A 144,179-nucleotide genomic window follows, 5' to 3' on the forward strand; every position below is an offset into this window, starting at 1 on the left:
GCAAATAAGCTACAATATTTTCTGTTTCCCTAGGAAAAGTAAGTAAGCAGTAGCAGTCAGGAGTGAAAAAGAAATGAAAATCCAAGTCTATTTGTGAAAAGGGAAGAATAGGAGTGATGGGTATCAAAAACCTTAGTTAAATAACATGGGGTACTTTCCTCCTTCAAAATATGGTTCAATAATTTTAAATAAGCAGTATGTACTAAAACAGCACACTTAAATCTTGCTGGAGACTGTGAAACTGGTCGCTTCTGCTTCTGTTCTGGTAGTTACAAGTGTTTGCTATTCAGTCTGTTATGGATATCTGGAAAATAGTTTGAGTGCAGAAAGCGCCTCAGGAATAAAAAGTTAGAAAAGAAAAATGTAGCTGTATATCATTGGCATTCATGAGAAAATTCACATTAGGTGCCTTCAAATCAGGTGCTCAGGAGACAATATAGAGATCAGGAGCAATGGTGTGCCAAGAATGCAAGCCTAGCTGGGACAGACTCAGCTTATTTCCTGGCAGATGAAGAATACAGAAGTATGTAAGGCCAAATTCAAAAGATAATATAGATGTGTGGAAGCTGGTGGGAGGGAAAGCTGAGGCTGCAGAATAAAAAGGCAGTACATGTACTCCCTGGATTACAGTGTCTTCACATTTTTATTCCTTTCCTCCCATATGCATTCAAGAGATCTCTTTCTATAGGTAGTTACACCAATATACTAGCCCTGGAATGAAGCTCCTCTGCCCTCACCACTGTGGAATTTAATCCCAAATCCCTGTTGTTTAACACTGTTCCTTTCACCAGGTCAAAAAGTTGCTATTTCTATAACATAGCTACATTTTGCCATGGGTAAAAATGTCAATTTGCTTGAATTTAGCTAAGAGCAAAATCTCATCATCTCCACTGCCTGACAACTTTTACCTCAGAAAGATGTCAGTTCGCCACCTGAACCGCTCTGTCTGGCTTTTACAAAACTAACAGGCGATTGTGGCAGAAAAGTTAAATGGTGCATATTTTCATGAAAAATCAGATGACACCAGAAATGCATTTTCTTCTTTGTCACAGACTTGATCTTGTGTTTTTTTTGCTCAAAAAATAAGCAGTTGAAGAAAGTATAGGTCTTGAAACCTAAAGGCTAGAAACCAGGTTGAGCTTCAGCTCAATAAAGAAGAAAATATTGATGCTTATGCTAACGCACTAAATATATGTCAGACCTTTTTAATTAGTAAATGAATCTATAACATATCTCTTTCTAAATTCCATTGCCAAGGGAAAAAAACAATACAACTGCAAGCTTCAGACACATGACAAAAAGGCCTTTCCCTCTGTGTTAAAAGTGCAATGCCACTAAGTTAATACATCTACCCATATCCCATGTTCAGACTGAAATTTTCAATATTCCACATATTTGAAAAGAAATATTTCATGAAAGCAATACTTTTGTGCTCTTTCTTTACAATATTATTCAGAGTATTTGCAATGAGAAGTGGCTGTTGCACAACCCATCCAGGCAGCAGCTTGGTGCTGTGCTGCCTGCAGAGCCATAGCCGAATGATGTATTTTCCCCATACTTATTTCAGTCACCTTTTTCCACTACAGTGTTTCTAGCTCTTCATTTCATATATACCCCTGTATGTCCCACACATAGCATTTGGACATCTCAGGGATAGACAGACATCTTTCCTTCCCCCACAGATAAAAAGAAAAAGTGACAGCTAAAAAGTATTTGAGGATTGAGTCCTTTCCTATGGATTTGTCCTTTCTAACAGGAAAACAACAAAAAATTATGCTGACTACTTCCATAAAAAATGTATTTGTAAATTATATACTGTTAGAAAATGGACATGTGATCAGTATTTTTAGGGGGGAAAGTAATGTTTCCCCCATGATCATATTTAACATACTTTGTTTTCCATCTATCTATCTAAGACCGACTGTTCAAACTGTGGCATAACAATTAGAATAAGTGATAGCGTTACATCCAGAAAACAAAGAGTATGATGGCACAATTTATCTTGTTACATTTCTTGATTTAATGCCAGTCTGGGATTTCTAGTCTGAACCAGATTTTTCTTATGCTATAAATATTTCATTTTTTTCATTTATTCTTGATTTAGTTTGACAGTAAATAATCCCATGGAAGCTGCTGTTGGAAAGACGTTGTAAAAATTAGTAAGTGCCTGCTTGCCAGTTAAGTCCTTGTTTTTGTCTGAGAGAAATAAGTAAAACAGTTGGGTTACTTAAAGGAAATGTGTGTATATATATATTTACAATAATGCCTCATAATTTTCAATCTTAGAAGCAGAAAAAATACAGAGCTGAGGATTGATCAATACCCGATATGAATACAAAGATGTTTGGGTGTATATTCCGGATATTGACAGCAGTGGGTGCTTGCTTCTCAGTTTCAAAAGACTCATGTATAACCCAGAAAGAGAAGAATAGAAGGCAGGGAGTTTTTCAGAAGGATCTGTCCTTGTAAGAAAGGGCAAGTGTCTTGGGAAAGAATGGACCTGGTCAGTTAGTTGGATTTTATCGGTGATTTTTTTTGTTATTCAGAATATTCCCCCTGGGTAACATGAGTAACATTGGAGGGTTCAAGTCCTTCTTCTTTTGAGCCGTAATTGCCTTTGGCAACTCTTGCATCTTTAAAATGAATTTCAGGTGATCTGCACAAAATAACTCCCACACCAAATATGTAATGACCAGAAACAGGATTTGTTTGAGAAATCCTGAAGAAAAGGACTTGGGTGGGACCAGAGTAGGCAGCACTGGGAAATGCTCTTGAAATAAGCATTGAATGAAATTTCTGGGTTTTTTTACAAGGCTGAAGCCATTTATACTTTTAAATGCACGAAGTGCTTCAGCAGACCCCAGATGTGTGTGAAGTAGGACCTCATAGAAGGTTAAAAGAAACTCTGCTTTTTCCATCCTTTATTTTTTTTGTTAAATCATGAAAGCTTGTGTCAAGGTTTGATCATTCATTGCCTGAAATGGCAGCTAGCAAAGGTGCACCAGGTTTACATGTGTCTCCCCTGAGACCACCTACTATTTTTAAGTGAAGTTTATAAAAACCTAAGAACAGAATTAGGTCCCTTATAGAAGTGAAATGATTTCCAAAAGAGTTGAACTTTTCAATTTTCTAAAGAAAAACATCTTTCTCACTCCTATTAACAATAAGTTTCAGGGCAAGCCTGTATGGTAAGTTTTCACACTGGTATGAAAAATGAGGTAAGTGAGAAGAGAATATGGATCTGTAAGTGTGGATCATAAATGTATTTCTCAGGGGAAAATTTTCGGCATTTAAAAGGTTTAGAATGATTTTATGATTTTGTAAACCCATTTTATTAAGTGATTTCTGGTTTCAGCTGTTTTATGAAGTGATTCCCAACAGTAAATTACTAGTTTGCCCTTTGGGAGTGTAGGCCAAACAGATACTTTTTTCCTGGTTAAATTCATCATATATTGACTGAAATGTCAAAGCAAATTAAAGCAAATTGCCATGTAAATCCTTATGGGTGAATGCTTCATTTCTGAAGAATAAAGGTCAACAAAAAGAAGCTTGGTTGTTTCCTTTTACGTAGTGTATATATGACATTCTGTTGCCCTCTCCTCCCATATGAGACCTACCATTTTGCATTAGTACCTGCTTACGTTGCAATACCTTCACAAAAGGATTCTTTTTGGGAACAGAAGCCATACCACTATAGGGTAAGAAACATCATAAAGTGTTACAAAGATTTAGGAGTCAAGAAGAGCACATTTTTGCAAATACTTTCTTCTAATCCAGAAACTTTTGGCCAATTTTTTTTTCTTACTTGAGAAACTCACTTCTGTGCAAATGATCTCTGTACCACATGGAGTGGATGGATGGGTCTCAAACAGTATGTATGATTTTAATTGATCTCGTTGCCAGCTTTGTGTCATTTAGGAATGATTTTTCATGCTGGGATGATGCTATCTAGACTATTTATTGCATTTTTAATGTCTTTAAATGGTACAGTCAAACATGGTTTTACATGGGGAAAATTGGAGTATTTATTTTGAATCTGTGCTTTAATTACTCAAGATCTCTTCCTGTTTTTACAGGACATCAAGGTAGTCACAGGAAGCAACACTTTATTTTCCACTGATTGGATGGGAGGAATTTCTGACCTTGGAAAGTGGAGATGGTGTTGCTATGGAAACTAATAAGTCTGCTGCCATTCATGAGCTGCAGCACAGGTAAAATGTTCCACTATTAGTGTTTGTGATTGATAAATCTTTATCAGTATCATAATTCTTCTAGAAAGGAAAAGCAATTACCAAAACTAACAGTACTTACTCGCATGAACAAGTGACTAAGGAGCTTCCGTTAGGACATACTTTAATTTTAAGCAACACAAGATGCTGCCTTTGAACCAGGAAAACACGTTTCAAGATCATAAGAAAGCTGTACTCCAGGTGATAACTTTAAAAAATATTCTGAACTGTAACATTGAGAAAAAAGTACTTATCATTACTTGGCTAACAACATACACATGAAAGGCATTTCTTAGTCATAGCATGACTAACTCTTAAGCCAGCAAATGGAGTGGATTAAAAGCCAGAACTGTTTAGTGAGGTGTATGGCAATGTTGCATAGATGGTTTAAATTCCAGACTTAATATCATGGCCTTCAAATGCCTCCATACTAGCAAAGGGCCTGACTGAAATCACATTTAACTTAAAGACAAATAAAAGCATTCATGCATGAAGGTCAAAGTAGGTAAGAATCATAAGGACTATCAAAACATAAACACCAAAAATGAAAGAAAATCTTGCTTAATGACCAAAGCAAATGCAAATGTTCCTTCTTAGCCTCCAGTTGGCGTGATGATAGACCCTCATGCAACCTATCCTGTCACTGAACCAAGTGCTGGGCATCCTGTCAGTCCTCAGGTTGCATTCAGAGGGCAGCGTGGTTGGGGAAAGCAAGACTGTTTTACCTCATTCTCCTTAAATATCCCTGGTGCTTAATTAAAACGTCAGCATGTTGCTAACATACTGTAAGGTAAAATGTTCATTTCTGCCTGGTTGGGCATTGTTCACAGTGAGGGTTTGGTACTCTGACTTCATCCTTTTTTGAACCTTTCTTCTAATTCAAAGCACATAACTTGACAATACTTTTTCATAAAACCATATAAATGGGATTAACTTATGTGACTCATTACAGATTCATTTAAAAACAGACACAAAATGGTAACTGAATCGTTGAGGTTATAATGAATTTGGGGATGACCTGACCTGTCACACTTGTCTATGATAGAAACCATGACAACTGCCTTTTATCTTCAATTAATGTATTGAACTCTAAATAGCTGGGATGTTACTCATGTGCTTACAAGGAAATTGTATTAAAGTAACCTCAAATGACACTTAAATTAATTATGTGGTGCAGGAGTCAGCAGCTGTTTGAAATGAAGAGACAGAATCAGAGTGCAGACTTTGGTAGTATTTTTAAATACTTAAATTAAACTAGATAATATTTTATCTAAAATTTCCCAGGTAAAAATATAAATCTCAGGATCAGACTTTCTGTTAAATCAATACTAAATGCCTATTTCAGTAACAAACAGCCAACATGTTAAGGACTTCATATTAAAGTATTTGTAGAGATATCAAGCAGGCAGTTACTCATATAGGTCCAGATACGCTGAACAAAACACAACCTGTTTAGAACCCCAATCTTCATTTTAATTGCCCACTGCACTACCACAGCATCGAGAAGCTTTCTTGAGTACTTCCTACAGATCATTTCTTTCTTTACCAGTCTAAGCAAAGGACTTGTACAGTCATTGAGAGTACAGGATTCCCCTATAATTTCTTGATTGCTTTTAGCAGTTCTGAAGTAGGTGGTGATCCTGGAATATGAATCACTGGGTTGCAGTACAGCTTGGTGATGTACAAGATATTTATATACCATGTTTTGTATTTCCAAATATAACCTTTTCCTTCACATCTTTCCACAAAGCTTTCATTTTTCAAACATTTTGTCATCTTCATCTTACTTGCTGGAGGATCATCTTTTAATGAGACCTGTATCCTCAGCCAACTGAGTTAAAAGATACTAGGAACTCACTTTTACGTTAACGTGTTTTTTTGAAGACTTAACAATAGATAAAAATCTCAATGTTCCCTATTCCCAGGCACCAAGAGTAGATCACAGCTGCACCTTTGTCCTGAACCTGATGTCAATTAAAGGAACAGCAAAAACTCCCACTGTCTTCACTGAGATAAGTTAATTTATACCTGGGTACAAATTAACCCCATTGATTTCAGTCGAGCTATGCTGATTTTCACTACATGGCTTTCTGAAATATGCTTGATTGTAACAGTCAAACCTGCAGTTATTGGCAAAACTTCTTTATTACACAGACTGTTTGCATCAATCTAGGAGTAATAGGACCAAGTGGGAAAATTAGAAACTAGTCATGATGCTGACCAGAGCAGTCTTGTGGGCTGGAGCTTGGAAGGTAATTCAGGTTGTTAGATGACATTGGTCAGTCATTTCTTCATTTCTACCTCAGTTCTATCAGACACGGAATTGAAATGATATTGACATAAATCTAAGGATTAAATGGGTTGTAGAGCAGAGCTAGGTGTTACTACTCCCCCAAAACAGTAATTCAATTACTCAAAAACCAAATTACCCTTTATAGTCTCTCTATATGGAAAGACTGCAAAAGAGTAATATTCCCTCCCATCCTTATATTCCAGCAGACTTTTTTTATGTGACTTGACAAGGGTCTTTGGGTTTTCTTGCAAGTGCCTTAGGGGATTAAATAAAATAATGTATGCATATAGAGTGACACAGCAAGGGAACAGATTAGACTTTTTTTTCATAACCCATTGCTATTTAAATGAGATAATCTGATCTAAGCAGAGCACTGGAGGCAAGAAGGTTGATTAAGATAAACTCAGAGATCATTACTTTAAATTCTGTGTACTTGTTACAAGGATGCCTGAACACTATTTTCTTACACTGTTGTTGGGATTTAAACATTACTTGATATTAATATGTCAAGAAAGAGCCCTCTCTTTCTGGATTAAAGATTGAGACAGAATTTTGAGAAGATGATATGAACTGTAAAGTGTCCAAAGTGCTCAAGAAATAAACAATTGTTTCTTTGCACCAAAACTGTCTCAAGTTTTCCTCCTATCATGCTCCTTCCTCTGGACCTATTGTGCAAGGCTGGTTGCCAGCAATATAATTTTGAGAGAAAAAGGTGTCTTAAATATCCAACAACTGCACCTTAAACTGCTAATTGGAAATGGGTGCCAGGCCTGATTCTGCAGCATGTTGTCCATACAACAGGCACCTCATCCGTCTGTCTCCCTGGTCCCTCCATGCCTTCTCTGTCAAAAAGGATTTACAGATTCTGCCCAGTGTCCTAATGCAAGGAATAATTTGATCATAAATATGTTGCAAAAGCCATTCTCCCACCCCTTGCTATTACTCAGTTTAAGAATATAGGGTAAATACTGGTTGCAGATCTTAGGCAAGAAGAGAAACTGGCACAGTTTGATTTTCTAATGTCTGACCTAAGTATATGACACTGTGGGAACAGAAGTTGATTGGTAGCTCCTTACACAGCAGCTTATGTACAGTCCTTCTTTGGCACCAGTTTCATAGCAAATATCTGAGCTTCCCTGCTTCCTTCTTTCAGTTCTCTTTGGCTCTTTGCTGTTCAGGAAAAGGAGTTATCTCATTATTTCTGCAGTTTCTGCCTTCCTCCTGGACAACTTCTCCAAATTTTCTGTGTCCCTCCCATTTCTAAAGGCTGTCATGACCCCTTTTTTATCTGATTCCTGGTGTCTTCTGCCTTTCAAATAAAAACATGCAGTTTTGCATATAGAGATGGCCTTTGCACCTGTCCTTTGCTCCGCTGATTTTCTTGACCCCATCATGGAAGCAAATAGGTTTTCCAGGGGTAAAGAAGATGAAAAAGTAAAATGTCAGTAAAAGCTATCAGGCTCTTAAAATTAGCTATAGACAATATAAATATTAAAAGCCAAACCAGACAGTCTGAACCTTTGGTTTGAAAATGAGGCAGTAAATGTATTTTTACACAGTCCTTTGGCTTATTGGCTTTAGTTCAATTGAAGAGGCAACTGCAATCTCCCAGGCTGTATTTTGGCCCATCATTTCGAAACTGCTAAATTAAGGAGAGAAATTTCATGATGTAAAATGCCCTCATACTCCTTTGGGTCACAGCATGATGAATATTGAATACATCACATCCTAGACTCTGCCTGCAGTCTCTTGCAGATTTATTGTTAGCATAACAGCACCTTTAGGAATGGAACAGCAGACCATATATTTTAAGACAAGTGACATCTCTGCTATTTCTAACAGTGAACTGTGGAGATAAACTAGTCCAGCCTGGAAATGTTAAGATTTCTCTGAACAACCAGAGACATTCAGATACCTACTGATGAGTCAGAGAACGATAATAATTAGGTCTCCCTTGGACAACATGGAAGTTTTTGTGACTTTGGGAAACAGTGACCCTGAAAGCTGTATTTCTGTAAATTACTTCCAAGCATCTGGCAGGAGAGGATGACTGGTACCTCCATGACCTTCTCACGAGAGCGAAGAGTGACATTTAAAGAAAAACCATTGTTTCCATTTTATGAGGTGCCATGTGGTTCAGCTCATTTCCCAACATCAGTGCATGACAAACATACTCTGGTACAACAAAGCCAGCAAAAGTGCGTGCCTGATGCCCCGAAGATAAAGTGCTGAGGGAGGTGAAAGAGTGGTGCTGAGCTACAGAGAGGTGGGCAGCCCTTCCCCTGCCATTTCAAAGACTGCAAATTTGTTTGTTATTGGCAAGACAGAGGAAGAGGGACTGTGACTGTTTTTAGAGAGGATGGACTATGAAATCAGTTATTTGATTTGATGTTAACAGGCTTTACCTAATTTCTGTCCTGAGAAAAACTTCATAAAGTTTTTGCTAACTGGCATGACCTTCACCCTTACCTTCCTCTGGTACCCCACTTGCTTTACCTTTACATGCAACGGATCAGTTATCTGGGTCTGACATGTGCCAGCCTCATCTCAGCTAAAAACCAGTACTCTGCGAACTGCCACACAATATACTAAGGTACAAACTTGGGACTTAGTATTTTTTATACTAGCAGGAAAAATACTGTTATCAAAAGAGATATGAGAACATGTGCAACATGAAGGAAAAAGACATTATAGGTAGGAAGGAGACATAAGGTATTTGTCTAATACATGACCCAGTTTTACAGACATTACATTTGGAAAATATTACCCAAAATATTGCTTTAAACTAGATAGTGGGTGAATCACAGAGATGGAGCTGCTTGCCCCTGTTCATTTCTGGAAGGGCTTACACAGAACTGGTTCCTCTGTATTTAATTACAAGAATGAGAATAAGCAATTTTACTACTTCCCTTTCCTGTCTCTTATCAGAACCACAAACTGTTTCTAACTCAAGGGCAAAAAACCAGACAAAATAAGCCAATATGTGAGAAATGTGAATCTGTGTCCTCAGTGCGAGGCAACATAAAAGACAAATCCTCTTGTGACAAAGAGGAACAATGCGCAGGAAGCCTGTGAGCAATTTCTGGTTTTACCACTTGCTGGCTGCTTGAGCAGGAGGATGTTACAAAGCACCATGGAGTTTAAGATAACTATTTCCCTCACCACTCAATTCAAAGAGGGATATAGTAACACTAGTTTGTGGCTTTGCCTGCTATGATAATGAAGCACATGCAGAAAGAAATGACAATGCAGCAATGATAATAACTTCAATAAGGAAGTGACAACCGACATTAGTGGCAATTAGCTGGTGTGATAGTGAGAAGGACTCAGCATTGATATTTTTGTGCCCCCAGAGATTGTAATGGCAGTCTTATCACTTGCTTTGAAAAGGGAAGAATTAGGGCAAAGCTCTGCATTTCTGAAAGCCTCACCTTTTATATTCAGTGAATGTAATGGGATTTGCAGCTTTTCACTAAACAGACATAAACCCACCTTGAAGCTGTCATTAATCTGAGTGGGCAACAGAGTGCAACACTGCTGTGTTTCCCAAGCATACCATATCACATCAAACTGGCCTGCTAGAAACAGGGAATGATAAGAATTTAATACTGTATAACATGGCTAGACTCACATTATAGAAACATCTTCCTTATTATTCTTCATATCCAAGAAAAAAGTCCTTTTTGAAGTCTCTTGAGTGCACAGACATATGGTGAAAAGAAGTTAGAGCTCAGGTGCTTCTTTGAGGGTGCACTTTCAAAGTTTAGGTTGCATGGATTTAGCTGCCAGAAAGATGTTATTTACAGTTCCTGAAGTTAGGTGGAGCATGCTGGAATTCATGGAAGTCATTACTAGAGTTTTATGTTTTCTTTATCACTCTAGTGTATACGTCTCTTCTATAGTCTGAAAGACCTAACCAATTTTTAGGCTGGTTTAAACAATTACTATTTCCTAATGTCTTCAATTAGTTACATTACATTTTTTCCTCTATGCTTTGAATTTGACATGACTTCTTTCTGTTTTGTATCAAGTTATTTCATCTCTCTGTAAGAAAGGCTTCTTTGTAAAATAACATCCTGGTATTTTAGAAATAATTAAATATTTCTTTTTCAGTTTTTGTTTGCAACAGCTTCAAAGATGATGCAATTTTCCTCTATTATCACTGCCAAGAAGTTGAAATTAGCAGGTGATTGAGCACTTAAAATACTTTGAGCATTTTCTGTTGCCAGCAACAGAAAATCTAAGTATAAAAAACCCCAACCTTAAAATGGTACAATAACATATCACTGAAATAGTTTGCTGAAGCACACTTTTTAAAGTAAAATGTGATTTGAATATAGTTTTTCCATTTAATATGAATATTTGGCAGGGAGCCTGCTTCCAAAACTCTAGACCAGTTACATATGACATATATATATATACACATCCATATACTGTACATCTGTTGTAGCCTCACACATCATACAGGGGATTTCCCTCATCCATTAATTTTGTTCACACCTAGGAACCTTCATAAAGAAGCCCACAGCCTGTGTTTTATCTCTCACTTCTATAGCAAGCTACCTCTTAAGCTAACTTTTAAGACATTGTTTCTCGGAGGTCACTTTTTGAGCAGGGTATTTTGTTTATCAATGTTAAACTAAAACCACATGGCTGGATTTTGAGATCCCCCATTTCAGAGTTGAGCGTGCTGCATCTTGATCCAACATATCGTTATGGTAATCAAATAGTTACCAATACATGGAAGCCCTTGAAGTTTAATAGCAAAATTTATTATCTTTTTATCTTCACAACCAATGCCTCAATTGAAGAACTGACAAGTGAAACCTTAGGTTTTATTATGGTGAGAATGATGGACACGTCCTACACAAAATGGAGAGAAACCCAGCTGCAGTCTATAATTTTCCAGTAGTGGAAAAGTGATGTAAGTGGAGAGTAAGAATGAGAAGGATTTAACTTGTTTTCAGACCTTGGAAACGCAAAAACTTATTAATTCTGCTTTACTTAGAAATGGAAACCAAGATCAAATTTCTGTGCTGTTTAATATTCATACCCAGCAGATCCGCACATGCTGACATGGGTGAAGACCTTGCTCACTAACTTTTAATAGCTGAAACAATGTCTGCTACTTTCACGTAATCACAGACTGATCATCCTTTCCATTGTTTGCAGAAGCTTGAAAATAAAACGTCTCTAGTTATTGATTTGCTACTTCTTTTTCATTTAGCAACTATTGATCTCTGTTTATGTGTGTGTGTTTCTTGTTGAGCAGAAATTAACATTGAAAACTTCTTGGAATTCACTGCATTCATAACTACTTGACATTCCTGGGGAGAGCTTGCTACCACAATTGCTGGCACTGGGCTTTTCAAACGTCTGTTTTGGTTTTTCCTCCGATCTCTCGGCAGGGAAAAAAGATTTATACACAGATTTTTTTTGTTTTTATTATCACTGGCACTTGCCTGGGACAGAAAATGTTGTCACAGAGTTTGAGCTCACAGAATAATTTTGAACCACACAGTGTTATTTAGGCTGTGGTTATCATGCCTACATTACAAAAATAAACCTCTTAGGAATGTGAGGCATTTTTTCATTACTATCTGGAAGAGAAACTCTTGTGATTACCACTAAAATTACTTGCTGAGGTGTGTATGGGAAGCCAGTTCTGAGACACATGCTGATCTGTAATTTGAGAAAAATATGGATGAATTACTCTAGTGGAGCCTTGTGTAGGGTCTGGATTAATGAAAATATCAAAGATAGCGATGAACCATTCTTTGACTGAAGCTATTATATCTGTACCATCTGTAAAACAGTCCTCGCATTGGTCTTATTACATTCAGATCCTACAGTTTTCCTGGTTTTGGCTCTATCAGGTCCAAACACAAACAAAATCACAGACCACGTATAGATTTTCCATCAGACTATAGTCCTGAACAATCAAACAATAATGCAAATAAATTCTTTTTGTTTATCTTGTTGTTTTTTTTCCCCTCATCTTCCAGAACTCATTTTTTCTAGATTCTTTCATTAAATGTTGGAGTTAAATTTAAAACTCTCTGCCCCCCTCTCCCTAAAATTAAAAGCAAAGTTTAACTATTATGGAATTATACTGTTTCAGGAACCAGAGAAAAAACCCACAGCTACCATTTCAGGATTTGTATTAGTAATTGCTCTAGTTGATGACATAGTTATCATAATTAGGATCCAAACAGAGATAAAGCTATCTACAGCTTCTTTTGCAGAGTTAAGAAGGGAGCAAGTAAGAGGGCAACTTTTGAACGTGGAGGTAGACCTCAGATACATGGGAGACCTGCAGCCCTCACTGCTCTGGTTCTCTCTGCTTCCCCCTACCTGTGCAAGGTTCACCTGGGGATGACAGTCCTAGTCTTTATAGGTCAGCCTAAGGAGGAAGCTGTCTAAAGTCCAACTAGGTTTGCATAAAGAAGTAGATTTATAGACTTTAATCCTAATCTCTAGGCCTTTATTTTTATGTATTTGATTTTTAGACCTTTTTTGAATTTTGACAGTAAGACTTTCTTTTTCCTGCTGCATAGCATAATACCATGATATTTTGTCCTTTGTTCAATATTAATATATGCTTTATTGTTCTATTCTAATTACAGTCTCATTATTAAAGGGGCACTACATTTTCCTCTGACAGACATTGCATCTCATTGTTAGTGGATCTGGGTTATTCTGTGCTTATTGTTATTAATGATTTGTAGCAATTGAATTGGTATTAGACTATTACCCTGCTAAATCACTTTTGCTGCTAATTAAGGCCCTATCTGTGACATTGTTTAGCTCCAAACGTCACGCTCCTGCTTTTCAGTCTGCTATAATTACTTGCAAGTCGTTCATTTCTACTTATGTAAGTCAGGTCATTTAATCAAGACTCCAGTGAGCTTTGACATGGTGTGAACTTCGCCATGGTGTGAGTTTCTGCTGGTAAGAATGGAAAGTTCTCACAGACAAACGTATTTTTGTGATGACAAACGCACCTTCCACTGCACCCTGAAAATCCTTTAGAAATAGAATAATTGTACTTGATGGTTCTAAACCAGGCACAAAAGAAGGAGGGTTTTGAGGGAAAAGTGAAAGGTTACTCAAGTAATACAACTATTCAAGATAACAGCAAGGAAAGTCATAATAGCTTTAAAATCTCTTCACAAAACACATGCGTGTAAGATTAGATCTGTCTGTCATACTATTTCTTGGGATATCTTCTATAAATAAGCAACACCATTTCATTATGTGCCATTATTTACTTTGGCTGCCAAACAAAAAGAAGACACAAAAAGCTCATTCTTCAGTCATTAGTGAAAACTCATGTTAATGGCTAGGGTCTTTTAGATATGTGCCTGGAGTAAGTATGATTCTCTTTAAGTGATAGGACATCTGATGTATTCTGCATATTGCAAACATTATATACAATTCCAGGAAAACCAGAAACGTCATTTGTTTCTGTGAGATTCATTCTGTAGTCATTTTAGTGGAGAGTAAAAAGGGGTGACAAGGTAGCAAATATTTCTAGTGGAACTGCTATGCCTGAGCTATTCTACACACACATGTACTTTACACTTGCACACCAGTGCCACAGTTACATAAAATCTGATTTCTGTATCTTCATTAGTTCATTTGCATTTCTGCTTAGGCAGGCAATACCAAGAAAGCTGCAGTTACCAGTACCGTTACAAGCATATGCAGACTGGACTGAAGTCACAATTCACCTGGTAGGGATGTCACCCTGAGCCCCTTGTTTTGCTGCCAGTGGCTGCCCACTGGCTTCCCCTTTGCAGGATTGCTGTGTGCTTTTGCACAGGTTTTGTTTATATTGTTTCACTCTCTTAACAGACACCCTGGCTGCCCCTCCACTCAGACAGCAGTACTGTCTCCATCTCATAGACTGTGGCCTGAACTCACCCTGGAAAATGACTTTGCAGCTTAGAGTAAAACCTATCCAAGCTTTGACTCACGTGCTGAGATGTCCTTCCCATCAATACGAAAGTGATTTATGGAATGCAATTTCTTTATTCTCTAATATTGTCTCACTTCATACACTTATGCCAAATAGTTTTTGATGATTGATTACTTCTCCTACAGCTTATAAAAAAATGTATACCAGTGCAAGCAATGTGAAAAAATCTGCAGGGGTTAATCCCTAGTAATGTTTTTTTAGCATTAATCAGCTCCATATTTGAGTCATATTAGTATAAATCTACAAAAATCACTGATGGTATAATGCAACTTAAAGCAGAATATAACATTATACCTTGTTCTAATTAGATTTATTCTGCTTTACACTGAACATAGTAGAAAGAAAAGAGTTTTCTCTGCATCTTTGTTGTAAACATTTGTGGTTTTGTGAAACACAAATAGTTTGCTCTAGGCCAGAGACAATGCAGTCATTTATGCAATAGATATTGGATTCATATTTACCAGACAAGTGACCTTATCAGCTGTGACTTGTCCTCTTCTAATTAGTCTATATTTATTTTTTTTCACTAAATTAACCCCCAGCCTCTCCTGAAGATAAGTTGACAGTGTATCAAATTGTGTGTAGTGTTGCAATTAAAATGGTGGTGCATATGTACTCCACACATTTGCCTTAAAGAAAGGTACTTCTCTTTAATATCGTATTAATCACAAAATGAAATAGTTTTTATTCCCAATGATGCCACTGAATTGTAAAGCTTACTGACCAATAACTATAATATCTTCTCTTTAGAGAGTCTAAGAATAATCCAATAGCACTAAAAGTCCCAGTGACATCTAGAGACCAGGAATACCTCCATATTATTAAAACACATTTCAAAGTACAGAATGCAAACCCAGTTTTGCTATTACTCTTGGAATTATCCTTTTATAACAAATCATATATAAACACTCCCTGTAAAATCCAAAGCCATATGAATTTTATCGGGATTCCAAGTTAATTTTTCTTCCCATATCTATTTTCAAGACTTTGTATGGCATGTTTAAAGTAATAATTTCTGGAGATGTAGAGAAGTACAACTTCAGGAGCTGGGTAAGCTTTCACATAAATAATCTTCATCTCTACAATTTTTGAGCACCTCCAGGGACAGATAGCTGCATATCAAAAGATATTGAAGATTTGAATTTAATTCCTTCGTAAGTTAAATGCTCAGGTCCTTAAATTTTTACATGTTACTGTGTTTTACAGACCAAGAATGACGTGAAAGGTAAGCACCATGTATTTGTATAGAAAAAAATGAAATCCTGTGAACAGAATCCAGCCTAGTTCATCCTTTATGCTTTAAAATAAGTTGGGTTTACAGTTTTGGCTAAAAATCTAAACCACATGACTTGAAAAATCAATTGAAATTCATATATATTTAAAATAAACCTAACCTTTTTCAAGGTTTTATGTCACAGTCTGATATGTGTAAAACACTGCACTGTACATATACATAACTAATTTATAGGGAGAAGTTGAGAAAAGAGCAGTTTTTTCAGGCCAAAACCAGACTTTCACTGCAAGTCAAAAAAATAAACCAACAATGCTATATTGCACTGATGTTTTACCAAAATGTTAATACAGTTTTTAAGATAACACATAAGTGGAAATACTAGCACACAGAAAATAAATTTGTTTAAACAAAGACATGTTATAAATTTGGTTGGATATAATTGTTGAAGAGAGGAAACGTGTAATACCCTACTTTCTTTAGAACTCTGGAATCTAAACCTACCTAAATTAGAGAAGTATCTATCATTGATTATGTCATTCCACAGAAATATGCCTTCAGGCAGTTTGTCATAACTCTAGTGGTGATACTACACAGCAGACACATTAAGTATCAGTCAAGATGATACAATTTTCCAGCTACTACAAGTCAAGCAAATATGTTCTCAGTCTTCTGGGACAACCTTTCTTGCAGACAGATGACACAAGGCTGTGATGTATGGACTGAAACAGAGCAGTCAGTCCCTCATAGTGAGGGACCACTTTATGGTGCCTTTCCACTGGTTTTGATCAGGGGCCTAACCTTATAAGAAGACAGGCACTTAAACACCTAAAACCCACTGAAATAAGGGGATCAAGAGCACAAATTCAAGTAACACCTGGATTTTTGTCTTTACAAGCTGAATTCTCTACCACCTCTCCCTGTTTTGATTTATTTTTATTTATAACACCTTTATATTAGTTAAAGCTTCTTGGATTTTTACTCTGCACTTTATTTTATTGTGGGGAGTGAAGTTGCATTTATTACACTTTACTGCTCATATTAGCCCCATAATTGAAATACTCTCTGCCCCAGCTCAAGTTTGTTATGATGAGAAGCAGCTCCTGCACTGAGTGCACTTCTTCCTTACACACATCATGGCATCAAGCCACTTTCCTTTTTTTCAAATCTACTTCAGTTTGAATTTCACCACTAGGGTAGATGAGATGACTAATCCAATTTCCTTCTACGCAGAGAGCTCTCTTGCAGTTCTTTCTGCACTTCTACTTTTTCCCTGAATAGTTGTCATTTAATGCCCTGTTATCTTAGATGGCACTCATTTAGTAGTTTATTAAGCAGTAATTTAGCAGCCTGTTATCAGTTACTACTGTAGCTGGGAAAAATATGCAATCCAAGTATGCAAGATTTCCGCAGAATTACAGCATTTTTGTGATTTTTGGATTAGAGAAAAATTACTGAAAAGTAATACATATGAAATGTTTTCCCTGCATTTCATTATTGTCCCAGCACTAAAGCTCCCATCAGGCTATTCAGAATGTAAATTGTCTGATCTCTATTTCTGTTTCCAGCCCAAACAGTGAAATTTTACAAAATTGCAGAGAACTTAGTGGACTGAGATCAGTGCAGGGAGGCCCTAAACCTGGACCCTGGACTCAGTTCTTCTGCCTGCACTCATGCTGTCATTTCTGCAATGTTTTCAAGTGGTGAGAAGGCATAAGCCTTAGATTAGTTTTTGTGAGCTTTGCGAGTTTAAGTGAAATAATGGGCAAGGATAGAATCCAAAGCCTGCCCCAAGCATTATCTACACTAGCATAGAGGTTTCAATGTAAATCCCAGCTGGAAAAATAGTTTTGCAGAATAATTTTGATGATAACATAGGCAAAGGCTTGATTTGAAATTTAAGATCTGGATTAAAATAGAAATACATTTTTATCAAAATTACTTTTTATCAATAAAGCATTCCTGTTTTTTAAAATTGCCAGATTACAACAAATAATAAAAGTAGAGCTAAAAGGAAGCAGCTAAGAGGGTAATGAGATATCAGCCAGCTAAGCTAGACCTGGCAATTGAGCAGGTACCTGAGATACAGGATTTTTTTGTATCTGCTTATTAAAAACATTTCTGATTCTCCTCTGGAAACATATGCACACAAGAAGACATATCACACAAAACCTCCCCAGGTGGCATATCATCCCACGCTCTGGAGGCTTTTCTCTGGAGTGAGTGCTGCAAGAAGAATTAACAGGGACACCTAGAAAATTGCATTTTGGACTACTGCTGCTTGTTACAGTATAGCATTGAAATGATGTCAGGAATCAACATGAGAAGGGGAAAGAGGCTGGCTTAAAAGCATAATGGTAGGTCTCTCCAATTTTCCCAAGGCTTTTCTAACATGGACAGCAAGGTTTCCCTTTCATACATACCTGGATCCAAGCCCTGCCAACTGAACCCTTACCATTCTGTCTCTGCTCCAAAGCAGAACTTCTTTGCAGCCCTATCAACCTGCATTTTTTTTAACTCCTCTCAGCTGGGTATTGTTTTGCTATTTATGCTGTCATTTATTTGAGAATAGATCAGATAAAGGTCATTTTTTACTTGAATGGAAAAGAACAGTAATTTGACAGTAAGACATTGCCAGCTTGCAGTATATCAGAAATGTTGATATTAGCTCCTTTAAAACAGAGACCAGAGACAAAAATTGCCTGAGCAATTCAATTTCTAGCAGTTATTTTTTAAAAATGGAGCATTTACAAAATTATGTTTGTACCTCCTGCTAAATTTTAGGATGTCTTTACTTAAAATGACTTTAACTTCATTTGTGTTTGCTCAGAATATGATCATCATGAAGATATTGGATAGTCACAAAAGATGATGGCTTCAAATAGTGCCTTTTGGCTGATCTATAGCCATTTGCTTTGGCAATTTTATTTGAGAACATTAGCACTGATCGCTTATGCTGTGTTCCTAATTATTTCTGAAATATTGTGCTGTTGTCCATGCGGAAAGGCGTAACGAGCAAAGTGGTAGGCTAGTTTGAAATGCAATGTTCTAACTGGTTTTTAATCAATGAGTGATAATGATAGCTTGTGTTTTGACTTTCACTGTTTAATTGCAAGTAATAAAGCAGATCTTAGTTGATGGTATTTAACAGAGTTCAGTTTCATTTATCTCCATTTATTCTATTTATTCTAAAAGTGCCTGGGAGCTTTCTGTGCTTGACACAGTAACAAAATATACAATGCTAATGATATTTTGGTTGCCTAATATTTTCCATGATAGAGGATCATGATGCCTTTTCATGGGAGTCATTGCACCTCGTTGTTTTCAGCAGGTTTCTGAAATGCAGTGGCTAATGGTAAAGCTATTTTCCATTAAATCCCAACCAGATTTTTCTGAGATACAGACTGTTTAAATCACTATTTCCCTTCTGCTGCTTATGATAGTTGTGATTTTTTTTTTTTTTTTTTTTTTTTTTTTTTTTTTTGCCAGGAAGCCAAAATAGTAATTAAACATAAATATTCTAAGGGTGAGTCTGATCTGCAGGTGATGCTGCTTGAGAAAGTACATCTCATCAAAACAGCCATCTTGGCTCAGACTGCAGATGCATCCAACTGATTATATGACAGCCAACCAAAAGCAGATACCTGAAGAAGAGCATAAGAGCTGAGATGGCATGTAGCTTGACTACTACGTTGCATATACTACTTTTACACTACATGCAATGACCAAAACAGACCTGAACCAGGAAGACTTTTTTGGTCTGGACAGTGGACACAATCAAGCAAAATCTCCTGGGAGCAGAGAAGTGTGCTGCACACCACACACCAAGCAGAGGTTCTCTATTTGTATGGCAACACAAAGGGCTAAGAGGGAAAATGAACAGCTATTTCTACCTGAACCTTGAGTTTCTTCTCTGGCCAATAGTCAACTTTGCAATAGACTGATTTTTGGTCAAGAAAGTCCATTTTTTTTTTGCTCAAGTTCTAAATTTAGTTTTAATCTACTAAATGGATGTCAATACTGTGATAGCAAGCATATGTAAATCAGTCAAAATGATAAATATTTCTATAATATCCTGCCTGATTAATCTAATTTATATCAGTATCAGCCTTAGGTTTAAAATGTCATAAATACCTCTTGCATTCCTCTTCAATTATATGTAAGAAAATAAAGACCCTTTTAATCTTGTCTGGATCATTGCTTAAAATGATTTATTTCTCAAGGTTTTATTCCCAAGTTATCAATCATCTGAAAGTAAGAAGTAGGTGGCAGCCTGAAATTTCTGTATCAGAGCTTCTTGTGTCCTGAAGATTTTTGCCATGGTAGTAATTGGGACTCCAAAAATTCTCTTCACTTGCTGTTAAATGATTTTCATTATCTCTGTAACTTCTAAGCATTATTCCAGAATATAAACCTTCTTATCTACATGAAAACTCTTTTCTGATGTCAAGTTCTTGCAGCTAGTTGCTGACTAGCTTTATTCATGCCAGTTATTTAAGCCCTAGTGGGAAAAGCAAGCATCTCTGAATCAGCCATTTTGTTCCAGTTATTCAAAGTAAATAAGCAAAATGTAAATAACATGCACACAGGGTTTAAACATCCACCTGCAATTTAAGTCCCCTATAATGGTGATTGTATCTAGCTTTCTACAAGGTCTGGGACTCATAATACTGCAAAAACCAAAACACTAGTTCACATTACAACATGTTTTTTCTTATTTAACATAAATGGGAATTATGAAGCGTGCCCTCTGGAAAAAAAAGAGGAATTGTTGTTTGCTTTTCTATATTCAAACTATTTGCAAAGTAACCTTTTTCATTTCTTTTTCCTTCCATTGTGGCTGGATCTTTGCTGCTGAACATAACGCAGCTGCCATCAATATCCAGTAGCTATTGCATACCAAATTGGTACAGTTCTCAAACTCCATATTATTAGCACACCAATTATAAGTTATTAAATGGTTTGCAGCCAATATAAAGAGCAAAGAGACATTCTTAGCAGATCTCTTCCCTCTTTCCCTACAATGTGTGCGTGTATAATTGTTTGCAAGGATGTATATGTGCTATATAACTATATGCATGCATCAATATAGGATAAATATATGTTACATAGTAGTGTTTCACACACACAGAGAAGATTTTTAAGAAAAAATGGAGCATCAGTTCCTTATATTTTGTTCAGTAGGGGTTGATCCATTGCCCATTGAAGTTTATGAATGGCTTTCCTTGACTTCAAAACACTTTGTCTCGTAGTCTTTACATAGAAAAAAAATGGATGAAGCATGAAATTGTATCTACCGCCAGCTATAAGAATGCTAGCTAGACATAGCATTCATCAGGCTGCTGCACGTTTCTGTACTGAAATTACAGTCACACCAGGGGAAATTAAAAAAAAAAAAAAAAAAAAAAAAAAAGGTGTCCTCATACACTCAGTCATATTTGATCAGTATTTTTCCAGCAGATTCCCCAGGTCTTTTTGCCATAGGGTAGTAAGAAGGGTGCTATGAAAGATGGCAAAGATTTGCGTAAATGAGCTTGAAGATTAAACAGCTTGGTTGACCCACATACCTCAGGCTAGCCAAAACCAGGGAGGCAGAGGAATAATGCATTTTAGTCTACCTTCTTGGAACCACTCAGATGATTTGCCCTAACATAGGAAAAGAGGAAAAAAGAGAGACAGAGCTATTCCTGCCCCTAAGCTTCCTCAGGATCTGGAGGATGGAGGCGATGGAGCAATTGCCTTTGTCTCTCTGTGTCTCCAGAGTCACTGGATGGGAGCATAGGGCTGGCAAAGCAAGATGCTTAATGAAAAGACTGAATTGTGTCTGAAATGAAGCTTAAAGGCTGGAATAAAATGTTATCTTTCTTACTTCCCCTCCCTCTTTTGAGCATAAGCAGAACTGTAGCTTGCCATAGTGTTACATGCTTAGTCAACTTAGTAGCTCCTCTTTACAGAGCATTGATCAGTAGTTGCAATGGAGTTTTGGAGTCATTACACAAAACCCCAGAGCTGACCAACACTAGCAGTGACAAAAATTGTCTGAGCTTAATCACCATCCTTCTAAGACAGTAAAGCACAGTTCTATTATGCACAATAAAAAAGTTACAGAGAAACAAAGTTCTGGATTTATTTAACTGGCAGGATATTAAATGATATAGCTGTTACCTTTTCCTGTATTATAAATTATTGAATTAAGTCTTCAGTCAGTTTGGCAACAGTGCCAAATGAATATTAGAACAGTACAATGCAGCAAACAGTATCTGTCATTGAATCTAGGTCTCACTTATAACTGAAATTACAGTGAACAAAATGCTTGTGCAGTAGATTGGAAAAGGTTCGCTATTATTTATTCATCTTGCCTAGTAACACAAAAACTAATGAAATTTCATTGAGAAGAGTGCACATCAGGATTACTATACATCATAAAGACACATCCCTCTAACTTCATTGTGGATATTTGTCTCTGTAATTAGATGTTTGTTCCACAATAGTTCTGTACCTGAAGGACATGACCAAGTGCATGACACAAAGCAAATCATCTACACAGATGAAAAGGCTTCCTTCATCTTGCCTACATCTTGCATAACAGCACTAAAGTATTCATAAAATATTTCCATAAAGCCAATGAAGTCATGTGCAAGTAGTAATTCTAGCATTGTTACTCACACATTATTTATTTTTTAATAAAATACTACATTTTTAATACAGTTCCCAGACTAGTGTGTTCATAACCCCTATACCTATTCAGGCTATTGTACCTTTACACGTATCTCCACAAAGAATTGTTCATAAATCTGTGTTCATCTGTAGCCAAAGGCGTAAATTAGTGAAGCTCCATTGAATGCTATCCAGAATACATCCATTATCAGCAAGTCTCCTTACTGTAGCTTGAACTTGTGGTCTGAAATCTTTAGGGAACATTTTGTTTTTGTTTTGAATGCAGTCAGTATCATATAAATCAGAAGTAAGAGTTTGATTGTTATACTCAGTATGAAATGATGAAAAACATCACATTTTGGCATTTAGAGATCCATCCTTAATTATTTTGGAATTAGAACGTGTGTATATGTCAGCCCAGAATGCAGATGGGTAATAAATTCACTGATACCCAATTATAATTACAGAAAGTTATCTCAAAGTGTTGAGGCAATACTGGTTATCATAACAGAACTGTTAAAAATGTTTGAAGCATCAGATTTTGACAAATTTTTTTGTCAATATATATTTAATGGAACAAGACTTCTAATTCAATATGGTCAGTTTTGCATAATAATTATTACCTGTGATATATCACATATTTTTATATGCTAGATTTTGGCAGTCCTGACAGCTGGCAATATTAGCAATTAAAGTAATATTTTATACTTTCATTGTTCATTTTCACACCCAGGTACTTCAGGAAAATGTGCGGTTATTGTATAACCTGAGTGCATTGCTTGGCACATTAGTCTCAGATCACCCTACCTACACCACCATACAGGTTATGCTTCGATATTAGGAAAAATATTGGAATATTTGAATAATTTCTCAAGGAATAAATTTAGGGTCTACAGAATTGTTTTCAATGAAGACATTTAACACTTTTGTGCCATTTACTAGGGCTGGAGAAGCAGAAGCAGCACTATTTTGGTCTTGACAGTTACATCTCCAAACTCAAATCTAGACCGTGATTCTCTAGGTGAGCCAGAGACCACTACTCCCAATTCAATAGGAATTGAGACTTGAAAGGAGCCCTGTGTCTCTGGACCTCTGCACGTCAGTGTCTGAAGGGAGAAAACACACAAAAGTTGAAAGCCCTTTTGGGAAAATTCTCCAGATTTTAGATTGCTTCTGCCTGCTCAAACCTGTAACATCTAATTTCTCTTTGTGTATGTCTACTGCTTCATTCTCTGATTAAGAACTGAATGTCATTGAGAGAGAAAAAAGGGAAGCCTGCCTTCCATTTCCTGTAGTTCTGGCAAGTTGCTTTTCTTTTTACAGAATGCTTTCGTAGCCCTTTTCTTCTTTTCCCACCTTCTTTTCCAGTGTTAATATCTGATTTCTAGAACTGATGTGCATTACTTTACACTTTCCTGATAGCAAACAGCACCTCATCCATTACCTCTTCTTTTGCATCTGTTATGCTCCTTTTCAAGTCCTTGAGCTATCTGGTTCAGGCTTTTGATGGGGAAAATAATCATTCTGTTCTGCTTTTCACAAGTTAAATCAAAAACCCCAATGTTATCTGCAGGGAAAGACCCAACAACATTCATGGGCCCTATAAATTCCTCATTTTCCAATTAAAGCTTACCAATTCCTTCAGCTGTGAAGAAAATTAGACAGATTTTGAATTCATTTGGACTATTTTTTTTCTACCCATGCTGTCATTACAAGGAGGAAGTCCCTAACTCACCTGTCTCATCTTTTTAGCTAGAACTGACAGGTGTTTTATTATCAAGCTGATTTAAAAGAGGCCTCTTAATCAGGTGTCAGCTTTGGCCCATAAAGTCATATTAATGTTTTGGATCAGATATGAGGCTCTATCTAAGGCACATTAAGAAAGATTCATTAGAAAGTCACTACACCTGGAATTTACAGCCTTCCTTGGAGCTTAATAGCCTGGATAAATTCCTCCTTATCTGGTTTGCTTATGTGAATTATGGCAGTTTTGCATTTAGAAGCTTTTCAGAGTACAGATTTTGCCATTATTTTGGCCTCTTTATTCTCACTATCTTCAGTAAGGTTATCCTGATAGGCTACATATAAACCTGCCTGACCCCTCAGTGCCTGCTGCATGAGTCCAAGTGAAGAAAGAGCAGCCCTCGTCCATCACTTATTTGGGATTCTTCAACACACAGGACTCCTATAGTCTTTGAGCACCTCCACAAAACATGGTTGCAACAGAAATAATCACAGAAGTTGCAAATACTGCAGACTTTGGAGCTCTCAGAACAGAACTGTACGTTTCTGGCCCTTGAGCAATTAATACTCTTGAGTCTGTCTACTTGGAACTGATTCACACAGGCAAACTCAAAGCCTTATGTGGTCTTTCTCTGCCAGCAAAGCATAACATTTCTAGGACAGTTTCACCAAACAGAATTTATCTGGCATTACTGATCAGTTTTGAGTAATAATAATACAACTCCACTTTGCAAAAAAATCATAATAGAAAGGAAAAGCTGTGGTAGGAAAGTGATAAAAAGAAAATCAGCTTGTTTGCAAAATTGGTCTACTAAATTATCTATGCATAATAAGACTGGGTCTTGGACAGTCTAAATTGCTCTCAGGCTGTATTGCCTATCATTTCCAGTTGAGCAGACACCTGGTAAGGAGCTAAATATGAAGCCAGCCAGAGTCAGGCAACAGAAAAGAACAGGGAGCAGGATTTGGCTGGAAATTAAGTTGCTCAAGAGTGTGCTCCAGATTTGTGATTTATTCTCCTTGTCTGGATGAGACAGTGTGTAAGCATTAAAATATTTATTGTGACTAACCAAAACCTCTGACTATATTTGACACGAATATCATAGCCCAAAATAACTAACCGATGCTCACAAAGCACTGTGATATCCTCTGCTGATACATAATTACGTAAAAAAACAGGCTTCCTGCTCTTCCATTGGCACTGTGTTAATCTCTGTATTGGCTGAAGACAATATGAAATAACGATTAAATGAATGCTGATTCATTTTCATACTTTAGATCTGAATTCAGACAAGGATAATTATGGTCTTTATGGAGATCATTTAGTATCATAAAGAAATACTTGTTAACTTCTTACAAAACATTTCATAACAAGAGTTTATGCTTGCTTTCTAGCACCATGCTGAGGATTTGCACAGAAGTTTTATGCACAAAATGATAAATTTAATAAATATTCATATTCCAATAGATTTAAAAAAATTGACTTACTTGAATCTTAACAAAAGTAAACAGTCCTACAAAGATTCATTTGTCATATGTATCTCTGGAGTAATCATGGTGACTGGTATTGAATCTGGAGAATGGGGGAGAAATATATGGCCATTTGCTATACAAAACGTAAAAGGATGCACCAGGATATTAGAAATGACCAGTCTGACCTTCTCTATAAATAACAGATGGACTCAGTATACCGTTGGCTATGAAAGTGCACATCATTTCTCACAAGTTTCGTGTTATTCTCTGCTGCGGATCAGGCAGCAAGAAAAGGATATTAAAGAGAAAACCAAATAATTGCACAAAGCCACCTATACTAAAATTCATGGACAATATTTATGTGATAGGGACTTGATGTGTCTGCTGTTAAGGAGCTGTTAGGGTGCATGTAAACCATTGTGTCCTTGTTTGACACAATAAGGGTCTGCTGTATTAAGGACATTGAAAAGGGGTGCAAGAAGTAAGATGCTCAAAAGTCTGCAAATGACAAATGAGTCTAAATCCCATTTAGAACTCATTACGGGAATTTAATTCCAGATTTACCAAAATATTTGCATTTTTCTCAGCTAAAGCAGGGATTTTGTGTACATCAGGCAGCTTGCCATTGTTAATTTGAGGCCCACCCAGCTACACTGATTTGAAAAATGATCCCTAGGTCATTTGAGTGCTTTAGAAAAGCTTTTCACTGGTGGCTCTGGAAAGGTAGCAAGAATGACTAACAAGCTAAGTAAATAAACCCAGAAGGGAAAAAAATATCTACCAAAGAAAAGACAAGCCAAAGGATCAATTGTAGAAACAGCAAAATAAGAAGTCTTAAAAATTGTCAAGGGATTAAAAACAGAAGAGTAACAGGAAAAGGAATAAAGATTATTTAACTATAGCCAGCCACCCTCTCTGAGGGCCCCACATGGTTTGCTCAGCAAATTGTCTTCTTCCCTACCCTCCACAACAAGATAGACTACTGTGAGAAATAGTACTGGTTTACTTTACAGTCATTTGATTCTGAAAGCATGAAATAAAAGAAAAATAATCTGGGGTTTTAAGTCAGTTTCAGGAGAGGTGCAAATTTTCTGATAGAAAGAACTGCAAGATACGAGTTATTTTTATTAAAGCATCTTGCTCTATGACTAGAAACCCTTGGAAGAACCACAACACGAAGCCAAAAAAAATATGGATTTAAGGTCTAGACAAATGTAAGGACCAAAACACACACTTATCTTTAGATACTTGAGTAACCCCACCAAAATTAAACAGCAAGGCCATATCATGTTTTGAATGTAGCTGAGCAACACATACAGTCTGCAGAGTTTAACAGAATGAAAAAGTTGACAAAACTGATACTTTTTATGTGATTTACTGCATTTTATAGTCTGTTATGTCACTTATAACATCATATATAACATTCAGCCAAGTTTAATATTTTGTCTTCAGACCACTAGCTCATCTCAGCTGTTTTAGTGGCCTGACTTGATATTCTAAATTAAGAGGATGTATTTTTGCTTCCTAGTGTGCCCATGCTATCTTCTTTATAACACGAGATATTCTTAAAATGAGATGTGTCTACCTAAACAGCTATTGTGGCATAAAACAAATCAATCTTTTTTGAGTGCTACTTTGAATTTTATTCCAGTTCTCTTGAAGGCTATTTCTCACAGGTACTGCTCATGAAAACACACTCACAGCTGGGCTGACATTCTGAGTTTCCAAAGGATATACAGTGTAAATTGGGCTAACAAACACACAGGAATAGACATCTTGATTAAGATACGTGAAAAACATTGCAATTATCAGATGCCATCCTTAAAAAGACTTCTGGTCAAAAAGCTGAAATATAAAGTGTTTTCCTTTGTTCATTAATCTAGTTTTGCCAGATGTTCTTTGCTATAGCTCCACTGAAACAAGAAAGACTATATTCCCCAGTAAAAAGCAATTTTACTCCTAGAAAGATGGGGTTGTCAACTTTTCTGGTTTAGTGAAAAATATTTCAGATATGAAATAAAAAAAAAAGTAAACAAAATAAATAAATATATATAATTAAATATTTCATTCTCATTGCTTCAGAACAAAATTATTCATACAATTCCAGGATTAGGGCTCTTAGAATAACAGCAAGTGTCACAAAATGATGCAAGATGACAACAGCGCTGATCTGGCTTTCTTAAAATGTAGAGGACATCATAGACTAGAGTGGTGGAAAAGTACAAAGGGAGATGAATATGCATACAGCTGGTAGCAGATACAGATCTGATTTTTGACATGCACTCTGCAATTGCTTATAGCCCTGCAGAAGGCGTTTGGGTTGACAGGGTGCCAGTGGCTAGAGCTGACCTGACTGGGGTAAAGCTTGGGGAACTGCCTGGGGGTTCACACTGAGTTAATGCATAAGGACAGCTTATCATCTTTGGGGATGCAGGAGAATCTGCTGGTGTCAGTGGAGCAAGACCTATTTGCAGCAGCTGAGAAAATTTTCTAGAGTTACAGAGCTATAGAGCACTTGGAGAACTACACTTGGCAACCTGGGGACAGAAGTGATAACACAAAATGTGGTGAAGCAGTGGCCTTCAGGAATTAGATGGTACCTTCCCTCTCTCATTACCAACAAGCAGACAAAACAGGTGGATAAAATCACAGTCAACATTTATGTTGCCTCCAGAATACAACTGTAGAGCTATTAGTTTTTTGGGTTAATATTTCTTCTTCCCAGCTATGTAACTTTACTGCTAACTCTGCATTTCTTGGACTGATGTAAAATATCCAAGAAGTAGAGAAAAGGTTTATTCAAGGATTTGGGATCATTTATTTGTTCTGTCACTAGGATTCAGTTATAGCTGTGAAAAAAATCACTTAATCTCTATGAAAGTTTTCCTTGCAGGAACCTCTGAGATTTTGAGGAAGCAAATATGTATCACCCCAGTCCACATATCTCTTGTTCCCCTATATTTGCATACTACAATTAGACTCTGTGGGTCAATGGGGGGATACTCCTGAAAATTATAAATAATCAACCTTTACTTAATATTATTTTTTTTTTTAAAGTGCCCAAACAAGTGAAAACAAACAACCAAACAAGAAAACCCCCCAAACCCAAACCAAACCCTGAAACCATTACATACCTTGCAATCCAGAAGCCATTTGCTGGTCTGATGGGGTCCTCCTCTCACTCTGCCATGGTATGCAATGTAATGGACTGTCGCAAAAACTCTGTGTTGCTGGCGTTTGGCTGCAGTCAATGAGCTGCCTGTCTTTTGAAGGGTGACATGAGGCAGACACATCCACCAGGTGAGCAGGGAGGTAGGAGCGCCAAACACAGAAAGCCACAACTTTATCTTTTCCTGCTTCAAGTCATCATCTAGAGCACAGATATGAGGTAGATGGGGGAGATTTAATAGATTGTCTTATAGCTTCCATAGGGAATATGCAAAGAAGCTAGTCTTCACTGGCACATGCAAAATAAATCAACAACACCTGGAATATGCAATTTTATTATCAATCAGGCTTGAAATATTTCCTCCTTAATAGCCAAAAGTCTGGAGGTGCATTCTCTGCTGAATATAGCAACAAACCTTAACTTTTGACCAAAAACAAAGGACACCAAAGAACACTTTTATGTGTAAGGACATGCTAAAGTTGCCTAATCTTAAATTATTGTTTTTCTTTCACAGAGGAAGAAACCCTTCATGGTCCTATTTTTATCCAGGAGCCACATGATATCACTTACTCCATGGCCTCAGCAAATCCAGAAATCCTACTGAACTGTACAGCTAAAGGATACCCACTCCAATACTACAGGTGAAGTCAACTTTGGAAAAGAAGTGTCTCACTGTAAAGCTGTGTTTTAATCAGTAGAACACCATCACGCATACCTCAAAATTTGTTGAGCACTTACAGCTAGAGTACAAATAGGTACAGTAAATTTGAGGAGTGAAAGAAAAATATTTTTGCTAGTCTACTGTTAAGAGAGTTAACACAGGAGAAGAAAGTACATCATTGAAAATTGTCCTCAGATTATTTTAAAACATATAAAAGTACTTCTGATTCCACAAAACAGCTGTGAAAAAAATGTAAAAATGGAAATGCTGTGCATCTTGATAAAGCTTTGTATACATCAATAAATGCTTGGAAAGCAAAAGAAAGAGCAACATCTTTGCCCATTTCTATTTCTAACATTTCAGATATATATTTATAGTGTTTATTTAGAGAAACAGCAAGGCAAAATTCTGATATCTAGTTTAAAATACTCTTTGGATGCACTTGGAACCTTGGTACATAAGACCACGTGTTTATTCAATCACTATTGACTCATTTAAAACAGATTGCTGCATCAAGGATATGGAAACCTTTAATAAAAGGAAAAGCTGGAAATCTGGGAAAAAATGACAGTGTCCTTTCTTCAGAAAAGAATGGGGAAAATAATTGCCTAGGAAAATAATAATAATAATAATAATAATAATAATAATAGCAGCAACAACAATAATAGAATCATTCATGCAAGCCATGAAAATGGTCTTACAAAATACTTAGTACTTATTCAATAGCTTTTAACTGCTCACACAACAGTTTCCTCTGTAAAGTACCACTACAAGTTAGCAACTTGGCTTTTATACTTCATGTATTAAATTGTTTCCAAATATTGTGCTAGTAAAGTGATGCTTTATCTCCTTTTCACAGTGTAACTTTTCTTCCTATGAGTAGAAGTCTTCACCCATTTTTTATCTTATTTGTTCATCCTGTTTTCAACATGAACATCTACTGTTTCATGTCATGAATTTCAAGTCTTTTCCAGTTCACTTATCCACCTGCTCCATATGCACATATACAGGCAGCATCCTCAGAGATGTGCCAAAATTATTAGCTCTTGTATTGCACCCACGGACTCCTCACATGCACAGATAATAGAGACAACATTAGGCAGTAGACCTTTGAAGTCTCCTCCCATCATATAGCTGATATTCATACTTTCTCTTTCATTTTTTGCCTACCTATCCATTAATTAGATTCATTATTTTCTTTGCACTGTAAGGACATTTTGCAAAGCTTCAATTACTCTGGTAATTTGAGATCAACAGCTGGGGATAGATCCTGAACCATTTAGGTCAATTAGAAGTTGTCAGACTATCACTGCTATTACAACCTGGGAGCTTTTCACCATGACTTGAAAAGCATAAGGAGTCTTCAGGACTTTGATTTCACTAGAGCTAATGCCAGTTTTGTCAGATAAGGATTGCACCCATACATTTAAAGTTCCAACAATTTTATATAAACAAAGAACAATATGAAATATTAATCATGTGCTTTGTTGAATGATGGAGAAGAACAGCAAAGACTACTGCAAGGTTTCTCTTCCCTCCAGAAATATAGAACCACTACAACAGGAATAACATTATACACAAGCTAATATGTTATTCAGCATTTTTTACATAAATACGCTGATTAATACATTTCTTTAAAGAAAAAAATGCTTAGGATTTTTTAAAGTTTTATTCTGTACTGTGTTAGTCTTAGAGACTCAAATAATAGCAGCTTTTTGCAACTTCTATTCAAAATCCTGGGTGTTTAACAATCAAAATGCAAGATCTGTATAGAATTGAAGTAGACATAAGGGCTGAGTAATAAAAAACAAGGGACACAGATTTCCTGTTGGACACTGTTGGAAGTAGAAAACATAGATCAGGTAATAAAAGAAACAAAACTATGGATATGTATCTCTAAAATCAGCACACGTGTTGGTATCTAAATGTCTTGCTGAACACCATTTTATCTATGATGTCTTTTCCTACAAAGTAAAAACTGTTTATTGCATCAGGTGCATTATTTCAACTGTTTCTCTGTGTGGTGATAGTGGTAAATAAACATAATGTTTCAAAGTAGATTTGCAACTTTTTGTGCTTAAGCTTTTCTGTTATACTTGATTGAGGGATTACCATCAACTAACTAAAGTAATGAATTTTAGTTCTCTTTCTGCTTACAGCCTATCCATGAACATATAACAGTTCTATAGTTTTCTTTCATTAGGTCATTCAGTTCAGTACAGCTAACCTTCCATCACACTGGAAAACAAACAAAACAATTCACCTAGAGCCAAGCAAATCTTTTCTGCACTATTTTGACATTTCCTGTTTGATCTCAGGTGCTTAGTTCTAACTTTTCCTGAACTTACATTTAGTATCCAGAATAATCATACAACCTAGCATTTTCAAGCATGTTTGAAACTGAGGAGTTTTTTCCCCCTCAGTCTTCACAGAAGCAGTCAATTGAACAAACAAACAAGAAATCTGAGGACAGCATGAGCATTTTTCACTAGAACAGTATTTAAATATTTCAGCATAACTTAGAATTATGCAGTAAAATGAGATAAATAAATTCAAATTCATTCCACATCAAGCTACCTCAGAAAATAACTGCAGCAGACAAATAAAAGTGAGAGGTACAGGACCACAAAGTCTGAGATGATTGCAAATGACAAAATATGTTTATAATCATTGCATAAAATCATAGAATGATTCCCAGTAACTCCCAAAATATATTTATCTTGTTTACATCCTCTCCCTACCAAAATATCAAAGATCATTTGTGACCAAGCAGCAGTTTTATCTCCCTGAAACAAACTTGCTCTGAAGCTTGTTTTCAGCCTGCGTTAAGCGTTGGATTCCAAGCCAAATGCCTCATGCTTGTATTTTTACTTTAAAGAGGTGGCTCCAGGCTGAGGATTCTGCATTTGCAGCTCTGCTGGATTTACTTGAACATGGGGCAGGGTATAAGGAGAGACATCAAGATCATGTTGTCAGTACATACATTGCTCAGAAAAAGTTCTACTCAGAGAGGAAAAGGGAAGTCTGAACACCAGAGAAACCTGTGGGTTTGCATCTTAACTATCAACTTGTATATAATGAAACAGTGACATTTCTCAAACAAGTCCTAAGAATACCCTGTATTCTGCAAAAATCAATAATATTTCACTATTTTTATAAGTTTGATGTGCTTCTGTGTTCTAACATCTTTAGCTAAATATTTTTTCAGTGTGAAAATATGATAAAAATTCATTATATTATTTTTTTTTGACAATTCCCTATAGACAGATTGCACAATTTGCAGTTGCGCTGTAAATTCACATTGGTCACATATTCATGTCCATTAATAAATTCTACTTGTCCTTGTTTTTATTTGCTTGGAAGTGGAGACTATTTGAATAGCAAATCACAAGTATTGATTAAGTAGTATAAATAAAGGGAAATCAACATATATTACATGTTTATTTATGTCAGTGATATGACTGCAGTGTACTTTAGAAGGAAGCTGTCCGTAAGTTCAGCATAAAGGATTTAACATAACCAAATGGCTTGGAAAGATGCTGGTATTTTGGTATATTCCAATGTTAGCAGAAACTGGTAACAACTTAAGAAAAAAGAATAAGAGAGTGTAGGCGACCTCTTGCTTGAGAACTTCAAGTGATGGTGGGAAGCAGGGGAGGTCCCATATATGTATGTTCTGAAAGTCTTTAACTTAATGAAGAATTTACTGAGAATATCTTATAACTGGTGTTTTGCAAAATGTTAGATTTTGAAGATAATAGTATATGAAAACTTGGTTAATGAATTCATAAACCACAGCTTTCTTTTAAGTTTGGACATCTCTGTATTACATTCCTAAGGAACTAATGAATTCAGAATCAGAATATAGCATATTTTAAAAAGTTTGCTTTCTGAAACAATTAGTCCAGGAAGCATTTGCCAATCTCTGCATGAAGTTCACAAAAAAATGTAGGTGATCCCTGCCTTAACAGGTTTAAGTTAATTTTTTTGAACATAATTTTTCAAAGATTTCTGTGTATTAGGGTATTGCAGAACACAAAGTTGTTAAATCATTTTCTATCACATGAATTCATTAATTCGCTTCCTTCAGTGATGTAAACATATTAATTAGGAAAAAGCCCACACTAGGAGATAAACCTCTGATCTATATGCAAAGTTTAATAATCACTGTACCACAGTGATTAGAATGATTATGGGGATATGGTGAAGAATTCATTTGGAGCAACTAAGCCAATATCTTCGCATTTGTTTTGAAAAACAATTATAGACCTTAATTGGGAGGCATGTAATGATGACAGCAGTTATTTCAATGATTGATTCAGAAATTAAAGAGAACTGGCAAATTAAATACCAGAATATCCTATATTAGAAAACTGAAAGGTTTAGACAGCATGTACCATATGCAAATCACTAAATAAGGCAAAATCCTAACACTGATACAGATAACTGCTTCATAGAACAAGATCATGGATGGGCACCAGCTAAGATTTTGCTCATGTTTGAAAAAGAAGAAAGTCAAAAAACCCCTAGAACGGCAGCATAAACCTAGATCAACTAAAGCAAAAACAAAAAAAGGAAGAGAGCAGAGGTACATAAAGGTCAAAAATCAGCTGTGTTCCAGTGTTGCAACTAAATTTCTTAATGCATTAATAAAGAAGGCTGTGATAGGCAGATCCAGATAAATCATTTAACAGTGCCAGAATTTGTTCACAGGATTAATTTTATATTTTAATCAGTCATTACTTATCTTTAAAAGCAACAAATGTGCACTTGAAAAGTCAGTATCCTTGCTTCCTCTGTACATACTCGTCAAGATTTGCCTTGGAACACAAATGTATTTCACAGCACAGATTAAAAACCTTTCTCCAAAAGAACAACAGCCTGTGTAGTCTGATCTTGTAGAGAAAGGTCTGTGGGCAACTGAAGTAAAGAATTGTGCTGCTCATCCAGGTCAGATCTTCCAGGAATAAAATTATGAGGGAAGTTTGCTTCAATTTGTTATCTGCAGAATCTACCATCACTATCAGTAAGTTCATCTGTGCAAGTAACAAGAAATAGATTTTTTTTTTTTTTTTATGCTGTGATTTCAGGTAATTAAGAAGGAGACAATTGCCCTTGTTTCAAGGACTGCCATAAAGCATTCTGCAAACTCACAGTGAGCCATTAGTAGTTCCTGTGTGGTCTTTGCATTCTACAGAAGGGTAGACAACATACCTGCATAGGCCAACAGAAGTGATACAGGCAGAAGGGATGGTTGCGGTATAAAATTAGGAAAAGAAAATATGTGGTTATATAGTTTTAGGATGCTGGCAACCTTAAGTGTGGCATTAACAACAAAAAACTTGCAGACATCAGTGAGGTACTTTATTGTTCCATCAGACTTTCTGTGGAAAATGAAAATTTAGTGACTACCTGTAAAGCCACAAAATTTCCCTTCTTAAAGCATAATTATTTCTTTCTTTGAAATATAAGCTTTATTTTGACATTTGTAAATAGATTTGTAATGTTGCAGACAATCCATTTCCTACTCACTGTACTAACAGGGACAAATCATGTTTTAAACTAGTAGCACTCATTAAATTATCAGTTTCAAGCTTGCTGTATAAAAACTTCTCTCCTCTGTCCTCTGAAGTGTAATCCTTCATGATCTGTATCTCCAAATCATTTTTGTAACCAAATTTATAGCATCATTGCAAGGACTATAAAGTACATTCAGGTATCATTTATATTATAAAAAACAAGGTAGCTGTAGTTGAGTCTATACAACGCTTTCAAACAGATGGACAACTTAGTTTGTATGAATAAGTTATAATTACTTTTTCTAGACATTTGTATGAACACTGGTGACTAGCATAAAGGCAGTAAAGATTTTTCAAAGAACAGAACTATTGGTATTATTAAGATTGATATAAGAAGCAGTCTTGTGTGAAAAATGATGTAATTTTGTGATATTTAACTACATTTTTATCATTACAGTTATGCTACAGCACACTATATAAGATAAATATGAATAGGCTCTGTAAATTATAAGTGTAATTTGATTTTTTTCCTCTCAAAGGTGGAAGCAAAATGGCACAGATATTGATCTTACCATGAGTTATCACTACAGGTTGGTTGGAGGCAGCTTGGCAATCAATAACCCACATGAAAAACCAGGATATTGGAACATACCAGTGTTTGGCCACAAATTCATTTGGAACAATTCTGAGCAGGACAGCAAAGCTTCAATTTGCATGTAAGTTGGGAAGATCATATTTATTAGAACATTATTTTCTGATTAATTCTGCACATGAAGTGTAATTTATTGGGTAATTAAAGTATCATCGGTGATTCTTTTCAAAAGGTTTGGCTTGCTTCAGCAGTGTTTATTCTTAAAAAGCCTTTCCTGGTAAATATTAATAACAAAACCAGACATATGATGGCTGCTAGCTCTCAGGAACAAGAATAACTTCCAGAAAATTAAAGGTCAAGGAAGATAAGTACAATTTTAACTTAATAAAAGTGTTTCCACTTTTTAAGACAGTGCTTTCTTTGCTGCATGGCACATAGTTACAATTGGAGTAGAAGAAATGTTGCAAAAAGTTAGGCTTTCTATTGTTTATAGCATCAGAGTCCTACAAACATTGTAGCCCTAATTGCCACCCTGATATTTTGTTATATTAACAGGGTAACAACACTTTTTCCCTTATACAGTGTGCAAAATGTTGAGCTGTACTTCAAATGTTTCATATTTCAGCTCAATGTGGTATAGTATGCATGCTGTCTTAAGACTACTTGAAATTTAGAATCATAGAATAGTCAGGGTTGGAAAGGATCTTAAGATCATCCAGTTCCAACCCCCCTGCCATGGGCAGGGACATCTCACACTAAACTATGCCACTCAAGACTTTGTCTAACCTGGCCTTGAACACTGCCAGGGATGGAGCATTCACAACTTCTCTGAGCAACCCATTCCAGTGCCTCACCATCCTCTCAGTAAAGAATTTCTTCCTTATATCCAATCTAAACTTCCCCTGTTTAAGTTTGAACCCATTACCCCTTGTTCTGTCACTACAGTCCCTGATGAATAGTCACTCCCCAGCATCCTTATAGATCTCCTTCAGATATTGGAAGGCTGCTATGAGGTCTCCATGCAGCCTTCTCTTCTCCAGGCTAAACAGCCCCAACTGTCTCAGCCTGTCTTCATACGGGAGGTGCTCCAGTCCCCTGATCATCCTCGTGGCCCTCCTCTGGACTTGTTCCAACAGTTCCATGTCCTTTTTATGTTGAGGACACCAGAACTGCACACAATACTCCAAGTGAGGTCTCACGAGAGCAGAGTAGAGGAGCAGGATCACCTCCTTCGACCTGCTGGTCACACTCCTCTTGATGCAGCCCAGGATACAGTTGGCTTTCTGGGCCGTCAGCGCACACTGAAGCCGGCTCATGTTCATTTTCTCATCGACCAACACCCCCAAGTCCTTCTCCACAGGGCTGCTCTGAATCTCTTCTCTGCCCAACCTGTAGCTGTGCCTGGGATTGCTCTGACCCAGGTGCAGGACCTTGCACTTGGCATGGTTAAACTTCATCAGGTTGGCATCAGCCCACCTCACAAGCGTGTCGAGGTCCCTCTGGATGGCATTCCTTCCCTCTGGTGTATCAACCAAACAACACAGCTTGGTGTCATTGGCAAACTTCCTGAGGGCCCACTCCATCCCACTGTCCATGTCTCTGACAAAGATGTTGAACAAGACCGATCCCAACACCGATCCCTGAGGGTCATTACTGGTCTCCAGCTGGACATTGAGCCATTGATCACAACTCTTTGCATGCGGCCATGCAGCCATTGCTTTCTTTAGCGAGTGGTCCATTTATCAAATTGATGTCTCTCCTATTTAGAGACAAGGATGTTGTGTGGGAAAATTTATTTTAGGCTTGCTCCCCATTTAATTTCACAATCTTTTTCAGTGTTACATGTGGCAACTGCATTCTGCTAATGCCCCAGGTTAGGGGAACAGCAGCAACAGCCAAAAAACCCTAAATATTGCCTCCAATCCTTTCCTTTCAGTGGAAAGGTCTGAGCTGTCTGCTGCTGGGAGAAAGCAATTGTTTTCAAACCTCATTAATAAAACATGTGTCTAAAGCCAGCCTTGTGTCGCTATTTCAGACACCAGCAAATGTATTACTTATTAATCTTGTTCCATTTTTCATAGCAAATCTCATGTCACAGGGGTTATACAAAGGAGATATTAGAGGTCAGAGCAGTTCACAGACTCTTTTTTAGTACAGCTGATCAAATGGTATATCACTAGTATCTCATTTAATAATGTTTTACCTTAAATGTCTCTAAAAGCTTGCTTCCCAAGAGGTGATCAAATGGAAGGAAAAGTTTTGATTCATTATTTTCCACCTTTTTCTGAAACATCTTTGCAAGCCAATCTTCCTGCATAGAAAATTATTTCAAGATCTGGAGATTAAATTGCTTAGTTTTTAGAAACTAGAAACTTTAGAAAGAAGAAAGAATAGATGGCCACAAGAAAAGGTCTACAGAATCTACAGTCCCCAAGGTACCAGGGTAGACCAGAAATGGAGCTGGAAAAAGACCCAAAGAAAGGTAATATCCTCAAAGGCACAAAAGAGATATTAAAAATTAAAAGAGGGAGGAGAGAGAAGGGGTGAGGAAAACCAGAAATATCTTTGGAAGAAGGAAGGCTCTGGTTATTGTTCAGCATATCATATTACTCAGTGATTTTATTTTTTTCTGAAAAATTTTATTCCCAATTCAAATTCCTGGAAGGACTTCAGTTTTCCGTCATTGCTCTCTCCCAGCCCATAGGGAATCACACTGGCTTGGTGCACCATCTCTTGGGGTATATAAACAGCTCTTCTGGACAGTGCTTCTTTACACAATGATTAATGTCACTTCCTTCCCATTGCTTTCTATGTTTGCTTTTACCTATAATCATTTCATAACCATGTGTAGGACCAAAGCTAGCTCCTGAAAACTAGTTTTAAGTCTTTGCAAGGCAAAGGGTTTGGAGAAAGCTGAAATTGAAAGAAGGGAAAGAAAGCAAAAGCCTTACTAATAAGGAAGACAGAGGAGAAGAGTCCTTTCTCAATGGATAGTTTTCCTTATGAGGTTGAATTTACTAAGAACCTCAACATGGGTTTGCACCTTCCTGCAGAGAGCAAGGTGGCTCTGCAGAGACCTCTTGCAACTCCCCCTTTTCTGGTGCAGCACAGCTGTCAGACATGCAAACCTGAAATAAATCACATGTGATTTCTGGCCTGTCTCAGGCAATGCACATCTCAATACAATGCAGTTGATGTCACTTAGCACCTAGAGGACCTGTTTGCCAGAAAATAGACTTTGTCAATGGCATTAAGTATTCTCAGTTAACACCCTGTGCTGGTGAAGCATTCCCTCTGAAGAGCACTTAGTGCACTAATAGCTTGAAGTCTAATGCCAATATACAACAGGCTAAGTATCAAACAGTTTCTTTACTTAGGTTTCATACCACCACCAAGACATATCCTAGAGTTACTATGGGGAACTGGTCACAACGAAGTTGGGTGCTGTTTGTCCACAGCAGCAGTCAAACCCACAGCTCCCATCCTGTCTTAATCCTTCAGTTCTTAAGAGCAACCATGTAAATACATCCCATATTCAAGAAGCAGACTACTTTTTCTTTAGCAGTGACAGACATTTGCATCCTTTCCCATATAAAAAAGAAGACAGACAAATTGAAGGCTGTCATTTGCATTGGCAAACACAAGCATACAGGAAAATGCTTCAATTTAGCAGCATCACTGTGAAACTGAGTTTTATCTTGTCTTACAATAGGAAAAAAAACCCCACACTACATGAAAAATGTTGTAATGACCTAATGAGAATACTGGAACAAATTACCTTGAAACAATTATTTCACAGTTAGCATTTTCTTTCTTATTCTCATGTACAACTTCTTTGTTTCAACCAATGCTTCAGGCTGTATCTTAAAATCCAGGCAGGCATGTTGATATTATGGCACTTTCATTCAATGCCTAATAAAAATGGGACTCTTCTCTGAACTGGGCTGCCTTGCATATTATTGCAATCATCATGATAAATAATTGAACCAAGACTATTATCCAAGTAATGGGGTTTATGTGTTTTTGTCTTTTACTACAAAGTAACTAACAGAGTATGAGTTTGAATTAATGACAACTCTGGAAACCTACTGTACATGTCAACTGAATACGTGAAAAATACCTTTTCCTCTGTTAAAGATAGTGAGCTCTCTAAGTAGCAAAATAAACGTGGTATAAGATTAGAAATATGTCTTCAGGTTCAGGTGGAGTTTCATGTTTATCCTCTATTAAAAACAGAGCTGTCAAATGAAAGCTGCAGGAGGAACATTGCACAGAAGGAAGTGGCATAGATTATTAAAGCTACAAGCTGAAAATGAGAGACAGCATCAGTGAGAGAGCAGAGCAAGAGCACATTAAATGCATTAGCAGCCTACATAGGATGGCAGTCCTGTATTACTTGTACTTCTTGTCAAAGGTTTGCTTTGTCATAAATAAAGTTGAAAGCTCCTTATAAATCCTGTATGTCTGTTGCTGCCCAGCAAGCAGTACATGTTGAAAAGCTAACATGTTTTCCAAGAGCTGGAGCTGTTGATCTGGATCTTCAGTCTGCTTAAAAAAGCATTGCTGTCAGATCCCAGCTTGGGTAGCCAAAGCCCATCACAGGCACAAGGGTCCTTACACAGATCTGAGCTTTGCTCCCAAGACACAACCTGTCATCCACATGATGCTTCCCCCTCAAGTTCAGTATTAACATCCAGCAGAAAGTCACCTGTGATGCTTCAGCTGTACATAAAGGGAAGGTCAAAGACAACTGCATGGGGAGTTCATCTTTGTGAGGTATGCAAGAGTCAGCTTGAAGAGTTGGGGACATGGAAGGTTTTCCTTCAGGTTTTACAGTTTTCAAACCAAAATGAAGATGCTCATGCACAAGCTTCCCAGATGTCATAGGTTTTGCTCCTCCTGCATGTACATTGGAGCAGACACTGGTGAAGCAGCTGCCCTGAGCCCTGTCATCAACAGTCACCTCCCAAAGCCTGACAAGGTCTGACCAGCCACAAACACAACAGCTATCACTTTTGAGCCAAAGATACTAAGATCACAGTCACATTCAAAACTCATGAAAGAAAGAAGCATTCAGGTTTAAAGAGTATTTTGATCAGTAAAACTGGAGTTTTGCCTGTTCTGTGGTGCTAAGATGCATTTATATGCGTATTAATGGGGTGTTTTGCAAAAATCTATTTTCATTGACAAAGAGCATCTAAATTGAATTTCATGCCTTAAAAAAGGACAAACAAAAAACCTGTTATAGAGAACTGCTTACATATGGCTTCAACCAGAACTCAATCCCAAGGCACACAGGGGATTGGTTTTAATTATTTCATCATTTTTAAGTAAAAGTAACTGTGTGAAAATGACTAGTCTTGAGGGAAATCCCCATAACTAGCCACAGTAAAACAGTCTGTCCATGCATGTTACTAATTCTTTTAGTGCTCATACATGTCTATAATAGAGGCAATGGATACCTAGAAGAAACAAGAAGTGCAATTAAACTAGAAAAAAAAGTACTCCAGAATAAAGAATCATGTGTGAACCTAATTCATAACTATTCAGGGCATAAACCCAGAAAATTCAATATTAATTGAAAACATCTAGTTGCCTAGGGATCTTAAATTAAATTCTCAAATTGTTCTACCATGGCTGATGATAGACAGTCTTGATTGTGGTTCTCTCACACCTCAGGCTCCCATTAATTATCATGAATTCTGAGTAACAATGACAATTTAAATTCATGAATAATCTTAGTCATTTTGTCCTGAACCACACAGGAGGGCACACAGTGGAGGTGTTAGACTACGTATTTAAAAGTTCCCCCTAGTGCTACAGACCAAGAAAGGATTTTTCCTTGGCATTTTTTGGGCTGCAACCATATTCTCACATTTTTCAAAGGGGTGTTCAAGGGGCACCCCTTTGCTTGGTGCTTTTTCTCAATAGCATTTTCCTAGATATGCACATCCTGCCTCCTCTCAGCCAGTGACAACATGCAGCAGTATGAATGACAGCAACAGTGCTGGAGCACTTGGAATAAAATCTGCAGCTCCCAAGCACTCTCACATGCTTTCTGTCAGACAGAAGACACAGTTTTGCTGAAGTAGATTAAAGAGACAGTAATCCCCCCTGGACAGAGTTTTCCCATTCTAAAACATAAAATAATAGTTCATCATTAGCATTTAACTGTTTCAGGGGAAATAACAAAAGCAATCAAGCCCTTTTAGTCTTCACTAGATCATGACAGTCTGGGCATTAGCAAAGCCCTGTTAGAGTGACTGTCCATGAGATGCTCAACCAGCATGAAAGCCCACTTTTCATCTGATTACTTCATCATGTTATTTACCTTTGACTGCACACAAATTACAGAAACATCACAAAGCAATACAGCATGCCTCAAAATGTCATAACCCTTTTCATTCATAGTATATGCTTTGAAACAGAAAATGGAAAAATCAATACACTTAGATCAGATAGTCTGAATTTGCAAAGTCTGATCGTGCATGAATTTTAGTCTAAGTGGCACATATGCTGTCAGATTGGTTGTATTGTGGTACTGCCTGTGTGTCCAGAAATCCCTCTGTAGCATTTATATTTGATCAAAAGGTGTGCTAGATGTTGTAACTACCACCTTGAGTAAAGCTCACTGAGTCTTTAAACTGATTGTTAATTCTTCACTGCATGCGAGGGCTGGCATACTGATCAGGTTGTCTAGCAGCTTATATTGCAAGAGTGAACACTGCAACTTTTCTTTTTCAAAAAGAGGTATATGATTCTCAACTTACAGCTCAGTAGCACTCAGACATGGCCAAATGATAACTGAAGAGCAAACAGCGGGAAGAGCTCAGCTTTCCAGTGGCAGAAGCAGGTGAAAGTTGCATCCCACAAAGTTTCAGTTCATTTACTAAGTTTCCTTATCCTCTATAGGGACGCTTCAAGTAAAGTCATAGGCTTGCCTCTAGTCACATCATTCTATAACCTACAAATGCTAAGCGATGCATTAAAGCTACCTCTCTGTTTTGAAAGGGCTTCCTTATATATAATGCAAAATCACATCTCAACTTGTAGATATGTGGAGAATCAGACAAAACCAGTGTCCTTTCCAGGCTCTGCACAGACTTCCTGATGGTCCTGGCAATGCCTCACTACCTGCATCTTCCTCTGAGCAGGTGAGAAAAAAACCCACAACCTGCAGCAGTAATACTCCCTGTAGATCAATCTTCCTTGAAGGAAGGAAATACTACTGTCATCACTTCTTATGTCACTAAATAGGCTTACAGCTCAAAATTCCCCTTTGGTCTTTTAACTACAGTTAAAGAACCCAATATAACTACAGCAGCAGCACTGACTTCTCCCTGTGTGTAGGTTGAATAGGATGAGTTACTGTAAATTAACCAAGAATTCAGTTTATTACTTGGAAATAAAGCCCATATCTTGTCAAAATTCTGCTTAGAGTAAAAAGAAACAATTTTCATTTAGCAGTTCTAATAGCTATGGACACTGTGTTTATGCTCCAGCACTCTTGGAAGCAGTTCCCTGTGGTAGGAGTCTTTGCTAACGGATGCTTTCCATGGAGAAGCCTCAGTCGTATTTTCTTCCCCCCCCCAATGTTTCCCCACAAAAATAGGAAAAATCTGTTGATAACCAATACACATTGCTGTAAGGGATTTGTACACTTCTCTAGCCATTCTGAATTGGGGCACTGTCTCCTTCAAGGCTACTTTGAGCACGATATTTGCAAAGAACCAGCTATAAGCTATGCAACTTAAAGAACAAAAGTGCTGCAACACCTCACTGCATTCAGCTCATCTTTCTGCATCTCTGTTAAGCTTTCCAGTATTTATTTCTTTGCAGAAGTCTGTGCATATGCAGGCTATTACAGGTTTAAGGGAAAGCAGGAACCATCAACCACGATTCAACAGTGACAGGACAAGGCAGGTTGATAATAGCACTGTTATTTTAAAACTCAGATACTACAAGAACAGGATGATGCAAATATCCAAGCATTCCTGAAGACAAAAAGAATAGCCTAGAATCTTCAAACCAGAAGTAATGAATATGTCTGCATAATGAAGGGGTTTCTTTTTCTCCATAATCCCCTAAATGTTTGAGCTCACCCTGTTCTCAGAGCTCAACTAATATATATCAACACTAAATGCAGTCATGACCTCTTGTTAAACACACTAACTGGAGGTGATTAGGTAGTAACATTCCCCTTTTTAATGATGTAGTAGACCAAACAGCATCAGAAACACAAACTGCATTTTTCTCTCTCAAAAGATTTTAGACATCCCTCAGACTACTTAATCACTGTATTCAAGGCTACGTTGTATCAGAATACTTTGTTAAAGCTGTTTTATTCCATTAGGCTAGTTGCTTAAAGTGTTATTATAAAAGGAGACGACTCTTCTTATACACGAATTCTTTATCTGTGAAACACAAACATACATTACAGAGGTTGTAAGGAGCATCAGAGGCAGTGATCTGGTCAGATAAAGCAGTAATAGGGAATATGCAAGTATTCGAAGATTATTCTTCAGTTATATATTGCTATTCTGCAGTTCCTGCAAGTGTTTATCCTAAATCAACCCATTGCAAGTTGTATTGGAAAAGCAATATATGTGATTGAGATATGGTCTGTAACAAGAATCTACAGGTCCCAAAGCCACTGGATTCTGATAAAATTTAATATTTTTTGAAGGATAAAATCAGTCTATATTTGCAGTCTGGGTGATTATCTGCTCTTCTTTCATTGCGGACAATATGACAGATTCCAATAAATTATTGAATATCCATAATATCTACATGAGCTTCTTAATTTTTTGGTGTGACAAAAAAGTTACAGCTAGAGGCTTGCAAAGTTAAAAAAAATACTGAATTACATTATTTGGAATAAATGAATGCCTTTTTTAAATAGAAATAATGAAATCTATTAGTTATTTTTGCAGTGAAGGTTGATCCTGTCTAACACAAAGGTTTAAGGTACAAGTCAAACTTCTATTTTCTGTAGTTTATGTTGAAGGAGAAACAGTGTCATTGGTACTTTCCACAGTATAAAGGAACTAGGCCACAGGCACAGCTTTTCTCAATAGGCAAGCCATATCTGGTACAGAGAATGCACTGAGCTGTAAGCATTCATTTCTAAATGTTACTGAAAGAAAAAACTAAACATATACTACACATGAAATCCCACTCACAAAATGCACATTCAAAAATACTTTACATCACTCATAAATCTTGAAATTCCCATTGGAAGCAAGTATTTGCTGGCTTTGCAGCTGGAATGAGCAAGATAAAGCAGTGGTGTCTAGGGATAACCCAAGGTAATTCTGCAAGAAGTACCAGACCAAGATCTTGAAAGGACAGGAATTTTGGAAGGGCTGAAATATGCATGGATATATTTCTTACATTTTCAGCACTGCACGAAAGCCTGCTCTTCCTTGCCATTTTTTAATTGTACATATTTGATCATAGATTATCTTATTGGTAGAAACATTATAAAAAGAAATGGATAACCTGAAGTGGGACTGCAGGGTGTTTAACAGGAGGAACCCAGCAGGACCCCGGACACAGAGGACAAGCAGCTCTTCACAGGACTAGAAATAGAGTTACTGCCAACAATGTGGCAAAGGCTGAATGGAAAGGGCAAGTTCACGGACTGTATCCACACATCCTGCAAAAACTGGTCACTGCTGGAGTAGGGGAAAACATACATGAAAGAAGCCAACTTTGGATAAGAGTTAATATCCCTGCCAAGAGGTATTTTGACACAGGGCCAGGGCCATCTCTGGTGTAAGTCAGTCAAATCAGTGTAGCTTTGGCAGGGATAAATCTGGCCCATGAGATTTACACTTGGGAGAGAAATCTGTTTTTAAAAGCCCTCCAATCTGGAGAAAACACATGCAGACGGCAAAGTGACTCTGATGACAGGTGACAAATGAACTCTGCTGTGACAAGTGAGAAAACTGTTCAGGAATATAAAATATTAAAAATATATTTCTTGCATCCCCCTCCCTTTGAGAAGGTCAGATCCTCAGACATGCCTCCGGCCTGCAGATGGGGTTTAGCATAAGAGCCCTAAGGCTGCACCAACACTTACTGCTCGGTGCAAGTCCTGTGTCTGGTTCAGAAGAGAGCTTTAATATTTGATGCTGCTAACTGTAAAACAGAAGGAAAAAAACCCCACCAGCTGTAGACAAGCAGTAGATCTTCACAGCATATATTTATTTGCACTGGATTTCTTAGTGCACTAGCAAAAATCTCAGGATCTCACCCTCCCCTATGTTTAATTTAATTGTGACCTTCCATTTTTTCCTCTGGAGAAGCTTGATATTACTTTGTAAAGGGCATTTTCACTCTTTAATTGAAAAAGAATCAGGCTGTGGCAGAAATTATCGTTCTCCACCTTGAAAATTATTGCCTGGATTGGTTATTCATACCATTTAAGCTGAAGACCTGGGGCCTGTGTACATCCTAATGTGTAAATTACAAATCCTCTCCCTTTAGAAGCTCCAAAGCAATTTAACTAAATAAAAGAGCACTGATCAAGGTCCTTGGTTGATTATGCAGCTTTGGACAAAGGACAAGACCCAGCAATTATGCTTTTCCCTCTGTTTGGCAGACTGCTCCATTAGGGCCAAGAGCAGCATCAAGGCTTTCCTGATGGCCTTGTTCAAGGGGGGAGAGCGAAACATTGTTTTTTAACCAGGGTGGGATGCAGTGTTCAACTCAGGTGGAGAACTAGAACAAAAGTCTGAATTACAGTTGATTTTTAACCTGTCCTGGTGAAGAGACATTCAGGTGTTGCCAAAGTTTGTCCTGGCTGAAGCAGCTTCAACTCCTACAGACCCTGTGTTGTTACAACACCAACAAAGCAGAGGCTCACATGTACTTCATATGGGGAAGGAGCAGAAGAACTCAGCAGGTATCTAGTGGAAAATGTAAGTATTTAAAAATCAGGAAATGGAAAATGATAAGCAGCTTTCAGACACCTTAATTAGAGATAACACTGCTCTTAATCTCAGAATTGAATTTATAGTAAATCAATTAGAACATTCAAAAAATTGAGATTAGATAGTAACAGGAAAAGATTAATGTATTGACACTATTATCAAGACAAAGGAACTGTCAGAGGATTTGTTTAGCAAGTTTACTACAGTTTTGAAAGCTCATTGGAAAGTAAACTTTTTTCAGAGTTGTAGGAAAGGAGATTAGCCATTCCTTTGGGAGATATTTGAAGAAAAAGATATTTCCATTTCACATATTGGTAACCAAGTTGCAAAAGGTTGGTACTCATATTGTACAACGTGATTCCATACGGTACTAATGCAGAAAAGCATGAGACACAGCTAGATGCACATGTCTGGAGTGGTCCAGACAGATGATCACAACCCTTTGATAACAGGCATAGTCTGTTTCTGAAAGGGTTTTAGCCTAAAAAATGTCTGTGACTTCATGTGAAAAGGAAAAACAAATCCAAGATCTGGCCAAGTATGGGACCTCCCAGAATTTGAGATAATTAAATCATCCAGTAAGTTCCAGTTTTTATATCTGCAGCTATAACAAACTTGATCTGCATCAGGCATTGAATTTAGACCTACACTTACCAGTGGGCCCCTAATTCACCACAATCACAGGAAAGTGAAGATAACTAATTTTCAGCTCATAACACAGCTGTTAGAAATGCTTATAGCAAATCATAACAATGAGCTACTTTTAAGAACTGCTGAGGGTGTAATTTTTATCCCATTTCCTATGTGAGAATGTCTATTGTGATACATCACATCCAGTAGCACTGATCATATTGTGATATATCATAGCCAATAAGAAAAAACAAAACACCAGAACAGATTTGATATATCACAATGTGACACAGCCACATGGAAATGTGAAAAATTACATTGATTTGTCCTCAGGAGCATAACTAATTTGTGAAGTGCTCTTACTACTAATGCCTTAACATTCATTGTACATTTCAATAACAAGTAATTACAACTACAATATTTGGGATTATGTAATGAGAAAACATTTAAAAACCAGAAGTTCAAGAAAGCATGAAATTACTTTAATTCATATGAACTGTTCATAACCATGCAAGATGATAAATTGGACTCTTTAATTGTCTGTAACTAACAATTCCATATATTCAAACACCCCAGTTTCCTTGTTTGCTATTTGATAACACAGAGCCATCTTATGCTTGTTCTTAAAATGGACTGGTTTAGAAGTGTTACACACATCCCTGAGCAATTAAAGGAATTTCAAGTGTATGATTCAGAGGTTGAAGTGAATGAGTTACTACTTGCAATTAAGTTTTTGTTCCTATCAGACATATTTAAGCAGTTAATCAACCCAGGAAAACTGACCTTGTCTTCACATAGTATTGTGCAAGGTAAATGTGCCACTCTAACACTCATAAAGCACCTTTGTATTAAAATACCAACCCGGATGTGTGGGTAATAGTGGTGATGGGAAATTAGAAGTATATTCCTTATACAATCAGCAATTATGTCAGTGCTGAGCCTTAAAACACTAAAGAAACTCTGTGTGACTGAATCTAATAATTAGCTGATTAACACAAGCACTTTAGCAGGAAATAGTTGTGTATATCAGTTATAACTAATTTCTATCTCTATCACTTCACATATCAATGGCACCTCTGTACTCAGTAAAGATACACTGACAGTCATTCTCATCTGAAACCACTATACTTCTCAACTTTTGTTTTTATGGTAATCAAATATCTACGTGGAAGACTTGCAGGCCATATTCTTCCCTGTTGTAAATCAGCATAACTTCCTTTACCCCAGTAGAGGTACTATTGGCTTACACCAGCAACAAAAAGCTCTGGCCTATTCTTTCTCCTTATTCCTCTCTGTACTTGGTAATAAGCCATAAACCTGCTTCACCTCAAGTATTCCCACTTACATCATAGAAAGCCCTGTAGCTCTGATTCATTTTCCACAAAATGTTTTGCTTGTTCTGAGCACACACCTTTCTTGCTTAGATCTGCAAATGTTCCCAGCTGAAAATGATGACTTCTTGCCACACACAGCTGAGTCCATACATTTCCACTCTTCACTGTGAAGAATCACTTGTTCATCTGAATATTTTGCTTAGCCTACATGACCTCATTATCACATCCAACTGATTAATTGCGCTATAGCAATAGCAATCTGCCAACACACACAGTGCTAGAAGAAAGTTGCTTTTTCTTAGAACTCGCAGCTGAGAAAGCAATGCAGTCTGAAGGAACTCGCTGTTCAAAAAGTGAGATAAATACAAAGAATGGAAGGAATTATGTAGGAACTAGGTGATAATTTATTTATAGATCTCTGTAGAAACACTGAAGTTAACAAATTTACCATCTGTTAAATAGTCATACTATTCCTAAGTGCATATTATCATTCCAAATGTGTGCCAAACACCTGATCTTAGCAATCTTATCCAATACTCTTTTTGACAAGCAACATCATGCTTTATTAGATTATGTCACATTATATTATAAAGCTATGCTAGGTAACTGGGGGAACAGAGTGGCTGTGCTCTGTCAGTGTAAGTGCCTGCTCAGGGCAAAGAGAAGTGGTTTTGAGAAGTGGCCAAATGTGCAGAAGAAGAGCAAAGAAGTAGGTCTAAATTTATATTAATCTTCATGGTTATTACACATTTAGGATTTTAAGATTGCAATTAGTCACTGAAAATACACACCACCCCATAGATGGGAAAATGGCTGCAAAAATATTTTGGGTAAAAAGAAACATTATTTCTGATAGTGCACCTCTTCTTTATTACCCTGGACTACATAAGAAACATTTAACTCATTATTATTCTCATCTGAATGAGGTGTCCTAATATTTCATAGGAGATGTTGCCAGCCTGAGAAAGGGTCCAGCAAAGATGACAGAATTAAGACTGACTCCTTTAATGAGTTATTTTTATTTATTTTGCTTTGTTTTGCTCTTTGAGGCTTTTATAATTCCTTATTATAGAAAGACACTGAAAAAATTAATTTTTTAATAACTATCTATCAAAATCAACTTCTGATAGAAAAAAGCATTCCTGTTTAGGCCTACTAACTTTTTGGAGGTGGCAGTTTCTGAAAGTTGCAGTGTCATGAAGATAAGAGTCAAACATTGGAACGAATGCTCAAAAGAAAACTTCTACCTAGAGATTTTTTAAACCGGGTTAAATAATTATCTGTTTGGAAGGACATTGCATGCTGTTACCCATCATAGGCCACAAAAAAAACCCAAAACACTTATGTGCCTCCGTATCTACTTTATACCTGCTATTCACTAGTAAGCATAATGGGATGAAAATCTTACCAACAACAGAAAAGCTGAGTTGGTTTGCATACCCAAACTATAAACTTGCTAAGAAACTCAGACCTCTGCATACAGAATAATACTCAAAGTTGAAATTGTAGATTAGAAAGGCAAAGTCAAGTTTTCCCCCCACATATACTATAGAATCTTGCTAATTATAACAGTGAATCCCACAAGAGATCTAATACTACTGCTTTTTTGTTAAGTCAGGGATACTTGTCATGGTTTTAATGGAGAAACAGGTGATAATTTCCAAGATGAGAGTGAAAACAATACCATGATATCTTGTCATTAGATTAAGGATTACTATTAGCAATTTATTACTTACAAAATCTTTTCCAAAATCTATTAAAATTTCAGAGTATTACATAGTTAATTCACAATTGTCATGAAAACCTTTTGCTTCTGTTGCACTGTAAGGGTGGTGAGGCACTGGAACAGGTTGCCCAAAGAAGTAGTAAATGCTCCATCCCTGGCAGTGTTCAAGGCCAGGTTGGATGGGGCCTTGGGTGACATGATCTAGCGTGAGTTGTCCCTGCCAATTGCAGGGGGGCTGGAACTAGATGATCTTAAGGTCTTTTCAAACCCAAACCATTCTATGATTCTATAATCCTTTGTGCTTCCTTGTTTCTTTGCCATTTTTAGGTGTCTCATAGCAAGTGAAATTTTGTTCTCAGAAATAAAACAAAAACAAAAAACTAAAACAAACAAAAAAACCACCAGACCTGATTTACCATAGGCAGAAAGCTTTGGAAACCACTAGTTAGACTATGTGTATTTTCTGTATTCCTCAAGAGTATGAGGTTTTTAAACTCCATTTTTATGTAGAAACTGCACAGCCTGCTTTGTATTAGCAGCTATATAAAGCAACAGCAAAGGGAAATTTAACCATTTCTGTTGCTAGTGCCTGAATCCAAAAAGTTAACATTTTTTGCACCTTTCCAGCCTTCTATTTAACATAAACATTAACATTTGAGGGTGTTTATTTTTCCAAAATTAGCCCTTCTCCCAGAGAGCAAAGCCTCATGCCAGCCAACCCAAGCAAATCCCCATCTAATATCTTAAAAATTATCCCTCTATCACTTCCCCACACAAATGTTTTCTGATTTTTTCCTTCTTAGAAAACACTTAACCCACAGAGAACAAAACAGAGATAATAAATTTTCTCAGATTGAATTTTCAATACAGGTAAACAATCCACTCATTAAAAGATTGGACCAGTAAGTGCCTTCTAAATATGAACCCAAGCTCCAGTTAATCATATTGCATCCATCCGCTCCTTTCTTTTGCAATTAGCATTACAGGATGAAATAAAGAAGGTTTTTTTTTCTCCTGGATTTTGTCTTTTTTTTTTTAATCTGTTCCTGCAGCTCTCCCCTCCAGCTCCCCTCCTCACACAGACTGCAAGGCAGAGATCTAGCCAGCAGGCAATTAAAAGAACATCAGAGTTTAAAACACTTTCCCTATTGACAGGTACTATCTATTGTGACTATGACAGAGCAAAGAAGTGCTACAGCTGGCTAATTCAATTTAGTCACCTCTGGGTAGACAATGTCTTCATAGGAGAGCAATATACAGGCGACGAAGAGGAGGAAAAGAAAAATTAACTGTGTAAAGTTCAACTAAGGGGTAGAAAATTGATATATTGACATAAATAGTTGAGCCTGTACAGGTAGCAATCATTATTGCTTTGACCAAAGAGAACTGTTTTCTCTCTATTGAACTCTGGATCAGGTAGTTGTTCAGTTGATGAAAAATGGAACAATTGTTTGAGACAAGAAGCTGCAGCAAGGTAAATAAAATAAGCTTAAAAGCAAGCACTATGCTACACCAGTACGAAGTGATAGAATAGGAAGATGATATCTATTACATTAAAATATATTTTCAAAGTATTTCAAGCAATCACTTTCCAAAGTACTCTGACAAAAGTAGAAAGTCTTCTCATTAGGAAGAGAAATGGACCAAAAAGTTAAAAAGTTTAAAAGTCCATCTGTTGTGTCATGCTTTGTAACTGAATTATTTAAAGGTAATGAGACTGCCAATACTTACACATTTCAGTAAAATGCAAGCAAAAGAGAGAATATGGTGTCAGGTTCATTAAAAAAAAAAAAAAAAAGTTATGAAAAATCACTCTGGGAGATAGGCACGGGCATGTTTATAAAGGAGATTTCCCTAAACCATCACATAATTTTCTTCTGAAAATATTCTCTTTCTCACCTTTAAAGCCAGTGATAAAGTTTAAGTCAACTAAAACATACCCACTTACTGCAGCCAGCTTTAGGACACAACAGACTCAAGAACAGAACATACTTTTATCATGATTTAAGCACACACTCTGTGGGAGACTTGATGAAGTTCAATTATCACTTGTATATATAGACAAGCACATCCGCTTTTATTTCTATATAAAAGAAAAAAAAGACAATGCAAAATGTTTTTCTTTCTCATTTAGATTAAGAATTTAATAAGTTCCCAAAAAATGATGCTAGAAAGTCATGGAATAATACACTAGCTTTGTGATAAGGATATGTAAATACAAACTTACAGGGTTAGAGTAGAACTGCTTTATGAACAGGTATCTCATGATCGTCTAAAGATGAGATACTAGGTTGGAAAAGCTATTTTTTCCATGTACTAGGTCATTTCACATGCTGGGATTATATGATGTTATTAAATATGTGAGTATGTTCTGGAGTTACAGAGCTCCATAGGCTGGGGTGCAGTTAGGAACAGATTTGATAGATAATAACTGGGTCTTGCTTTCTCCTTCTCTCTCAAGATCTTGAAAACTTCAAAACAAAAACAAGAAGCACAGTATCAGTCAGAGAAGGGCAAGGAGTGGTTCTGCTTTGTGGTCCTCCACCACATTATGGAAGTATGGTGAATAACTCTACATACTGTGCATGAACTTGCTTGCTACTTCAGTGCTATAATTTGAATTCTGCATTTTACAGATTAGATTTGTCATGAAAATTTTTCTTCTATTCTTGAATACCCAATTCTGTCCTTCCCAATAATCATAAAAGCAATAGAAAGATGTAGATAGGATGGGAATTCTGTAGAGGCAAGCTCACTGATTAAAGGGGATTTGATTAGATCAGGTTGCCTGATAATTTTCAGTCCTTCAGGTAAAAAATTAAAGAGTTTTCTTAGGGAATTGATTTGGGGGCACTCTGCTTGTGTTGTCACTGCATACTACCACTTCTTAACCATAAGGCTGTTTTCTAAGTCTTCCTTTCTGCAGAGGAAAAGTACAGGTGACATGCAACGAACCAGTAATGTATTTAGGATGATATTTCATACTTTTCACCTAAGAAAATCCTACATATATGTTGCAATTTTCCTTCCCCCTCTCCTTTTTATATGTGTATTACCACCTCAAACATCAGTACTTACAGAACAATACAAAGGCTTGAACATACGGGTACACTGCTGTTGTGATTTTTTTTCTTAATACTTTTTGTACTTACCAGAAGTGAAGCTCTTGAGTGACCTTTTGAGATTCATTTCCCCAGTATTGACTCTTGCAAGTTTCAAGTCATACACATTCATTAACCTTCTCCAGGGGCATTGGAATCAAGATCAAAATTGTCCAGAACTTTAGAAGCCTGGAGTAAGAACTATGGCTTCCTAACATAACTAACTAAAGATAATTGGACTTTTACTGCAGAAAACCAGATGCATATTAATAAAGGGAAAATATCAATAGCATAGTAACCAAATTGTCTCGCCCTGGACTGAAAGAATCAGAAATTCTTAGATGACTTATGCCCTGCTTTTGGCAGGAGTGACCACACATCCACAGGAGCTGCTGTTTATGTGCTAGCACCAACATCCTGCTCTAAGCAATGTTTCCTCAATTCTTAAAGAAAGAGAATTATAAGACAAATTCCCACGAGAACGTGAATAGTGATCTATAAAGAGGATGCAGTATATCAGAGATGTAGAGAAACCCATCAATCAATTTAAAGCCCGCAAGTCTTGAACAGAGAGGAAACGTCAGTTCACTTAGTGTTTACAGCCATATGAAAGAAGTATATAATCAAGGAGATGAAGTGAAACCTGGTCCTTAAGGGCAGAAAAGGCTTGATGTATCAATGGGACAGACGGAAAGACAACACATCCATCCTGGAGTGAGTAAGCTATATATTTTTCCTCTTGCTGTAGGGTAAAATTATGATCTGACAAATAGAAACGAGTAGAAGAAAACATTCAGAACAAATAAATAGTTAACAAGTCAGTTCACCCCAGATTAATTGAACTGACAAAACAGTATCCATGAACAAAGCCTTAGCCACAGTGTTTCTTAAGCTGCAGATGCAAGCTGTTGACCAACAGGCTTGAAAAACATATTATGTGAAATAGCAAGTCTCTAGAAAACAGAAACTGAGTTCTTTTTTTTTTATGATTAAAAATTTTATGCTATGGAGATGAATGACATGGCATGAATTTGATATGTTGTATAACATCTCAGGATGCTTAGACAGTTTTTATTAAAAGGACTGTATATATAGGGTTTTAATTGAAACCTTTGCCTCCAACATACAATACCTACAGGAGAAAGGATTACTAACCATGTGTACAGCTTCCATTACAAGCATCCTGCACAGTACTTTATGTGTGACAGGAATTAGTTAAACTTAGACCAGTAGGAAAAGAGTCACCTTTCCTTATAATGTAAACAGAAGATAACACATCTGTATAATATGTCCTATGCACCAGGAAGCAAATTGTTCTTAGAATTTCCTAGCCAACTTAAGAGATACAGCCTATAACCAATGCAGACTTTTTGTTAGTATGAGCATTTACACGGAAACCAAGGTTACCTATTCAGGTGGAAAACACCAACTATGCTCTTAAAAAGAAATTATGCATGTCATTGAAAAGGCATCCAAGGAAGCCAGAGCAGATGGATACAGTTCTTCAGGCACTCCTTCCTATAGATCAGGTGCTGCTTTCCTCAGGATGAATCACTTAACAGACCTGGCCTTACCCACACATTACAGAGAAGGAAAAGGAACATGGTTCCTATGGCTGCTAGCGTTGTTTTCCTTTGACTTAAAGGCAGAAAGTCTCTGTACAGCAGTTGTTAGTATAGTATTTTGGAATAAGATGCACCAAATAAAACCTCTTGCCTTCCTGATAACCTAGAAAGTCTGTGTCTCTTTTTTTCAAGCAAGAGAAAAGACAGAAAAGCAAGAACCTAAGAAAACAAGAAGTTTTTATTTACTGAAGTTTATTCCCTTATAACATCAAAAAGCAGAACTACATAGACAGCATGAGAGCTTAAGAGGTATTTCTGACATCTTTAGCATCTAAAGAAGTGTTTCACATCTTTCCTTCTATCACTACAGGGACCAAAACATTGCTATTGTTACCTAGCCCTTTAGCAAGGGGTTTCAGGCAAACAGTCTAAAGTTAAACTTTCTGCTAGGTTCACATGAAAACAAGCACTGAAGATATCATTAGGCTGTTTATTATGTGCTTTATGTACTTTTCCACATTCAGAAACATTTTAAACGTTTAAAGCCTAACAAAGCTTAGTTTTCTGATACAGGTCATAAGATCAGCTGCACTACTGCTTTTATGTATACACATCTCTTAACTGAGACTGCAATGGTAGCTTTCTGCTTATACAAGAGAAACAAGTATTTCTCATCAGCAATAGAAGATACATTAAGCAACATTCTGGTAAGAATATAACAAAAATATACAGAAAGGTTGCTCCAATGGCTTTCACATCAGTTTTATACCTTAATGCTCAGAAAACAACAAACAATAATATTTGGAAATGTTGCATTAAGGCTATACTAAAAAGCTTAATACCAAAAGAGAACTAACTTTACATTGCTACAAATGAACATTAGCACATTTAGTAAAAATAAAACACAAACCTACCTTTCAAAGACTTAGCTTACACTTTAGATGAAGCAAGCCATTAAAAAGCTGTTACAGCTAATGAACAGAAAACTACAGCCTGTAACAAGCTTTTGAAAGTAAGAACAAAGATATCCCATGTTACTTATCCCAGCCTACACCCCTACTTTCTTCCTCTAGCCCCTCCTTGCCTATTTATGCACCAGCCACTCACCAGTTGTTGTTACTTATGAGGCTCATTAATACACCTTATAAAGTTCAGCATATGAGTTTCCTCTGCTTGTTAGTGAGGCTCTGGAGTGCAGGGGTGGGAAGATAAGCTGTATTTCTTTCTCTGAGAAGGGTCTCTTCTCTAGCTCAAGTTCTTTAGGTCAGCTGATTTTTTTTTTTCCACATATAATCAACATATAATGTTATTTTATTATCTAAAGGTTGCATTTTGTATTAAGTTAATACTTGTAGACAAAAGGCAGGAAGCTTGAAGAAGCCTTCAGTTTTCTAGCAGTGTACAAGCTTGACTTGACTGTGATTAAGAAGTTGCTGCTTAAATGGTAATACTTGACACAAGTTTGTAGGATGGATTGTTATTCATTTATTTTCTTAGAAGTGAAGTCTAATATAAGGCCTGTTTCCTTCAAGCTAGCTCCCTACAGAGCTTTAAGGAAGTTGCTAATCTTGTTAGGAGCAGCAGGGTCCCTTATGTATTTGTATTTACTTGTTTGTAAGAGCTGCCAGGATTTGCAGCTGGGATGCTGAGGCTGTAGGCTTTTCTCTGTGCTGGTATTACTACACCAAGGCTACATTAAAAAAGTAAATGACTTTCAAGGAAGAGTTCTGTAGATCTGCTTAGTGTGTCAATATGCCAAATCCTCAGCCAGCAGAAGGGTAGGGAAGGAGGCGTGCATGAAATCGGGGCATAGGAAACTGGGTGTGTAGAAAAGATAGGATGAGACAAGTGGTGCTGCTTTATGTAAAAGGGTCTTTGACTTCTGCCTCAGGTTGCTTCTGCATTTTATACAACAGCCTACTTGATAAAATGTGTAATGTTAAAGTGAAGGTTTGAAGTGTATCACTGTTTATAGAGCTGAACACCGTAGTCATGGGTTTAGAGTCCTTTTCTCTCTGCTTTTATTTCTCAATGCTCCTATGAATCTTTAATACTTTCCTGCCAGCTCTGTCAGGAGAGGGAGAGTTTCTTCCTTGAGACCAGCCTGTAGCTGTTCTCTGGCAGAATGAGCAGAATTGATTTGAATTTGCTTGGGCTGAGGAAACTGCTGAAATGTTCTATTCCCTAGACTAGTGTATCGGAAGTGATCATCAGCTGCTCTTCTTTCTCAGCTGTGCTTTGACAGAAAGTGCTCATAGCTGGTGGGCATAGGTGATGCTGTCCTGCCTGGCCAAGTTTAGGACTTGCCTACCAGGCAGTTCCTGGCTTGAAGGTGAGTTGACCTGCTTTTGGGGGCCTTCAGAATGATAAAGGAGACTGACACCATACAATCACCTACCTTGGATTAAAAAAAATCCCAAACAAACCCATACACACTCTAGGATCGTAGCACTGAAAACCATACACACAACACTCTGTGATAAGTGCACACCTCTGGAAGGGCTTCCTTCCTCAGTAGCTTCTCTCCTTTATGCCCTATTATGTAGTTTTATCTCACATATTTATTGTTCAAAAATATTGCACATTAACTGTAGTGAAAAGAGCAATAGGAAAATTGGGCTAATTTGTCGGGTGTAGAAAAACCTCTGTTCCCTTGTTTCAGGCATGTTGGTTCATCTTCAATATCATATGAAAAGTGGATACTTTGGAGGGAAAGTTGCAGCCAAACAGGCCTATGCACAAAAGAAGAAATGAAATGGAGAAAAAAAACCCACAAAAATCTTTGGTGCTTTTAAAGGCTATGACTTGTGTAAGATCTTTTATGCTGAAGCCCTCCCATAGCAGTCTCTGAAATCCAATGATATTGATGCTGTGATGGGTATGTTGAAGTGTGCTCCTAATCATTGTCAAGAAATCCTGTGATTAAATGGGAAACAAAAAAAACCCCTTAAGATTGTAACTTTATTTGTTCTTCCATAAAATAGCTGGCAGCACAATATTCAAGTTCATTTAAGCTAGACTTCATTAGGAGTTTACTATCTCTTTACAATTTCCCTTCTATGCTTCTACTACCTTCTGTTCAGCATCACCTTCACCAGAGTCTTCCCAGCTTTTGATTAATTCATTCAAGAGAATGTAACCCTGAAAGTGATAGTGTGGGCCTTTTGTTCATTCAATGGGCTTGCTATATGCCTGATTTATTCAAAGTGATCCAAAATGGAAGTGTTTAAGTAGTAGTAGCTTCTTTTATAATACAACATTAAATTTTCTAGCCTATTATCTTTTGATGTTGGCACTTAATTTTCTAAGGAAAGATATTCTGTAAGGGAGCATTCTGCTAGTATTATGCCTTAGAAGAGAAAAAAAGTTTGACCTCCAAAGTTTGGTTCCTTTCTCTTGAGATTTCATCCAACTCCTGTTGAAGACAATTGAAATCAGGGTTTCTACAATTTAGTGGAGCTGAATTAGGCTCTAGGCAAGTATGGCCTGCGGATTGGTGGTGATGAACCTGCACTTAGAAAAGTGGAGATGTTTATATCCCTTATTCTCGGGGGGAAAAGGATTTAAACTGCACTTGTTCCCAGTTAACAGGAAAATTCATCAATAGGCCCCAAGGCAATGGTGGAGTACAGGACAGGGAGAGTAACAAACTTCAGAAAAAGAAGTCAGCTGGAACCCCCTGAGAACTGAAATCAGGACAGACAAGGACTGCTTCTGTTTTACTCATTAATTAATTCACAGACCAACCTCATGAAGAATGTCTGTGTAGCATAAAGTTGGTTTTAATAGAGTTTTACTAGGAATCATACATTCTAGCTGCATCATCAGGTCATACAGTAATAATGTGGTTTTTGATTGCATACCATAACATAGTTTAAAGGTCCTTCATGGACATCTATTTGGTGTCTTAGCAGATACAGTGGTACCTTATTAGAGTGAGTCAGTGCTTTCTTCAGCCCTGTAATTCCCAGTGCCAGAACTAGATGTTGGAAAGGGAATATCCAAAACTCCTTTTTTCTATTAACTCATCTTTTAGTTTACCTCCAGTTTCTCATTAGATACACTATCCTGTCACAGAAGGTTGGGCATCCAAATATCGTGTTCCAACCGCTCAGTGGAATTCTTTTGCACATAAGCCCTTATGTGCCTCTGTGTAGGTCTGTGTGAGGAGGAAAGCAAGGATTCCAGCTGTCATGAAAGGGGCATCAGGATACAAGCCCTCAGGTGTTCTGAAATCTGAAGAGGTTTCAGATTTAATGTTTTTCTTCTTCAAAAATCACAAGTTTACAACCTGCTCTTTAATTGAACATAGATTATTTACCCTGCCAATCCTCAACCTTTTCCTTACAGTCCCTCACTTGCAGATTAAAACTTCAAAAAATTAGTTGAAACCAGAGCTTTGCCCACCCATCACTTCATTCTGTTTGTACAGCCAGACTCTAGCCATTAAACTTTGTGCATGAGATAGGAGCACAGTGAGTACACAGTCTCCAGAAGATATATCAGGTCATGGCTACATCCCATCATTCTAGCTATAGACTAATCCTCCCTGTGGGAAAACCCACCTTGCTTCAGATATTCTTCTGTAAATAGATGCTTAAAACAGGTATCTAGAAGTACGTGCAAATGTGAAAACAGGGTGCTTTTATCTTGTGTGTATACATATGAACATATACACACAAGTTATATTACATTATTTTAGGCCTTATATATTCTAGGTTTACTGTACACTGGGAAAAAAGTTCAGCGTTAATCTGTAGTAAACCAGAGCCTATTTGCAGGATTTAGCCAAGTATAGAAAGTGTCATTGATTGCTCCCTGGAGATGCATAATTTCTAATGAGAGTCCTAAAATGTTCGAAGATGATAACATAAAAGTCCACAAAACTACTAGAATTTGCAGACTTATTGTCATACAGTACCCAAGTCGTAACTGGAGGGAGGGGGGGCAGGGAAAACATAAATAATCTTTCAAATGGGATTGTTGATGGGGAAGATATGTAAACATGAAGCTGTTGGCAGAACACTGTTAGCTTATGAATTATACATTTAATTAAGGACAGCTAAACTGGTAGGTTTTGAAACTTCTGATTTACTGTGTCTTATTAAAGACAGAATTCCAGTCCTGCTTCCCACTGTGGGGTGCTGGCACCGATGCAGAGCAGCTACAGTGTGGGGCTGGCAGAACACCTCGAGTGTGTCCATGCTGTGGTATGCTGCATTACAAGCACTGAACCTGCTTCCTGGCAGCTTAACAAGGCTTGTCCAAAAAGCCCATCTGAAAAGAAGAGCCCTTGAATGGTACTTTAACAGGGAGAAATGCAGTTCCAGGGTGAGCTAGTCAAATAGTTTTAAATTGCTTCCAAAATATATACATGCAGCTGAGCTCTCCTGTCACGATAATCTCATGATAAAGCTCCATGTTACCAGCTTCCTTTTTCCACATTTTGAGTGAAGAAAGCTATAACACTGACCAGCAATTTACTGTCTGGATGTTCATAGGGAAAGTGTCACAAGCAGAAATTATTTACTAAAACAGTGCTCTCATGGCACTGCAGCACTGCCATTTCTATTTAAAAATAGGCTAAGCAGGAAAATACAAAGTAACAGGGGACAAAAACTTTGTTGACCTTCTGAAGTGGCTTGAAATGAGTTTAAAACTAAAGCAATGCTTACCTTGTCTTTACTAATTCGTGCATCCTCAGTGATTTGCCTTATAGCTGACTTGTTTCAACTGGCAATATTGCACTTGAGCACTAATGGGAAGCAGATTATACTGGAAAAGATGCATGATATGTATCTGGTGTTTTCTAGGCTTGTCCTATACATGGATCTTCAACAATGATACCTTATATGTTCAGGAAGATAGTCACCGCTTTGTTTCTCAAGAAACTGGAAATCTGTACCTTGCCAAAGTAGAGCCATCAGATGTGGGTAACTACATTTGTGTCGTGACTAACTCCAAAGAAGATCAAAGTGTGCAGGAGCCACCCACTCCTCTCACTCTCCGCAGCGATGGTAAGTTATCTGGGCATCCTTGGCTACAAAGGTGCAGCACAATCCTAACTGGTTTACCTCCAGTTATTGATATTGCTATACATTCTCATGGAGGTGAAAGGCTTCCAGTAAAACGTTACGCAGGGACAAGATTGTACAGTCTCTGCTGGATGGAAATGCCATTTGAACTGTCAGTACAAGGATGATGAGTTAAACATATGCAAAGAAAGCAGTGCTCAATATCATTGAAAAATAACAAGAGAATGTCAAACGATACACTAATATTTTTCATCTTATGAATGCCTGTGTTGAGGTTTAAATCTGCCAAAACTTTCTAAATTTATAATCTAAGTTTAGCTCAACTATCAAATCTAGAAAGGTGTTTCAAAGCGAGTCATTGAGGTGAGAAATTCACCTGCATATACACAAATAATTTTCTGGCAATACTTCTAATTAAATGCTCACAGTCAGAAATATATACCTAGAAAATCTTTACACAAAGTTTGGTTTGTAAGTTTGTTCATCTAAATTTCAATATACTTGTACTGTTTGCAAAACAGTGTCGACAATCAGTAACAGAAGTCTGCATAGAGTTAGATTTCTAAGGTAAATAAAACTCAACCATGCATTGTAGAATAATACTTCCACTATGAGACTGCTGCTTTATAACATAGTTGGATCACCCAAAACAAAGTTTTAGTTCCACAGTTCAAAAGTTAATAATTTGGTATAGCTGCAATTGTAAATGCTTAAGATCCTTTCTGAATATTTTCTTCCTTTCAATCACTCTATTTTATTCCTTTTCTCAGACTTTTGCTATCAGTCTTTTTGTCTTCTCCTGTTCACTTTGGTGGCCTCTGGATTGTGTGCTAAATAGGCAGACTCTAGGGGTGAATTTTATGTGCATTAGCCAGATCCCTCTTAAATAAAAAATAAGAATTGGTCCATTTTCTGGACAAAGACACTGTACAGGAACATGGTAGAATAGTTTGGTTTGGAAGGGACCTTAAGGATAATCTAGCTCCAAGCCCCTTGACACAGGCAGGGACACCTTCCACTAGACCGTGTTGCTCCAAGCCCCGTCCAGCCTGGCCTTGAACACTACCAGGGATGGGGCAGCCACAGCTTCTCTGGGCACCCTGTGCCAGCGCCTCAGCACCCTCATAGTGAAGAAAATATCTGATTCATATGAATCATTACAGTTGAAATGAGTTACGTTTATCAAGTTCAGCTGAAAGTTAAGTTTGCTAAAACAATCCCAAACCAGTTGCAAAATTAAATGCCCTAAACTGATTCTATGGTTTATCAGATGTTAAACTACATTTTCAAATGTAATAATTACATGTAATCAGCCTTTTTCGAGTCTGGAGCTCATATTTGGATGTTTAAGAGAAGCCTTAAGTCTTTAGTATTTTGGACACAGAATTCCATAATTCTCTTGTATCCAGAATATAACGTGTCCTAAGAAGTGACCAATGTTAAAGGCATTACTTGTTCACACCTTGAGATATAAATCCTAATTTATATCTAAAACCTTAATGCACAACATACTTGTACATGTAAACCACGCTCTCCGACATTCAAATGCGCAGAACTCACAGATTTCACTTAAGCTTTCAACATAGGGTTGAACTTCACCCAAAACGCTAAGTCTGTTCTATAGACATAATGTGTTGATTGCCATGGGTGGAACATAAGGCTCTAATGTTATTAATACCATCCTTTCTTCACTGAAAATTCTGTTGCTCTAGACAGGTCTGAGGCTCAACTGGAGTGCTAGCTGTTTTGATGTTCAACAGGTGTGATGGGGGAGTATGAACCAAAGATTGAAGTACGTTTTCCAGAAACAACATATGCAGTGAAGGGATCATCTGTTAAACTGGAATGCTTTGGAAAGTAAGATTTTTGTCTTATAAAAATGTGGGTTCTAAGGTTCTAATGCTGTTCTGCTGTGAGAAGCAATGGTTCTTTCTAATTGACAGTAGAACTCGTTTGGTCAGAATGCGAATTTGTGAAACTCACTTTTTTCTTGTAACCTTATCTTGGTTTGGTTGTTTCTGCCTTATGTATTCCCAGGGATATGAAACACAACTACACCATAACTGAAGCTCACTTGGCTACAGCATAAAGCTGGGTGGAGGAAAGATAGGGAGGGAAAACTGGAACAGATATTATATGCCTTGAAGAGTAGTTTTCACTCTGAGATGAGATCTTACTTCTGATTACAGCATTTAGTGTAACTGCACCTTCACATCTTATCAAAACAAATGCTTTCCTGTGTGGCATTGTTAAGAATGAAACTTGGAGAAACAGGCTGTGTTTCAAAAGTGTGTAGACTGTGTAGAACGGGTCCACCACATGGCTCCCAGCACCTACACAGTAATTTTGAGGAACCCTGTGAAGCCCTAGCAGCAGCCCTTCTTGCTAAAGTCTACATATCTACTAGGCTTGCAGTAGCCTATGTTTTTCCTAGGTTGTTTTTGTTGTATTCATTTACAAAAGTAGTAGTGCATTCAAACAGTAAGGGGTGCTCTGTATTCAAACAGCAGATGGTTGACTGAATAAATGCAACCAGCCTACAAAAACTAGTCTTTCCAATGAGCAAATGTTTTCCCTAAAAAAGCTAAAATAACCTCACATTGTTGACCTCTATTTAGTTTAAGTTTACTTCAACAATCCGTTTTAAGGCTATAAGCTTTTAAAGTGTCTAGAGCTTTCCCAGAGGTTAAAATCCTGACTTGCAGACAGCACAAATTAATCAAATGTTCCTCTGGAACCTATGCTGGGAAGTAGAAAAATAAAGCAAATAAAAAGTTAATAAGACAGGAGATGGCCTTCCCTTTCAGATGAGATTTTTATATAAACTAACCTTAGGGCTAATCTTTATTTAAGGCATATGCATTTTTTTTTGGCCTCAACCAAGTACCAGACTGGAACATTCCTGCTAAAGCTGATTCTTCCTTTCCTAATACTGCCAAGCTACTTCTCTTTAAATACCTCAATTGTGTGTGAGTCAGTGCAGGCTTTGCTTTTCAAGTTGTCATTTTACATTTCCATCTGTTGCATGGAAAGCATTTAACAATGATACATTGACTGCAGAAGAGCATTTCAAAATAGAGCAAATGATATCTACAAACAGTGCCTTCTTACTGAAGGGGTAAAGATGGGTCATGTTAATGTTGAACACAGGTTTTGCCATTTTAAGAACATCTTGAGGGGAAAAAAAAAAGGTGGACTGAAAAGACAGATAATGAAATCCTTCAGTGAGCACAGCTCCTTCTGTGCTCTGCTTAGAAAATTAAATGGCTGAGAGGGTTAATGCAGCTTCAATATACATTTTTCTTCATATATAGGACTACAGCTGAAACCTGTGCTGCCATATATCCCTGGAGTTATACTGCGTAAATAGCAGTAATCCATGGGGTGAAAATCCATTCTTCATAAGTTTATTATATAATATTGTTAATGTGCATCTAGTTTAGTGCATGTGTTTGAGATGCTATTGTGAGGAAAGGCTCTTTAGTGGTGTCACTGGAGAATTTCTCCTCTAGGTTGTTTTTTATTTACAGATGTCTCATACCCAAATGTACTTTTCTAGTCTGCTTTTTCGCTCTGAACAGGCCTTGAACCACACTTTCACTAATGTATCAATCAGTGAAAAAGCTTTATTTCGAAGCTGGCATTTATATGTGAATAAAGCAAGAGAAACAAATTCCAGGTGAAATACTCTTAACTTATTAGGTAAGGCCAGATTTCTAAAGGTATGTAGGTGATTAGTGGTAACTTTAAAAGCTTTAAGTTTCCTACCTCCAGCTGTTTACAATTGCAGCTAGGCACATATAAATGCAGCAGTGTAGCCATCTGTACCTTTAGATGCCTAAATTCCACTGAAACTCTAGCCCCTACTATTGTCTGTTTATGTTAAAATCAATTCAGCTTAACATTTGTTGAGCTACATCTCTGATCTGTCACAAGCACTGAAGGTTATTATCTCTCTTGGATTTCAGAACTGCTTTCCCATTATCCATAATTTTCTATATTCATACTGTTAGTCCACTGGTTCAGACAATGCTGTTAGCTGCTACTACCTCTGTGCTATGAATAACAGAAATCTTTCACATCTAAGACAGATTATAGGCAACCTGCTGTGGTTTTGGTCTCCAAAAGTCTTAAATGATAGTACTTTCATGGTGTTTAGAGAAATAGCATCTCTTTTTCTATATGGAACAGCAAATCATACCTATTGGACTTTATTCAAAAACCACTTCCACATTTAAAACAAGTACAAGGGGCCAGACTTATGGCTGAGTTTTAAGATGCCTTTTTAGCTGGGAGAATTCAAAACCATCTAAGTGCTCCTACAGCTAGGGATGGGACACCCAGGGACATGTATATTCCATATAAGTCTATTGCAAGGCTCTCTTTTTTGCATTTTACATGAAAATATCTCAAAATTGTCATCTAGCCCAGTCATAAACTTTAGCTTGTTTTGAGGAAAATAAATATAAGGACGCAAAAGAGTCAGTATTTATTTCTGGGGGGAGGGTTTGGAGGGATGGATCCCAAATGGACAAAAGTGCTTGGTCCAACTCTTGACTCTGAATCCTGTTTTGTAGAACAGAGACTATGAATAGCAGAGAAGACTTTGAAAAGTAAATTAGTCCTTACTGTGATGGGAAGTACGGTTTGGCAAAAGGGAATGTGCGCAGTATGTGACTGTCTGATGACTGGCAGGGGGAATCTAAAAAAGGAAAGAAAAAAAAAGCACCTTATAATTAATTCTTTAAAAGAGAGAAAACTAAAATATGAAATAGCTTGACTATTTCAAATACTGCAGCCTGTGGCAATTTAATAGGAGAGATGAGGCTTTGTGTTCTGAACTAATATTCATTCTGTTGACAGTGTTTAATAATATGCCAGTATTAAAAGTCATGTTTTGGATCAAGCTATATTAACCATGCTATATATCTAAATTATTGTTCACTATGTCTTTGAGGGATTGAGTACCATGGAAAGAATTATGTTCAGTTGAGTTACTGTGCTACTGTCTGTGGCTTTCTTCCCAAATAACTTTTTTTTCTGTTGCACAAGTAAGAATAGTTTCTTGAATGAAAATAAAGTAGATTCATGTCTGGAACACACATTTATTAAACTGTGCCTGTGTTTTACATTTTTCTTCATTCCCTTCTTGAAGACAGGAAAATAATGTCTCCAGATACCCTGCAGATGGACCACTGCCAGTCAAGGTTGTAAAGAGCCCATGTGAATAATATAAAACAGTATTTTTCTCAACCCAGAGCATTATTTTTTTTTTTTTGTAGGAAGACCCTATATACTCCTGTATATGTATTCAAGGAAGGGTTTTTCTAGAGATTGTTAGTATAAGTAGGAAATCATACAGCTACAAGGGGGTTCCAAATAACCATCTTCAGTGAAGATGGTTAATTGGTATTCTGCTTTATGCAAGAATACCAGGCTTCTCTTCTTCATTAGATAGCTATTCTAGGATGTTCTCAAGGAGTTTATGTAGGAGGTGAATGGGACACAATGCAGGTTTCAGGAAAGCTTCGTAAGTAATATATCAAGATGATTAGAAGCCAGAGGGGTTTAATGATGATGTCCCTTGAATCCTAATTCTTCCTTATGTCAGCAGCTGATGCAGACATGATAGAAGCTTTCAAACCTCAGCTTTGTCCCTTTTGTTTAACTAGGCATCACCTTTATTATCAAAGCTGTAGATTTCATTTTATTGTGAAATGTCCTCAGACGCATAGGACGAAAGATGCCATGCATCATCTGGCTGATGAGTCTTTGCTGCAAAAAGGTGGAACCTACATCTTGGTGTGGGTTGTAATGCGCAGACAAATTAATTTCATATTCGATGTGACAAGACTTGTCACCAACCAAAAATTATTTTCCATTGCCTTTTCTTTCTGAGTTAGTAACTTACAAGTTTGTGATTCTAGTGCCTGTATGTAGAGTATAAATTAAATTAGTATTCCTAGATGCTCTGAAGATTTAAAATAAACTGTAGATTTATGTACAGAGACTCTCATATTTATGCACTCTTCTTATTTACTAAAGTGAAAGCAAGACTTTGTCTATGAAGTGTAATAAATTTGAAAAGTGCACTCATTGTTTCTTTATATATTCCAAAACTTTTTAGCCCCAAGCAGTTGTCTATTTTAATCTGGTTATTGGTAGTGACTAAATGAGCACAGACCCACCAGTTGCGGGACTATGCCAAATCTCCATGGGAAGGTACTAGTCTGTGTAGCAATGCTGGATACTGGCCTTCAATACAATATGATTATATAACATCCTATAAAAATTCACAAGGCTATATTCATTAAACTTGGGTTTATATATATATTTTACCTACGTGTGAAGGACAGCTTCACTTATTAGAGTATTGACATGGAAAATAGATAATTTGTTACAAAAAGCAATTTAAGTAAATTTTATATTTAAATTTGGGGGGGTTACCTTGAAGGTTTCATACTGTGGTAATAGTTGCTGTTGGGAGATTTGGTTATAAAAATGTAAACTAATATCCAGAAGATGGTGAAACCAGCCAAAAAACCTGCCTTTTGCAAAATACAGTGACTGAAGATACTGGAAAGTCAGTGATAATGGAGTGTCAGCAAAGGTAATGAAGAAATGCAGATCTTCTCAAGCTGTGACGATAACGAAGGTCCTTCCTGTGGATGATGGTACACGGCTGAGCTGTGGATCCTTCTGCAGTCTGCTTGTTTAACCTATAGCTCAGGGTGATGAGGAGCTACTGTCTTGACAAATCAATTCCTTCTGCTGATAAAACTAGGCCACTTGGTGCAAGACTCCCTGCCAGGAGGACAAAGTGTTGTTAACTATATATTGCAATTACACATTTAAACACAGCAAAACTGATGAACCAAACTGATGTTTTTGTCATCCTGCTACAGCTAACAATAGAGGGAGTGCATTTCCAACACCCTTGTACGTGGCCAAAAATGAGATTAGTTTGTTTGAAACCTCCCTAAGGATGTCATTAGTATGTGGTGTGGATAAGGAAAACAGAACAGCGTCTTCAGTTTAAACCCTGGTAAACTTGACTTGACAAGTTGACAGAAGGGGCCTTTTCCCACAGAGCCCTGCCTCTGGCCTTGGTGTCAGTGCAAGCTTTCCTTATTCATGAATAGTTGGTACTAAGAGAAAACAAATGGCTGCTAGAACAGGAAATATCTAGATGAAACAATTTCAGGTAGCACTGTGTGAATGAATGCATCTAATTGTTTTCCTTCTCCCATATGGCTTTAGTTTTCTTTAATGTCTTTGTTACCAAAAAAAAAAAAAAAAAAATCCAAAAGAAATGCCTTTAAAATAAGTAGTTAAACGTTTTTGGCATTCAATGCACTGCATGCTTCTGTTACACAGTAGCAATTCACCCAGTGTTTAATATGCAGTAGCATTTTAAAAGCCAGCCATACCCTCCTTTCTGTCACCAACCGTCTGAATCAATCTACTGTTAAGACTGCAAAATACCTCTGGCTGTTTTCCTGACTAAAGCAAGCAATTGTGGGACAGACCTATTCTGCACTAGAGCTGCATTTCTTTTAAACAACTAAAAGTAACTTGGTTTACAGAAATTCTGCACAAATAATGTCATGCAAGATTTGTGGAGGAGACAGTACCTTTTAACAGACTAACCAATGCATTTGAGCAAGACAGACAAACCCTTCTAAAGATCCTTGTAAGGAATAATATTAAACCAGTTTGCATCTGAAATAGGTTTTTGGTCTCATAATGAAGAACAATTAATACAGGTGGTGATGAGAACTGTTGTCCAAAACCACTTGAAATTTAAACATCTATATAGGCCTTGAACCAAAATGGGAAATAGAATAACAAAATCTCAGTAGTTGTTTACACATTTTCACTAGTTAATGATGTCTGGCATGTCCCAGTCCCTTTCATTTGTAGTAAATTGTTCAGCTTTTGGAAGGGCCTTGTGAGAGTCAGAATATATGAGTGTATGTATAAGTTATTCATGTATATGTACGCACTTACCAGTCCAGAGCTAATACCAGAATCTGGAATAAATTGCTTATAGTTCCAAACTATTTTCATGGGCAGCTCAGTTCTGGTGGAAAATATAAGGTAGCTAGAGAAATTATTATGCTGCTTAAATAGCTCATAGGGTTATTATGGGATTTTTTTGTTGTATGTTAGAGTGGTTGAGCTGTAAATTGCCCTGTACATCGTCAATTTCTGTTGATTTTGTTTGCAGTTACTCTGCTAACACCTGCCTAGCTGTTCAATCTCTGTAATTTGCTGACTACTCACACTTCTCCCGCATCCTGGTGGTTCTGGCTCTAAGTGAACTTGTTAACATCGTAGCCATATAGACTCAAAATGCAGAAATTAGGCTTAAACTTACCTGTGTTAATCAAATCACAGCTACAGACAAGTTACTTTCTTTGATCAATAAACATGGATTTGAACGAGAGACCTGAGTAAGGTGCGAGCAGTTCTAGCCCCTGCTAAAAAGGAATAAATGGTTTGTACATCAGCACTGCAGGACTGAGGCCTTGGGGACTTGCAGGCAAGGGCAATGTGCCTTTCTAATTTCCATGGAAGTTATGTTTTCAAGTTCAGTGCCGACTGTTTGCTGTTGATGTTATTTCTAATAAAAAAGTCAGCATTTAGCCAAAGCTTCTGTAAAAAGCTGTTAAAAATATAATTGTTCATCTGCTTAGAAAAAGAAACTTAAGTTTTGCAAATGCAGAAAGTAACTGTGAAATCCAAGACTATTAATATTTCAAAGTGTTTTGGTGACATAATAGATCATGAAAGTGAGGCTTGTATGGTTTGTGATATTACCAGAAATCCAAGAAGTATTTATAGCTGCCTTCACACTTGACTATATTTTTATTGTATTGAATACATTGATCCAAACATAAATAAAAATGACAGAAAGCTATGAGAACATGAAATAAGAAATATTCTCTTTTGTTTCTGTCTCCTTTCAGCTTCAGTGTCTCATGCTTTCCACTTCTTCAGCCAGCTATCTGTCTGCCCTCCTCTACCCTGTCCCCCATTTTTTATACCTAGATTTATTTGTATTTTTAGGTCCTTTGAGTTCTTGTCCAATATTTCCTATTTTGAAGTGTGAGATACCTCTAATGCTACAGGGAATTTGTTTGCTCTGAAAACCAGTCAATAATTCAGTGCTTCTATGGTGGTTATTTGGACTTCCAAAGTCACTCCTTCAGTGTCACAGTGTTTACAGACAGGCTTGAGGTCTAGCTAAGAGTTACTGTGGGAAAAATCCAAATCGGCCTAAGAAGAAATCATAGAATTGACTGAGGACTTCAAGCCACTGTTTGACTTTTGCTTCTAAATAAATTAGATAGGTTATAAAACCTGCCTTATGTACCTCTGTATGTCAGAAATGTAAATTATTCATTTTTTAAAATATTATTACTCTTCTGGAAGAATTTAACATTATGTTCTCCCTGCTATAACAAATGCTCTCTCTTTTTTTCTCTAATAAAATATGATTATTTAGTCCTGTCCCCAGTATTAGCTGGAAGAGGTCTGATGGAAACTCATTGACAAAAAAATTTGAGTACAGCAAAACCAATTTGAAATCCCAAATGTTCAGCAAGAAGATGAAGGCTCTTATGAGTGCATCGCAGGAAACATTCAAGGAATAAACATTGCAAGAGGTCAATTATTTGTCTATGGTAAGTAGATTGATTAATTCTTTTGGGTTTTGGGGGGTTTTTTTGAGTATGATGGTGTTCAGATGCCTTTTGTAGATGAAGTCTATTAGCCCCTTACTGGAGATAAGAAATGTAGTTCAGGTTAAGCTGATTAAATAATGATTGTAGATCTGCAGTGACCTTCACTGAATTACATCCTCAGCAAATAAAGATATTTTGCATTAAAACTCAGATTGAAAATGTGGGCTGTGACATGATGAAGTTGTAAAGGTTAATACGAGGCAGAAAGAAATCCCTAGTATATTTGCATGAAACATTAAGGTCAGGCAGAAAGATTTACTCTCAGTAGCTCACAGCAGCATAAAGCTGTCCTGTCCCACATGCAGATCAGGGAAGGATTCATGAGGTTTTGGTTCATGTGACTGTAAGATTATTTCACCTCTTATTCTAGCTGAACTGTATTGCTCCATAAACAGATGAGAGCAAAGCAGGGGAAACTCATTCCACTGTTTCCCTCCTCATCTATAAGTGTGTATATATCTGTGAAACTGTTCTCCTTTTCCTTGTCCCTTCCCGCATACATTAATTTCCTGTGATGCAAGTCACACATGATGGTCTCTCATAGCCACAGCGAATTATATGCTCTTTAGTCCCATCGTTAATACTTAGAGAAAGTAACATATTTCAACATGAGTAAGAAGGGCGATAATTTCTTTATCTCATAAATCTTTCAAAAGAGTGGGAATAAAAACCAACCCAACCCAAAAGCACGACAAGAGTAACAATGAGGAAAAAATTACAGAAAGCTAGACTGAGCCTACAACTGACTAACATCTGTTGAGAAGACCTTGGAAAGTGTTTTTGTTCTTTATAAGTAAATCTCTTCTAATGAAGAGATGCAGGCTTTGCTGATAAACCACCAGTCTCCTGCAGCCATGACTAATATCAAGATACATGCCAGGAATACAGCAGCCTCTTGCTCTTTTGAATATTTAATTGCTTCTTTGCTTTTGGGGGGTTATTTTTATTCTCGTTGCTCACTAATTTTTGCAGAACATCAATCAAGCAGTTTCATTAAAATTAAGTTCAGTAGATTACCTGGACATGATTGATAACAGCATAGGCAATTACAAAATTATGATCAGTTAATGCAATCTAAAACAATGAGCTTATTAAATGCATTTTGTAAATTAATTAATAGTTGTTCATAGTGAAATATATAAACAGCAGTCATGAAGCTTTTGCAGAAGTTTGGTTTTTATCATATTAGGAGTGGGCTGGTATATTATCTGCATAATTGACTTTCTCATGCTTAATTTCTGTGCTGCGGTGTTCTTGCTCAGTACGCAGCTTGTCTCGAGGAAATAGGGTTTATTTCCTGGACATTGTCTGTTGCTTTGTGTTTGATACCTAGATCCTGTGCCTTAGGCTCTGAGAGCAATAAAAATGACGTGTAATTAGAATCGCTTCTAAGCATGGTGAGCTGTATCCCAGATACTTCCCCATTCTGGGAAGCAGCTTGTTCGACTTCCCCGTTCTGCGAAGCAGCTTGTTGGCATGGTATTACTTTAGTGTTGGACAATCTCAAAGTCTTTTGTTGGGACAGTCATGAGCTACCTGCAGGGTCATGCTGTAGAGGGAGGCTTATTTTGCTGGTCTCAAAGGATAATGATTATCATCTTAAAATTGAATTGCTCTATGTAAGAACTGCATATATATATGTATACATGTATATACATATGGAGACTACAGCATTATGATTTAATAACCCAGCCAAACATTTTTCACAGGATGTTAGGACAACAGCCGCTCACAGTAGAGGCAGAGGGATGCGACCTATTATCTCACTTGCATGTGGCTTTGGTCTGTCCCAAAGTTAACTGGGTGTCAGTTGTTTTCTGTAGGTCTTATTCACCTACACCTTGACAACTATTCTAAATGTCAGCCTGCTCAAGCTAATTCCTGCTTAGTTGAATAATAGTACTTAGTTGGATATTTACAGAGCTCATATGTGATTCCTGAAAGATCTGCTGATACACAGAAATGAATTTATGCCAATGTGCCACAAGTATTCAGAAGGTGTTATCCTAATCTGAGTAGCCCTAATTCTTTTGTGTATTATTTGTGTGGTAAATTACAACCAAACAACCCACGGTCTCAGATATGTGGGTAAAATAGAAGGGTAATATTTATAACCCATGTTTTTTATTAACTGACAAATGATTTTGAAATTCCTATTTTTGGTGCACAGATTCAAGTACCTTTAGAAGAAGACTGTTTCTCAAAAGGAGTAGTCATAGTGCTTTCAGAGAGCATGACCAGAATTTCAGTCATCTAAAATCACTGCTTCTGCAAACTTTGCCCATAAAAATGAATAATATCTAAACCAACTGCCCGCCTACCAGCCACTTGATCTCTAACATTTTTTCCCAAGTTAGTCCTGATAAGGAATTGTTTTGGAGAATTTACATGTGATATGAAAAGAATGTGTTGGACAAATACTAGTTAGCATTGCTCAGTTCATTAATTAATGGCAGCATACCTCCAGTGACATCATTTTTCTCCTGTTTAAAATGGTTTACATATTCTTTTCAGCACTCCCTGAATGGGATAGAAAAATCAAAAATGCCTTTCTGTCTCTCTATGACAGTTTATTTTGGGAATGTAAGGCTAAAGGAAAACCAAGCCCTTCCTACAGTTGGTTAAAAAATGGCCAGCCACTCACATCAAAGGTAAGGTTCCTGTTGTCTGCTTTCTTGCTCATCTTTTGGGTTAGTTTGTTTGGGTTTTTTTTATGATTTAGTAATGACATTCATTCTACAGTGCATTACCTTTTCTCAGAAACTTAATTAAAGGTTAACATCAAAATGTATATATTACCACCAACTCTTAGCAACAAAGCCTGGGTTCTTGGAGTTAATCTTCATTGAAAATGTATGGTATTGCCAGAGATATGCTAATTTTCTCATATGACTTCTTACAGAGCATCTAATTGGTACAAGATATGCCAGTAGGTATGGATAGGTTTAAAAATATAATTTATAGTTAATGAAAGAAGGGTCTATCATATAATCATAGAATAGTTAGGGTTAGAAAGGACCTTAAGATCACCTAGTTCCAACTTCCCTGCCACGGTCAGGGACACCTCACACTATCCAGAAACACTAAACACATTTATAGGCATAATCTGTAATTTGGGGAATTGGTAAGATGCCAAATGACTGTTTGTGGAAGTGTGTTTCAGAGCTGGCATTACAAAATTGCCTGTTAACTTGCATTTTTCTTCTGTGTTCTTAGTCTGTAGGCTGGATAGATCTTTGGTCTCATGCAGTATGGCAATTCTTATGTTATCTTAATCCTTTAACTGAATTAGCTACGAAAATCAGTTAATATTGAGATTAGTACTTTTCTGGCACTATACAGTGAAATAATAGACTAAAGAAAGCTTTATAAGAAAAAGGTGAATAAGTGAAAGAACTTTCTTAAAGGAAAAAGAAGGATCAAGTGAAAAGGGAAGTAGAGAAGTGGAAGGAGTGCAGGAGGAGAGAGGCAATTGATTGAAGCTCACTTGAACCTGATCAGATACTTATGTAGACAGGTCTTTGAAACCCTTTGTCTCTTTCCAGGCAGTACAATTATACTTCTGCAGTGCCTATGCTTTGGCACATTTGTCTTATAATCTTCAGTTGTTGGCAACCTCATGGAGAACGACTTCTGTGGCAAGAGGCTCTTTGCTGCGTTTGCATTCTGCTGAGGCCAAGTTTTCCTCTTTTATTAAGCATCTATTCAGCATCTATTGGGCATAAAATGGCATGGCTCATCTGCAATGTATTTTTACTTGGTTGGAAAAAAGAATCCTGTGATTAATTTCTGTCTAGCAACAACAGATACAGAATAATTTCCAAAACATATGGGGTGAATTAGCACCTGCTGGGTTGCAGAACTAGTTGTTTGACTTAGTACTATTTCTTTGAAGCAATTGGAGTACGGTACAATCTTCCTTATGATTTTCTGCTAGATTAGTCCTAAATGGAATCCAACTAGCCTCTGAGAAAGCTAGCCAGAATTTACTTGGATTGCAATTTTCCTAAACCTGATCTTGTTGTCACCTCTTCCTAAGTAATATTATCTAGTTTTTCTCTTTGAAGACAGTGATATTTAGAATCTGTCATTTAGATTGTATTGTTTCAATAAAAAAGAATAAAACACTCTACAGACATTTTCAACCAACATTTTCACAGTACTTACAGTATATTGTAGATGGAATACTTCAGGCAACAAAATGTGGAATTTTATTGCTCAATGGACAAAATTGATAGTTTAGAGGTGAAAGTACAAGGAAGGTGTAATAAAATATTCAGTCTTTCACAGGACCCTGCTCGCTGGAAGTATCATAGGAAGCACACCTTCCAGACACTTTACACCTTGGGGATGGCTCTGAAGATATTGTCTACTCTGCCAAACCTTTATTTCTGACCACCTAGTTGGTCATCCCTGCATTATTGCTGCTTGTGTACATGGCGTGCTTTATTCTTCTTTTGGTCTGCATAGCTCAAAAGAGCCAGCAGAGAATGGTGGGAAATTCAGCATGTGTATGAAACATGAGAGTTGCTTCAGAAGGGGGTTACACATTCAAAGGATGATTGTAAAAGTAGAATGTGTCGAGAGGATAGCAAACAGCCTGAAGGTAAAATTAAGTATGCAAAAAATATCTGTAGTGAGAGCCGCAAAAAAATAGAAAATTTAACAGTGGATAAGTAATGCAATGTTGTTAATTAGTTTGCAATACACCAGCCATACAACCGCAGGCTATGCTCTTATCAAATTTACGAGCTAAACAAGGTTGGGCTGGATCAGTTCTCAGTTGGGAGACCTCCAAGGAAAAGCCAGCGTAAAGAAATAGAGCTCCATGGCTCAACAGGTGGCACTCTCCCCTCTGCAAGTGCAGCAGGAGAAATGCCCCCCAACAGGATGTTCAACTGGCTTAGCTGTGGCCACACAAAAAGTTAGGTTCTATAAGTTTAGCAGGTCACAAATAGGTTTTAGATGTTCACAACTGTTCAGCAAAGACTGTACTGTATACTCAATGTATGCTCCCATTACTGGTTCAAAGGCAGTAAAGCCAGATTAAAGGAGCAGCTTAATAGCAGTATCAGTTGTTTCAGACTTGCATTTGGTGATGGTATTTATAATCCCTGTTGTGGGTTCCTTCCAAACTCACCAGATTTGGGGGTCAGATTCTCCTCTCCTCCTCAGTGGAGCTATTACTGTCTCTGGAGGTTAGAAATTGTAAAATCACAATGTATTATCTCAAAGTTATGTCTATAGCATGAAACAGGCTTTTTTCTATTTGCCAAAATAGAGCAGATAAAACTCCTTTAAGTACACTCAAACCTAAGCTCTGGTCCACATTTACCTACTGTGTAGTTTTCTCTATTTTGGCAGAACTGCTCTGAAGAAATTTAGTGCGTATAAAATTCAAGCTATGAGGGGCATGCTCTCCCTCCGATCTGAACGGCTGCTTGTGGGTTTCCAATAGGAATATAAAAGAGTTGGTTTTCAGTAGAGCTTTTTCAGTAGATCATTTTTCTGTGGCTTGTGATCTGATGACATTTGAAATGTTTCCATTATCTGAGAACCTCTGTCTCCTGTGGAGCTTTTCTGATCATTTTAGATCATCATCATCTGAGTTATCTAATTGGATGAGGGGTTAGGCCATGTTTCACCACGGCCTCAGACAGGGCTGCTGGTACAGCTTCTCAAGAGCCATACGGAACATGCTCCAGGCTCCCAGCGTGGAGCAGCCGTACCTGCTCTATGGTAGCCACTTCAGCGTCTGCTTCACAGTGAATCATACACACAGATTCACAATTCAGCAAGGCACAGAAATGCATGCCACAGCTGGAACATCTGGGCAAACCTGCCTAAGGCAATGACACTGCGACATGTGCCTCAGGTTCTCGGAAAGTCTGAAGAAGCCAAGAGGTCTGAAAACATAACCATCATCATATAGTGAGGTATACATCACATTTTATATTTCTGACATATTCATCCACGCTGCTTCCAGATAAATTAACATTTCTGCTTCTGAATTATGATCAGGAGCACCAGTGTGATACCAAAAAACTTTGGGATTGTACATTCATTGTCTCTGTCAGTGTTTTTTGCTTATTTTTCTTTTATCAGGGAAGAATTCAAATAGAAAATGGAACTCTTATCATACCTATGCTGAATATGTCAGACTCTGGCTTCTATCAGTGTGTGGCAGAAAACAAGTACGGTACTATTTATGCCAATGCTGAGTTGCAGGTGATAGGTGAGTAAATGTCACTAAAATGAGCAGATACTGAGTATAAAAGAATAGTCATTGAAGAAAAATTGAAATTAAGGAATTAGTAGATTACATTCCACCTGGCAGTTCAAGTTTGTTGATATTTCTTTGCTGCTTGCTTTTCACCCACATGCAAATGTTCTTTTAATTTTATTTCATGACTGGCCTAGGGGAAGAATCTAATCCATCTATGGCCTTTTTTTTTTAACACATACACACGAGTTTAATGAATGCTGTTTCTCACTTAGTACTTTGCGTTATTAATAGTTATTCTGCAGTTTTTAAATCATTTGAGAAAGCAAGAAAAAACAATTTTAAACTATAAACAAAGAGCATATGGCAAATATGTATACAAAACCAAATAACATGTAGCAAGTAATCTCATTAATGATTACTAATGATGCATATAAAATGGAATTTGTACATATATATAAAGTATTCTGTTATAGATATTAAAATATAAAGTTTGTTCAATGGCCTAATACTAATGAAACTAGTAAAAGACTTTAAGAGCACCTAACTGTTGTATAGTTCTTGTGTTTTTTCCTTCAAGAGTAAATTTTGACATAAACTACTGAAAAAATAAACATATTTTCAGTAAACAGCGTCAGTTTTTGAACAAAAAGCCATTAAAAATCTGTAATTATAACTGAATACTCTCTGCAGATGAGTACATGTGACTGGGATCAGGAGTTTGACGTTTATCCTGCTAACATAGCTCTGCTCAGGTTTCTTCGTCATAGATAGAGCTATTCTCCCAGCCTGCAGATAACCCTAAGGAAAGATGGTCAGAGCAGACAGTTTCTAAGTAGACAGAAGCAGCATAAACATTAAATAAGACACAATGAATTCCATTCTTTGGTACTTAAATACATCTTTTTTGTTAAATATATGTACTTCTGCCAAAACCTCAAATACAAAGAAATTATTGGATCCACCTACTATGTAACTTGGAAGAATTTAGCAAGTTCATTTAGTAACTTGTCAGCTGCATACTGCTCCACTCTTTATTCTTCTGTTTTCAGCTGCAGCACCTGATTTTTCCAAAAATCCTGTGAAAAAATGTCTGTTGTTCAAGTTGGAGGCGAAGTTACAATTGGGTGTAAACCAAGCACTTCTCTCAGAGCAGTTATTAACTGGAGAAAAGACCCAGAGAACAAAAGGTACCATCATAAACCAGTTGCTGGATTGGTGGGAATTCTCTGTTTTAATAATATCATGTAAACACTACTGAAGCACAGCTGGCTTAGTATTGCTTTTGGCAGCTCATTGATGGAAAACTTTGATGTCAGAGGCCTCTTTGTCTTTAGTGGTGGCCATACAGTTCTGTGGATATAAACCCGGTTGAGAACAAAGCCAAACTGAATACACGCGGGTAACTGTATGATACATATGTTTGTGTTCATCAGCAGTTAATTCACTGCAATGCTATCAGAGCTGACTGTTTACCGCACACAAAGCCGAAGTGAATCAGCTTCATGTAGGAGACATCAGTGGAGGCTTCAGAGAAGCGGGCTATACCCCCAGGCTATGGCATAATTGCTTCACAGCTGTACAGGTTGTATAATGAGACATAACTATATCAGCCTCCATATTCTGTCTCTTCTGTTTAGGCAGGATTTAGCCACTGGACCAGAATACTGGTATACTCCCCCAACAACTGGAATGGGGTTGCACGGTCTTTGCAAGGCTTTATTGACATTTTGTCTGTGATGGCCAATAGCTTATCTGTGAGTTAACACAAACCATCTACATTATTACATGCTAATGTGAATTAAACAGTAAAGCATTAAAATCAAAAGTAACTTAAGTTGTGAAACAGTATGCACAATATATAACTGTGATGATATTTCCATATTCAAATGTAGACAGAAAAATGAGCAACAGTGTTTAAGAAAGAACTGTAATCTTTATTAGCAACCCTTTTAGTTCACAAATATGAGTGACATTGCTTTAGACTATTATCATTTTCAAAGACCAAACCCAGAATCAGTAATTCAAAAAGCCCTGAAAATTGAACACCAGATTTTGCGCATATGACCTCATGGAGGTTAGTTTGGGTCACATAAGACATAATTATAATGCATTAAAACAACATTATCTAAAACTGTGACACAAAGAAATATTTCCCATGCTACAGTAATGTACAATGCAGCTAAAAGTAAATCAGAGAAGTATTTGTGAAAGAAAGTACAAATCTGAGAAATATTTCACATATGTGCTTGCAATTAAACAGCAATGTTTGGGTAAACAACCCATGCCACAAGGCATAGAGAACCTTCCAATTATTTCCCCACTTTCATCAATAGCAGTTTTATTTTTAACTGCCCAGCTGATGATGAAAAATAATTTTCTATTTAGTGTTCAGTCATATCTTTATTTGCATTTTGATTGTACTGTCTATTCAACAAAGACCTGCTCATCCTATCAGACACAGCCTATCCCTACAATATGTAGAAAATATGCTCAGTATACAGTTTGCTACAGGTAGTGCCTGGATTTTCTGACATTGAAAAAACGAGTGAGGAGAGCACTGTTTAAGACTTAGAATTTCAATAGTTGAATTAAGTCTAGATCTTGAGATTCTGGTAGCCTGATATTCCCCCATCTGATTTGTTTATAAAAAATACTTGCATACTGCATACAGTATTTACATGTGCTTCTGTATTAATGTACTAACAATAATTATAAGCACATTGTAATTTTTGAGCATCCCAGAAAGCCTTCTGGCATTTAGCAGGAGTAAACAAAAGTAGCAGGATTTACGTTAAGGCAAAGAGACTGTTTAAACTGTGTGCAAAATATTACCAGTACATCCACTGATGCAAAGTAGAATTTGAGGATTTTTGATTGTTAAATGACAAAATAGTTAATGTCACAGTTTTAAAGGACAGAAAATAAATCATCCATATAGCATTTTTCCAGAGATCCTTGTGACAGAAAGCAGAAAATGAAATAAGGATTTGTATGGCTGTAATAAAGTACACAGCTAATTAAAGTACTAAAATCACATGTATCTTTGCTCCTAATAAAGAGAAGGAACCTGGTCTGCCTTTCTCTATATATATGATTAAACCCTGACATGTCACATACAGATTAACTATTTTAATGAACTTATTTCTGATGCCTTTTTATTGCTCAGTAACTATAATCTCTATGAACGCCTTTACTAGCTTTAAAAAAATATAAAATAAGAAATTGGTGCAGTTAGAAGTGCTGAAAAAAAGGAAATACAAATCCCTTACTGTTCTGACAGCAAAACTGTGATGGACACATTGCTAAATAAATCAGATCACATAACTTCTTCAGAATATTATAGAAATTCAGTCTTTTGTTACAGAAATAGTGCAACTAGATCTATTCTACATTAAGGGATAAGAATATTCTTTCTTTTCCAAATTCTTCCTTTCACTTATGAGAATAATTTATTTGTAATAGTCATGCATACATGGTCACTGCTCTCTCTGATCATCTGAGTTTCACAATATGACAAGATAACACTGCTTTACATGCCCTTGGTCATTGTGCTTGTAGTAAGTGTGGGTAAAGCCCTTCCCAAATCTTCGCTCATGAAGCCAAGCCATCAATCAATAGTAATGTTCATTTGTAAGTATGCATAGAGAGGTGTGTTAACTAGGAAGGGCTAATTAATAGACTATATTAATTAAAGCATCATGAAATATTTTTTATTTCCTCTGAGGATTTATTTTACAAGCATTTTTAGGTTTATGAAGCTGCAGTATTTGGGCTCCTGATATTTGAAAAATATGTTAACATTTCCTGAGTCTGAATCTTTTGCCGTGGGACAGAACTGGAGGTCCTTAGCCCTTGGTCCCCTTTTCAGGGCACAGACAGTTTACGCCAGTCATGCTTGTCTCTCTCATTTTCTCTGCAGCTTGAATACGTCATTGCTCAGATCTTCAGAAGATTGTATGCTCTGATTTATGTAAAATATTTTAATGCAATTGATGCATATATGTAAATCCTAGATAAATCAGATTTTATATTACATGGTAAAATAAAGCCTAAACATACCTGTACCAGGTCTGCTTACTGCTCCCAGTCTTCCTGTCCCCTCTCCTTTGAGTATTTGTCCTGGGTTCAGCAGTAGCGGTCATTTTTCTCCTTCTTAGTAGCTGGTGCAGTGCTGTGTTTTTGACTTTCAGCCTGGGAACAGCACTGATAACACCGATGTTTTTAGTTACTGCTCAAATGTTTACTCTGACCAAGGACTTTCTGAGTCTCATGCTCTGTGGTGGTAGCAGTAGTGGTTTTGTGTTATATCTTAGTTACTGGACTGCTCTTATCTCAACCCATGGGAGTTATACTCTTTCAATTCTCCTCCCCATCCCTCCGGGAGCAGGGCAAGAGGAAGTGGGGGGAGTGACAGAGCAGCTGCGTGGCTAGGCTTAAACCACGACAGTATTCTACTTTAAAATTTTCAGAAATAGCTAAGTTCCACCCTCATTCATATGGCTCACCCCCTTAGTTATGGGATTTATCTTTGGTTCTTGCTACTTGCCACCTTAGAGAGGGAATTCAAGGTTATCAGCTGCAGGAATCAAAAAGAAATTCCACATTGGTTGCCTAATCCTAGCTACTTTTACCTACTCTCCCTTCGTGTGATCCTGTGATCAGCTTCTTTGAATCATGTAGTAGTACAGCTGCAGGTTTTCTTTTGGACAATTAACCCTCTTCTTTGGATCAAAGTCTTGAGAAACTGGCTTTAGGAGCAACAGCACTTGTCTGGTGGGCAACTGTTTGAAAAGATTTTTTGCCCTTTGCCAAAGGTGTGACTTCTTCCTGGCATGTGCTGTGGATTTTAGCTGTAGAAATGAAATGTGACAAAGAAGAACAAGCTTAATGTTCTGAACTCCAACCCTGTAGATTTTGACATAGATAAGAATTATTTTCATATATGGTCATATATTCTCAGCAAGTGCAAGAGGGCTTTTCTTCATCTCACTTCTCCCTTCTATCACCCCACGTGTCCACTGAGGAAGAGTAGAAGGGAACAGTTCATATATTAAATAAAACAAATTTGCAAGTCTAGACACTGATCTCATCATAAAAATATGTCTTGTTAGTGCCTTCAGTGTATTCAGGATCAGATCCCTCAAGGAAAACTTATAAAAATCCTTTTTGATTTAAGCATTTAATAAACGGGAATTGCAGCCCCTTTTGCTTTACCAGAGAGAGGTGCTATTCCCTCACCATGAGTTGAGGATCACCAAACACTGCAGTGAATGCATACAAACATATGTGATTCACTCCACTCAGAATTTAAATTAGGATAACTGAGAAATGAGGTAGGCTGAAAGAATGTATTAGTCATACTTTCCATGCATTAATAATCAGTAATAAGCAAATATTCATAATTTAAATTGTTTTCTGGGACTGGACAAGAAGTATGTTTAGGGGTCAATAACATATGCTCAATACTTGTTGGCTCCTAGGCTTGCTTTCAGGATTCAGTTAAGTCCCATCTCTGTGAATGATGATAATTAATTGATTCTCTGCCATAAATAAAGCTGCTCTGTGTGGTAAAATCATCCCTTCCATTCTACACTTAATTTTGGTGTTTTGCACTCAATTTCTTGCCATTATTGAAAGGAAATATGGGAGAATAATTTAGCACCAAAATGAAAACCTGTCTTTCAACAGCCTTATGCAAAGAAAATTGAGCAGGTGTTGGATCTGAAGACATCTAACTCTATGGGTGGGGGCAATTATCTGGTAATTGCTGAAGTCTTACAGCTGCCCCTTGGAATGTCAAAATCAAGGGGATTTTCATGCTGTCGTGAAATGCAAGGACCCAACAGGTTTCATTACCTGCAAAGTGAGGTCTGCCCACAGCTGTGTGCTGCATCTGAATTGCTTTATCAGTCTCCTGGGCAGGACCCTTCTCCTACAGCCTTCAGAGCACTCACGGCCACCATCTGTTTCTGCGTACCTTGTGCTGCTCCACTGCTTCCAAAACCATGAACATTTTAACATATTTTAAACTTTTTTGTTATTTGAGAAAAGAATCCTCTCTTGTGGTTGCTGTTGTAATTAGAGAGATAAGGAGTTAAAAAATAAAGGGAATTAATTGGTAAACAGGAGGAGCCCTTGATCAACTTATCAGATACAACATACAGTGCATATTGCAGTGTGAAATAGCATTTCAGCTTGAAACAATTTGAGAAGAAATGTGTCAGGGCAGTTCAACAAACTTCAAAGAAACATTTCAATTAAGAGAATGTCAACACGTACTGAAACCTTCCAGAATATCCATTATCTTAAAAAATAAAATAAAACATGTGCTTGGGGAGGAATCAAGACAGAATGGATTGAAAATTCCAAAATTTGCACTAGTCTACTAACAAAGGAGAAGATTGATATCACTTAACTTTAATTTAACTGGAGTCAATATTTGGTCTGAGGTAGTTATTTACATTTCTTGGCACTCAACTCTGTCTTACATGAGATACCTAACTTTTAGATGAGCAAAGCCGGGGGGATGAAACCTATACACAGTGTCTGAAAAAAACCCCTTACCTATACTGAAATCAGACCAGATGACTAGCACAGGCAAAGAGCTTTGCTTCTCATGCTGCTTAGTGCCACAAACCACCCTGCTTTATGCACCCAGTGTTTGGAGATAAAGGTGGTGTAGACGTTTCTATGCTGGTAGCAAGTTTCATATAAAACATATTTCCTCATGCTATTCCAGCTTTCTCAGCAATGTGGCTAGGTGAATAGCAATGAGATATTAATATTGCTATTATTTTATTTTTTAAGTCAGGTGTTTGAAGCCTGGATTAAGTGTATCTCTATTTTTTATCCTTCTTGCTTTTATACAAAAAGGAGCTTTGCATAGCTTTGATATGCCTTAACCCTTCTATCTTATCAGTGTCTGTGTGCTTGTAAAGAAGTTCATTTCCTGTTTTAGTTTTTAAATAGAGCACTTGAAAAGTGGGCACTGGTGATCACAGCAATTCCAGATATCTTGGACACCATCACTGTAAGTCAACATGAATACACATTAAGCTTATCTGTTGATGAAATTCTACTTTTGCTTAGGGAACCAATAGAATTGATTCCACATCTGCTAAATCTGATTAATCATTTCAGTTCCATTCCTTCCTGACAGATTTGATAGAAATCAAAGGAATGCTTCCAGCAGTTGGTCTGAACTTACATGTTAAGATATGGGAACTCCTACAAAAGCTGAGATTGCTGTATAGAATTGCCTTGGGTTTTCATCTCTCAGGCCACATTGCCACTGCATATTTGGTGCTAACCAGACAAAGCCATCATTATACCCTTCCTGAGGGAATGCTGAGAGCTGCACAGTATATTCTGTGTTCTAGCTAAAAATATCTTATGCTCATATTATAGTTTCTATGTAAAGGTAGCAGAAATGAGGGTGCCACAAAAGACTAATGGAGACAGCCATAATATATTTCTTGAATATTTGTTTGCTATCAGCAGTGGTATTTTTCTGGTTTCAGCATTGGCTGTAGACATAAGTGTGCAAGCATTTGTCCATGCATCCCTCTGAATAATGATGTTGAATCTAGGAGGAATATAAAACACAGGAGCACTCACTGAAGAGCAAGTACACATTGGCAGAAATATTTGGTAATCCAGCACAACTAATGATATTGGCATTAAAAAAGTTTTACAACCAAAAGATTGCTCAGACTGACCTGAAGTACCTTCAGTCTTTCCTTCTTTGTGTCCTCCATGTTTCCAGTTACGTCTGTCTTCTCCCCCAAGCTGAGAGCAAAGACATTGGTGTGGAAAGCATATAAGTGAAAGATGAGGATGGAGATACAAGGAAAAGGAAGAATGAGCACAGATGAGAGAAGAAAAATACAATATTTTATTTTTCTTCTGAATTTTATTCTGCTTTGGTTTTCACTTTCTTCTTTCTCTCTTCTCTTTTGATTTGAAATCAATACACTGCAGAGTAATGAGAAGGTGGAGGGGTACCCCCATTGCTTCTCGACCCAATGAAAAGCTGGCAGGCACCAGATAGAGAATATTAGTGCAGTGGAAGACATAAGAAAAGGGCTTTTCATTTCTATTCTTTCTCCTTAGAGAGTTTCATAATGGAACAAGCCAATAAACCTAATTTCATTATGTATTACTGACTACTTAATGCAATAGTGTTTAGCATATCAGATAGCATGAGCATCAAATAAGCAAATGAACCATATGTTCTCACGTATAAGAATGACAACCTGCATGATGCGTATTTATTACAATTTCCCTTTCCTATGACACCTCTCTAATACAATTTTAAGTTGTTCCTACTCAACTCTTGGGGACCTTGTTAAGGTGAGCCTTTCTGAGGGGCTGTCCTACACACTGAGATGTCCCAAGCAATCTGTCACTCTTCCACGTCATATGGAGTTGCAATAAACTAAACCCCAGTTGTGCCTTCTCTCCCTTTCAGTTCATGTTCTATCCCTGCTTCATGCACATATTCTGATTGATGTTCAGGACTTGATCTAAAGCCAGCTAATCTCATTGGAGTTTTTCCATTGACTTCACTAGGCTGTGAATCAAGATCCCTAATTAGGAGTTTGTACAAAAAATAATGAGAGAATGCAACCTTCTGTGCTTCTTTTCTAGTCCAAGTTGTACTGCCATGTGCATCATCATAGTTGCACTACTCTAATGTATATTGCCATAGCATGCAAAAACACTATTATTGGATGAAAAACACACTGCACAAACTCTAAATAAAAGAGAGCTCCTGATCCCCAAATTTTTCAAAGTAAGTGTAACGTTAGAGGTAACAGATCAGGATCTGCTGGGAAGGTGATGCAAAAAGGCACAGTAAGTTATTAATTAACATGACAGGCACATGGGCTGCTGCCAATCATACTGTATGTATGATAAACAGTCTTCTAGGGAGGAGTTTCTGGGATCATTTTGAGTGTGAAAGGTTATGTGAGCAAAAGCATAGCAACATCACCTTGAAACTGTGTCTAACGCCTGGCCAACATGCAGGGTGTGTAGGAAGATACTAACATCTCTGGTTTAACCATGGGGTTTTATTACAAAGAAATTTTGCTATTTCATTACTACTTTTCTATCAGAATTAAAAATATTTTCACATTTTCAGTGAAAAGAGGAGCTGCTTAAGGGACACACACAAGTGGTAGAATATGACTCACACATTGGAAAGACATAAAATTTCTGTGCTCTGTGATATTTCGCACAAGGATGTGGGTCTAAGGCTTCAGTGAACTACATACAATCCCTATCATTATTACTCAAATTAAGCATAAATTCAGTAGCCCAGTGAGGATTGCTCCAGGGTTTCCTACAAGCCTGCAGGTAGCCCAACCAAGGGCACAAGGAATTAAAAGTGATGAGAACAAAAGACATGAGAGCAAGGGCATGTGTGGCTGAAAGATGAGTCATCAGCATGGAAGTTGAAATCACTGAAAATGAACACTGTTCCTGCAATATCTATAATGGATGCATGTGCACATGAACATGCCATGCAGGGTTTCTGAAAGGAAGCCAGTACCACAGTGTGTACCTGGTGTCAGTTGCTTGTTGTATATATAGAATTATAGCAGGTTTTATTGTACTTTTATTTTTGAAATATGTTCTGACAAGAAGATAGGGAAGAAGATTCCTGTAAGTGAATTAAACTCCCACACAGAGGGTAATTCAGGGCTTTATGTACTGTTTAAATTCTACTTAAGTCCCATATTAAGGGCTTAGTTTTACATCTGGAGTGAATTTGGTTGTACGAATGGCTGTCTGAACTCCTAGTAATGTCTGAGTCATAAAAATAATCATTAATGGTGGGATTATATTGAGTACTAGTAACGGGGGCATACCATCCTGTGCTGAAAGAACTTTTCTCTGATGCACTGGCGTTACAAAGATTTCATAAAACTAGCAGACTTTGTTGGCAAATAGAAAAATTGGCAACCTTTTTCTTTGGCAATTCAAGCCATTTTCTACCGGGATTACCACAACAAAAATTTTGCAAAGTCTGGTTCCTGATCCTTTCCTTCTCATGTTCTAATACATCACTATCTTTTTACGCTATGAATGCTCAGACTAATCAATGTATGGATACATAAATACGATGTTTCATTATGTCCTGTCCACAAGGTAGACTAATATCCAAGAAATCTTTCCTTTTGCCAGGCAGGACATGCTAAGATTGGCTCATCTCAGTCCAGGGTTCTACTGCATCTCTCTTGTCATGATACCCACTGTTTAGATGCAGATTTGAAATAGGGCAAGGACAGACACAGGGAAGAGAAGAGCCACAAAGTGGTCGTATCTTGTAAATATGACACAAGACCAAGTTTTTTATGTGGGAAAAGACCAGAAATGTGTTTGTTTAATACAACAGACTGAGGATGACCAGGCTCACAAGCACCTCGAAACTATCACAAAGATTTAGACAGCTGAAAGGATTAAAACACAGCAAGAAACACGTTTTGATGTTGCTTTTGTTTGGGTTTCTTTTGTTTCATCACTAAACTAGTTGTTTGACAACTCTTTCTTTCCCATACACATAGAGGTGCTGTTGTCCAGTATTCCCCAGCTGCAAGTTTTGAGACATATTGCTACAATATATTTAGACATGTCTAGACATACCATTTTTGTAACTTTTTTGTTTGGTCGTCACATGAGAACATCTGTCTCACATTTAATACTTGAGTATGTTAAAAACAGGGCAAAACCAGTTTTGCTATTTTATGTTAAAGGGCGCACCATCTCCGGGAAAGAATGTATTTTATCAGAAAGCTTTATGATTAACCCAGTTCAGATGTCTGTATATATTGACATAAATATCTGTGTTCCTAAATTACAGAGATTCTATGCAAAAAAAAAAGAGTTCATTTTTAGGAACAGAAGGGAAATTTAGGGAATAGCAAGGAGCAGTGTCATAGTGTCACCTTCTATCACTGCTAATAGTATTCTTTTCTAAAATAATAAGAGTATTCAGCTAGATTGTGTAATTTTGTTTTGATCCAGATAGTTAACACATAGTTTAATGGCATTTATTTTATTTCCAGTTCATTGTCAGTCAATTCTGAAGCTCATTTATGTCTGCATGCAGATAAGGGAAGTCTTCCTTTAAGCATAGTTTATTAAATGGCAATACTATTAGCATACAAATTACACTCAGAATAGGATAAACAGGTACAAAGATCATTACCATATAATACAGACAGTCGGATCTCAGATGGGACTCAGTGGGACCTTTTCAAAAATACCAGAGCTGTCATCAATAGGTACAATTCATTCACTCAGTCAAACTTTACTCACATTTACATCTGCATAAATCACTAGTAATTCTGACTCACTTGAGAGCTGTGCTCATGCTTCTGCTCCTCACTTACTTCACCTTGTACTTTTTAATTCAGCCTCTCTCTTGCTTCTCAATCTTTGTAAAATTAAAAAAGTCAGTTGTCTCAATGTCTGCTAGCATATCTGAATATATATCTTTTCATAGCCTATGAAAGCAAGAGTGGTTTTGCTCTTGAGCGGTAAAGTGAGACTGAGAAGACATGGTTTCAAATAGGATTTCTCAGATAACAAAAATTACTTTGCCTCTGATTTCATCAGATCCAGTATACTCCCTTTTTATCTGCACAGTGCTATGATCATGTCTTCAATAACATTGTGAGGTGTCAGACACTTGATGTTAGAGGCAGACAGAAGAGTGAATCTTTACATTAAGTATCAGGGCTACTTTATTTTGAAAGGAATTACTTTACGCTCTTGAAGAGATAGCTACCCTATTGGCAGTGCTGAAACCTGCAGAAGTAAGATTGGTTTGCCCCCAGTTTTACACCAGTATAGGTTAACCGATTTTGATGGGGATTTCAAAGACGTTTGTTGTATTGTGTTAGTGTAATTCACATCTATGAATTAAAATCACACCTCTAAAACAGATTGGCTGAACAGTATAGCAATGCACAAAATTTACCTCTGCTGCACCTTAAAATCTAATGAGTTGACACCTCTGTCCTTTCTCAGATTTTATTTTCCTATCAGCCTTGTTAAATACATATTATTCTTTCATACTCTTAAGATCAAAGCAAATAGCCATCAACACTCTTTCACTCACATGAGACAACACTTTCAGAGATGGTTTGTTTGGCCTGGTTAATTAAAAGCTGTACCTATCAACCCTGCTTGATTTCTCAAGTTCTTTACTTAAAAAGTATGTGTGACAATTTTAATGAGCTCTCACTTCTTCCCAGTCTAATGTCTTCTACAGAAACATTGCAAAGTATTCTTTTTGAACATTAAGCAGTTTTGACCCTAGCAGACCTTGGATGGGTTGCTTGTTTTCCCTTTCTGCATATAATGCTTATGTTGTGTAATAATGGAGTCACTCAGAGAGGATAAGGATGTGGATCAATCCAATGGAATGAGCAGATTAAAAACAAACAAAAGGATGTCTTTTAAATAAACCAGAGAAAAACTTCTCACGAACTGTTGTGAGAGTAAAGGCTGGGAGAGACTCAAAGGGCTTTGGAGTAATTCCTGAAGACAGATTTCATCTAATATAGAAAGGCATTCTATCTAGATTCAAACCCTGAGTCACTCTGCGCTGGGAAAGAACTATGGTATCTGCTGCTGCATCCTTACTCCACCCTAACCCTCTGTCGGGGACATCCTGCGGTTGGAAAACTGACTAGTCACGTTTCTGAACTGGGCTTTAGAAGCTGCCTTATGCTCCTATGATCCACATGAATGAACTGCACCCAACATATCCATCTTTCTGCAGGGTAAATTCCCAGGATCGCTAGATATGGAATAATATTTTTGGGTATTTCTAATTAGCTCTTGTGTGTAGTAACATTGTATGGATTTATGTAACTGGATTTTCATTTCTTCCTTTTGTCATAGTGACTTTGCCTAATTGAGCTGTTTACCCAGAGGTAGCACATGGGTAATTCAGGCAGGACCACAGGTGCTAGCACTAGTCTGATAAGAATTTAAGTATTTTGTAAGTCAGAGATACCAGTTTAGTTGGACTTATGCTTAAGCAATCCCTTGCTGCAACAGGGATTTACAAACAGCTGTGCCCCAAGTAGCATATTTCATCTTTCCTTCTTCTCTTTCTTTTGCAGTGATGCAGTTATCAGATCTGAATCAGATCTTCTGATTTTTGTCCCTCGTCAGGCACTTACTTACTGAGAGAAGTCCAGTTTTCCTGGCAGACAAAATATTCTACCCGCATTATATTGGACAAGATAAACTTTCCTGTCTTGTCTCAGTATGTGGAATTATCGTGTCTTCTGATGCAAATGCTACGAATTATTATCTGTAGCCTTCATGCAGTCTAAAATGTCGTGAAAAGTAGCAGTTTTCAGCAAGACTTTCAGCAGGTGAGATGTGTTTCACAGCTTCTTCTAAAAAATGTTTGTTAGAGCTTGATGCAAAGCCTGTTAAAGGAAATATTTCCGTTGCCTTCAGAATCACAGTTCTATTATTTGAAAGACAAATGGATGAGGATAAAGTGCAGCCCCTCTGAACTCACTCATGGTATAAAGTCATGACTTTAGGGAAGCCTACAGCAACTTTGTTGTTTGTGGCAGCTGGGTGCTTTTTTTCTTGCATTTGAAAGGCATCATCTTGATTTTCTGCTGTGCTCTGCTTTCTCATCCCTCTCCTAACACAGACTTCAGTACAGCTGGAAATTACTCACTTTTTTTTTCCCTTTAATTCCCTTTCCTGTTAACTAATTACTCTGGAGTCCTTTGTGCTTTTACATAAATTCAGCCTGAGTATCTTATTTACTGCTAGCTCCCTAATTGTCTTTAGGTAGCATGACCTCTGTTTCAAACAACTCTGAAGCTTTTATTAGCTCATGATATCTTTTTTCTAAGCTCTGTTTTGATCCACCGAAAGAGCCATTCCTGCCCAGCCATTGTTTCAGAACAGCATTTCTTCAGATAAAACTCATCAGCTCGAGTGGTTACAAACCCCTCTTAGTGGATAGACAAGGAACCTGGGAATTATTCAGGTTTCAGTTCCTAATGAAGAATAGATGAAAGAACATCTGAGCAAGACATGACTAAACTTCAGTGAAAAAGCCCTAGCCAGAAGTCCATGGGGGACTAAGCACAGAGCCTGTGCATTCCATGATTCTCCCCTTTAATAATCTGATTTTCATAAACTGTGTTTTTCCTGTATATTTACCTACACTGGAAGCTTTCAGGGACTGGGACTGTCGTCTTCTTGCGTCATACCCACTTTTGGATTCCAATTTGTACCTAGATATTTTAGGTGCAACTGCAGTAAAAATAACAAGGCTTATGATGTTGAGATGATGATGTTGAGAAAGACACAACAGCAGCTTGTTATAAAGTATTACTCAGGTATCCAATTTATGAACATTTATTGACTCACACTTGAATCTCTTTTGATACCGTCTGATGAAGCCACTGTATGTTAGCTAACCAGTCAATTGATTCAACTATTTTATCACCAGCAGTTTTTAATGAGGTCTTTTCTTGTGGCTGGTGCAAAAGAATGTGAACAAATGTATCATTAGTGCAAAGAAAATTGCAGAGGCACAGGTGAAATACTTGCAAATGTTAAATACTTAAACCTGCCTTTGAAACACTGTCATCAGATGTGTCCCTATACTGAGGGAGAGGCACCCATAGTTTCTTGCTTTAATGCACAGCATCATGGATCAGCAGAGTCTCAATTCTGTCATTATTATTCATCCTTCCTTATCTGAAAAATGTCATTTAGTTGATACAGCATTATAGGGAAGAGCATACTTTGTTGCTTCATATTTTGCTCCTCTCCAGTTTAATACAGATATATGATGGATTATTAAACCTGAATGTCTTTTCTCATCATATAACAAATTGCATGCAAACAACTACTGCAGTACCTGGTGATTATTGCCAAGGAAACACAGATTTTTCATTCAGGCCTAAATCCCCTCCCCTCTCAGCTCTACACCCCAGTGACAGAGTGCCCAGCACCACAAGGACGTCTCAGTTTTTCTTTTTCATAAATCCACCCCTGCCCTGCTCAGGGGCAGATCTTTTGTCAGGGTAAGGTCAGGCGAGAGTTGGAGACATGAAGCTAGGGGGATGTGAGAAGACCCCCAGAAATCCAAGTCCAGCTTCTCTTCATCATTTGAGAGGCTGGGAGCATATAATGGGAAGCAGAACAAGATCTAATGTGTGTTACACATATAGCTACAAGCATATAAATACCAGAGTGGAATGCAGCAAGACACTATGATGGTTTTTGTGTGTTTAATGGCTATGATATTACTGCCAGCTTCAACTTCTGCTCTCGTTATTGTTCATTTCCTTTAATAATTCATTACATCATCCAATCTTATGTTGTTAGTAATAAATATTAAATACCCAAGATGTGATGCATGAATTAGATATTTTCCCTTTATGAAAGGATTCTTGTATTAGATTTAAATGTCAATTAAAAGAGGAATATAAAAAAAAATAATGCAGTGCTTATGTGAGCACTGGAATGAATGAAGCCTGGTTTCCTGTGAATTTGTGACTTTCAGCTGTATTTTGTCAGATGTAAGTATGACATCTGAGTGCAGCTCTTCTCGTTTGGGTGCAGATTCTCTGATGCCTTACAAAGGAGTGTGTTCATGCAGTGGCCTTACTGGCAAGAAGGTCTGTACAGAAAGACTCTGATCCCATTTTCATGAAACTTCCAAGAACCTCATGTCTTTCAGCCCACTGTCTTACTATACTCAGAAAAATTTGGTCAAGAACTTCAACATCTACCAGGAGCAACAGGTGGATGGAAGAACTGACACAAAATTAATGAGACATTATTTTCTGTCCTAAACTTCATCGCTTGCCCAATTCAGCTTTCAGTTTTAAATTCCCTACCTTTGTTATAAATGTTTTCTGCATATTTGTGAAGAAAATCCCCAAACCCTTGAACTGCTCTCCTTGTACGTAAAAGCAAATAGGTGCCAGGCATGCAATGAAAGCTTACCTAAGGGAAACTAAACTACATACTGATTTACATCCTAAAGTATCTCATTGACATGAAGAAGCATATGAACAAGCTTAGAAATTAATTTTGTCCTTAAAACCCAGAAGTGGTCCTGAAATTGCCATTAAATGCAATTTACCCAATACTCTGCAAATTGGTGTAAACAATATAGTGACTAACAAGGTGATTTGAGGGCCCTGTGAGACAGCAATGTATTTGATTTGGCTTCTTGGCTTGTGAGATGCCATTTCAGCACCTCAGCTAGTCTGCTAATATCTTTTAATAACCCTGACAAAATTGGAGAAGCAGCTGGGCTCAGATGCAATATTAGTATGGCATGGGAGCATTGGGATTCGAAATACAAAAAAACCCCATTGTAAAATATAGCACAGTTAGGTAACAACTTGGGTCTTCTTTCTTTCTCTTCAGACTCCAAATTTTGCTACAAGAAAGTCAGCTAGACAAGTTAATATTCAGGTCCAGTATGTCAATATAACATTCTTAATATAGAAATCAATAATAAGCAGAGGTGAAAATCGGTTGATACATATTCAGCTTGCTGTAGAAGAGAAAAAGTATAATAGAAGAATTTAAATATTAAAAATAGCGTTGCATTTCTATTATAGTTCCTTTAATACAAGTATTTTTTCCTTCTTTTTTATTTTGTCCCCCAAGGTCATCTTACTGGAGGACATCACTTTCAGGCTCTATAACATCACCAAATCAGATGCTGGAGTGTACACAGGTATAGCAACAAATCAGTTTGGAGTTGCCAGAAATTCAGGGAACCTGATTGTGAAAGGTACTTTAGGTTTTGGGCTTTTTTTTTTTGTGCTTTATGAATATTAAAAGATAAATGCCTTTTTTTCATTAGGATGCCCAAGTCTGTGTCAATCAGTGCTAGTATTGACAGGTTTTTGCTTGCAGTTTAAAGCTGAAACTGAACTCACCACTGCCTGCAGCAAAGAAAACCTCATGACCACACCATTCCGATGATCAATTTGTTTATCAGGGAGGTCTCCCAAGGTATCCACAGAAACAGGAGGTAACATTAATAACGATATTTTTATCGCAGTACTGTCTAGACATTGCAGGTATGAGCTGAACAGTTGCAGGCCAGCGTTTGATATGATGCTGAGGCAGTGGGGATGTTCAGTGTACCCTATGCAGTGTGTTTGGATAAGTTTATTCAGCTCATTTACGATTTATATCACATCTGAGACTACACAAGAGACTTTAAATCTGGGGTGCCAAAAAGAAATAAGATGTTATGAAGTAATCTTAAAACCAGGTGGGTTTTAGCATAGGACAGATACATGTTGCACAAGTTGCATTCCTGCAGATCCCAAAGCCACCCACTCCTTCCTTGCACCCCATCTGCTGTACACTACTTTGGTAAATAACTCCAAAACAAATCAGAGCTAAGCAAAAACTCTCTTTGGCCCTTTTCAGGGCTATTAATTCTGCATATTTAAATGGCCATCTTCCACAACACTCCTCCAGTCATATTGCTGCATTAATAATAAAACAAGGGTTCTGTTAGGGTATCTTCTACACTTTCGGACTAGTTTGTTTTCCTGGATTCTAGTACTAAGGCACCTCATTTCATAGGACACCCCTTTATCTGTAAGCATTTGATTTTTTGCTTCTTTTCTTACATTTTTGGTTTAATGAAGCTATTTCAACTGTTAACTACAGGTTAATGTAGCTAGACAGGTTTTTTTTCTGAAGGGGGAATGAGGAACATCCTCCTCTCACATTACCTTTATTTTCTCCTCCATTATGTATGAGGTAAAATTTTAATTGTTTACTTAAAAAGAAAGTAACTTGCTTCTTTGAGAGTCATCACTATGAACTTGTCCCATCAAGTTCATTGTAAGAAGCCAAATGCTATGTCCTCTAAGACAAAATGACTGATGGAACCTGATGAGATGTGCCAAAGTGAGACAGCATAGTTACTCGTGATGTTTCCCAACCTTTATATGGATGTCAGCAAGGACTGGCCTGGCTGCACAACACTTCCAGCTCCAATGCCAGTTATGCTTTCTTCTTCTATTTTTCCTTTGTTTCTCCTCTTGGTTTTGATTAAGGCTCTAAGTGCATGTAATTGTCTACCAGTCACATTTTGTAGCACTTCCATATAAACCAGAAAAAAGTCATAGGACTGGAAAGCTGAGCTATCTTCTTCTGTCCTTTCCCCCCTCTATCCTCCTTGCATGCCCTCACTGGTCACAGCTCTTCTCCAGCTGGACTGGACTTGTACAAAGTCACGGCTGAGAGAACTGGGAGGCACAGGCAAGTTCAACAACTAAGTCAGTTTTTCAGACCACCTTGGTGAGGCGAAGAATTTTATTTGGAGATGTTGTGATGCTTTTGTTGGAAATGTATAAATAACTTCCCTAACAGCCATCCTGTGGTTATCATTTTAAACATCCAGAAAATCAAGTTATGGGTTAGGAGGCACATCACATTTATATGGTCACATCTGCTGTAATCCTCCTTCCCTACAAAGCTGCAGCTTTGTCTATGTTGGGTTTGAGCTTGTGGTGTGACAACACACTCTGGCTCTGGTCCCAGTCCAGTGATGCTCTGCAGGGCAGTGTCTTTCCTGCAGTATTTTTCACCCTTCTTTGAAACACACTTGAATACATTGTGGAACATGTCAGAGTACATTATGTCCAAAGCAATTCTTCACTTCAAATTTTTGCTGTGCTGATAGATGGTCTATCTCCATGAATAAAAAGAATTTGTAGAAACTTATTGCTCAGGTGGAGTAGTCCAGAGCTGGAGGACATGAAAAGAGATCATTTTTTGTATAGAAATTCCTACGAGCAGCATATGAAATGACTATGATGTGATCCTTGATCACTGAGGCACGATTCCTATGTTTTTTTCTATTTGGTCCCACATGATCTTTTCAGTACGGACATTTGCTTATAAAAGTATTCGAATTTGTTGATTTTAAGTGAGAAGAACAAGTCAAAAAGTGGAACTTCTGAGCTTATAGTAAGCATATTTATTAATTTTGCAAAACAGCTAATAATAATAATGTCTGTAGTTACAAGAAGAGCACATTATTGAATGTAATTTGTAGCTATCTCTTTTTTCTTAATATTCTTCTTTTCATTGACTTCAGAATGGTTGCTGTAGCCCACAAGCATGACCTCCTCCCTAACCTACTGCATCTGGCAAAAGTCTTTTTCATACTGATGGTATGAAAGAGCAATTAGCATTGATGCAGTGCAACGTGTAATCTGAGATGATGTTACAGCAGAGCTAGCAATAAATAAACCAAGTGGTTTAGGGTTTAGGCAGCTCTGACTTCATTAAGATCGTATACCATTTCACATATCACATACGTGCATCCTAATGGAGCAATATGGGAAAATTGCATTAAAACATGAAAAAATATTTTGTTTGGCATTTATGAAGTTTATTAAAACACTGAGTAACAACATGGTATAAAAATGATCTTGTTTGCAGGGAACATTTGTTTTTGTTTCCCCTCTGGAGAAGTTTTGGCTGTTCAATTATAGGCCTCATTGCTTCAGCATTATTTTCAACTGAAATGTCAGAACTTGGAAAAGCATATCTAATGTGCAAATTAAGTTTATTGCTGCTCATTGAGTTGTTTATTCTTTGTGTGAGAAGTCTTTATTATACCTCCAGAACTCACAACGTCTTATCTATTTTCTCCTCTGGAATAGGATTTGCCATGTATTCCATGTATGCAGTTGCTAAGAAAGATAGATAGATAGATAGATAGATAGATAGATAGATAGATAGATAGATGATAGATAGATAATGTAGAACCAAAAGCTTTTAAAAGCTTTTAAAAGTATTTGAGGTGGAAGTCTTAAAGACAACCCCATAAAAGAAGCAGAATATATTGCACAAGTGAACCACTCTATGTCAGTGTTATCACTGGATATGAGCAGGCTAGAACAAGAAATACAAAACGGTAATAAAACCATAATAAAATGGATTTTTTGCTAATACTACTAAAAAAATCCCAAACAACTCACACACAAACCCAGCGTAATTCACTAAAGGACAGTTTTCAGTATTTATTTGGTGGAGGCAGATAGGTTCATGCCAATAAGTAAGTAGACTTCTTAGAATACTAATGGGATATAGATATTGGGATTTGTTGTGTTATAAGAAGAAACCTTCATGTTCTGATATTTAAAAATGCCAGTTCACTAGAGGGTTCCACAGAATGCATTTTTTGTCTCCAAATATTTATCTTTTCCCTAAGGAGGCATTCAATAGGATTTAACACATAAATGATCTCTAGAATTTTTATTCCTTCCAATAACCTCTTGTAACAGGATTGCAGATGTCTCATTTCTGATCTTTTTGCATGTGTGATCAAAAAATGACACAAGAAATTACATGACAGACCTAATGAGGCAATTATATTGTTAATGGAACCTTCTCATGAAGAAAAGCTTAAAATATTCCCAGCCAGTTTTATTACAGCCAGCTGGAGCTAATGGCCCCTTCCTGTGCAATAAAAACATAGAATCATAGAATCATAGAATTATCAAATGGTTTGGGTTGGAAAGGACCTTAAGATCATCTAGTTCCATCTTCCTGACTGACACCTCACCCTAGACAATGTTGTCCAAGGCTTTGTCCAACCTGCTCTTGAACACAGCCAAAGATGGAGCATTTACCACTTCTTTTGGACAACCTGTTCCAGTGCCTCACCACCCTCACAGTAAAGAGCTTCTTCCTTATATCTAACCTGAACTTCCCCTGTTTAAGTTTAAACACATTATCCCTTGACAGGTGGCTTTGGTGGAGACTTAAAGATTTTGCAAAGACTAGGACATAATGTCCTATTGGTATTCTATGGATTTTTGAATGTAACCATTGAATCTGATTACAAATTCCATGCAATACTGTTTGCATCATTCTTGCTTAGTCTTATTTAGACTTTTCCACAGAAATAAATTGATTTTATTTATAGTATTTTACTTATTTATAGAATGCTGTAATTGTACACAGTGTGTTGTAGAAGAGTCAAAATGCACTGATCCTGGTGATCAACCATCCAATACAGAGAATCAGTTACAAAATTGGGCGACATTACGTCTTGTGGCAGTAGAGGTGATGTGGGTCTTATGAAGGGTAGATATTTTAAAGAGAAATTTGAAGGACAGGGAGAACTTGAGACATGGACAACCCAGTAGCAGCAGAAAGTTTTGTTGATACTGTATGAACTAAAGCAGAAAAAGTGAATTTCACCCCTGGTATACGTGCCTCTATTTGAAGTTTTAGGAGAATACCCAATTCAAAGGGCTGTCACCAGAGCAATGCAAAACAGATACACCCAAATCGGCTTTAAGCAAGATAAAATGCTAGCAGCAGTTTATGCCTGGCAGCAAGGAGCTCATATCAGTCTCTGGGGTCTATCTGAAAGGGCTGAGAAGCTGAACCTTCTAACCATTGTTTACTCATATCCAAATACTGAGCTTACCAGTGGGAGGCTCAGGAAACATGCTGTTGTCCATCTAATTGATTGACACTGTAAACAAGCCTCGTTAGGGTCAGTCCTGTCCATTCCCCGGGCAGTTACACTGTACATGAGACAGGAGCTGCGGAGGTGACCCTTGCAGTGATTTCAAAGGACCAATACCCACCTCCTGGTTCTCCCAGCTCCATTGTAGAGATCAGACCCCTGGTCTACACAGGTTGGGGACAGCCCAGGCTAACCTGCCAGAGCCTTTGACACCCTCTAGTGAATCAGGCATAATTTTTTCATCATTTATAAGAGAATACATATGGAGATGTCCTTCCTGCACAGCTAAGGACAGAGCAGACAAAACCCTGGGAAAGTGTATTGTTAACATTCAGAGCAATGTAGAATTTCCACTTCGAGGTCAATCTTGGTATTTAGGGAAAGACTTTTTCTTCTTCTATGCCGTATTCTGTTGGCTTTAGAAGCTCAGTGTGGAGATGAACACAGTTTATAGGTTTAAGGAAGGAGAGAGTCTTGCAGGATGACTTTGAAGGAAGAGATGCTGAGTTTGGAGGGCCACATCAGATCAGAAGATCATGCCTTTCCACCTGCTCGTGGCAAAGTGAAGTTCCAGTTATCATGAAAGCAATATTCCAGTTATTAACAGATACCAGGGTATTATTTATTTTTTCTTTTTTTTTTTAACATGTACAGCATTATTGCAAGTAATAGATTTTGGTCCTCAAAGTGTTATTCATACAGTTCTAGTTCAGCTGTGAGAATAAGAAATACAGGAGGAAAAGCAAAATAAAACTTTGTGGAAGTTCTCTGTAGTTTTCAAAATTATTCTATAAAAGTTACCTGTATTTCACAATGGAATTACTTCATTTGAGATTTACGGAGCCAAGTTCTTTGACAGTGTTTGCTGAAATCAGTGGAGTTGTGCCAACAAAGAATTTGGCCCTTGAATCATCTGGAATTTATTGCATCTGACTCACTGCTTCCAGGGAAAGGAACAGACTTCTATAACCTAATAATCGAGTATCTTTAAGACAGTCATCTGAGGCCTTCACATTTTTGCAGTCTTTGACTTCAGACAAACTGGTGGAGCTGCCACAATGATAGTTATACGTGGCTGTGAAGAAAAGAGTACACAGAGAAATCTGAGAAAGCATGCTCCATACCTGAGCTCTAACTCAATGAGAACTTCTGATACTTAATGATACTCAGAAAAAACCCACTGAATTTGTTTATAAAAACGAAAAAACAGACAAGTACTTTCTTTGCTTTAATTGCAAAATGTTATTTGATGCCTACGGAAAGCGTACCACTGAAACCAGCGAGATCTGGTTTTATTTTAAAAGGTTAGGAGAAAATGCAATGTTCCACCTTGTTTCTACTTGACCAGTACCATAACAGTCACTCACCAAGTGCAGTTCAGATGCTGGAAAGAAGCCTTTCAGGTTTCAGTCCGTATTGCCTATCTGTACCTACATATTAATCAGTTACTGCAATGACGGTGACAGTGTGAAGGAAGATGTATTTGAAGGTTAGGAGTTGGATGCCCTATCATGCATCATTCCTTTGGAACCAAGGCCTTGGTAAAACTAAAATCCTGAATTTTCAAGTACACTCTAACACAGGATTAAGCCACAATGCTGAGCTAATACAGTCCATGCAAATTTTCTTCTCCTGTTCTCTCATTATTTTCAGAACATATTAATATTGTTGAAGAGATTCTACTCACATTTTATAGATGTGTCTAAATTCTCACTATTTTATAACACTTTCATGCACAAAAGCTTTATTCAAGGGAATTGCTTACAACAAAGTGGTTGTTATCTCTAATCTGTCTGCCAGTCATTTCAAGAAAAGTGAAGCCGTATAAACCTATTTCTTTCCCCTTCAGGGAGCTACTGCTTCCCTTAATAAAAGTTGAAAATTTGTTTCTCAGTGTAAGGGGTTAAAAGAGATTACATAAACAGTTTTTCTGTCTGTGAAGATATTTTCTCTGAAGCTGTAACATAAACAGCATTGTGCAGGAAACTAACACTAACATTAATATAGATTAAGGATCTGAATGTATAAAGTAAGCAGAGATGAGCAGCGATTTTGCTGTTGCTGCAGTTTCCTGTAAGGAGCGATTTTCAAGTTTGAAGAACCACGGGCATATTTTTAACAGTCTTAGTAATGAAGTTTGCACTTTTTCAGCTGAAATCATATCTATTGACTATAGGCTTTACAAAGTAACACATGACTAATTTAGCAGGTTGCCTCTGACATCTGCTTGCTCTCAGAGGCACACAGTGTGCTCATTGCATTGACACTGCAGAAGTAATAGGCTACAGACAGGTAAGTGTTGTGAAATCATCACCGTATTAGAGATAATTTTCTTTATTATGGAACATTTTGGCCAATTTTAAATAATTTCACAAATGGTACAAAACTCATTCAAGATCTACTATTTTCATATGCATTTTAATAAAAAAGAGGGTTTTATTTTGTCTCTACAGAAAGAACTGTAATTACTATTCCACCTTCTAATATGGATGTAACAGTTGGAGAAAGCATAGTCCTTCCATGCCAGGTGTCTCATGACCCCTCTGTCTATGTGGTGTTCATATGGTCATTCAATGGCAGTAGAATTGATTTTAATGGAGGAATACATCATTTTGAAAGAATTGGAAAAGTAGGTTTCTTAAACTCCTTAGTGCTTAATGAAACTATTTGACACAGTCTTTAGATGACAGGAATATTTATCATAATTCTTCCATCGCTATTTATATTCATGGTGAATCACTGTTTCTTTACACGGGCTGCAGCTATTTATTTTTCTTTCTTAAATTTCATAAAGGCACTTGAGTTATTTGTGAAGCCACAATAAAAATGTCCACATGAAAGAAACTGATGATAGCTATGAATATTTTAATTTAAAAGCTGAATTTTTCATAAATATGGAGCAATTTATAAAAATGTCCAGTATGGAAACCATGTTGTGAGTGATTAGTTTACTTTTCTTGTATTTCCAGGAATCTGTTGGGGATTTGATGATAAGAAATATTCAGCTACATCATTGTGGGACATATGTGTGCATGGTACAAACAACTTTAGACAGTCAATCTGCAACAGTAGATATAATTGTAAGAGGTATGTCTGTAAAATGTAAACACATATATCTTCTGGAGGAATTAGAAATTCTTAGCATCAGCTGTTGTTTAAATGATTCCTAGGGTATCAATTCAACATTTCAAAAGTGAAATGCTATATATCTTGTACTCTTGGCCCCAGAATTGAACTGAGATTGTGGCCAACATGATCCTAGTGTGCAGCTAATCCGGGGAGATCTGTGCAATTCTCCCTTGGCATCTTCTGAAGGTAAACTTTTCTGGTCACACAGGTCAATATGGTAGGGAAATCCTCTACTTTCAGCAGACTGCTGTCTGTTGCTCCTTACTGGTCATGTCTGGGTCACTGTGCAGGCTCAAAAACCAAAACCAAAACCAGGAGATCTGCTTCCTTTCCACTATTTGGAGATAATATGAAAAATTTTCTATCGTCAACTAACTAATCTTTTCACTGGCAGCAGCAAGAGAAATGCTGTGATGGAAGGAGATCCCCTGAATCCTAGCAGAAATCAGAAATCTGCATAGCGTCCCACCTTGCATTCTTTCTAAACCTCAGTTTTGATTAGATGCAATAGGAATTCTGAAAATGTTGGATGGCTCAACAAAAGACACATTGGGTAACTTTCTTTGTCAAACAAAAAAAGAAATCATTCCCTTGTTTGTAGTTTTCATATTAGTAACCTAAACACATTAATTTTCCTGACTCAAAACCCCTCATTAATTAGAAAAATGTAATATAGGCATGAAGCCATCATTTAGAGATTGTGCTGCTGTTATGAAACTGCAGCTTCATTAATAATTTCACCGACTTGAGAAAGTAAGAATTGCCCAACACATTCCAACCGCAAATCTTCTCTTCATCTTAAAATGCTAATCATATTAGCCACCCCAGGTCCACCAGAAGATATTAAAGTTGAGCATATTTCTAGCACTACTGCTGTGTTATCCTGGAAGTCTGGAATAGATAATAATAGTCCAGTCCAGATCTACAGCATTCAGACGAAGACTCCTTTCTCAGTTGGATGGCAGGTAGTTTCAACAGGTGAGCAATTTGAGAGTTGGTTTTTTTTTTATATAACATTAATTTGCATATACCGTTAATGATTTCAAAAATACATTGTCACTGACACGTTTATTTTGCCTTTAGTTCCTGAAGTCATTAGTGGTAGGACTCACAAGGCAATAGTGGTTGAATTAAGCCCTTGGGTTGAATATGAGTTTCATGTGGTTGCCAGCAACAGTGTTGGAATTGGGGAGCCAAGCAGACCATCAGCTCTACTGAAAATTAAAGCAGCACATAAGTCCTCAGTTTCTGTCAGTTTTTTCCATGCAGACACATTGGCTCCTCCAGGATGTGAGAATTTCACTGCAGCAGAGCCATTCACTCGTACAGGGTTACTTACATATCTGTCTGGTATTTTAGTCTGTGGCTGGTATGGCTTCATGACAGCAGACCTGCACTACCAATGTAAAAGACACTTGGACATGACAGAGGTACCACACGCTTTGCTCTCTGGTTTGAAGATCTTTTGGGCTAAGAATAAAGGCTGGAGCTGGCCTGTGCTTCCTCCCTTCATTACGTCCCAAAATATATCTAATCCACATGCCTGAACACAACATTTCGTTGCTTTTATACCCTGATCAGGCACTTGCATAAGAAATTATAAAGCCAGCTCTCTGGTACATCCTAGCACAAGTTTGTAGACCCTTTGCTGCAAAGGATATTTGATACCTGAGCATGAGTAGGGAGAGGATATTGGTTTTAACTGGAGGAAATAAATTGCAGCATCCAAAGCCCACTGAAACTAATAGTTTCCACTGACTTCAGGGCAAGATCCTTACTATCTGTCTGTCTAACCTTTATACATCTATCTCTGGGACTTGGAACCTCATAGGAAGAAGGCTCATTCTTGGATGACCGACACTGTCAGTCCTTTGACCTACTCAGTTTGGTACAATTTATTTGAAGTCTAAACCTTTGGTTTGTTTTATGTTTCTCCCAGCCCTCTGCTTATTAACTCTCTCCTACCTATAAAATCAGTACTTATAGGATGGAAAGCAGTAAAATGGAAGCAGGTTTACAATCCACTTTCTCTTCTCTGTTTATCTCAATTGCCAAGTTCTGAAGTTTCTCAAGCTGCATTTCAAGACAGAACTCAAAATACAGTATTGTACATTATACAATACAAACACATATATCCTTAGAAAGGGGGATCCATTCGTTTCCCAGAATACCTACAATATTTGTCCCAAGGCAGAATTACTTCAAAATGTATTAAACCAGTTGATTTAAATTTAACAAGTTCTCTTTCCTGTTGTTGAAGCAAAACCTTATAGTTAGTACTGATGCCAGGAAAAACTATTTGATTATTGGAACACCAGTCTTAATAGATTTTTGTCAGTTTTCCAGGTGCAGAGAGGCATCAAATGAATCTTGTCAGCAGTCAGAACTGCCTGGCCAGTGTGGTAGTAAAGCAGATTGCAGGCTGCTCTCAAGTAAAGGAAAGAGCTTGACAGCCTCTAGTATGGAAAGATGCACTGATCCTGCCTGGGCTTGGGTGTCTGTGGGATGCATGTCTGAGTGGTACATGACTCCTTCCTCCTGCAGGAAAACACTAGGAAACATTCACATGCAAGGAAGGCTAAAGAAAAGCTGGAGACAGGATGAGTCCAGATTTTCTAAATTTCCCAACAGAGTATCACAGATATATGTTCTCCTTTTCATGATTGATCATGAAGTAAAAATTATTCTTGAGAAGGTCTTTCTTCCTGTTGCCACCATGGGGCTTTGTAAAGTGATGTTCAAACCCACCTATATAGACAGTAAAAGCTTCCATCTTTTAAGGTGGGGGTGGTTTGGTTTTGGTTTTAAGGTTTTTTTTATTATTATTAGAAGGATTCACAAAGCTAGAGCTAGAAAGAGAAGGAAGCAATAAAATTAACCGTATTTATCATAGCAATAGCACAAGTGTAGCACTGTCTGAAGCTTAACAGAAGGAATAGAAAGACTTCAGCTTTTAGTTGCTTAACCCCTTCACTGCTCTAAATCATTCTGTCTCAAAACATTGTTCTGCAGTGGCAGAAGAAACAATTTATCTTTTCTTTGGTTGTTGTTTTAATCAGACTAGGGGTCTGAAAGCAGTGTGATAGAGTGGGCAGCAAAAGTCTGGCCATGAAAGGGTGAATTTGAACTTTGCTGTTATAATAGCTATTTTGCCAGCTGAAATCTGAGCATTAGTAGATTTGTGGATGCAAATGAGCCACTGTTCATTTCATTAAAATGGAGCTGAGAATTAATTGAGCCTCTGTTAGCTCACTCAGCTGTAAACTTTCGTCTGTTTCTCAACTATGACCCAGTTGAGGCTCTGCTGAGCAGTAGTACAAATTTTTTCCCAATGCAAATGTAGTAAGTACGAAACACATTTAGCACATGAACTAATTGAGCATCAACTGGTTCATGAAACAGTGAAACACTAGATTGAAAGTCTGTTTTAGCATTTTTTTTCGTTTAACACAGTTCTTTTCCATCTTAGATTATTTACCTCTGATGTGTGTAAGAGACTGATTGTGAGTGACAGAATGGAATACTTATGCAGAACTCTCAAAATAGCCTAGTCCGTTTGCACTTGCTTTAATGACTACACAACAAAATTATTGTGAAATTTCTACATTTCTAGAGAGGATGAAATCAGATGGAGATTTATATGCGTACTGGAATCTAGAAGTGATGGTGAGTTGACATAAATTTCCATGAACTGAAAGGGCTATTGCCTTTATTATCACTCCTGCAGCTGGCCTAACGCTGGGTGGGTGAATGGGGAAGGATAGGAAGACGTAAAACTTGTGAAATCTTTGAACAAGCTTGAGATGAAACCATCCTACCCATTTCTACCCTGAAATTTCAGCCCTGTCTCGGCACATCCAATTTTCAGACAGTGGGAGATGAATGAAGGGAACAGCAAAGCAATCTTGAAATTTCTAAAAATAGTACCAAGGATTTGGAGATGGAAAAGAGTATAAATGCCCTGTTATTGGTGGTTCCTTCTCAGTCAGTTCCAAAGTTGCCCTCTTGTTTATACTTCCTCAGCAGCTGAAAAGGAACATGATATTACCCTTGCAAGTAGACCTATAGTGAACTTTACCATTAGAACAAGGCTCATCTGTCTAAATTCCACCCCTTATGCCACACTTTAGTTCCCCAAAATTGTCAATATTTATAGGCTAATGGGGTGGGCATGTTTATGGAAATATAAAGCAACAGGAAAAAATGCTTATATTTTCTTTGCCTTGACACCAAGGGTCATAGAATCATAGAATAGTTAGGGTTGGAAAGGATCATAAGATTGTCAGCTTCCAATCCCCCTGCCGTGGGCAGGGACACCTCACACTAAACCATGTCGGCCAAGGCTCTGTCCAACCTGGCCTTGAACACCGCCAGGGATGGAGCATTCACAGCTTCCTTGGGCAATCCATTCCAGTGCCTCACCACCCTTACATTAAAGAACTCCTTCCTTATATCCAATCTAAACTTCCCCTGTTTGAGTTTGAACCTGTTACCCCTTGTCCTATCACTACAGTCCCTAATGAAGAGTCCCTCCCCAGCATCCTAATAGGCCCCCTTCAGATACTGGAGTCATTTGAGTGACAAGGCCCCTTCAGCCTGGGACACTAGCATATTGCCTGACCTCAACCTTGTACCCATTGTGCCATACACCTAGGGCAATGCTGGGGAATTCAAGCTCTAATTAATGAACTTTTGAACAATTACAGTCTTGGAGAAGGAGAAAAGCAAATTGCAAGTTTTGAATTTCCTAAGAAAAGCATACAGCCAATTAAAAAAAATTAATACATTGTTCCAACAACATGTTTACTGAACAAATGCATAATTAGTAAATCAGTAGTGTTGCAGCTACAGTCTGAATAGAACATCATTTTGCCAATTAGTTGATGGGCATAATAATGTCAGATACTTGATGCTAGTAGCTTCTTTAATTAATTTTTTGAACCAGGGTACTCATGTATTACATACATCTGTGGCTTCAGCCTTATAAACTTGAAAATGTGTAAACATAATTTCAGTTCATTTAAAATGTACTGTTATACAATATAGTACCTGTTCTATGTGTTGAAAGACAGAATGGCTGCATGCAAGCTTGGAAGAGCTCTAAGCATCCAGTTGACAAGACCCATGGCAGTAGTTGTGGGTAGTTGCAAGAACCAATGTCTTTTCTTTTCCAGTTCCTGCTGTGGCACTAACAAATATCAGTGGAGGAGGAGGAAGCTGTTCTGAGCTGGTGATCACATGGGAGGTAATTGTTAGCTTGATTAACCTAAGCCATCTAATGAGGAAGGGTCCATGGGTGAAATCACAGCCCTGCTGAAATCCAGAGGCTTTTGGTCATTGGCTTAGGCTGAGCCTGGATTTCATCCTGCATCTGGAAAGAAAACAGCCTGTAAGATATACAGCAAGTTCTCTGTGTTATAGTGAACAATTTATAAAAATAAACAGTTTAAGAGGCATGTTATAAAGATGTTTAGAAGTCTATATAACCCTCTTATCTTCATTGTACAGGAGGCGCTTAACACACTAATCTGCTTGGCCATTTTCTGCATTAACATTTTTCATACTTTTGTTTACATGTTTTTCATTCTGGAACGCTGTGCTGACAAGACATATCCTATTATGCGTTAAAGGAGATGAGCCCTTTAATTCTCCAGCACTCCAGTGAGAGGAGAAAATATACATTTTTAGAACAGTTAATACCATACTATAAGTTGCAATGGGTGAGCACAGGTAATTTCAGAGAGCAGAAAGTAAGCATTGTGGGAAGCAGCTCCCCTTCACCAGCCTCCCAGCAGACTCCCCGAAGGCATCCTGATGAAGGCAGGCAGCCTCTTGCAAAGCACATGCAGGGATGGGGCAAGTACTTAGTCAGAACTTAAGACCCTATGGAAAAACTCCCCTAAACACATCTCCTCCCCTGTTTTTTTATTACCCCTGAAAAGTATACATGAAGTTAATGTGATTCACCTAATCAAATCTCTCCCTTGGGTCTGAGGGCATATAACTAAAGTAGGAGCTACTTCATGCCATTAGCAGCACTCAGGCTGGATGGCAGGGTCCAGGCAGCCTGGCCACATATCTCACTATCAGGTCTAACTGTCTCAGATGTAGAAGATGCCCTCCGTTCAGCTCCTAATTTGGGACAGGGCATCCAAAACCGTGGGGCTCCCTTTGTAAGTCATGAAAAACATTTCTTCATGAAAATGAAAAAAAAGAAAACAAACCTTCTAGCTCAGCTTAAGCAAGGAAAGCAGCCTCTCTCCCTCAAATTCATTATTTTTCAAAAAAAAACAACCAAGCTTATGTATTGAAGGAAAGGAAAAGGAACTAAATTAAACTAAAAGTGATGCTATTCATCAGCTGAGTGAGTTACCTGTGTTCTCCTCTATGCTAAAAAACCTGTGCCATTTCACTATACTTTTGGGGGAGGAAGGGAAGTGCCAGCAAAAAGCAGAGAGAATAAAAAAATATCCCCACCAGATAAATACTATTGCAAATGCTTCCCACTCTCCATGCTCCAGAATGAAACTTCACTTTTACTGATCTAAGCTGTCCTCCATAGTATCCTTCACTCTTTTGTTTCATTTTCTCCTCTACTGCTCTACTCTTTGGGAGCAGAAAAACATGAAAATTGAAAACAACCTGAGACATTTCAATCAAATTATCCTGTTGGACTCCATAGTGTGTCATGAAAAATAGACGGAAGAAATACTAATTATGCCAAGCTAACAACACTGAACACAGCTCTCTATCTTTATGTGATGAACTCACTAAACAACTTGATTAAATCTTAGGTCACAGAAGCCTCAAAAACAAATTAAATGCTCTAGAAAGTAGCCTGAACTCTTATAAATCCCCAGTGAACCATCATACCTCACGTTTAACTCTCTCAGGATTGGAAAAGAGATAGAAGAAGGCATATTGGGGAATTAATGTTTGCAAAATAGCTGAGGAAAGACACTTTTGCTATTTATGCCAGGCCAGGCTTATGATTAGAAGGAATTTCTGAGGAAAATGATAAAATATGTGCCCTGAAATCTTCTGATGTACTTCCTGATTTTTTTTTTCTCCCATCGTCTTACACCATCAGTGCTCCTTACTCCCAGGAATGAGTTCAGGAGAGGAGATTGGAGCCAGGAGGGATCACAGGGTCTGAGCTTCTGCCCCTGTGTTTTTCTCCCTCTTTCTGCACCGTTTTCCGTATCTGCTTTTCCATGAACCTCACTCTGATGCAAGGATCTGAAATAAGTGATGTTTTCTTAATAAATGCTTCCTTCCTCTATGTACTACTGATCTTTTCTTGTTTCATAAATGTTCCCTTGCTTTGAGGAGCCAATAGGGAAGTATTTTTATCCCATAAAAACAAAAATTTCATGCTGGATACAGTGTTGATGTAATTGCCTGTTCAGTATGAGTCATTAATACATATCTTGACATAAGATTTTATTAATAGAAACATTAATTTTGCCATGTTGACTTCCAATAACAGTTCCATTCTAAACAAACTTAAATAAGAATATGTTCATGCACTTGAGACTAAAAAAAAATACGTAAGTGCTGCACTCATATGCAGGCAGTTCTACAGCTGACCATTTGTGTGTATACATTTGCTCCCTTGCCAACTCTTATTTTTTCTTTAAGACTCATTTATTTAAAATTAGCATTCCTACACCCCTTGGGGAAAAAATGAAAAAAAGTCGGCTACAACCTGTACTGAGTAAAATGCTTTTAATTTTGAAAACTTCATGCCTGAAAGAGAATAACTTTAATGGAGCTGATCAGCTTTTTTGTTTCTAAATTGATCGCCTCAATAGATTTATTATTTTGATTTTTATTTCAATATTACATTGACTGATGGAGCAAACATTATTATCTTCTCTAAGGCACAGTCAACTAAATCAATACTGCTAAAATATAGTTGGAGAATGAAGATTCAATTAAAACAGTGTATACTTGCAAATTCTCATTGACTGACTGCCTTGTCACTATAGCCAGCTCCAGAAAAGCTAAAAAATGGGGAAGGTTTTGGCTACATCATTATGTTTCATCATCTTGGTTCAGCAACCTGGACAAAAGCAGTGGTGGCTTCAGTGGAAGCAAGCAAATATGTTTATAGCAATGAAAGCATTAAACCTCTCTCTCCTTTTGAAGTGAAAGTTGGTGTCTACAACAATGAAGGAGAAGGGACTCTGAGCTCCATTTTCATCTACTCAGGAGAAGATGGTAATGATTGTTACTTTTAGTGACGGTTGTGTAGCATTCAACAGGTCTCAGGTGTGATCATAGAATCATAGAATAGTTAGGGTTGGAAAGGACCTTAAGATCATCTAGTTCCAACCCCCCTGCCATGGGCAGGGACACCCCACACTAAACCATGTCACCCAAGGCCTCATCCAACCTGGCTTTGAACACTGCCAAGGATGGAGCATTCACAACCTCCCTGGGCAACCCATTCCAGTGCCTCACCACCCTAACAGTAAAGAATTTCTTCCTTATATCCAATCTAAACTTCCCCTGTTTAAGTTTGAACCCGTTACCCCTTGTCCTGTCACTACAGTCCCTGATGAATAGTCCCTCCCCAGCATCCTTGTAGGCCCCCTTCAGATACTGGAAGACTGCTATGAGGTCTCCACGCAGCCTTCTCTTCTCCAGCCTGAACAGCCCCAACTTTCTCAGCCTGTCTTCATACGGGAGGTGCTCCAGTCCCCTGATCATCCTCATGGCCCTCCTCTGGACTTGTTCCAACAGACAGATCTTCACAGGGATATTAAGCATCCTGCTCAAGCCACATAACAGAAGATGGAAAATGGAAGTAAACCAAAAAGCAAGGCGCAAGTTTTCAGAATGGCTTTATGCATACACCATGTTTCAACATTTTTGTCCCCAGGAAGCTCCCACTGAGTAAGCTGGGAAAATCGGGAGACATTCAAAAGTCTAGCCTTCAGAGGGTCTAGCTTTTCAGACTACTCTGTAGCTGAGTAGTCTGAAAATATTTCCCAGCTTATGGGTAACGAACAATTTCAAAAACAGGTTTTGCTGATGTTCCACAATAAATGACTGGTAAAGCTAGCAGCTCACACCAGGCTTCCTGAGCCTCTGGGAGCTGCTTCCCCCCAGAATCTCTTCCTTTTTTCTTTAATCTCCTACAGTTCCTGACATAACAGACATTCCACCAGCTGTGTTTTCTCTCATCATCCAGAGCCACAGACAGCACCAGTGGGGGCTTCTGCACTGAGTGTTTCAGCGGCAGAGGTGGAGATCTCCTGGCAGCCCATCGCGTGGAACAGACACATAGGCAGGGTGCTGGGCTATGAACCAGTGCTGGTGTCTGACACTTTACAGATATCCCTTTCATGGCCATATTTGTATCCTGGTTCTTCCTCCCTTTCTTCCAAGTCAACAGACAATGGGGCTCTTCACATGACTCTTACTAGCAACATTTCACCTTAGATATTCACAAACATTTACAGACCAGGACTGCAGCTCTGGACTTTTTGTGATGTATAGTAAAACCTCAAGATTAATCATGTGTGATGGCTACTCAAAACAAACACATGCTTGATTCCAGAGGTGCCTCCAGCAGACAAAGGGGGAGCACGTTTTTGTATTAATAACAGGGATACTTCTAAGTAACCTCAGATATAATTCCTGTGCATTTTAGTTACACAGTAGATTTTTTTGTAGATAAGATAAACCAATAATAAACCAAGTCAGAAATACTTTAAATTCTGTCCTATAATTATAAATGTATAAATGAAGGCAGTAGGAGTCATGTACTATACACAAACATTGTTAAATCAATTACTCAGAGGTAAAAAACCCCACCAGGTATAAATAGCAGTCCCTGAATCAAAACCAGAGGCAAGACAGAAAATAATTAAAAGATCTCTTAGATGACTGAGATTAATGTTTCTTTGTATCTTTTAAAGTTTTCTTCAAATGCATTCAAACCATAAAACCAAATGAGCTTTTAAAATATCTCACCTTATCAAAGGTTTCTTTTTAGTCATCTATAAAGTTAAGGATTTCATTTATTTCCTTAACTGGTATTCAGTCTCTGAAATTTTATTTCTTCTCTATAAATATTCACACTTGGTTTTATTTCCTGCTAGTTTTGAATACAAAAAAATCCTGAATTCCTTGAAATCTTCATTGGCAGCATGTCTGCTTCCCAGCCAAATCTGTAATTGATGGAAAGCAATGAACTGCCTGTTCTTTGTTCTTGCCTTTCAGGTTTTATATTGGACTGATGATCCCAAGGAAAGCACAGCTGGTAAAGTCAGAGTCAGGGGGAATGTAACAGCTAAAAATATCACAGGACTAAAAGCTAACACAGTCTATTTTGCAACAGTTTGAGCTTACAACACTGCAGGGACTGGGCCCTCTAGCACCCCGGTAAATGTCACCACTAAAAAGTCACGTGAGTATTCAATTTAGTACTATAAATGTTGCCAAATCCCAAATGTGACAGTAACATTTCAGCTTACTGTGACCCATCTCTGCTAAATGTTGCAATATCAAAGAAAATTGTATCCCAAATCTCTTCATAAAATTAAGCAACAAAATCTGTGACTAAGAAACTTCTTTAAGTCTTACCTGATAATATTTTTGTGGTCACTGTCAAGTTCACTCAGACTCTGGTATTTAAGACATTAATAAATATTTAGCTTCAGGTCTGTCTCAATGGAAGCTAAAATTCTCATCAACTTAAATCAGGTTATTTCATTTGCCTTATTCTATTTATATGCTAAAATAATTCACTACACCTACGAAATTAGATAACACCAGTGTCTCTGTTCATACAATACAGCAATCATTAGGAAGGATTTCCTTTTGCACTGCAACAGCATGCCACCTGCTTTCAGGAAATTTCAAAAGATATGTAAAGTCAATAAAAGAAAGATGTTCCGTGGGTCAAAAAATAGATTTGGCTATTGGGAATATGGGTTTGTTTCGTTAAAGAAAACTGTTGAATGGCCCAAGTAAAATGCTTTTTTGAGACCTTTAGACTATGAAATACAAAGGGGGGCTATTCGTATATATAGGGGGTATATATATGTATGGATACATTCATACAAATACTATTTGGTCTGGAATTGTAGAAGCAAAGACATATGATATCCTGTTTGTGAGAAGCATCTTCATGAAACCAATGCTTTCATGTGTCCATCCTCCAAGGTAACAAGGAAGCACTGATCATCCTGCAGGATTGTACCTATGAAGTAAATGTTCACTAAGAGCAAAATAATCATAAAGCAGTAAATCTTGGTAATCTGCTATGTATCAGAGTTCCCTACTCTTTGCTGTTTAAACACTCCATTGTTTTTATACTTTCCTTGGACTATGTTTTCCCATTAAATAGTTGATCAGAGCTTTTGCAGAAAAAGCACAAAAAGGGAAATATTTCTCCTGCTTTCACCAATTTTCCTCTTGTCTATGTGCTGTTCCATGCTATTTCTCAAAGTGCAAGACAGAAACCAACTTAAATTTAATTAAAGTTACTATTTAGTGTAAATAACATAAACAAAAATAAAGCCAGAGAAGGTATTTCTTAAGGATTCAAAGAGGACTTCTCTCACAGGAAATTTCTTAATGGAAAATGGACTAATCTCCATAAATTATTCTCTAAATTCCTATGTGCATATGTACAAAAGAGAAGTTAAAGACATGGCAGTCAAGAGACAAGATGTATAAGGAATAAATTTGCTTTTGTTTTACATTGACTTCATCTTCTGTCAAATTCAGGATTGTGCTAATGGGTCACTTAAAAATTAAAGTAAAAATAACCTTTTTAATATTTAAAAACATACATTAAATTTTTAAGCTAGCCTCTGAAAAATGCAAGCACTTTCAATATGAGTAGAGATAATATGTCAGGAGAATATAAACAACGTGCATCTACAGCCGGAGCTTTAGCTTCAATGTAATAGCTCTGTCTTCCTACTCATCGTCCAAGATTCCTACAGTGTTCTGTGCATGCCATTATTGTACAGACTAAGAAAAGTAAAATGGTCCTACTGCCAAACAGGTGCAATTCTGATTGAAACATACTTATCTGAGATCAATTTAAGGTCCAAGTTCATATCCTCATTTAAGTTTAAACTACTCAGGAAAGGGGAAATTATGTTCTCCTTCCATGAATGTATTGCTCCGTCAGGAGCTGCTGTGAAGCTCAGCTATTCTGCTTCTTTACTTAGATGATCGATTTCAGCAATTGCTTTGCTTTTTCTTTTTATGTAAAAATATATTTATCAACAGATATAGATATTAGAAATACTTTGCAAGGATAAACCTCAATTCAGTGCAGCAACAAAGATAAGTGTTACCTAAAACACAAGAGTAACATCACTAACTTAACAAACTTAAGCATACACTTGGGATTTCTATTATTCTTGACAATGTTCATTGCAAGAAATTAGTTGAAGAAATGATCTCCTAATGTTAGACCTGAAGAACTGTTTGAAGTGGTTTTGCTTGCAGATATTGCTATGGATTTGGGGAAGTGCTACATTACCTCCTATTCTGGTCGCTGGCTGTATAGCAAAACCCATTAATTTGTCTTGAAGCTCATCCGATAGTAGTTTTTCAGCCCAAAGACTATGCACTGAGATGGTTTTAATTGCTATGCTAAAAAGCTTTGAATAGAGCAGTATTCACCCTTTTTTGAGTGCTTCCAAGACTTTTCAGGATACACAGTCAATTTGACATCCATTGCCTGTTGTGAGGTTTTTTGTTACCAAATTCCTTATATAAAATATTTGCTGAAAGCAACAAAGAGGTTTCAAATAACATTTAATTTGCAGTTTAATTAAATATAAATATCTTCAAAAAGAAAATTAATCTCTTTTCAGCAGTGACAGTATGGCACATGGAAGGACGTCTGCTTATATTCACCTGGGTAGTCCACTAACACTTCTTTTCCCTACTAGTGAGATGGATTAAACTTCTCCACAGTCAAGAAGCAGACAGATATGAATCAACAGGCACCATCAATTTATTCTATCTCCATGGGAAATTAAAGAAATTGTGGAGTATTACCAAATCAACCGTATCTTCCAAGTTACACACATTAATCATCAATTCATAGGAACTGTAGGGAGAAAACAAGGATCCCGGAAGTTAAGCATTTTAAAGTCAAATCTGAGATACTCACAATGTGTTCCTCCAAGTCTCTCTCTTTTTTCTAAATTCTGTTCAAGTCCTTATTTCTTCTAACATCACCAGTGCTGTCCTCCCAGGCAGGGTCTAGGAGGATGCACGATGAAGAAGGAGATAATGTGTTGTCCTAAATCTGAGATAGAGTTCAAAGGCACAGTTTTAGCTTCACATGTTCACACAGGATTCGATTTCAGTCACTTGTAGGCAAATTTTCAAAGTCCTGGCACTTAGGCATAAAAAGCCTTTGAAAAGCTACTCTCAGCCTATTGTGCTGAGAATTTATAAGATCTACAATGTTTCATGATGGATCACACGGAGACTTTAATGTGTAGCTCTTTGTAACCTGTCCTCATGGCTGATGAAAATCTTATCTTTTGTATTTTGCTCTTAGTTTTACTTTTTTTTGAAATCCGTAAAGCAAAACATTCTCTAGTACATTAAAATACAGATAGGAAGACAGTACTTAAACAAAATCTATCAAATATAACTTGAGCTGTCAGACACTGTCAGGATTTTCCTAATTTTGAAAATGAACTCTCACAGTAAGTGGTTTTGTGCTATGAATAGAGCTTTATTCTGACTAATGTGGGAGCAGTGATGGACTGGAAACTATTTTTTACTCTTAGATTTGAATCACCCATGCGTTTGCTGCTTCTGTGTCAGCAGCTCATTCAATTACATGATGCAAATTAATATTCAGTTGTATCTTCTGATTATCATCATCTTTTTTTAAAAGCACCAAGTCAACCTCCAGCAAACATCGCCTGGAAACTGATAAATTCCAAAATCTGTTTGAACTGGGAACATGTAAAAACAATGGAGAACGAATCAGAGGTGCTAGGCTACAAAGCAAGTAATTTCTTTATCTCACTCATCAGACATGGTTTCTATAATAGAGGTACAAATAGTCACTTGTTGAAAGGTGACTGTGTATTACCTGGAAAACAGTGACCTTCATGGATATATTGTAAAGGTTTGCTCAAATTTATAAAACTGGAAGAATGGCTGTGTTTGTTCAGAGTAGGACCTATTTATCTTCACACAGGATTTTTCTGTCCCTAACACTAGATCTCTCTTGTCCCCAGCACTAGATGTCTCTTGTCCCTTTTCCCTATAATCTTACTCATCTAAGATTCTTGCATTCACATCTTTTAGGGAAAGGAGATTCACACATATATAAGGAGTAGAGCACAGTCTCTTAATCATTAAAGACAGGCATAGGACACATTTAAAAGTCCCCACTCTCTGGAAATTCAGAAGTGTACCTCTGAAAATGAGAAGTAAGATATGTAAATTCAACATGAATGAAGTAAAAGCACTCCCACAAATCTATTTTTAAAGGGGAAAAAAAATAGTTCAAAGTTTGTTTGCAATGGCTCTGACCCCAAAAGACTCATGCCAAGACTTTTTTACTCCTGAAGGACTATACAAATGGAGGTGGAGAGTGCTTAGAAGAGGAAAGGTCCTCAAGATCAAAATCCTCATGTTGCTAGGGATTTTAGTGTCTACACAGAGTTATTTATATCTAGGGTGGAAAAGGACACAAAGCCTTCCAGCTTGCAATCTGTCTTGCATACTCTTTTGCACTCTAGTGAATGTGTTTGAGTAGCTCCACACACGGGGAAGAAAGTTAAAACTAGACAATTAAGCTTTTTTCCTTTGTGTCTAATCTACCTGCTTCTAGGCTACACTTAAAACATTTTGGTGTTGAAAGAGTTCTTATGTACCTGCTATGGTATTTATTGTATGATCCTTGTTTCTCCTTCTGCTTTGCTCATCAGTTGCTCTTCTTAGCATAAATATGTCAAAAGATTGTCAAAGGAAAGGAGTCAAACACTGCCATTGATGTGCTAGCAAGGAAGAAAGGCTTCTTGGAGGAAAAAAGCTGTTCATAGTCTGTAGGATCCCTGTCTAGACAACTCAAGCTGCTCTGCTTCTCTGCACCTTGGTCCAGTGATTCATTAGCAAAAAGACTTATGTGCAAGCAGGCTCTGGATCCATTAAGTTTAGTTGTAGAAATGTGCTTCCTAGATGCTACTAGCCAAATTTCTGTCCTTTCTGGAAGCTTTTAAAAGCATACTGCTATGCAACATTCCAGGTTTCCATTAACAGGTGGTAATTTTACACAGAAATCAATGTGAGTATTTCTGTTTGACTACAAATGCTCACTACAACCAGGGAAAATTGAAAAAAAAAAAACCACTAAAAAACCAAAACAAACAAAACCCAAACTGAAACCACTAAACCCTTAGTTCCTAAAGCATCTGATGAGTTCTGGGTATAAAAATTCTTACAGGTTGAAGTCTTATTTAAAGGTGCATATTTATGGAACAGTATAAATGTTTTGGATAGGGATTCTTAATCTTATTCTAGCAGACAGAGGCTCTCCTGAAAGTTGGAGTAAATGCCTACTGTGGTCTCCATCACAAAAATCTGCAGAACATATTTCTATGTTTTTAATTAATTTTAATCCTCTGCATGATGCTGATGGTGCTCTGAAAAGTTTGGGACATGACAGAAGATACTCTTAACTTTCCAAAAATCCATAAAAACCTAAAAATATACTAAATAACTCCTGCTTTCTAATCCCTTTTAACTTAGATTTTGTATGGACAAAGCAGACATAGCAAAACGTTTATTCTGGAGACAAACAACACTTCAGATGAACTTCTGGTACCATTTGAAGAAGATTATCTCATAGAAATAAGAACAGTCAGTGACGGTGGGGATGGCAGCAGCAGTGAGGAAATTACGATTCCAAAAATATCAAGTACATGAGATCTTTTTTTCCCTCCTCTGAATGTTATTGTGTAATAAGAAATCTATGTTCCTCTAAATACAATAGATTAACAGATTTTCCATTACTGTAGCTGGCCTCCTTTCTGTTGTATTGTGATGCTGGGTATATCAGCATTAGTTAATCTCTGGTACTCTTAAGATTCATTAGCAGAGAAAGTATTTAGCACAGCACTTAGATGTGACCTTAGTTTTAGTGTAGTGGCCTGTAACGCTCAGGAAAGAACAGAGAAATAAGCTTTCTTGACGAAGTTAAAGCTGCAGCTCTCGTATATAATGCAACTCTTAATCTGCTTCGGAGCTGCTGAAGCCCCTGAGACAGAGAACCTCAGCCCTTCTCCATGATGGGGTGGGTATCCCAGGGTCCAGCCCCTGCTGTCATAAGTACCTTATTTTTCCTGCAAAACAAAGCATAGTTTTGCAACAAACTAGCCAAAACCCTTCTAAAAGCAATATTCCAGGGAGGTAGGAAGATGATTCAAAACGAGACTCCATAGAACTGCTGCTACAACTTAGATAAACAGAAGTAACATTTCTGGATAATGTTTCATTTGGAAATAGAACTAAGATTACTATTATGCTAGAATGCATAAAAACCTTTTATTTGAGACAAATTTACTTTTGTCAGAAAATTTTGTGTGCTTATATTTCTACAGGTTTAATCTCTGAAGCAATAAAATTGTCCCAAAGGGTAAACCATATATTTACATCTGGGATCCTGCTATTGAGTTCTATTCTTCTATAGTCGTTTCCTTGATCATTAAAAAAATGCTCAGCCAAGGACTTTTAAAAATAAACCATGTGTAGATTTTATCTTAATACTTAACAGTGACCAAAATTCCTAATAAACAGTGGAGATGGTGGAGAAAGAAGTGATCTATTATTAAGAAAATATTAGGTATCAATACTACATTAATTTTTAAAAATAAGCTTTGAAATTAATGGATAAATGTATATGCATTAATTTAATGGAGTGAATGCCAAAAGTAACTTAGGATTGTAAGGAGAGTGATCTCAAATATTTTGCAAGCAGCATTTCTAATTGAAACTCCAGTATAATGGTATGTCAAACATGAAAGATGTCTGCCAAGCTGTTGTAACTGAGATTTGCAATTGCTTGTGATGTGGATATTATTTATCTCACTTTCTTCAATGTAACCTGTAAAAAGAAACAAAACAAAACAAACAAAACACTTTCAATTAAATAAAAGCTATTTGTTTACTTTTTGCACTTTTTATTACACAGAGTGCCATACAATGCATTATATAAAGTGTACTGTACTATTTTCTTCAGAAAATGAAAACCTGAATAAAAGAAATTATATGTACTAGCCCAAAGCCCTTTGAATTCCATAGAAGGACTTTCAACGGCATCAGCAAGCCTTGAGCAAGGTCTGAATAAGACCATACCTTTTACAATATGAGATACCTTACATATTCTCAAATATATTTTAAAGGATTTTTTCATAAAAAGACTATTCTGACCAACAAAACTAGCAGAGATGCTGAATACCTTTTTTGAAGGGAGATTGAAATATATCTGTCTTCAAGCAGGTTCAGTTGCTTGCTCATATAATCCTGTTATGTGAGTTTGAAAGTGTAGATTCAGCTTTGGGCTGGGTATGAAGCTAAATGAGAAGAATATTGATTTTCATCATCTTGAAATATAAATAAAAGTATCAAATTAAGCCTTTCAGCCTATTGAGTTATTAGAATGACAAATTAAACATCAGAGTGAGCATGGCTTTCAAGTCAGTAGATACAGCTCAAAATGTGAAGTCACACTCATGTCAGCTTTAACATCTGATAAAAGGCACTTTTTTGTCTCCTATCTGTCTTCCTTCCCACTTTACTCTGAAGTATATTTTCTTTTCACCACTGTCAAATATGTGTTGTTTCATCTTTGTAACCATTTATAACTACAAGTGAATCAAATATCCCCCAATATTTGTTAAAAGAAAAATGTTCAAATGGGGATGGAGGTATCTAAGCACATCAATGAGCAAAAGGCTAGAGGTTCATCTGTGCATGATAATCCTTCAAACAGCATCTTATCCATTCTTATCCGTGGATGTGAGAGGCCAAATTGGCAGCAAGAGAGTCTAAAATCTGAATTCATATAGAAAGCTACCAAAACTTTGGTAACTAAGATTACTCCCAGAGCCCATGAGCTGGACTTCAGGGACAACTCCACACATACTGATGTGTGACAAAATTGTAACAACACTGCAAAAGCACATACTACAGAACAAAGTCCAATTTTGATCTAGACTCTACAGAATGAAAACATCATTAAGTGCCTGGGACAAAGTGTTTCACTTGGTGTTGCACTCACCATTAAACATTTGCATCTTGTGTTGACACTATCGAAGCCAAAAAAGCATGTTTCATGTTCTCATGGCTGGGCAGCTGCAGTCTCCCTGAGGTGACTGTGAAACTTGGGTTTTTTTCTTTACTGTGGATAAGGAAATATCACTTACACCTGGTGATGTTTAACAATCCCCATACCAAATTCAAGAAAACTTTTCACAGAATTGATTGTTATTTGGTGGAGCTCTTTGTGACTGTCCTATTTTGGCTGGGATAGGGTTAATTTTTTTCCCAGTAGCTAGTGCAGTGCTGTGTTTTGGCTTTAGTCTGAGAACAGTGCTGATAACACACCAATGTTTAAGTTGTTCCTAAGAAGCACTTACCCTGATCAAGGATTTCTCAGTCTCTCATGTGCTGTCAGTGAGAAGGGGCACAAGAAGCCAGGAGGAAGCAGAGACAGGACATCTGATTCGAACTAGCCAAAGGGATATTCCATACCACAGGACATCATGCTCAGTACAGAAACTAGGGTGAGCCGCCTGGAAGCAGCCGATCACTGCTTGGGTCAGGCTGGTATTGGTCAGCAGTGGTTAGTGATTGTATTGTGCATCACTTATATTTCTGGGATTTTATTTCTTTCTTGTTTTTGTTATCTCCCTTCTCATTATCATTATCATTATTAGTATTATTGTTATTATTATTATTGTTATTATTATGTTTTACTTTACTTCAATCTCAGCCTGAAGGTTTTACTTTTTCAGATTCTCCTCCTTGCTCCCACCAGGTGAACAAGCGGCTGCACGGTATTTAGTTGCTGTCTGGGCTTAAACCATGACAGCATAATCCTTTCCCAGCAGGTCTCCAGTAGGAACTGGAACTGCCCTCCGCCTTGCTTGCAGACCATCTTGCGGCCATTAAGAAATGGGTACCTTTTTTTCTTCAGTGGATGATTTTTGATAAGCTCATTGCATTTAATAAAGACCGAGTCGAAAATTCTTGTATTTCATGACATAAATGCAATCCTTCTGCTAAGGTTAAACAAAACATGGCTTTTTATTCAAGCGAAGAGAGACTTTCTGCAGAGCAGTTATATGCAACTGAATAGAAGCCCTGATAGATACTTAATTACAGGGAGGCTCTAGAAATATAATGCCACTTTTAGAAGCCTGTCATCTGGGATTGCTACAAAGATGCTAATCACAGGAGTTGTAAGGAAGAGGTTTAACATAGATTTCAAAAGAAGGGAAGAATTTAGAAAGAAGTGGATATGGTATTAAAAACCTTGATAATACCTTAATGAAGAAAAAACATTTTTCTTTGCAGGCAAGGTAAACAATGAATCACTTTTTCAGATGTGCTTTCATTTCTGCATGCATTACTGATGTTCTTGGCAAGGTACGTTCCTCACTGTAGAAGATGTTTTTCAAAATCGGGCTTTTAATGTCTCCAGTGCTTAACCTCATAATTTCTACATTAGTCCTGTTTTGAAACTCCCATGGGAGTAACCCTTTTAAAAGTAAAGAACAACCTAGGAGGACAACTAACCTGAATAGGTCTACTCCCTTGCTGACTTCCCTCAGAGCTGGAGCACAAGTGGGTTGCCAAGTGACTATTATGCCTTTGGAGCAGAACTTCTAAGCAGTCTCAAGGAGAACACCTAAGCAGTCTCAAGCAGAACACCTTTAAATATAGATGTAATGATAGCTCCCCCATCCTCCCTAAATCAGTGTAGCCCTCTCACTTGTGCAGGTTCATTTTCTTCTTTTTGGCTCCCCAATACTTTATTGGTGTTTCCCCAAGATGAGCTGATGCCTGAGCTACCCAAAGCAGTGAAAGTCCAGATCTCCTTTTTACGTGAAAGTGTTATTAAAGCACCTGACGCTGAAACAGAAAGAGTTCAGATGGATGGCAGCTTTCATTTTCACAAGAAAAAACTGTCAAAAAATAGTTTTGTCACTCATGGTTGCAGGAAAAACTTTGAAAATAGGAAAACCGTAAATCCCCTAAAATCAGAAGTCAAAATGAAAACTATGGAAAAAGTAAAACTAAAACCAATGCAATGCTCCTGATTTTTAGCAACTAGGAAGCTGAATTGAAAACTTCACTTAAAGGTGTCCCATGCAGGGAACCTTGGGCCCAGTCCTAACAGATTTTAGAGGCATGAGATCAAATCATAGACCAGCCTAAGTTTTCAAAGAGCTGGAAGAATAATACCTATTTTATTTTGATAACCTAAGAAAAGCACCAAAAAATGAAAAAGTCACAGTCAGAGATTTTCAGTTTAAATTTAACACATCAACAAAATATTTCTTCATGAAAAAAGCAATTTTGGGCCTATCCAAATGTTTCAGTTCATTTTAAACACAGTGTTTCTTTGTGATTTAAGAGCATTTAGATTTTATTTAATGCCTTCTCCCTTCTTTATAGGCAATTTTTGAATACAAATGCCAAGAAACTAAATAAAATAGCCCATGTGTGCTATTGTACCAGCCCTTAAATCAACATTATCCTGAAGTGCAGAAACACTTTGTGTTTCTGCAGGTCGTTGGATTGCAGCCCTGGTGACGACTTGACACAGAACTCTAAATCACACTTAACGTATAAATATGTTGTAAAAGCGGAAAAAGATTTTATTAATATCTGACTGTACAGCAGTCACAGGGAATTTCCCCCAATGACTTTCAGAGCCTGTGTGGAAGAGACAATTACTCTGCTAAGAGAGGTTTTGGGATGCACTGGGCTGCCATGATCAGTGTCTGCCTCCCACTCTCCACACTTCCAATGATTTTTTCTCTTTTCAGGGAGCACATGTTCAACACTTTGCCTTGCCTTTCTCTGGGCAAAAACTAGGGTAGAAACTTGTCCTGCTCTGAATAAACCAATGACTTTGGTCCCCTCCGGCACTGGTATTTCCAATGCACTGTCACTTCTAATTTTCCTCAAAGTGCCAGAGAGTTCCTGCATCTTGGTGCTCCTGAATATTAGGTTTCAAGTGCTATGTAGATGCAGCCACAATATTGCCTTTGGGTGAACATGGATTGAGGTATGGTAATACTAACAGCAGACTATTGAACTATTGCTACAAGGATGATGAGCTCTTCAAAGCATAGGGAGTGCAGGAACGCATATCGCCTCACAGTCTGTGCATTATTTATGCCAAGGAGTGGTCCAGCCTAACTCAGAGATCATGTCTATATGCTGCCTTCTGCTACTGAGTGTGAATTAGCAGAGGGCTGCCACTTACATGATTGTTACGGACTGAAAGTGTAAAAGAATGGTAAATGGTACATTCAGAATCATCTGCCTGTGAGAAAAATTTAAATAAGGTTGCAGAGATTTCATATATAATGTTCCTGGTCATCTGGCCATCTTGAGTGTTTGTAATGATTTGGTATTTCTCTTGCTCTGACCATTATCTAATCCAAAAACTATGTGGGGGATGGGGGGTGGGGGTGGGGGGGGCGGTGTTGGAGGAGGATAACAGCTATTAAAATAGCTTGTATAAAATCTTTCTTGGAGAAATTTACCATGTAGAAAAAGTCAGCTGGGCGTTTTGACAGCATGGTACAATAAAGGCCTCTAAATGGCTTCAATCATTCAGGGTTTTTTTAATGTGAACCTCTTTTTATCAGTTGCTAGCACTTAGTACTTGAAAATATGTCTGATGTAGCAATTAAAATGTCATATTAATAATACTGTTATGCATTTCTTTACTTAACCTATTCTTTATACACCAATATATTTCAGTACTGAAAAAAGGCTACAAATATTTTCCATCCTTAGAGAATGAACTGGAAAAATTCTGAAACACAAAAGGATACAAGAAGACCCCTTACAATATGCAAGTTTTTCACAAGATAAGTTTAAGTCTCTAGAATATTTCACAAACGGCATGGGAGAAGGGCCAGTTTAATTAAGGGCCTGGCTTTGACACTGCTGTGCATGGCTCTGGTTCCTGGTCTGCCAGAAATGGGTCATACGACCTTAACCTGCTCAGTGTAGCTCTATTAATTATTCTGCCAAAGCCTGCAATCTCCTTTCAGCCCATACCCACCACCTGTGCACATCCCTACCGCATTCCTACTAATGCTATGAACAACTTCATGGCTATCATCGCCTCCTAGCAACTTCTTTTTCCATGACACATTCAGACCCATGGTGAAAAGCTCAACACAAATGTTCACAAATTATATTCCTGTTTCACTCCGGCTTGTTTGCCAGCCACACAAGGAACACACTGCAGCTGGAGTAGAGGGACAGCCTGCTGCAAGCCATGCTGCTGCCATGAGCCCATTCTCCTTAGGCATAACCTTTTGTTTTTCTTTACAAGCAACGCGTGTGTAGGCTCTGCCAGAGGTCTTGAATGGGGCTTCTGTGGCAACAGGTAAAATAAAAAAAAGAGATGCTCAGGTTCAGGGTTCTGTAAAAAAACTGAGGTTGCTTAAAGGAAAAAAACCTACAGCTGTTGGGGCTGTAAAATAACCAGATTGCAGCTCAGCCTTCCCTTCCTATTCAGCCTGGCCTTTCCTCTTGAGGTACTGCACAGTGCCAGAAATCCCCTGTTGTTGGCAGATTTCAGTTGAGGGATATTTTCTGGGGCCCTCATTGAAGTGGACTTTGTGTGTGAGTACTGCTAGCATGATTTAATTACATTATTTGGCAGCCCTGCTATCCCAGAGTTTTTAAAGAGAAGCTACAAATCTTTCAAGTGTCCCACTGCCCTTAGTAGATTTAAAGCCTATGCAGTTTGAGAGGGTTTAGAATTTATTTGAAAGCCTTCTTACACTGGTACAATTTATCCACAGAGATCAGCAGTTTACATCGTATTGATTAATGCAGTTATTGATTTATTCTGCAATTGTACTGGCTGGGTATATATAGTAGTGGAAAGTGCTATTTTCCAGGAGTGATTGACTTCTTTCTTTATTGACTAAAATGAGCTGATAAAAATCATCCACTGGCTGAGCTAGAAGTACTGTTTCTGTATTCCTGCTTTTAGCAGAGAAAAGTAGGAGACAAACTCTGATGCAGTGCAGAGGAAAGAAGTTACAAGACTGAAACTCTACGATATTTCCCTGGCTAGGTTAAATCCAGACCATGATCTTAGTGAGGCATCAAGCTGGAAGGCTTGGATGGTAAAAAGACAGGCAGCCATTTGAATTTTGAAGAACATTAAACTGCTGGTTCATTCTGCTAACTTCAACTGGTGAACACATTTTTCAGAGCTTGTTGCTGTTTCTAATGCCTATATTTCTGCCCACTTCATCCAGCAAAAGATTGGGAGCTTTGGGTGGGCTTCTGTTGGGGAAGGGCTCGAGGTATCCCAACATATCCCCAAAGGATTAAATGCTGTTCGTTTTCCTGCTGTATGAGGAAATGCACTATCTGGAGCAAAGTTAGAGCTATTCCAAATACCTGTGCCAGCAGGCTGTGGCACACAGATGTTGCTTTAATATGCCATAAAGTGGATATAACTGCCATTTATCATTAGTGGTCTGAGGTTTTCCCAGTTGAGGAAAGGATCCTGTTCCCATGAAACATGTTACTGTTTACACCACATCAGCTTTCAGCTGTTCTCCCACCGGAGCTGTTCTCTCCTGGCCAAGCAAAGTCCACCTTCAAATGAGTACCTGGGTCATGACACCAGGCCCACCCCCCACCCCGCCTATGCAGAATATCTTGACTTCCTGCAACTTCTCCATTTGATTAGGAGCTTGGAAAACTGAATTAACTTTAAAGACAGATATTCTCAGGGGTAAATTCTCTCCATTTTGAGGCTCTCAGTCAACCCAGGCTTCAAATCTATAGTGCACAATTTCTAAATACTTAAAAACAAAAAAAGAAAGAAAACAAAGCTGCACATCAGATACTGAAACTCTTTCCCCCACACCCTGAGGATTCAACGCTTCTCTTCCCATGATAAATTTCAAATAGAATTAACACTCCTGGAGAATCTGGCACGACACATAGGAGCAGGGGGGGAAAGGAGCACAAAAGGCCAGGTTAAGACACATGGAAACAAATAAGAATTAAAAGAGAATATTTTGTTTCAAATTCTGCTGCAAAAGACACAGCATGAATTTTATCAGGCCTTCTCCCCCTATTCCAGCCACTATGAGTGCTGAAGGCAGTTCCTCTGATTTTAAATGAGCCCTAAAAGCCAAAAGCTGCTTCAAATGATGATATAGCTAAAATACAGCAAACATGTAGAAACATCAGTGGGACAGATCAATTGTTAAAGCCCTAGGAAAAGAGAAAAAGAGTAAGGTAGGAAGCTGCAGAAAAGTTCTGCTCTAGCTGCAGACTTTCCTGCCTGTTTTTGAAAAAAGAGTAAAATAAAATGGGGAAGCAAGGATCAGCTCTGAGCATCCAGGAACTTGGCAGTTCAATTATTATTTGATTTTATGAGTTTGTCAGAAGAAACACCATTGTACTGAGTGGGATTCATGACAGTGCTTTTGCTTACTCAAGGTCAGGAGAGGGGCAGAGGAACGTTAGGGCTATTGTCCCAGTAACAGGATGCTCCTCGCAGCCACTTCTCTAACTCAAAGACTTCTATTAAAGAAGCCATTTCCCCGCATACTGCTAGAATTGAAGCTAAAATAAAACATATTTTTCACTTCCCTACACAATGACAATTGGCAGTATTTGTGTTAAAGCTGGTTGGAAAATGCTTCGTAAAACAGTTTCCCGTTAGAAAACACTGTTTCTGCAGAGCAAAACATTAACAGGAACATGGTGATTTTTGATGTTTTCAGGAGATGTATTTTCCACTGACTCAGAATCACACTATTTTTTTTCAATGTCACTGATTCTCTTTTTTTTTTTTCCTCTTGATGCATGCACTGTTTTGCTTCATATAAACATTTTACTTAGTAGCTTTGTTAGGTTTACGATGAGTGATGTCTCTTGTTTACTACACCTCTCCCACTCCAGCTTGCTCCAGTTTTATGTTACGTTAGAAAGCAGCATTTCTCCAACATGACTAGAAGAGGACATTCTAATGCTCTGAAAAATAATAGTTCAGACTAAATTTTAGAACCATTCCAGTTTACATTCTCATTTACAGTAGTGAGGAATTCCAGAATTGTCTGGAAAATGAAATATTTTTACTCTTATTTCATGTCCTCTCTTCAGCATGCAATGACTGGCTAAAAACCCGCCCCAGGGAGCGCGAGAGACCCGGACCGTGGCGAACGGGGCGGGGGAACATGGCGCTGCACGTCAGAGCGGGGCGCGGCAGCTGGCACGCACAGCGAGAGGGATGGTGAGAACTCGCCTCGTGACCAGAGCCCGCTCTGGGAGCTCTCCTCTGGCTGCCCCGGCGGTGGCAGCGGCGGCACCAGACAGAGCCGATGGGAGGTGAGGCTGCAGAGCAGAGCTCGGAGTGTAGAGAGTGCCTGCACTGGTCTTGTGAGGGGAGAGTGCACAATGGGCAGGGCTGCCCTCGATGCTCCTTGGTGGAGGTCTGACTGCAGCAGGGCTGAGCTGCAGAGTGCTGTCACTTGGAGTATTGTGTGCAGTTCTGGTGTCCTCAACATCAAAAGGACATGGAACTGTTGGAACAAGTCCAGAGGAGGGCCACGAGGATGATCAGGGGAGTGGAGCACCTCCTGTATGAAGACAGGCTGAGAAAGTTGGGGCTGTTCAGCCTGGAGAAGAGAAGGCTGCGTGGAGACCTCACTGCAGTCTTCCAGTATCTGAAGGGGGCTATAGGGATGCTGGGGAAGGACTCTTCATTAGGGACTGTAGTGATAGGACAAGGAGTAATGGGTTCAAACTTAAACAGGGGAAGTTTGGATTGGATATAAGGAAGAAATTCTTTACTGTGAGGGTGGTGAGGCACTGGAATGGGTTGCCCAGGGAGGTTGTGAATGCTCCATCTCTGGTGGTGTTCAAGGCCGCGTTGGACAGAGCCTTGGGTGACATGGTTTAGTGTGAGGTGTCCCTGCCCATGGCAGGGGGGTTGGGACTAGATGATCTTAAGGTCCTTTCCAACCCTAACTATTCTATGATTCTATGATTCTACAAGTCAGCATTGCTATATTTATTTTTATATATGTATATTTATATATTTGTATATATACAATAGATAGTGAAATATTTAAAGCAAAATAATTATAGATGGGAAATAATTTCTTTGGAGAATGTCTGTGAACACCCATACTGTTCCAGTTCAAAGATATTGCTAACAGAGAAATCCTTCCAGGCCACTGAGTTTCACAAGGCTTTAGAAAATTTCTCGTAAAGTCTAAATCACAAAATAATCCTTTGCTCCTGTTTAATATACACACACCTCTCTCTCCATATCTAAGTATCACCATTATCTGCTACAAGAGAGAGAACTGTATTCTGTGCTTATTGTGTCAGTTGGCAAAAGATGTTTATTCTATTAGGTAATAGATTTAATGCAAAGAATAGTTTGGTTTTATGGATTTACATTAGGTTTCACTCTTACCCTCAGAATGAATTTCTGTCTCCAAAGAAATGAATAGACAGCTCCAAAATAGACAGCTCCTTGGGGCTGCCCCAGTGGTACCAGGTGGTGTATGCAGATTGTGGGGCACAAGCCTTTCTCCACAGCTACATGTACCCACCCTGGCACCCACAGAGGAGTTGAGTGCAGTTAGTAAAAACAAAACTAAACATAAAAGTTAGTAGCTAAATGAGCTTTATACAAACAAATATGTGAGTACATATATGGAACAGAAAAGAGTGCTGTGCAATGAAAAGAGTAATACATTTTTTACTTTCCCTCTCTCCCCTAAAAGGAAAATCGTAAGAGTGATTCTGCAATAGTAGGCAATGTACAGCAGCGAACATTGGTATCTACAGCCTATAATAATTTGTCTAATTTAGCTATGGCACTACATTCATAAGTATGAGCTCCCAATCATTTCTCTGCATTAGGAGATATGTGTTCCTTCCTCATTACGCTCCCAGTCGCTGGAAGATTTCTTTTATAAATACATCCTGCTATAAATAAATCACTGGCTCTCATTTGTTAGGTGGTCTGAGGAAATAAAATGATAACATGCCTTGCACTTTAAAACTTTGTTTATAGAACATCTTCATAAAACTACTAAAAGGCACATATGAAATAAAATCACGGCATTGCTTACCATCATACGAGCTCTACAAATTGATTCTTTTTTTAAGATTAAAGACATCATCTACAGTACAGCCACTTTGTGGCAGTTCACAACGTTAAGTATAATAAGCCTGCCAGCACTTATTGATTCATAAGCACTCTAGGCTATGCTGGTACATACCTTGGCATTTAATAAAATTAAATATCCCAGGCTAAACTATGCCATCGCTTTTTAATCAGTGCAATATCCAACGTTTAATAAGGCTTTCATCATCATCCAAGGTGGCCAGGATGCTGCCCATGTATCCATGGGCTTCTCCCAGCCAAGCAGGCACTGACAGAAACATATCTGCCCTCTGAGGATGGGAAACTTCAGTTTGGGAAACATACCATATCCTGCTTTATAAGAGATACTTGATTTTTATGACATTTCTTTTGAGGTCTAAGTACACTGAAACACCTACATATTATTCCAGGCAAAGTCTTCATTAAAGCAATGTGCTGGTAACTGAATACTGCAAGTAGTTTACAGAGACTCTCACACAGCAATGTGGATGACTTCATGTTTTTAAAGAGCTGTCAAAAATGTAAGTGCCCATTGGGATTGAAAAGAAATGGAGGTTTAGTGCTCCCCAAGGGATTTTTTGTTTGCTTATTTTTTTCTGGTTGTGAACAAAACCTAAAGATTTCTATTTTATTAGCAAAGAGCGCTTTCATGTTTTAACATTTACTTAATACTTTGGCAGAATATTTTGCACTTAGGTATTGCAAGAAACATTTTAAACAAAACATGTTTTTAAAAATAAAAATAGCAGCATTCTTTGATAGGATACGAAAATATGTTTGGGTTTGTTTTGTTTTGGTTTTGTTTTTTTTTTTTCTCATCAGTAACACAGTTTCTTCTGCTTTATTGTGATACAACTCTATTTTTGCTGGGAACAGGCACTGGCAAATCCTCCTAACCAGATTTTCCTAGATTTGCATTCACCAGAGCTGTTAAAGCCAAAAGAGGCATCAAAATGCCATCAGTGTTATTCTGTTCTTGTGCTTGGCCTCTGTGCGATCTTTGGGCTATGGGTTCACCCTCTCGGGGGTCGGAAGGAGGTGGCAGCCAGCCCGCTACAAAACAACATTTGTTCTGTGAGCCACACTTTGGCTTCTTACACCGAATTTTTGTTTCTACCCTCTGCATGACAACTGTTGAGTGGAAATAATTTTAAATTAGAGAATGAAATTACCAAAACACAGAAAAATACGCACAAATATCTCCTACATATTTTCTATTCTGCAAAGATTAATGTACGAGAAGTGATTAACTCAGGCCTTACTTCGCAGATGATCTCTCAGGTCTAACAGCGTACACACGCAGTCAATATTTTGCAAATGTTTTGATTAATAAAGCTTTATATAGCCCACTGCAACTTTGCAGAGTTAAATTGATGCTCGCACTATTTGGAAAGCACACTGATTTTTCCCTGCGTGGTTTCCTAACTCAGGCTCATTAGACCAGAATAAAGAAAACAAAATAAATGCTGGTGAGCATGAAACCTTTTACTTTAACCACAGAAACACCCTGAGGTACAACATTATTTGAAGGCGGCAGTGTTCTCTGCAGAAGAAGCCATCCTTCCCACCAGCCTCCTGCAGCACCCTGGCTCTGCTCTGGAGCATCAGCTGCTCCCAGAGCAAACGCATCACAAGCATCCAGCATCACTTCCACCCCCTCTCACTGTATTTGCAAAATACAAAGCAAGAACCAACAGCCCTCTGACATTGTCCTCCATTAGGGATCTGCCTCAGGAAAGGCAACAGTCCTTGAACATCCACCGGGATGGGAAAGATTTCACTGCAAGCTCTCACGTTAAAGATGTTCATCTTTAATGCTGGAGAATAAGTTCATTCTTGCTTTGCTATTTGCTTTGACTTCTGTTTAATGCCACAAGTACAGAGTGAGTCATGTCCAGCTTGAAAGGGCTTTTGAATAACCTTTGAGAACAAAGGGCCCAGAGGAGGCATGGGTGGGCTGGGCTTGCTGTGGGGCTTGGTGAAAGGAACTGGGCTGCCAATTCTGCCTCCTTTGCCAGGATTGCAAAGGCCCAACACCACCTCACTGCACCTGGACACATAGCTATGTTTAGATGAACATCATTATTGCCTGCCTATTGTGGGAAAACTCCTTCATTAAAAAACTTAGTTTGAGTCAAGGGACAGTCAAAGTCTTGCATGATGCTTCCGTTAGGGAGAGGAACCAAGCAATATATCTCTGGCAGTATGCTATCACTTATGGGGAAAGTAAAAAGGTTTCTGACTGGTTTCTGATGCACAGGATCGAACATCGGAAAACACTTTTTCTCACAGCTCTGTGTGTACCTCCCATAACCTTTAATTCTCTTCACTTTCTTTCTTGATGGTATTTTCAGACTCCTCCTGCACTTTTCTGGACTGCTTCTTGTCTCTTGTCTTGGCACTTCTGCGAACATATATGCATATCCACACAAGCCCTCAACCTATCATCAAAGATACTTTTCCTCTGCAACAGGGCAATGCCAATGGCTCTGGAACAGCAGGATATTTTCATTGAACAGCATTGGGGTTTCATCACTGCTGCCTATTGCTTCAATTTCTTATGAACAAAGGAAGGACTTAGAAGCTGCTTTCATTTATCCAGACTGAAGATTGGATGTCACATCCAGTGACTTTTCAATGGTTTTACCTTAGTCTGATTCTTGATTATAGAAATACAACAGGCACCATAATTCTACATTTAATGCATCCCCAAGAGAGTGAAGTACACTTAGGCTATACTGATACTGCACAAGGTACAAAGTTTTATAAAGAAGTACTAGAAAACTCAAATGCCAGATAGAAAGCTCAGTATCATTTTTTTTAATAGCAATGGAGTATATTAATGAGAAAAATTTGGACCCCAGCATTATAACTCTTCTAGCAGGTATTATCATTACATGCATTCCACATTATTGCTAATTTCATATTCAACATACCAGGACCATTAATTCAGATTTTGTCTGCATCTGAATAAGCCAGATTACTTAAGAAAATAAACGTCTCTATTACTTTTTATAGTGTTGAAATTAATTTACAGTTCCAGTTTGTGATAACTAAAATTGAGAATTAAAACTCTATATGGTACCTGAAATATCCCAGAGATTAGCATTCACAAGGCTGTAAAAATATTAACTACTTTAAATAATGCTTGTAATATTTCTAGGGTTATAAAGCATCTTCCCTTAGCCCATTTTAATTTATTTAGCATCTATCTCTTTAAGCCTTACTTTTAGCATATTCATACCACTGGAAGATTAGACTGAGAGCACTGCATTAAAAGAAATGCTATTTACAACAATGGCATGTAATACAATATGTATTTCCAGGGGCTTTGAAATGCATAGAAATAAAATTTTTAATAATGTCTTTAAGGGCTCTCAGGTTGCCATTCTGCTGTAAGAAAAGTTGAGGTTGAGTAGGATTTCTGAAGCAGAATGGCATCAAGTCAACAGTGGAGTGGATAAAACCTTTATAGAAAAAGAGGAACTCAATAAAACCACACAAAAAGATGTTATTTCCAGATTAATCTCTAAGAATCATGAATAGGACAGAAAAGAGAGATGAGAAAACCAGAGCTAGAGTCTTCACCTAAGCCAGTGGACACCTTAAGATCTTTCCTGACTCTCTGGTAGTTGTTCCAATCTCACAGTCATTCCATACCTCCAGCTGTGGGTGGAATGTGCTGCACTTCCTCACTTCTACTGTCTTCCTCTGCATCTCTATGCAATTGATGTCTTTGCCTAATGCACCCAGTTATCACAATTTCTACCCAAAGTGGGCAAGAATTTTAGCATATATAAATATGGGGCTTTTTGAGCTTTCAGTATGTACCCAAGCCTTCAATCCTGCCTGTCAGAAATACACTTCTTGAAATGAATGAAAGGCTAAGCTCCTTATACAACTAGTTGATACAAGCAGCTGAAGCTTAAAGAAAACCACCAAATTTCATGAGGAAATTGGGCAAGCTGGACATGGTGTCATTGTAGGATTAGGTTCTCAGTCGATAGCATCTGTTCTAAGACGTCCCTTGTTGAAAGAGGAAAATAGGATTTAAATTTAAATCCACAGATTGAACAAGAAACAGAGTAGCAGATTCATAGCTAGCAAAATGCAATACTTCCTTAGAGGGTTTCGTAAATTCTTGCCTGATTTTGATATTTGCTGATTTAATGAAATACCTGCTTAATTGTATCCATCTGTAGAAGGCTGAAAGCTGAACAACCATGTAGCAGGTGATGTAACCTTTTGCTGGATTCTTTAAACTTTAATTTTGATTTGAGTGGCATAGATGCAGTAATTGGAAGGATATTTTGTCAAGGGAGCTGCTGCCAAAAGCTCTCAAGTACTGGTAGGACTATGTGTGATAGTAAATAATTTTGCAGATCTCCTTCAATAGCAATTTTTTTGAAAAGGTCATTGCTTGACCACATCCATATAGACATTATTTCCTTTGGGTATTACTGAAGAAGACAGCATGTTCCCAAAGACTTTTACTTTGCTTACACTAATACTAATTTTTATTATCTGAAATTGAAGGAGTTTCTATAAGGGATTTTAGGACGATAACATCTCAAGCTACGATTTCAACAGCCGAGTTTATACTCAAAAGTAGCACTGCCTCAAGCTTTAATTTAAACAAAACAAAAAAATAGTGTTCTTAATTCTGAAGGCCAGAACCCAAATGCCAGAGTGTCATTTTATGAAAATTGCCCTTACCTCATAACTGAGTCTCCAGTGTTCCATGGCTGTGCCTTTGCAATAATGGTTTAAAATGGAAACGTTTGTTTTTCCCCAGCTTTTCATAGCTACAGAAGAAGCAGGGGGCTAATTACCAATACTGAGCTGCAAGGGTCAGATTGAGAGGAAAAAATGAAACTAAATGTTTCAGAAAATAGGTGAAGAATCCTGCTGTGGCAAATTTGGGTGATTTAGCCTAGTGCTGTTGAGTTTTTTCCCTGTAATCTGTAAGTTACAGTAGAGTTGGTGCTTTTAGAGTTTCAAGCTGGAACTAGCAACTGCACATAGAAACAAAATCAGAACTGGACAGAACAAGCTATTAAAATATCGAAGGGTTATTTTCCTGTTAAAAGCAATGCATGTTTAAAGATATATATAAAATCAAAAGCTGAGAATATAGATATAAATTCATAATGGAAATACACTTCAGATGTTCAGCAGCAGTGATACAACTTCAGTTCTCATTGCTCTTTAATTGCAGGTAGGATGCCTACTTAAAGAGAATTATACAAAATAGGTCACTGGAAAAGGAAAGGACTGAGTTTAAAAGTATTATATTAGTAAGTTATGCTTGCTTCTATGTCATCCCAGGGTCCTGGCAGGGAAATTATGTGGGACTTCTACTACATCTGTCAAAGATGGCCTCATTGTCACATTGTTGTCTGGTACAAAGCGAAAAACAAAATCATTCCCCAAATCTTTGGGTGGGTCAGAATAAGCCTTGGCCTGAAAAACACAGATATAAAATTATTGAAAAGAAATATGGAGCTGGTTGAGCTTCCTTATGAGTCCAAGCCCACACTGCTGCTGCTCCTCATGTGCCTTGTCCTGGTCTACCACCCTGAGACCACCATCACTGCAGCCATCTGGGAGTGCCTTCTCTAGATCTGAACAGAAAACCCTGAATTGCCTGATTAGCTCGAATTTGACAGAGTCAGAGCAGTATTAGAAGACCCACATAGCCATTGTAGGACACCCAAGGGCCTGGTTACTGGCTTCGTGTTACACAGCCCTGTAGGACTGCGAAAGCAGATGCCATTTGGCTCCAGCTCTCAACTAGGGGCCTTAAGTCTGCAAAGATGCACTGAAGACATTGACACACAGAAAGCTTGACAGAAATGTGTGGATTTACTTTCACCATCTAGCAGAAAGCTTTGGGATCCTTCCAGACTCCAAAGTTAAATAGTTAAGACTATGTAGGAACACCCTTCTTCCTGCTTGCCAGCGCACTGCTTTGCCATGGGTGTCATAGCAAGATCCTCTTAATTAGATACCAGAAAGCAATTGGCAATTACTGAGCATAGCACTGGTGGCGTAAATGAGATTAAACACCCACTCACATCAACAAACTTAAAGCAAATAGAAAAGTGAGGGAAATCAGTCCTCGGGGCACACTGGAATCTGGGTTAGTTTTGGTTTTTTCTTTTGCCTTCCCAGAAAACACTGAGTAAGAGGTCCTCTTCATTATGATCAGTTCAAATGTAGCATCTCACTGCAGTCATAGAAAGGCAGGCACTAAGAAGTTCTCAGAAGAAATAAAGAAGTTGAGAAAATCATTTTATTGCCTGACAGAAGGGGAGGCTGCCTTAATTTTGTTGTCACTGGGAGTCTAAATGTATAAGGACAGCTGCTGTGCTCAAGCAACAATGCAATCAGTTAATGCTTTCAGCAGGGAGACATTAGCCACTTCTCCCTCCTGCCAGGCAGGGAGAAACAAAGTTTACCAAAAAAAAAAAAAAAAAAAAAAAGAAAAAAAGGAAACTTTTAGACATTTCTTTCTGTCCTTTTTTTTTTCCTTTGATCCTTTGAGTAGAGAGAGAGAAAAGACCACACCAGAACAGGGAATGCCTTACAGGAGTTTCCCATTGCATCATTTTGGTGGTGGTGTTCTGACATGTACTCTGGCAATCACACATTTTCTGAAACAACTGCAGTAAAGCTACATAATGACAATTATTAAATAGCATATAGTAAGGAACAGATAGATTGTGACCAATGCTGCTTTTGTTATTGACCAAAAAAGATCAAACAGTGAAATGTTAAATAAATTATAAAATGAAGCCATGAAACCAGGAAAAGTTTGCCCTACATAATGATGAAATTAGCATAAACAAAATGAAGACATTTGCTATTTTTACATTCCCAATTTCAGATGAAGGTAAAGCAGAACAAACAAGAAACTAAAACTATATGTAAAGTCTATGATGTGTTTCTGCCTTAGAGCTGTAATAATGAAGGCTTCTTCTAAAGGAACAACCGTCAGTACCTACATATGTTTTATCATTAAAAAGTTTTGAGATGATAAAAAAAAGAATCAGAGGAGCCTTATCTTGGCATAATGATCTTTTTTTAGGCATTTTATGAAGAACTAGAACAACCGAAACAGGACAAGAGGAGAAGCGAAGAGGGGAAAGAGAAGCAAGAAAAGAGATTAAATTCATTCATGTTAGGCACAACCATTAGTCCATTTCAAGTTAAACACATAAAATCATGGAATCATTTAGGTTGAAAAAGACTCTTAAGATCACCAAGTCCAACCATTGACCTAACACTGACATGTCCATGGCCTGGCCTGAGGGATGCACTGGGATTTTGTCAACCTCAATTATATTTTCAGGCCTGCAACAGAATTAACGGTGCTTTTTAACAATCTGTTTAGACGTGGATTTTCAGAAATGCAGGTTTCATGCTGCCATCTACATTGGCCCAGGCACAACAGCACCATAGGCTGAGGGTACTGTTGGGACCATAAGAGATGTCACTTTATTCCACCACTTTCTTCCAAGCCCTGTACCAGTTTCACTCCCTGATGGGCAGAAGGAACAACATCTGATTGTTCATTGCATGAGCAGTATGAAACGGTTGGAATTCCACCTCCAAAATGCATTCACCCCCCTGAGGATAAGTGAAGAATAGAGCAACATGGGAATTAGAAATGGGAATGTGTGGGAGATGAGGAAAGAGGAGACCATCTTCCTCAAATCACTGAATATTTTTGTTCCGGCTTTGTTTATGTAGCAGTTTTAATAATGATGTTTCATTAATGAAGCAAAAAAAATTTGAAGAGAATAAATAAACACATGTATAAAGGGTAATTGAGTTGAGAAATCAACTCAAAGCAAGAAAGAGAAAAGGAATTTTATCAGTACCTTGAACAAGTTTTTGAATAAAGAGAAATCATTAACTCATAAACCCATACAAAAAATATGTACTTAGCCAAAGAAACACAAAAATTAAACATGTTGATGAGTTTATATTTTTTCTTAAAAGGCAGAAGCATCTAGTGGTGATTTGGTATATTATTCTCAGTATGGAGTATTGGGGAAAGCAAACATATGAATTCCTCAAGTTGCATACATAATTTGGAAAAGTATGTACCTTGAATTAGCATCCTATAACTAAAAGATATATTATTAATATCCACTACAATACATCTGAATGCAAGAATCGTAAGGGGAGAATTACCAGTTCTTACAGTTTCGTGAATATCTGTCTCATGGAAGTTCATGGTCTCAAAGAAAAAAGGGAGAAACTAAAAAGTAATAGTGATGACAGGAGAAATCTTTTGGATTTTGGCACAATAAAATATGTTTAAAAGGTTAGGACTTGCGAAGCACTTATGATAGATATTTCCATTCTTGCTCTGACCAGTGCTGTTGAACCCTTCCTTTCATACAGTAAGTACTCTTTTTAATTATTTCATTGCTGAAGCCTGCATGGTGCTCACAGACACGACACAGCTGCTATCCCCTGGTCAGCTAAGGAATCAGAAGACCTGAGGTCACTTGTAAAATCAGATCTCAGGGAAAAAAAAAAAAACATCTTAAAGAAAAATATTTTATAGGCAAATGGACCAGGCAAAATTTGGATTTTTTAGTCAGCAAGTCTGTAATATGGTAACATATAAAAAGGATAAATTTCAATAAAAAGGAGCAGCAACAATATCACCTTAAAGGAAACAGGAGAATGTTGATTTTGTAATTTCAATGTTCTTGGGCCATCACCAGCTGAAATGAATGAATTTTCCTTAAGTTGCTGTAAGCTCCAACCTTGATCTTATTCATCATTATTGAATGTTGAAAGTTTAAATATTTCATATAGATGAGATGGGAAGATTGCAAGAGAAACTGAATAATCTCCAGAGACTTTAGAAAGCATAGAGACTAAACCCAGCCTAAAAGGAAATGAACCCTAAAACGACATTGTTAATTAAATCCCTTATTTATAACATTTGTCTTAAGTTCAAAGATTTATTTAAAAGAGATTTTTAAAAAATGACTTAATGTTACAAAATGACAGACTAATCCTTTCTTTGGGACCAATGATTATATGAAAGTGTATGAAAAACAGCAGAGAGAATGCTAGGTACAGTTGGTGAACAGATACTACATTTCAGTTTAGACATTAATCTGCAAAGTGGATTAACAAAGTCAGATGGTTAGATACTTTCACAAGGGTTTTATTCATTCTTGGGAACAACATCTACAAAGAATACACTGATGTTATATAGCTCAGAGAAACCACCAGGGAAGGGAGATGGAAAACAGATCTTAATTCGTTTGAAAAGATTAAATACTGCAATAAGGTAATCTAATTAGTTGTATCCTTTGTTCTTCTTGAGACATCTTCAGAGCTGGCTGTTTTATTCTTCTGCTGCTTTGCTCCCTTTGCCCCAATGGAAAGGGCTGTCCTCTGCACCAGCAAGGCTCTGAAATGCAGTTGTTAGTGCACCAGAAAAGGTCACTATGCAGATCAAATGAAGCCAGATATAACAAAACTCATCTTTAAAACCTCATTTTAATTAAAAGACAAAAATCTGAGCCTGGTCGTGCTTCTAGTCAAAACAAAGAATGTTTTGGAGTCATTTCAATGGCAACCAGATCAGGTTTCTGATAATATTGATCAAACATCAAATGGAAGAGGGCGAGATGTTAAGTATGGGAGTCAGAAAGACAGTAAGCAAAGAGGACACTGAGAAGAAACAGGCTCTTTGGATACTGTCCTGATGATACAACTCAGTGAACTAATTAATGATCTTTGGGGACATTCTTAAATTTCCATTTTGATCACAATAATAAATTATTTCATGTTTGTCAAAGGCATTCATACCACTGTTCCCTTTCAACCACTTAAATCCAAAAGAAGTCTGGCTTGATCCAGGCTGTTAGAGAAGAGGCACAGAAAGGCACAGATCTTATATGCAGGCTGGAGAAGATTAGGTTAAAAAGGGCTAAAACAAGCTGTCAAATGCTTTCATTTAAACATTCTGGAGAGGATTCTTAAGTTATTGAGCCTTAAATACATTGGGAAAAAAGTGAAGACACAAACAAATGAAACTGAGAGACTACCTTAAAATAGAACTTGCCTTTTTAGATGATATTACAAAACAGGATATTTTTATGAGAATCAGGAAAATATGTCAAAAACCAGAAAGAAAATTAACTATGACTAAGCAGAAAATACAGTCACTTACTGTGAACAGCAGATATTACGTCTGAAAGAAAAATAATCTATACAATTCTCCTTTCTCCTGAATAAAGCTGACACACCATTTTGGCTGATAATCTGCTTTCCCATGATGCAACTGTATTCTAAATTAGATTACATAATCATTTCAACCTGTTTGGAATTACTGTGTCCTATTGCTGTGAACAGTTCAGGAGATGGTACAGACCAGGGAAGCATAAGCACGCCAATAGTAAATCAAAGGCTATCAATCTATTTATTTTAATTAGTTAAACCTTTTTCTATTTTTGTGTATCCAATATGATACAAAAATCTAAGATGATGTTCTAAGCAGAAATAACCAGAGAGACTGCTTGCCTATTGTTTACAAAGTCTCTTGCGACTGTTGCAGGTTATGTTTTTCGGTGGATGAATAAATAAGCAATTTTCAATAGAGGTCTAGCCTTTTTAGCAGTATTTGTTTCTAAATGGAGGTCTGAAGAGAAGCAGCGGACTCCCAAAGTGTCTGTTTCAAAGGCTGAGTGATTCCTGGTGAAGGGGATTGCAAAATACTCTTTCTGACTTTTTGTGTTGCAGAAATGTTATTTGTACATTAAGAAAGCAAGTTGCAACTAGAAATTATCCTCCAATTCTAGAAAATCTCCTAGATGTTATTAGGCATTTCCATCACTTTCAAAAAAAGGCGAATAATGACAGAACAGTACTTTGAACACATATAGTAATATATAGTTAAAACTGGTAAGAAAATGAATGAAAGAACACCTTTCCACCATTTTTTATAAATATTTCAGTCTTGCTGAAGTCTCCCCATGAGATTTTATTCAAATGCCTTGCCTTGAACAGCATCCTCAGTAAAGAGTTTATGAAGTTGAAAAGATTTAACCATTAACCTCTGCCTTTAACCCCTGCTTACAATTCCATTTGTGTTATCTACATCCAGGTCCAGTCCTGAAATGAAACAAAGGCAATATTCCCTTTATTTCAGCATGCAATAGAATAAGTCTTCATTCCTTCAGAGTTTATTTAATTTTTTGGCAATTTCTATCTCAGTTCTTCTGTCTACACAAAACAAGATGACTTTTTCTTCTTTCAAATGAAAGCTAAAGAATATACAAATGAGAAGATATGCCAACTTCAGTTTCTCTCGTCTGAGGTTCTTTGAAATTATTTCCCTTCAACTTCCATCTTTACAAAAGCAGATTACTTTAAACAACCCTTAGAACTCTTTAGAGGCATCTGTAAAATGCTTTATCCCAGGCAATCAAAGGCAGGAGACTTTTGTTTCTCAAATCCTATGATAAATAAAGAACTCTGACTTAAAATACATCTATATATATATATAAACATAGGAATCATGTTAAACTCTTGTCATGTTGTAGAAAGTCACACTTGACTTAGAGTTTGGGAAGACTTTCAGAGCATACTTCAAAGCCTGTTTATTTTCCCAGACTTGCCAGAAAACCAGGTTCTGAGTGGAGCTTTTATGTACAGGGGAGCAGCATTTTACAGGGATGGTTTGAGTGGTGAAGGCTGAAAACTTCTGAGGTGTTGATATGGTTCTGGCTGCTGACACCCATGGCCATGATAATCGCTGTTGGGTTAACTATCCCAAGGAAGTAAATTGGTCATGCACTGATGAGTTAACAGTCAGGCTTAAAGCAGAAACTACAAGTTGGTCTTGATTTGAAAATATTTTGGAAATTCATACCTTTGGTTAGTGTTCACTGGCATTGCTGAAAAGCTGAACTTGAAACTTGTTTAAATAAAGGTTTCTAGCAAAGAATTTGAGGGGGCCACATCGCATCACATTTGAGAAAACTAGCACATAGCAAATAAGCAATTTAGAATTCCTAAACTAGCATTGGCCAGACCTCTAAAGGGGATGATTAAAAGAATTGTTCTTTATCATCTTTATAGATGAGCTCAAATTACTTGTAGATTTATGTTGACTTGTTTATCCCTCACCCTTAGTAAGAATCCTTGCCCTGCATGAAAAACTAAATGAATGCTACTTGAAGTTTAGCCTTATTGATTTGCATTTTATATGAGGCAGTAAATTGAATTTATGTTAATATGATACATATATTCTTTCCTGAACCATTAAAGGGAAGGTGGGGCTACACAGTGCAATAGTTTATATAACTGTCTGTCACTCACAATTATTCAAACTGTTGTACTGATCAAATTTCTTAAATCTTGGATATAAGACCCTCAAAATTCCCCAGGAGTAGTTTGGAATATCAGAAGCAGCTAAAATTAGAATCTTTTAGTTCTAAATGGTCTTGGCAGATTTACTTGATTTTCATACTTTCCAAAGGAGGTGCAGCATGGAACTAGAAATGACAGAATATTGCTATAATTTCATTTCATCCTCCTATAAATAAGATCACATAAAATCATACATTAATATCCAGGAAACCTTTCTGAAATAATGACACTTTTTCTATGAGCACAAAGACCTGTGTGTAAATCTGAGAAAAGTTCTGAGTACTCAGGGAAACAGATGCCCTAGATATTGGTTAGTGAAGGAAATCTGTCAGATATCTCAGCGTGAGAAATGTGGACATACCTGACCAGAAAGCTGCTCCAACTCCCTTGGGGCCTGCAATAAAGATTTTCACTTGTGTGTTTCCAGGAGGAAGTCTAGTTTTGTCACCTCCGTGTGAGTCAAACCAGAGGAGGAGAATCTGAGAGAAGCAAGAGGCTCCAGCATGTCCTTGACCTGCAAGCCTCTCTGCAGAGATGCTGTCAGTTCATGACACTTGTGATGGGAACAGGTCTCTATCAAGCACAGAGGAAAGCAGATAACTCATTTCACACTGGGCATTGAACACCAAGGTGGCAATGCTTCTCTGTCATTTCCAGGCTTGGCTGTATACATTTTAGGTATATGTTCATATGTACATATATAAATAAAATCAAGTGACCTAGAACCGAAGAATTTGACAGCACATTACTGGACTGGAGAGTATCTAGTTCACTTGTATTTTCACTCAAATTCAGTTAAAAAATCAATAATTTCTGGTATGAATAAAATAGTGTCTGTGGTATAGGTGGCATTATCTTTAAAAATGTGTGGCTCTTCGAATGATGTGACAGATTCTTTGAAATGCAAAGGTTATTAAAGCTCTTTTTTTCTTTTTCTTTTTTTTTTTTTTTTCTCACAGTATTTTTAGCCTGTGCTTGCCTTTGATTTCCAGCACTGAAGTAACAATATGGGCATAACAATTGAGGTCACAGGAAAGAACAGACAAAAATCAGGTCTTAAACTGTACACAGGCAGATACCCTGGTTCACAATTCATCAACCCAAAATAGTGACCTCTAGAGAGTGTCAGGCAGAGATATCTGCATCCTAATTCCTCCATTCCATTCACTGCAGGGAGTATAGGTCTTTGTGATGACAATTACTTGCATGAATAAGACTCTTTCAGCTCAGCTCTCAAACTAAACTTTGCATGTTAAGGCAAGCCACAGTATAGATTTCTGTAGTGCTTTGCACCATTATGATAATGCATGAATTTGAAAAAATAGGAGACAGTGAATGGAAATGGGATCAACGCCAGCACAAAATTAGATCTGAAGCAGTACCAGTCAGTGCCCCTGCTCCCTCCTTAGCCTGCTCTAAAGATGGTCTGGGTAGCCTCAAGAAGCTTTAAGCCAAACTTTTAGTCTGAATCTGTTCAGGGGTAATGGGCTAATATAAAGGGAATACCCTGAGATGGACATGAGTAGATACACTTCCATCTAATGGGGAAGGCTGAACAACAGCCTGCAAAATTCCACTGTGTATTGCACAAAATTATGCCGACCTGCAGTACTGTTATAAGAGATCTCAGTCCCTTAAAAGGTATATTGGAGCCTTGGAGGAGAGAATGAGGAAGTGATAAGGTATTTGGGTATAATATCACAGACTTTGTTACATTTTAACCAAGCCTTTGAACTCCAGTGTACACTTTTTGCATGTCAGCTCTCTAAATTGCATCTAAATCTTTGTTCTGTGACATTTAGCATCACTCTGCTTTAGCAAAGGTTGTTGCTTTTCTTTCCCAATGCCTTTCTGACCTGTCTTTAAAGTCAGCACTCCCATCAGTCTCAGCTGGCATACAGAAAATAGTGACATATTGACTTTTACAAGAGGTGACACAACATGAATAGATGAAAACTTGGCACTGGATTTTCCATATGAAAGGAAGTGTCAACACAACAAACACAAGTCCCCATGCTTCATCCAGTTAATGAATCACCATTGTCCGTGTACATGCATATATTCAGTGCTCTGTGGAATACATCTCCTGAGATAAATGGATGAACTTTAAAAGAAGATTAAACTTTTAAATCAAAATTTCAACTTTTATAAACATGAAAGATCATTTCTTAAAAATATGAAAGGATTAAGCTAATTGATTTGAGTTGTGTGCTGCTCTGGAACGGGAAAGTTGAGATGAATAAACACAACTGCTTGTATTTTAAGCTTCAAAACAATGTTTCTTAGAGTTTCAAAAAGTCAAGCACAAGACGAAATCAGACAGGTGCAGGTGGGAAGCACATACAGAAAATGGGATAGTGTTGATCTGCACCAGACTCAAGCTGGGTTTCTCTGATGAGCCATGACTAAATGTGTTTTGTAGGCAACACTGGCAGGGAAAGCCAAAAGAGATGATGCCATGTACCTTGCCTCGATGCTGACCTGCTTTACCATCTTCATTATTCCAAAGTCCATTAACAATAGACTTTCATTGTATTTCAAAGTTAAAAGTCTTGAATCAAGGTCAAAAGTCTTGTCTTGTGTCTCTTCTCATCTTTCTCCTCCCACCTTCTTAGTAGTGTAGATAACTGAAGCTGAATGGGACCTCAGGAGGTCTCTAGTCCAACCTTGGGCTCCAGGAAGGCCAGCTAAGAGCTCAGACGAGGTTACCCCACACTTCCCTGCACAGCATTTTGTTTTCCCAAAGAGGAGGCATTTTTGCCCTTATTGCCCATTATTCATATAATAGAGTCCCTTCATGTTCCCAAGTATCACCCAGGACTAGTC

The 144,179-nt window shown here is 37.6% G+C and overlaps 1 protein-coding gene across 1 annotated transcript; it reads left to right on the top strand.

Annotated features, from left to right (window-relative positions):
• Positions 1 to 4,156: 4,156 nt before the first annotated feature.
• Positions 4,157 to 118,220, top strand: LOC308224888 (contactin-6-like; the record flags this gene model as incomplete). The annotated part of the gene is given in 26 exon segments (XM_080625210.1): positions 4,157 to 4,211; positions 29,291 to 29,417; positions 35,496 to 35,583; positions 35,585 to 35,672; positions 52,637 to 52,732; positions 60,655 to 60,858; positions 62,637 to 62,733; positions 70,388 to 70,455; positions 70,458 to 70,565; positions 73,140 to 73,276; positions 76,731 to 76,860; positions 77,901 to 77,936; positions 77,939 to 78,051; positions 93,541 to 93,667; positions 100,846 to 101,021; positions 101,362 to 101,479; positions 102,341 to 102,499; positions 102,605 to 102,754; positions 106,696 to 106,766; positions 109,513 to 109,744; positions 110,721 to 110,836; positions 111,755 to 111,874; positions 111,878 to 111,941; positions 115,416 to 115,528; positions 117,281 to 117,449; positions 118,132 to 118,220. Coding segments are annotated over 26 exon segments (3,051 nt in total).
• Between the last annotated feature and the right edge of the window lie 25,959 nt (positions 118,221 to 144,179).

Source organism: Psittacula echo (genome assembly GCF_963264785.1).
Source record: "Psittacula echo genome assembly, chromosome: 9".
Taxonomy (NCBI): Eukaryota; Metazoa; Chordata; class Aves; order Psittaciformes; family Psittacidae; genus Psittacula; species Psittacula echo.